At 41.8% G+C, this 121,896-nt stretch overlaps 2 protein-coding genes across 2 annotated transcripts; both read left to right on the top strand.

Moving 5' to 3' along the window:
• Nucleotides 1-1,644: 1,644 nt before the first annotated feature.
• tars1 (threonyl-tRNA synthetase 1) lies at nucleotides 1,645-23,858 on the top strand. Its single transcript, XM_007892214.2, has 19 exons — nucleotides 1,645-1,800; nucleotides 3,741-3,821; nucleotides 4,640-4,830; nucleotides 9,166-9,289; nucleotides 11,052-11,173; nucleotides 11,285-11,402; nucleotides 12,176-12,240; nucleotides 12,730-12,808; nucleotides 13,052-13,198; nucleotides 13,937-14,035; nucleotides 15,893-16,059; nucleotides 17,128-17,290; nucleotides 18,004-18,141; nucleotides 18,237-18,314; nucleotides 18,944-19,044; nucleotides 19,491-19,595; nucleotides 20,684-20,756; nucleotides 21,711-21,825; nucleotides 23,351-23,858. Exons 1-19 carry the CDS (start codon nucleotides 1,747-1,749, stop codon nucleotides 23,497-23,499), a joined length of 2,169 nt encoding a protein of 722 aa, XP_007890405.2. The 5' UTR covers nucleotides 1,645-1,746; the 3' UTR covers nucleotides 23,500-23,858.
• Nucleotides 23,859-26,417: 2,559 nt separating this feature from the next.
• Nucleotides 26,418-82,599, top strand: LOC103177850 (NAD(P) transhydrogenase, mitochondrial). Its single transcript, XM_007892213.2, has 22 exons — nucleotides 26,418-26,441; nucleotides 34,829-35,023; nucleotides 37,073-37,302; nucleotides 38,872-39,089; nucleotides 40,511-40,598; nucleotides 41,629-41,717; nucleotides 49,897-50,084; nucleotides 52,021-52,154; nucleotides 54,174-54,365; nucleotides 55,235-55,388; nucleotides 58,578-58,739; nucleotides 60,781-60,891; nucleotides 63,793-63,938; nucleotides 67,030-67,225; nucleotides 68,230-68,463; nucleotides 70,484-70,644; nucleotides 71,005-71,184; nucleotides 72,531-72,690; nucleotides 73,902-73,983; nucleotides 76,273-76,391; nucleotides 78,874-78,989; nucleotides 80,810-82,599. Exons 2-22 carry the CDS (start codon nucleotides 34,873-34,875, stop codon nucleotides 80,954-80,956), a joined length of 3,258 nt encoding a protein of 1,085 aa, XP_007890404.2. The 5' UTR covers nucleotides 26,418-26,441; nucleotides 34,829-34,872; the 3' UTR covers nucleotides 80,957-82,599.
• Nucleotides 82,600-121,896: the final 39,297 nt, after the last annotated feature.

The following is a 121,896-nucleotide window of genomic DNA, read 5'->3' as shown; positions in this document are numbered from 1 at the left end:
CTGATCAGCTCCCTATCCCTTGGAGAGGAGCAGGCAGCTGAGAGTTGGTCAGATCTGACACTAAACTCCTGCTTTTATTCCCCCAAATATGCCCTTTATGCATTGGTCCCACCATCTATCACATTCGTGCATGTGTCAGCAGCCTTCCCACCACAAAAACACTCCTGACCTTCAGTCGTAGTGGTGGTAACCCACTTCCTAGTTACAAGTTCTTGTTCCTTGTACAATAACAAGATAACGAGTGTTATGTGGTCATCAGATGTCCTTCAGTAGTTCCCCTTTTTCAAGGTGATGTGTACGTTTTATTGTAACAACATCTTGCATTTATATAGCAATCCTCACACAGGGTAGCGCCCCAGAGCGCTTAACAGTGGTGGAGCATGACGCTGAGCCGGGGTAGGGGGATATGACCATAGGCACGGTCAAATAGGAATAAGTCTTCAGGCGTGACCTGACGATGGGGAAGGAAGGGGCAAAGCAGAGGGATAGAGGAAGAGTGTTCCAGACTTTCTGGGCTCAGTGGTTGAAAGCATGGCCACGAGTATGAGGGACAAGCAGGAGGCTGGAGCCAGGCGAGCGGACGCAGCGTGTTGTGGGTTGGGGAGTCAGCAGGTCGGAGAGGTAGGGAGGTGCCAGGACATGAAGGGATTTGAAAACGAGTACGAGGATCTTGAAATCGATCCGTTCACCGATGGGGAGCTAATGGAACCGAGCGAGAGCTGGGGGAGCGGGGGGGGGGTGGGCTGGGGAGCGGGGGAGCTGGGGGAGCTGGGGGGCAGGGAGCTGGGGGAGCGGGGGGCTGGGGGCAGGGGGTTTGGGGGGCAGGGGAGGCGGGGGGCAAGGGGGCAGGGGGCTGGGGAGCAGGGGGCTGGGGGGCAGGAGGGCAGGGGGGGCCGGGGGGGCAGGGGGCTGGGGAGCAGGGGGCTGGGGGGCAGGGGAGTAGGGGGGCTGGGGGGCAGGGGGGCAGGGGTTGGGGGGCAGGGGAGGCGGGGGGCTGGGGGGCGGGGGGGCTGGGGGCAGGAGGGCAGGGGGGGCGGGGGGGCAGGGAGTTGGGGGATTGGTGGATGGCGGAGAACAGCGGCTTTGGGTTGATTTGGGTCTCCACGATAATAGGGGAAACCCTCCACACGCAGCGCAGATGGAGCCCGCGCTCGAGGGTCCGGGTTTTAGTTTTGAGGGCGCTGAGGTGGGCCGCGTGACGGGGGCGGGAGGGCACAGCACAGGGTGGGGGGGAGGGGGGAGGGGGGGGGGGGGGAGGGGCTCTATGGCTTTGTTTGGACCATTGCTTTACACAGAGCCCCAGAGGCTCACAATGAGGGGAGCCTGTGCTCCGATCACGTGCTGAGGGGCAGCCTGCAGCATGACGCATGGTTGGGGCGGGAACAATGGTGCGGATCGCGATCACGTGATCTGGGAGTGCGCCAAGCCCTCGAATGGCGTCTTCCAGTCCAGCTTCAGGACCCGGCGTTTCCGCTTCCGTTCCCGGCTCGGCCGTTCTCGCACCGCTCCGCGCTGCGCAGACCAACCGAGCTTGGTGGCGTCAGCTGGAGACCCGCCCACATCGATCCCTGATTGGAGAAGCGTGAGCCGGTCCGGCCTTCTGTCCTGGTGACGTATGCGATATCCGGGCTCCGGGTTGGTGTGGGGGCCACGTCCATCAACCGCCGGCAGCAGGTTAGGGTGTGTGTGTGTGGGTGTGTGTTGGCCGCCGGATTGCATCAGCTGCAGTGGGCAGTGAGACAGGATATGGCGGCTGATCAAGTGACCGAGGAGCTTCGGGAGCTGAGCATGGAGACCGAGGTGAGGGAGGAGGCTCGCGGACACATGTACACCGGGAGGTAACGGGCCGGGCCGGGCCGGGCTCCCAGCCGAGCCCGTCACTGAAAACCAGTCGCTCACCGCTGGACGGCCTCCGCCAGTGTCTGAGGGACGCGGCTCAGCGGCTCAGCGGCTCAGCCTGACCCGGGGAAGGCGTCACCACTAACCTGCACCCAACTTACCTCCATCAGATACATGTGCATATCGCCATCATATATACATATATATATATATGTGTGTGTATGTGTATGATACGATACAATTGGCTGCTGCGTTTTGCCCACAAAATATACAGTCACTACACTTTACAGTATATCCTGTGAAGCGCTTTGAGACGTCTTGAAGGTGGGATATGGCGCTATGTCAAATGCAGAGATTATTATGTACGTCTCCATCACGTGTATGTGTATATCCCCATTATATATGTATGTATAGCCCTGTCATATATATATATATGTGTATATCTCCATTATATATACGCTTTGCCCCCTTCTTTGCCACTTTCTTTGCCTTTTTCATTCCACGACTGTTTGTGGGACATTGCTGTGCGCAATTGGCTGCCGTGTTCGCCCACAAATATACAGTCAATTCACTTTACAGTGTGTTCTGTGAAGCGCTTTGGGACGTCCTCCCGACGTGAAAAGCGCTATATCAAATGCAAGGATTATTATTATTATTACTTTCGACACCTGCCTCAAGACCCTCCTCTGCGATCGTGCCTTCAATCCCCCTCTTCACCCCCTGCCCTCCAGCCCCCCCGATCCCGACCCCCAGCGCGGGTCTGAAAACTGAAACACTGAGTGTCCAAATTGTTCAGCGCCTTGCGATGTCCTCCTGACGTGAAAGGTGCTCTACAAATGTAATTTTGTTGTTGTTGTTGACGTATATAGCCCCATTTTATATATATATATGTTTATATCTCCAATATATATCGATATATAGCCCGCAGTGTCAAAACTTTGAGCCGTTTCCCAACCTGCAAGGCGCTATGTAACTGTAAAATGTATTGTGTGTATATATATGTGTATGAAAAATTTGCCCACAAATACAATCACTAGCTCTGAAACTAGCTGTGTGAAGGTGCTATGTAAATGCAAGTTTTTATATATCAGCATACACAGATTATTATTATAATGTATGTAACTGTATAGGTGAGGGGGATGGGGGAATGGAGGCTTGTGCGGCCTGTATCTGTGCTGTCTCATTTTATCTCATCCTATCTTTCATGTGCTGGTTGACTTGCTGAGCCTTTCCACACTCCTACCTTTTATGTTAAATTTCGGTCGAAGTTGGGTACCAGACCTGCCAGACCGAGAGGATTCCCTTTCACATATGACACAAGTCTTTAAATGCTTCACAGAGATGATGGGGATACCTGAGCAACGAGGAAAGGATGGTGAACTGAAGGATGTGTTAACCAGAGGCACTGTCAAAGAGATGCATGTTGAGGGTTTTGAAGGCATGGAGAGAAGGAGCAAAGCAAAGGAATTTGGGGAGATAGTTCCTTAGTGGCTGCAAGCTCACTGACCAATAATGGGACAGAGAGAGAAGTTGACTAAGATTGGCAAATGGAGGGCACTCAGGAGAATAGTGAAGATTGTAAAGGTAGACAGGAGCAAGATCAGGAAGGAATTGAATGTGAGGATGAAGATCTTGAAGCCGATCACCTGGTAGTCTTGTGAGGATGCCTTCCGTGCTATCCCCTAGTTCTGCCTACCTCTGTATAAGAACCAAATAAATGGAAAGAATGGGTATGAAAGCTTTTCCGCATGGATTAAGCATGGTACTGAGACCTTAAACAATATTACCAGCCAAACCTGCATTGTAGATTTTAAATAGGTTATTGATTAAGGGAGCACAGAGAGGAAACATTTTTGGATTATCATTCAGCATCTGTAATTGCATTTTTTTACTGTTTCCAGTCTAAAGCCATTCCTGCAAAACGTAAAGATGGAGGCAAGAAGAAGAGTAATAAGGATGATGGTGATGCAAAGAAATCCGAGGTGAGAATGTTCTGTGTTTTTGTAATATACTAGCACCTTGAGAATGTACACTAGTAGGTAATGAAAGTTATTTGGAGTCCTGTAGCTCAGTGGTTAGAGCACTCGCTTTGCAAGTGAGAGACCTGAGTTCAATTCCGGGCAGAGGGCGAAACCTTGGGCAAGTTTCCTTACTCCACACAGAGCCTAATAATAATCCCTCCAAAAACCAAAAACAATAATTAAATTGGTCATTTTCAATCTACGACTGTTTGTGGGACATTGCTGTGCGCAATTGGCTGCCGCGTTTGCCCACAAATATACAGTCAATTCACTTTACAGTGTGTTCTGTGAAGCGCTTTGGGTCGTCCTCCCGACGTGAAAAGCGCTATATCAAATGCAAGGATTATTATTATTATTTCTTGTGTTTTCAGTTTCAAACTAATAGGAAGCTTATTCAAGTGAATTCACTGGTTTGAATATGTTGCAGGTGCAACAAATATATCAGCACCTTGGGACGTCCTCCCAATGTGAAAGGCGCTATACAAATATAATCTTGTTGTAAATTGGGTGTGGATGCACTTGTTAGACTAGAACCAGGTGACAGAAAATGATCCTCCTTTATTGCATCAGACTGCTTTGGAGATTGTGGAGATCAGGCTGGACAGTAAAAATGTGATTAAACATTATTTCATTCATCTTCTATATTATCTGCAATTGAGTTTGATCGTACTGTACTGCTAAGAATTTTAAATTTACAAAAAACCCTGACCAACAATGTTGGTTTAGAGGGTAACCAGAGAAGTGTTTCTGCTTAACTTTCTGTCCTCCTGTCCCTACAGTTGGATCCATGGCCAGACTATATCAATAAGCGTCTTGAACTGTACAATAAACTAAAAGCAGAGAATGATACGATTCTAGCGGAACGAGCTGCAAAAGATAGCAAGCCAATTACTGTCACTCTGCCAGATGGCAAACAGGTGGAGGGAGAGTCATGGAAAAGCACTCCATACCAGATTGCTTGTGGAATCAGGTATTCTTCTATATCTATACTGAATGCTTCTGTTTTTACCAATCTATTCACATTTCAAACTGGAAACTACTGTGTCCTCTTCCATTTAAAGACTTATTATTTAAAACTCACATAATCTAAGCACCTACTCCAATGCAGTGTTGGGGGGTGTTGCATTGTCAGAGGTGCCGCCAGCTGATGAGATGTTAAACCGAGGTCCCATCTACCTGTTCGTTGGCATTAAAGGTCCCATTGCATGATTGGAAAAGAGAAGGGAGTTTCTTGCGGTGTTATGACCAGCTATCCTCAATATAAAATTGGTCACTTACAGCATGACTGTCTGTGGGACGTTGCTGTGTGCAAATTGGGTGCCACATTCACCCACAAAACACTGTCAGTGCACTTTACAGTATTTCTTGTGAAGTACGTTGAGACATGAAGTGAAAAGTGATTACCAAACTAAGGATTATTTTTTATTATTTTCATTGCAATTTGACTCTTGTGCAAGTAAGTTTACAGTATTCAAGTTGCAATTTCCTTCCCTTTTTTATTAAAATGTGCAGATCTTTTTGAATAATTTTTGTAAAATATCACTTTCAGAAAACTGATTTCAAGTGTTGGATAAAGTAATTTTATTTTTCACTGGGCTATATACAATGACCTTTTCTGGCTCAAACTGTTCTATGAACACTGCAGAAGGTCTGTACATATTGCTGATGCCAAAAGGCATTAAAATTATTTAGGAATAGAACAGCTCAGCTATCTCTAGCCAGAAAAGCCTGAGGACTAGTATATCCAGTGGGTGGGGTACATCACTTGCCCTAATGTCCCAAATACTGCCTAATATTTTCCTTCTCAACCTTCAATCTTGTCCTCCTATTCAGACACGTTTGAAAGTATTACTGTTCCATAATTTTTAAGCATTTTGCAGATCTCTGTAATGTATCTTGGAACCCTTGGTTTCACCAACCTGTGTCTAAACTCTCGAGGGTTAGGTAAGCAGGGTGCCTCTCTTCTGGGGAGAAGAGTGTGCACTCCATATTGGACACTTGGAGTTCTCAGTAGTTTGGTTTGGAGACTCTTAAGCACTGTGATGGGTTTCCTTGTGTATCAGATACCCTGTGGTAATCGGCCTCGCTGCTTTCCTCAGTAGTGATATCAGATTGAAAGCGGGTCACTTATGTCACGATGCCTAGAACTGCGCACATTCCGTTAGGTAAAACCTGTCTGATCACAACCATTTGAACCTAACTCCTGGAAGATTGACCTCTACTGATTTCGCAATGTGTACCAGGGTCCTGTTGAGCTTGTTTATTTCTGCCTCACATTGTTTAGATATGGTGAGTGACGTGTAGAGTCCCTTAAGTTTCTTTCAACCCCGTGGCAAGTTTTAGTCCATCCCTTTGAGTACACAAGTCTCTTTAAGTTCACTTCCCGTACGCAGTACCTTGTAATTATCTGCATTGAACGTCATTTGCTTATCAGCCCAGTTAACTCTTTCTTTGTAAGATCTTAGCTGCCTCATCTGTTTGATCCATTCTAACTGTTGTCCAAAGGATTGTTTTGACAATATTCTATTCACAGTATATACTTGGAATTAGTTCAGCAAGTATTTTCTGAATGATTAAATCTTATGGAATTGTGAAGTACCCTGTACTTGGCAACTATTACTAGTTTCATTCCCTTTGCTCGGTGGCCAAACTCCCACCCCGCCCTCCACCTCTCCTGACCCCAACTCCCAGCTTGGGTCTAAAAATCCCTGATTGTTCAACGCCCTGGAATGTCTTTCTGACGTGAAGGGCACTATACAAGTGTAACTTGTTGTTCATCCACTTTATAAGTTGGAGCATATTTAATTAAAAACTTAATTAATGTTTCTTAGATCTGTGCATCTCTTTGAGTCTTGATAGTTTTTGGACCTTGAGATATATTTCTGTCACTGAATAAGTGCTTTTCTTGGTCAATTCAAGTTCTCTTGTAAACGGTTTGGCTGGATAACAATCATTAGTGTCCTGGGTATCTGTTTTAATTCAAGCTTGATTAAAATTCAAACATTCAAAGCATGTTAAAAAAGCAAACGGAATACTAGGTTTTATAAATAGGGACATAGAATACAAAAGTCAGGAAGTTATGATGAACGCCAAGTACGACTTCCTTACCTCTAAAATTGACAACATCCGCCTGGTAGCTTCATCCTTCTGGCCCGTGTCATCTACCAGTCCCGTCTCCCTCACCCATCCCGCCCTCAGCCCCTACCACGGCTCCATCCTACATTCATTGGTCCCCATTTCTCCTTTCTTCCTCTCATCCACCATCACCACAATGAAACCCACCACCTGCTGCCTCGACCCCCTCTCCACCCAACTGCTGGCCTCCCTCTTATGCTCACTGCTGGCAGACACTATTAACCAGTCTCTCTCCTCAGGATTAGTCCCACTACCCTTCAAAACCACGGTCATCACCCCCCTCCTTAAAAAACTTACCGTTGATCCCTCCAAACTTGGTCACTACCATCCTATCTCAAACCTGCCCTTCCTTGCCAATACTCTGGAACATGTTGTTGCCAACCAACTTTGCGCACACCTCTCCCTCCACACCCTACTTGAACTCCTCTAGGCCTGTTTGCGCCCTACCTGCAGTACAGAGACAGCGCTCGTGAAAGTCACAAACGATATCCTCTCTATCTGTGTCCAGGGCTCCCTCTGCCCGCTCATCTTCCTGGACCTCTCCGCCGCGTTCGACACAGTTGATCATGCCATCCTCCTCCACCGTCTATCCTACCATCATCCACCTCAGTGAGACCGCACTCGCTTAGTTCGAGTTCTACCGTACAAACTGCCAAAACTAATTTCTACAGATGGTCAACATCTTCTGTCCCACGGTTCCGATCTCTTCAACCTATCCAATCTGACCTTAAAACTCTCTGTACCTTTGCGCAACTTACTCAACTCGATCCCCAGTTATCCTTCCTCGCCCACGTCCAGTTCCTGACCAGCACCGCTTTCTTCCACCTCCGCCACATTGCCCGTCTCTGACAATACCTCATCTCAAAAGCTGCTGAGACCCTTGTCCATGCCTTTGTTACCTCTTGTCTAGACAACTCTAACGCCCTTCTCGCTGATTTCCCATCCTCACTATTTACAAAATTCAGCTCATTCAAAATTCCCCCGTCCGCATTCTCACCCATACCAAACTTCGTACCCAATTACTCCAGTCCTTGCCAATCTCCACTGGCTCCCTGTTACAGAGCGGATCGATTTCAAGATTCTCACTCTAGTGTTTAATTCCCTCCATTCCTTGGAACCCGCCTATCTCTCTAACCTCTCTCCCCACAGCAATACCCGCTGCCTCTGCTCTACTGTCCCTTGTATCCTCCGCACCACCATCAGCAGCCGTGCCTTCAGCGCCTAAGCCCTGAAATTTTGAAACTCCCTCCCTCAACCCCTTTGCCTCGTCCCCTCCTTCCCCATCTACAGGTCGAGCCTGAAGAACTTCTTTTTTGACCGTGCCTACGGTCACCTTCCCCCTCTCCTGGCTCGACCTTGGACTCTGCCATAGTTAAGTGCTCTGAGATGCCACCCGGAGTGGAGGGCTCTATGTAAATGCAAATTGTCGTGATGAACCTTTCTAAAAACACCGGGGACGCCTCAGCTAGAGTACTCTGTCCAGTTCTGGGGACCACACTTTAGGAAGGATGTCAAAGCATTGGAGAGGGTGCAAAGATTTACCAGGATGGTACCAGGAATGAGGGACTTCAGTTATCAGAAGAGGCTGGAGAAGCTGGGATTATTCTCCTTGGAGCAGAGAAGGTTAAGAGGAGACTCATTAGAAGTTTTCCAAACTATGAGGGGATTCGATAGGGTGAACAAGGAGAAACTATTTCCACTGGCGGGTGGGTCGGTAACCCGAGGACACTGATTTGAAATAGTTGTTAAAAGAAACAGAGGGGAGGTGAGGAAAACATTTTTTGCACAGCGAGTTGTTTGTATCTGTGCCTGAAAGGGTGGTGGAACCTGATTCAATAATAGCTTTTAAGAGAGAAGTAGATAATTATTTGGGGAGGACAAGTTTGCAGAGCTATGAGGAGAGCGCAGCGGAGTGGGATTCAATTGGATAGCTCTTTTTAAACAGTGGGCACACAATTGGCCGAATGGCCTACTTCTGTGCTGTATGATTCTATGGTTATTGTGTTTTTGAACAAGGTGATCGTGTTTTCTTTAAAATGTGTATATCTTAATACAAAAATATTCCTTCTTCAAAAATACAAGTTTTAATTTTAGGATATATAGCTGTGTAAAGAATGTTCTGTTCTAATGCATGACATTTTATTAAGTTTGTGTTTATATATTAAATCAGTCAAGGTTTGGCTGACAACACGGTTGTTGCTAAGGTGAATGGGGTGGTTTGGGATCTGGACCGTCCATTGGAAGATGACTGCATTCTAGCACTGCTCAAGTTTGATGATGAAGAGGCTAAGACTGTAAGTAATATTTATAATATTTACAATTAATATTTGTATTTTAGTATTTTTACCTTTGTAGTTTACAACAACAACAAAATTACATTTGTATAGGGCCTTTCACATCGGAAGACGTCCCAAGGCGCTGGACAATCAGTGTTTCGGACCCGAGCTGGGGGTCGGGATTGGGGAGGGTGGAGGTCAGGTGGGGGAAGGAGGGTGATCGAAGGCCTGGACGAAGAGGAGGGTCTTGAGACAGATCTTGAAGGAGGCAAGGGAGGGGTGAGATGGAGCGACTGCGGGATAGAGGATGGTGGCAGAGTGGCTGAAGGCCTCCCCGCCAATGGTGGGGGACGTGAAGCAGGCCGAAGCGGTAGGAATGGGCAGATTGGTAGGGGGTTAGAAGGTCGCAGAGGTAGGAGGGAGCAAGACCATGGAGGGCTTTGAAGGTGAGGACCAGGATCTTGAACTGTATCCTCTGTGTGATGGGAAGCCAGTGGAATGGGGTTGATAGGGAGCCTAGTGTGGGGAAGGACACGTGCTGCAGAGTTCTGGATGATCTGCAACCTATGGAGGGAGGAGTTGGGGAGGCCGACGAGCAAGGATGGTATACATGTGCGTACGAGGGTTTTGGTGGCCTGAGGAACTGCACAAGATGGTGCGAGGGCTAGAGGAGAAACCATTTGCGTAGGTGAAATGGAGATGGTGTGAGAGGTAGGATCTGAACCATTCAAGGACAAGGTGAGACGAGGATAGAGTGGTCAACGATGTTGAACTGTTTACAACTGAATACAAGCGCTCCGGGACACTTCCCCATGTGAAGGGTGCTATATAAATGCAAGTTGTTGTTGTTGACTAGGTTTGTAAATCAACATACTCATTTGGTGTAATATGGTGCCTAACATTTGAATATACATATAAATTTTTAAAGCATTTTTGCAACATTTGCACTTAAAATGCGCAGTGAGTAAATACTGCATTTATCTTAATATTCCTGAATAGTTTGTTTTATATAATTTGATAACAGTGCAATTATTAGAAAAAAACCTTTAAGGTACATGACCTTCTCAGATGGCCTCGTGGGCATATGCACCACCTCTTTCAGCCTTGAGCTGAACAGACAAGAAGATTGCAGGTTTGATTTCTGGACTCTGCATTTTGCTGATCTCAGCTGGAGCAGTATTCTGAGCACATTAATTAGCTTTGAATCCCTTAGATTAGGGACTGGAGAAATCTCCCAGGGTTTCCATTGCTGATCTCTGTTGGAAAGTGCATGTATGTGAACTTCAGGAGAGAACAGGGCTGGACTTAACTGTGCTGAACGTCAGTGTACCTGGAATCCTGCTGATATTCACTATGTGCTGTTGGGTATGATAGGTCACATATGGTGAGGACTATAACTCATGAACTATAACTCAGCACAATAGTGTGATTGTTACATAAATAAAAGCATGCATGATTCCCCCTGTTCATGATTATTTTCACAGGGTTTATGTAACTGTTATTGCTGTTAATTATTCATTAGACTAGAAGATGTGAAAAGTGCTATATCAAATGCCAGGATTATTATTATTAGGGCAAAATTGATCAATTATAATTTCTAGTCAGATTGAACTGGGTTAAATTAAGCGGATTGTGGAGCATGTGATCTGATCTGCCCCAGACTTGTAGTAAACTGATTTTGAATTGAGCTAGATCTTTGTCTTTGCTCTTGATGGATTGCCTTGTATGTGCAGTATCTGCTTGAAGAAAAGATTAGCTGAACTTGTTTTCTATGTGCCAGGTGTATTGGCATTCGAGTGCCCATATCTTGGGAGAGGCTATGGAGCGAATCTATGGAGGGTGTCTCTGCTATGGACCGCCAATTGAGAATGGGTTTTATTATGACATGTACCTGGAAGAGGAGTATGTTATTTTATGAATCTACTATTTTCAGTGTGCATCGATTTTTATCCTTTACAATTTTCTTGAAAGGTATCTGGCGTTTAATCATTTTAAACTTCTTGTTTGCACCAGAGGTGTGTCCAGCAATGATTTTCAAGCTCTAGAAACCCTGTGCAAGCGGGTTATGAAGGACAAACAACCATTTGAGAGACTTGAAATCACAAAAGAGACGCTGCTTGAGATGTTTAAGGTGAACCAAAAGTTTTATTTTTTTACATCTCATATTTCCATTATATACCAGTCCTTGGATTAGAATGAGCCAAGCGAACAAACTTGAACTGGCAACAAGAAGGTCAACAAGACTAGTATTGAAAGATCTGTGTTGAAACCATCTTACCTTTAAATATTATTAGACCTTCTTCTCCCAACATTCTGCACGAATGTACTGAGCCGACAGGGCAGTGACTAATGCTTATCAAAGATGCATTGTTCATGGCCTTGGGCTACAATAATATGACCAGTCCCTTCAGAAATTCATGGCAATTATATGGCCACTATATCTTTCTCTATTCACCCAGCTTGGGTATCCAGCTAGGTGTGTCGAGCACTTTGAGGTGTATTTTTGACAGGAAAGGGGCTATAAATTGTATAATAAATGCTGGAAAATTGCCCACATCCTGATTCAGAGCTTTTGAAAAGCACTCCCAAGACAACCCTCCAACAATGCGGTGCTCAAGATCAAAGTGGAAAATAAGTTGAGAAAGAGTCATAGTGGGACACAAAGCACTAATAATGATTGACATTTACTTTGCTTCATTTTTGATCTATGCTTTTTTGGCGCTAATCCTATATTTTGTTAATTAATGTTGATAAATTTATGTGAGAATTAGCTGATCTTTTTCTATCTTTTACAAGAATGTAATGAGTGATTATGAATTGCTTTCTGTTATGTCCATTGCAATACTTTTATGTTGGTTAGTAATCATTACAGTATTCACTTTTGTTTTTGTTTTTCATTTTTAGTATAATAAATTCAAATGCAGGATTCTAAATGAGAAGGTGAAGACTGCAACTACCACAGTGTACAGGTAAGTACCAGAGCTTCTGTAACTTTAGAGGATTTATCTGAAGAACATAACATTTTCTGTTTACCTAATTTGGAACGCTGACATCCAATTTGAAACTGAATAATATATATCACAAAGGTTCCACTTTTGGAAGAAACAGGCTTATGGGTTTGTTTAAATAGGACAGTATAAGGGTCTACAAGTGTACAGAATAATCTTCAATATTAATGTGAGAAATAAAATGGGTTGCAGTATGCACAAATTAATAATAATCCTTATATTTGGTTTAGCGCCTTTAATCTGGTGAAAGAAGTGGTGATGTTAAAAATACTAGACCCAATATACTCCCACTTTATGACCAGTATAAGTACATAGTTGATCAACTGAGGACATTGTCCTGACCTCCTGTCTCAAATATTTTACCTCCAATGGTGAACCGTTTACAACTTTTTCAAGAGCACATTCAGTAATTGGCATTGAACACTGGTTTTCTTTATTGTTCTATTTCAGGTGTGGACCACTAATTGACTTGTGCCGAGGACCTCATGTCAGACACACTGGTAAAATAAAGGCCTTGAAGATTCACAAAGTAAGCGTTTCAACTGGTGATGGTCCTGTTTACCAGAAATCAGTTTCATCCTAAGGTTTTCTTTGTGCCTCTTGTTGGAAAATACCAATAAAATGACAATAATTAAATTTATTTTTTAATCAAAATAATATTTACCAATATTAATAATAGTAATTATATTTTGTGTTCTTGAAATAACATGCTAATTGTGTTTCATGTATGAACGTTTTGTTCTGATCTCCTAAAATCCTTTGATGTTCATAGAATTCCTCAACTTATTGGGAAGGAAAGGCCGATATGGAGACACTTCAGAGGATTTATGGAATTTCTTTTCCAGATGGAAAAATGTTGAAAGAATGGGAGAAGTTCCAGGAAGAAGCCAAAAACCGAGATCATAGAAAACTGGGAAAGGTCAGTTTACATATATTAATATTGACCTTGTTGCTTGATGTTGGCAACTAATGTTTATGGCGTAAGGCTTAAACTGGTTGCTGTAAATCATCTAACTAAAACCTAAAATGGGTATGAAAGTCCAAACATTTTGTGATTGAGATGCTGTTACTTTAACTTGAAAATTCTTAATATTTTTTGGCTTTGAAAGTTATTGGCAATGTTTTTTGATACCAAAAAGACCATAACTGTAATTGTATTTTCGAGTACATCTATATCACATCATGGTTGAGCAGTTGGGAATATACTTTTCAGAGCAGAATTTTCATATTCATAAATGCCAGAAAAATACCATGCGTTTACGAAAACAGCTACTATTGGCAGTTTTAGCAGCTACATTTATTGGTTCAAAGCAGTATGTTGTAACAGGATCAACCTTTATGAGGATTGGAGAGATAATTACATTACCCTTTGCAAATTTAACATTCTTTTTCCATCCACTAATTTATCCTCTCAATTTTTCCCCCCTATTTTCACTTACTCCTTTTCTCAAGGCAGCAGTGCATGATGATACATTGGAATAGTTTGTGGTTTAGGCACAGGAAAACTCCTGAGATTTTCTTCTTCCCATTTTATGGGTGGAAGGTTAAATGTATTAACCTGCCACTGCTCTAGCGAACCAGAAATTAAACCTGATGCTTTTTAAAAAATGTATATTTTCATGTTTGAAATGTTTCCATTTTGAATTTTGTTTTGTAGGAACAAGACTTGTTTTTCTTCCATGAGCTCAGCCCAGGAAGCTGTTTCTTTATGCCCAAGGGAGCTTACATCTACAATGCACTCATTGACTTCATTAAGGTATGTGTTATTCGTTTGACGTATGAATCACAATAGAATTGTTTGCCTGATGTAATTGTTCGGCTGATTAAATATTTTTGTCATTTGGAGCTAAAGCTCAGCATTCTGTAAGTTCAGGCTTTCTAAAAATTCTGGAAGGGCACTGCGCAAAATATTTCTTAATGTTGAATAATTCAAATTCTTCACTTTATTTTCAGTTTAAATGTTAGAAAAAAAGGGCAATATTTCAAAGTAGTATAATAGATCCTGAATTATTCAGCAGGTGTCTCCACTATAATGGTACTTTTTTCTCTGGGACGCTACCCTGCGTGAAGGGCGCTATATAAATGCAAGTTACTGTTGTGGTTTCTAAAGATAAAGGCCGTATTAATTTGTAACTAGAGAGTTCTGGGCTTGATTGGATATATTTATTTTATTATACTGCCATCCAGTGGACAGCACACAGCATTGAATAGTATGTTCAGCTTCTCAATAGTGGAAATCATCCTTGCATTTGATAAGCCCCTTTTCATGTCAGAAGAACATTTCAGAGTGCTTCATAGGATTTACAATGAAGTGCAGTGAGCGTGTCATTTTGCAGCCGAATGCTATTGCCGAATTCATAAATAATTTAAAATATCTGGACAAGGTCATTTCTGGCCTAGTTGTAGAGACTGAAATATTTTAGTCTAGGAAAAGATGAGAAGCTGGAAAAATTAAGCACTTTTCAAAAAATATTTCTTTTGATCAGGCATTAAGTTTTGTTGTGCTTCATGCAGCTGTGACATTAGAAGAAAGGAACTTGTGCAGAGTTTGCTCAATGCGGAATAGCCATAAGAAGAAAGTGGAAGAATCTTGTTCAGCCAATGCTCTTGAGATATTGAAATAGTTTTTTTTATGAGAACAAAAGAAGATAGAAATTGGAGTAGACCATTCAGCTCTTCAAGCTTGTTTCACCACTTTAATATTAATATTTTCCCATCTTTTCGTGATATCCCTCTATCTCTGCAAATATTTATCCCTCTTAATCAAATGACCCTCATCTACAATCTTTGGGGGTAATGAATTCCACGTTTCCACAACCCTGCATGAAAAAAGTTTCTAATTTCACTCTCCATTGCTTTAATCATCAATCTCAATTGAGTGTGACGTGGAGGGAATAAGAGGTAGATTATTCCATTATCACGGCTGACTATCAGTGACAGCGTTGTAAGAATTATACAGGTCTTGCTTGGTTGTGTATTTTTTTCTGTTTCTAGTACTTCCAGTACTACGCTCCCAGTTTTAGAATCAGACAGGTTACTTGCTCCTACCCTGTGGTCAGTACTGCTACAGATTAGCTGTTGTATCAGCAAGAGATGCTTAGGGTGTATTTTTCTGTCTTTTGGGAAGTGCCTGATTTCCAATAAGTGTCTCTGCTGCAGACTTGGGAATGATATGAATTTGTACATGGAATTATAATCTTAAAATTAGAGCTAAACTGTTTAAAAGTTTTTTTTAAAAAATGTCTTCACTCACGTTGTAGGAATATGAAATGCATTCTCCTACAAGGCCATAAATTTAAAATTGACTGAAACATTTAATAGAGAGATTTACATAGGAAGTAAAGATATTAAACATTACAAAGAGCCAAAGAATAGGTTTCAAATATAAAGAGAAGCCACAATCTCTCAAAGCCACAAGCACTTTGAAATGTTCTTCTGACATGAAAGGGGCTTATCAAATGGAAGGATGATTTTACTATTGAGAACCTGCACACTGGGCCATATGATCTGATTTTGTTCCTATGTTTGTATCAGACCAGAGCACTGAAGACCTTTTGTGTGTTGAAACCTCTCAAGTCAGTTGTCATTGCTATGAATTTTTGTCCTGTTGCAGAGTGAGTACAGGAAGAGGGGTTTCACAGAGGTGGTAAGTCCCAATATCTACAACAGCAAACTCTGGCAAACCTCAGGACACTGGCAGCACTACAGTGAGAACATGTTCTCTTTTGAAGTGGAGAAGGAAATCTTTGCCCTAAAGCCTATGAATTGCCCAGGACACTGGTAAGTACTAATTTGAATTGTTGAAATTTCACAATCATCCTTTCGGCTTAATTTTATGGTGGACTGGATTGTATGGAGATACTTCTTATTTAATGCCCCTTCTTGATGCACTTTCCCTCCCTAGCCCAGACTTTAGGACTGAAGTCTCCATGATTTAAGTTTCTCTTGTATGCATCAAAACCCTTTGTAATCATGTATTTTCATGATGCGGGAAATGTGGCAATCTCTTCACTCTATCCTGAAAAAGAGCACTTAATTTGTTTGTAACATGTTTGTATACGTCATGTTTGTATTTTTTCCCTTCATGGCTTTTTGTATGAATGGATTTTGTTTTCAAATGCCTTCTTGCCCTCGCACCTCCCTACCTATCCGACTTGATTATCCACCCCCACTCCACCACCGACTGCCTCCGCTCAGCCGGTTCCGTCCCTTGCCCCCTTCGCTCTACCGGGCATGCTTTCAGTCACTACGCCCCGAAACTCTGGAAATACCTCCGTCAATCCCTCTGTCTTGCCCCTCCCTCCTCATTTTCTAATCCTACCTAAAGACCTTTTAAGATCATGCTTACAGACACCTTCTTCTGCTGGCTCAGGGTCAGACTCCGGCATTGTCAAGCACTCCGGGATGCTAACCCACATGAAGGCTGCTATATAAATGAAAGTTGTTGTTGTAGGACCTTGCAGTTGCAGGACATTAGCAATTGTGCTTGCCGAGGAATACACTTGACGTTAAATTGCACTCAACAAAAATTATATGTGAATCACTTGTTTGAGTGCTGTAGAATTTATATGAGTTGCACAGATTTATAAAATATGCTGGTGCATAATGCCCACAAAATACAGTCACTACATTTTACAGTTCAAGGATTGTTATTCAGTACAACAAATGAAGTACATGAAATTAATATTTCTACAAATGAAATTATTTTCATATATTAACTTCATATTAACTTGAGACGTCTTGAAGACGTGATAACACTCTAAATCAAATGCAAGGATAATTATTTCTTCGTTATTTTAATTGAACGTTTTTAAATGTAGGATTTTTTTTCCCTTCTCTGTGTTTTAGCCTTATGTTTGACCATCGGCCTCGATCTTGGCGAGAGTTACCGTTACGCTTTGCTGACTTTGGAGTGCTCCACCGTAATGAGCTGTCTGGAGCACTGACAGGCCTGACTAGAGTTCGCAGGTTCCAGCAGGATGATGCCCATATTTTCTGCACCATGGAGCAGGTTTGTGATTGTGATAGTCACATGGGATAATTGATGGCTTCTGCTAGTCACTTGCATGGGCATTGTGAACAACTTTGGAGTAGGTCCTGCACTTGGCCCTTTCATCTGCCATTATTAGCACAGCGAGACAAATGGGAGATTAAAAGAAAAGCATGGGAAAATTGAGCAGCTAATTCCTAAGGTATTGTGGAAGGTTGAGATCAAATGAGTGCACGGTTTGGCCTTCTTCATCCAAACCTCTCTTCTGATATGAGTGTGAAGTGGTATTTTTCTGTGAGAAAAAGGAAATTAAACTGCATAAAAGATATCACTTGTACTAATGCAATGGAATTGCAGGAAATGTTAGCACTTTGCATAAATAGGATCGTTTGCTGGTACTTTTTCCCTTTCACATTATTCTAGTGCTCTTGAAATAGTTCTTGTTTTGTATGTTTTAGGTGGTTCACTTATAAAAAGGAGGCTTTGGATATTTAAAAAGTATTGTATATTAACGTAGATCTGTACATGTGGGATCTCATGACTACAATAATAATTTTTGTATTTACTTATTATTGTAAAGCTTATTGCTTCGATGAGACATCTCGGAGTCTTCCACAGAATATATTGTAAAATGAACAGACTTTTTTTGTGAGCAAAATGCATTCATAACCTACATTCATCACTACATTCTTAATCATGAGAAATTGTTTCATTTTACTTTTTTTAAACAAAAGATTGAAGCAGAAATAAAAGGCTGTCTGGACTTTCTACGTGCTGTTTATGAAGTTTTTGGATTCACATTCAAACTCGAGCTTTCCACACGCCCAGAGAAGTACCTTGGTGACATTGAGGTGTGGAACCAGGCTGAGAAGGTTAGTAATCCTACTTTGTACATTCTGATAATACTTAAATGTTTGCGATGCATTTTTAGCCCCTTTAATTATTATTTTACGATCTATCCTTGCAGCAACTTGAAACCAGCCTCATTGAGTTTGGTGAAAGGTGGACCCTGAACCCTGGTGATGGAGCTTTTTATGGCCCGAAGGTAATTACAAATTGTAATACGCTCTAACCCGTTTATGTCCACATCGCAGATTTTGTCGACATAAGCAGGTTTCAACAAAAAAACAATGAACCAAGTGCAGGTTAGTCACTGGCAGCCGAGGTGCACACCGGGAGTTGTAGTCTGCACAACAACAATACATTTGCATCGCGCCTTTCACGTCGGGAGGACGTCCAACGGCGCTGGACAGTCAGGGATTTGGACACTGCGCTCCACGCTCTGGAACTCCAGTGGGACTATTCATGTGCCGCATGGCCCAAAGCTCAAGTGCAGCATTTCAGCGCTTGTGAATGTCATAGCGTCAGGCAGAGCAGGGAGGCAAGGTTAAATCAACCTGTCTGTCGACAAGCAGTAAGAACACAATGTCATTTATGCTGTTAGAGACTTGAAAAATTTGTCGCTATAAAGCATGCCCAAATTTATGTCAATGACGTCAACATACACTGTAAATTTAATGTGTTCCGATACGGGGAGGGGCAGGGACTTCAAATGTTTGTCGGCATCCATGGGATGTCGATATAAACGGGTTTGAGTTCAGTGGGTATCACTATTACAAAAATAATTCATTTTTGGGAAGAGGTGCTTTATATTTTTACTGTTTTTATTTGCAGATTGACATCAAAATTAAAGATGCCATTGGGAGAGATCATCAGTGTGCTACAATACAACTGGATTTCCAGTTGCCATTAAGATTTAACCTGACCTATGTCAGGTAAGTACTTTTTATTCTAAGAGTGAAAATTGGGCTAATTTTTGAGTGGACCAGTTGATGAATTTACTGTAAATTATTAAGCTTCTGCAATTAAAAATGCAAAAATCACAAGGTCCATCTGAGGTAACTGATTAGGTAGCAATGACACTTAAGATATAGAGATATTTTGCTTGCATCACAATGCGGATAACTGCTTAGATGCTTGACACTCTGGGAAACAAACAATTACCTTATTGTGAATGATGCAATTGCTTCCAACAGTAATTACAAGAATTCCTGTCCCTAGATGCTACTGTGGAGCTTGTGCACTCGAGCAGAACTCTGATCAAGTGTTTTTAATATAAAGAATCAACTGTTTTAGAGTCGAGAGCAAATAATGTTACTTAAAAGCTGGATTTGCTTCTGTAGTTCAGAAGAACTACTAATCTGGTTCTGCTTCATTGCAGTCATGATGGTGATGACAAGAAGAGACCAGTTATCATTCACCGTGCAATTCTGGGTTCTGTGGAGCGAATGATTGCTATTTTGACTGAAAGCTACGGTGGCAAATGGTAATGAAGAGCTCCATTTTCTTTGTATTTGTTATCGGTTTTAATAATGTACGGATTAACATATCAATTTATTATGTGAGATTAAATGGGAAATATTGTACCTATGTTGTATATAATTATATAATATATATAATATATAATATATATAATATATATTATATATAATATATATAATATATATTGTATATAATATATATATATTTAAACTCAGTTAAATGAAGGTGAAAAAGAATATCTGCAACGTCTTGCTCTAAGGAAAACTATGGGGTGATTCTGTTTTATGTTGGATTATTAGATTTCTACATCTTAAATTTCCATTACAGGTCTCAATAATAATTTTGCATTTGAAAAAGTAATAAATTTGTGACAGAGCGATGTGGGCTCTCTAACTAATGTAATTCCTGACCTGACATCAATAAATCTTGGATGGGAGAGAGAGCATCATTGCTAAAGAGTTGATTTGAACCCTGGTAGAATAGCATTGGTAAAAATAATTTTACAGTGCCTTGCAGATCTATAATTGTTTTGGGTTTACCACAGTGGTGGCCAACCGTTAGGGTGGCCCAACAAAATACATTTTCTTGATTTATGCTATAAATCAAGAAATAATCAATCAAAAAAAAAGAAAACACTATTGATCGAACACGGACTTACATAGACTCGTGCAAATATTCGTGAGGCCACTTCCGGCCTGCGGGCCACAGGTTTATCATATCTTAATTCTAAATTGTCTCCTAAGACTTCTATTTTCAGGGCTGAGGAGACTGAGTTTATGTAGTTGTCCCAACAGTGGGTATGAACCTCGTTGCTCTTCTGCATTATATCTGGGATTGAACAACCCCCTATATCAGCCACTAGAACTGTATTCATTCCTCCAGATATTACTTGACCTGAGTGATTTACATCTTGACACAACTTTTGATGGCACCATTAACCCTTTTAAAGTTGTTGTGTGCAGGTTATAGAGAGACTTCTAATTCAGTAATATTCAGAAGGTTTGTGACATTCAAAAACTGCTGAATCTTGGATCTCATTGATTGAATTGATATTTGTAATATCTGAAATATGTTGTCATTTCTATTTTTCAGGCCTTTTTGGTTGTCTCCCCGTCAAGTTATGGTTGTACCTGTGGGACCCATGTGTGAAGACTATGCACAAAAGGTGAAGTTTTTTTATGTATATATAATTTATGTTGTGAAGTTTAGGTGTCAATGATGTGGCTTAGTTGGTAACACTATCACTTTTGAGTCAGAGGCTGTGTGGTTTGAGCCCCACATTGGGACTTTGAACTCACAGGTCCAGGCTGACACCCCAGGGCAGCGCTGGGAATGCACTGCAATGTGGGAGGTGCCATCCTTCAGATGAAATGTTAAACCAAGGTCCCGTCTGCCTATCTAGGTGGACATTAAAAACCCCGTAGCGTTATTTGAAAAGAGAAGCGTGTCATGACATATCCCCCGAATAAAATTGGTCATTCACTTCATGGCAGCTTTTGGGATATTGTTGTGCGCAAATTAGGCTGATGAATTAGCCAACAAAAATACAGTTACTACACTTTACAGTGAATCTTGTGAAGCTCTGTGAGGCATCCTCTTGAAGTGAAAGCTGCTACATCAAACGCTATATGAAATTCTTTAGATTTGTAATAGAATTTTAAGAGTTACAAGCGAAATTATATTTAGCCACGGACTACAGGGTCCAATGTTTCAGCGATCGAGTTCCAAATGAAGTCCAAAAAAACAAATGGCCGTTGGAGAAGGAGGGAACAGACTGGGTACTTTCCACAAGGGAGACAAGGTGTAAAGGTGTTTAGATTGGCTTTTGTATTGTGTCTATGTGTATGGAAGCAAATATATTGGTTCACTTTGGTTTGGGATTGGTGTGTGGACTTGTGACCAAGGTAAAAAAAAATATGGAAATTAGTCTGTTAAATATGTGCTGGTTACGCTTTAGCAGGAGTTGCACATGTATGTACATAAATTCAGAGGGATCTAGAGAAGCTGGGTATGTGGGCAGAAAGGTGTCCGAAGAGATGCAATTTAATACAGAATTTGGGCACAATTATTTGTTGATTCAGAAATCTTTGCAGTAATGAAGTTTCTTTCAAATTGATAGGTTCGGCAGCAGTTCCATGATTCAGGACTGATGACTGATGTTGACCTTGACCAAGGAAGCACATTGAACAAGAAGATCCGAAATGCACAGCTTGCTCAATATAACTTTATCCTCGGTAAGCTTTGTAAATCTTGCTGAAGTGCGTCTGAGAGTGTGTTCAGCGTTGTCAAACCCAGATTTGTACTGGCCCACATGTGTGACTCATGAACAACAGTGAGCCACACCGTCGAAAAAGTTGCAACTATTTAACCGACAGACATTTACATATGAGCTGCAAGTTATATTATTTAAATGCACGGAAAACAACTTGTGGGAATTGTGTGTTTAATAACCAAATCTGTCATTATATTGTCACTCAAAAAACATGTGTATACTCAACTGAGTATACCATGTAGCCATGCACATGTCTGTAAGCAAATTGTCAGCAGAAATAATCTGGGACAATTTCTACTGAAGCTGAGTTGCCTGTGAGCCTCACTGAAACCCTACATCTGGCTTATGGCTTTGTGGTTCAACAAAACTGTTCTGGGAGATCTCAGGAAACGTTTCACTGAGGTCTGTAAAAGTGTATTGAACACAGCACCATTTTCACTAAAGTAGCTCCATTTTGAGGATAGAAAGATGGCATTGGAGTATCCGTTCATAGTGCCAGAATAGTGGGACATTTATTCAACTCAGCTGCATCTTTGTGGCACACAAGTTGAGCTCAGGTGTTTCACTGCAATAGTAGGGAAAAAATAGGCACTGAGTTAACGTAGGATACAAACTGATATTGTCTGGCAGCTAGACAAGAGCAGTAGTGGCAGCTGCTGATGTCTAAATAGCACTGTACATAAAGGGAATAGCCTGAAAATGTTTATTCAGATCTTACATAGAATGATATGGCAAAGAAACAAGCCATTCTGCCTAACTTGTCCATGCTGTGTTTATATTCCCCATGGGCCTGCACACCTCATATTCTCTACTTATCTATATTCTCTCTTCCCTTGTGTATGCATCAAGTTTCCTCTTAAATACATTGATGTTTTTTGCTTCAGCCATAGTTTCTGGCAGTGAATTCCATATTCTCAGCTTCCTCTGCATTAATCACACATTTAGTTGAATAAAGAATGAAGAGAGCAACCCACCACTTTTATTACTTTTGCTCATAGTCAAAATACCAAAATATAGTTACGTTTGGTTTATCAAGTGTGTGTTCACAGTAACTGGTTCAAAAATATAAGTGTTTCATAATTTAGTAATTAACTACTTGTAGGTCTTTTTAAAAATAAAATCTTTAGGATATCACAGCAGTTTGCCATCCAGCCCATTGTCCTTGTGATATACTTGTCTTGCCACTGGAGTCATTTAATCCCACTCCTCTTTTCCTCATATCCTAATGGTTTATTCTTCCAAGTATCCATCAAAGTCTCTCTTAAATGACCTAATGAAGTACCGCTTTTCAGTCAGCTTTCATCCAGTATTGTCAAGCGCTGTGAGACAGCCTCCTGACGTGAAAAGGGCTCATTTGTGGACTGATGATGGGCAATGTGTGTCAGACAGAATAATTGCTTCTTGATGTAGTACCGACTTGGGTAGATCTTTGCTTCTTGAATTTCAGCCATTATTAATGCATTGATGAAATATGGTTATGTTTTCAGTGCTTGGTGAAAAGGAGAAGAGTAGTGAAACCGTGAATGTACGCACAAGAGACAACAAGGTGCATGGAGAGCGCACAATCTCTGAAACCATTGCGAGACTTCTTCAGCACAAGCAAGCCAGAAGTAAACACGCTGAGGAGGAGTTCTGAGAAGAATTGTTCTGCACTACATAGTAATACAGGGAAAAATGAGCAATTTGTGAAGTAAAGCTGCATTCTGTAAATCTGGTAACCTTATTCCCCAAGCAGGAGTCTGGAAAAAGACTCAGCAAAAAGTACTCATCTCATGGCTTGTCTTTAAAAGAAAAACAAATTGCATGTATGGAATATTGCCAAAACATTGGTTTCCATGTTGGGTTAAAGATAAAGAGGTAATAATCCTGGTTCAATCCTGTCCATAACCGTATATACTTGTACTAGTTTTCACGTTTTACCCTTTTGTCCTCTGATAAATTGTTTGTTTTAATAAATGCTGTATCATGCAATAAACAAGGAGATTCAATGCTAAATAGTTTTAATTTGTTTCTCTCATTGTGTTTCCATATAATAGGATAACCACAGGAGGGGTAACGGGAGAGGTTAAATGTTAACGAATATGGTGGTGGAATTGTATATTGTGTAGTGTCTGACCTGCTTGATGGAAATTATTCCTTTCCCACTTGTAAAGTGCAAAGTTGTGTCCTTAGATTATGTGATGGATACCCAGTTGAAACACACATTTGAAAATTAGGTTTTATTTCACTACATCAGTCATGTATTTGTGTACAAATCAGAAATGTTGAAGGATCCAATCACTCTGTGTTACAAGCTTCAAAGGCAACAATCACTTTTAAATAAAATATGACCAATGCTAGACGTAATTCCTCTTTAAGTCTACACTCCCCATAAGTGCGTGACATTTAAAAAAAATATTTCTAACTTTGTAAATAAATTCAAACAACAATCGAAGATAAACTACTCTTAAATTTACTCACCTATTATTGTTACCAATAAATTTACAATGAACAGCGTATCAGGGTATTTGTAAAGGGTGATCTGCCAACATTGGTGAAAATATACTGGCGAGGACCGAAGTAATTAAACAATTGGAGAACCACTGTTGAACGGGAGGTATCATCAGGTGCTCACAAAGAAGATTATTGTCGTGGTAGTTTAACTGGCAGTTTTATAATACATAGTGACAAACTAACAATAAACCAATCTTAACACAGCCCTTTGCAGTCTGTATACAAAGCAATAAGTACACAAATATTTTTCTTGTTTGTTAACAAAAATAACAATTTCAAACAGGATTTGACCTTTGATCAATTAATGCTACCTTTTCCACTTGTCTCTTATTGCCCTTACGTTGAAGCTTTTTTTGAAATTTAAAAATGGCAAAACATACCTACATCTAACTTTATAATTTCAAACCCATCTATCAAGTCTGATGAGGCAAGGCAGAATGATTTGCAGGACAAGACTGATCTTCAATTACAGTTCAGTCCATCAATTATTACCATTTCAGATATGTAATACATCAGTTTTTTTCCCGAATCATGAAATTAGTTTAATTTGTGGATTCTGCTTTGTATTTCATGTTAAGACAAAGTCCCATCTATCTGTTCCAGTGGACTGGTTCAGGTCCTATCTTTCACACCGCCTCCACTTCATCTCTGCAAACGGCTTTACCTCCAGCCCCCGTCTTGTGCGGTGTTCCTCAGGGCTGTTCTCGGTCTCCTCTTCACCCTCTTGGTGACATCATCCGTAGACATGGGGTAAATTTCCACATGTAATCGGATGACACCCATCTCTATCTCTCTGCCTCCACCCTCAACTCCAGGACTACTGGCGTCCTGATCGACTGCGTGTCCGCCATCGAGACCTGGACAAGGGACAACTTTCTCCAACTGAACTGAGGCCCTCCTGATTGGATTGCGCCATTTCCTCCACACCTCAGGCGCTGGCAGCATCAACCTCCACAGCTTTGCACTCAACCTCACAAAGCCAGTCAGGAATCTTGGTGTCTTTTTTGACCTGAACTCCTTTCTCCCCCACATCCGTGCCATGACTGGCACTGCCTACCACCACCTCGGCAACATTGCCAGACTCCGCCACTGCCTCACCCCTCAGGCTGCCAAAACCCTCACTCATGCATTCATCACATCAAGGCTCGATTACGGAAACTCCCTCCTCATCGGCCTTCCCAACGCTTCCCTTCACAGGCTGCAGATCATCCAAAACTCTGCAGCTCATGTACTCTCACGCACCAGGCTCCGTGACCCCATCATTCCCACTCTCACCCGACTCCACTGGCTCCCCATCCCTCAGAGGATCGAGTTCCAGATCCTCGTCCTCACTTTCAAGGCCATCCATGGCCTTGTCCCCTCCTACCTCTCTACCTGCTGACTCCCTACCAACCTGCCCGCTCCCTCCGTTCAGCGGGCTCCGATCTGCTCCATGTCTCCCGCCCGACCCGCCCTACCATCGGTGGCCGGGCTTTCAGCCTCTCTGCCCCCACACTCTGGAACTCCATCCCACGGTCCCTTCGCCTCTCTTCCTCCCTCGCCTCCTTCAAGGCCGGTCTCAAGACCCTCCTCTTTAATCATTATTATTATTATTTTGACCCTACGTGGGGGGGGAGTAAATTGTCACCATTGCAATTTTTGTGTTCGTGCCGCATTTGTTGCAATTCTAAAAATGTTTTTAAATCGGTGCACGTACATATATATATATATATATGTGTGTGTGTGTATATGTGTGTGGGTACATATATGTGTTGTATATGATATACCTGTGTGTGTATATGTATATTTATGATATATGTGTGCAAATATATATCTGTGTGTGTATATGTATGTACATTTATATGATATTTATGTGTGTGTCTGTATATAAATGTGAGTGAGTGAGTGAGGACCACAGCCCTCAGGTTGACTGATCACGTGGCTTATTGACCTTTTAAGGGAATTATTTCTAGTTCCGGTTACAAAGTTCAACAGGAAACCACCGGCTCCCGAGAGGCCCCGCCCCCCCCTCCCCTCCCCCCACACCCAGCGGCCCCGGCACCAGCACCAGCCCCGGCACCAGCACCAGCACCGGCTCCACTGCAGGTCAGTGTCTGTCACTGTCAGTGAGAACTGCATCTGCACATAACCTGTCATTTATTGTACATTTACTTGGCTTTTCAGATTTGTGTTAACCCCCTCACCCTCACCCCCCTCCCCTCACCCCCACTCTCACCCTCACCACAACCCCCTCACCCTCACCCCCCCACCCACACCGACTCTCACCCTCACCATCACCCTCACCCCACCCACCCCCACCCCCACTCTCACCCTCACCATCAACTCCCCACCCTCACCCCCCACCCTCACCCCTCACCCTCACCCCCCTCACCCCTCACCGCCTCACCCTCACCCCCACTTCATCTCACCCTCACCATCAACTCCCCTCACCCTCACCCCCACTCTCACCCCCCTCACCCCCCTCACCCCCTCACCCCCCTCACCCTCACCCCCACTCTCACCCCCCTCACCCCCTCACCCCCCTCACCCTCACCCCCACTCTCACCCTCACCATCAACCCCCCTCACCCTCACCCCCACCCTCACCCCCCTCACCCTCACCCCCCCTCACCCTCCCCTCACCCCTCACCCCTCACCCTCACCCCTCACCCCTCACCCTCACCCTCACCCCTCACCCCCTCACCCTCACCCCCTCACCCTCACCCCTCACCCCCCTCACCCCCTCACCCTCACCCCTCACCCCCTCACCCTCACCCCCTCACCCCCTCACCCTCACCCCCTCTCACCCCCCTCACCCCCCCCCTCACCCTCACCTCTCACCCCCTCACCCCTCACCCTCACCCCTCCCCGTCACCCTCACCCCCCTCACCCCTCCCACCCTCACCCCTCCCCCTCAACCCCCACCCTCACCCCCTCCCACTCTCACCGCCCCCACCCTCACCCACCCACTCTCAACCCCCCCCTCACTCACCCACCCACCCCCCGCACCCCTCCCCTCCCCCTCACCCACCCCACCCTCACCCCCTCACCCCCCCTCCCCTCATCCCTCACACCCCTCACCCCCCTCACCGCCGCCACCCTCCCCACCCCCCACGCTCACCCCAATCCCCCCACCCTCCCCACCCCCACACGCTCACCCCCAACCCCCCACCCTCCCCCCCCCACGCTCACCCCCAATCCCCCACCCTCCCCACCCCCCCACGCTCACCCCAATCCCCCACCCTCCCCACCCCCCCACGCTCACCCCCAATCCCCCCACCCTCCCCACCCCCCCACGCTCACCCCAATCCCCCCACCCTCCCCACCAACCTCCCCCACCCTCTGCATTCTAATAATTCATAAAGCAGCAATATGACCAAACAGACACAGTTTCCATATGTTTTTAATATATCAGAAATATTGGTAACCACCTGGTTCCATACTTTGCACATCTTTTGATTATAATGCACGACATTATTTCTGCAAAAGCACTTGTTGGGTGTGTGTGGATGGGTGTTTGATTGTTGCATTTATTTCATTTATTTCAGCAAACTGTAGGTTTGTGTTGCAGATTGTAGTTAATGATAGATTCCCACCCAATTATTTGTGCAAAAAAAAATTGTGTGACTTGAAACCGATATAAAGATCGTGTTTATTTATATCAATAGTGTAGAAAGAGCAAGAGATGACTCACTGATATCAAAACTTATCCAGTTACAAATTGTGGTTATCCAGGAGAGTGAGTTATAATCAATGAAGGAAATGGGGGACAAATCTCTACTTTAATTGATACAAAAGCTAAAGTTGTGCAAAATGTTTTGGTTTTTAAAAACACACAGCGTTTGCTTTTCATGTGAAACAATTATACAAAGCTTATGGTCGATGCCCTGTGCAGGGTAACGTGTTAAATTCAGAGTGAAAGGTCACCACAGGCAATGAGTCTGTCCTTGTGAAGCCAATCAATCAGTCAGTCACTCAGTCAGTCAGCAATCGCTGCTCTGTGCTGAGCTCCTGCCTCACAACATGAATGTCCATCCATCCCGCAGTCAAATCAGTGGTGCTCACAACTACTAGATGAGACACAGCCAGAGAGAGAAACAGGGGAGCAGGTACCAGATGAGTCAGAGAGAGCTACAGATGGACACGGGAGAGGGGCAAACCAGATACTGGTGAGAAGAGAGAGAGAAGGTAGATGCAGCTCAGGGAAGGCAGGTGCAGGTGATTAGAGAGAGATGGACAAAGACAAACGGGTGCAGGTATAGAGGAGTGAGAGAGACAGACAGACAGGGGAAGGTGTGTGTGAGAGTGAGGGGGAGGTGAATGCAGGTTCAGCTGAGTATATATTGGGATGTTCTTCCTGTGTGAAAGACACCATAGGAGTGCATAATTAAAATAATAAATTGAGGTTGTTTAAAAGGGGCTAAACTCAAGTTTCAGGATACATTCCAGGGATATTGCAACTGAGCTAATAAAATTACCCCTGTATTTGTACATTTTCCACTAAAAGTCATGAATTCTTTCCAAGTTGGGTATTTTGCAGATAATGCAGAGTACAATTTGCTGACCCCTACTTACTTGCATTTTTTTCCTTCTACTTTCTCTTCTTTCCAATCTCCACACTATCTTTTTTATTCATGTATTTTCTTATCTTTAACAACTGTCTGAATTTTTTTGCTCGACCTACAATTTTTATGCCAAATAAAAGCTTGAGACGACTGACAGGGTTGCATTGCATACATTTAACTTTAATTCATGACGTGCTGTTTGCATTTAAAAACACAGGAGAGTGAATAAGTACTACAGATTGAGAGCTCGCATTGCTCAGACAGACGAACTCCAAAGGTTAACTTGAACAACTTTGAAGAGGTGCGGAAGAGCGACATAGCAATCTAAGGATTAGAAAGAAACCACTTGTACTTTATCCTGAGTAGGTCATTCACCTCGCCCTCACTTATTCAAAGCATTTTAAAGATAACTACTATCAGTTGTAGTGCCTTTTGTGGGCAAAAAATATTTGTGCCCCTGGCTAGTTCCCACAAGCTAGTGATCAATTAATCTGGACCATTGGTAACCAGGATACCAGCAGAAACTCTTTTTACTCTTGTTATAGAATGAAACTGTGATTCAGATGTCGATGTGCTGTATTGGGCAGAGGATTTTCATTAATTAATTGTTTGTGATTAGTTTTAAAATAATGAGTTTCCATTGGTATCTTAAAAAATTCTGGTTGTTTGGAAATCTGGCTCAACACAACAACAGCAGATTACATTTGTAGAGCGCCCTTCACGTCGGGAGGATGTCGCAAGTCAGGGATTTGTACCCAAGCTGGGGGTTGGAATCAGGAGGGGTGGGAATCAGGAGGGGTAGAAGGCAGGGAAGGTAGAGGTAGGAGGATGACCAAAGGCGTGGTTGAAGAAGAGGGTCTTGAGACAGTCCTTGAAGGAGGCAAGGGAGGGGGCGAGGTGAAGGGAATGTTGGATGGAGTTCCAAAGGGTGGGGGCAGAGAGGCTGAAGGCACCACCGCCGATGGTGGTTGGGGGGGCTGGCAGGGGACATGGAGCAAGCCGGAGCCAGCTGAGCGGAGGGAGCGGACAGGTTGATATGGGCTCATTGAAATACTGATGAAATTGTAACACAGCTTCTTGTGGGTAGTGTTATTGGCTGTTCTCATACAGAATGTGTTTTATGTTATACTAAAAGAACAAAATTACATTTGTACAGCTCCTTTCACATCAGGAGGACATTGCTAAGTGTTTGACAATCAGTGTTTTGGACCCGAGCTGGGGGTCGGGATTGGGGAGGATGGAGGGTAGAGGAGGAGGGTGATCAAAGGCACAGTCGATGGGGAGGGTCTTGAAACAGACAGGAGAGGGGGCAAGGTGGAGGGACTGCGGGATGGAGTTGCAGAGGGTGGGGGCAGAGTGGCTGAAGGCTTGCCAGCCAATGGTAGGAAACGTGAAGCAAACCCGAGCCTGCTCGGCGGAAGAAGCGGTAAGATTGGTAGAGGATTAGGAGGTCGCAGAGGTAGGGGGAAGTAAGGCTTTGGAGCGCTTTGAAGGTGAGGACCAGGATCTTGAACTGTATCCTCTGTGTGATGGGAAGTCAGTGGAGTCGGGCGAGGATGGGGGTGATAGGGTCACAGAGCCCGGTGCGGGAGAGGACATGGGCTGCAGAGTTCTGGATGATCTGCAACCTATGGAGGGAGTAGTTAGGGAGGCCGACAAGCAGAGAGTTTGAGTAGTCAAGCCTGGATGTTATGAATGCATGTATGAGGGTTTCGGCGACCTGGGGTGTGAGACAGTGTCGGAGTCGGGCGATGTTGCGGAGGTGGGGAACGACAGAGCGGGTCATGGCGCAAATGTGAGGTAGAAAGGATAGTTGAGGGTCAAACAGGGCGCTCAGGTCCTGGACTGGCTTAGTAAGATGAAGTGTACATCTGTGGATGGTGATGCTATCAGCACCTGAGGTGCGGAGGCGTTGACAGGAGCCAATCAGGAGAGCCTCGGTCTTGTTAACGTTCAACTGAAGAAAGTTTGCTCTCATCCAGGACTTGATGTCTGACAGACATTCTGTCAGGACAGCAGTGGTCCTGGAGTCAAGGGTGGAGGCAGAGAGATACAGTTGGGTGTCATTCGCCTACACGTGGAAGTTGACCCCATGTTTGCGGATGATGTCGCCAAGAGGGAGCATATAGAGATTTGAAGAAGAGAGGACTGTTCTATGTGTGGTCATTTCAAGGCTGCAGGGTTGTGGGAAAAGAGCAGGATATGTGAATCACAAATTCTTGCTCAATGTCACCCTACAAAGTATAGCTAATACCAGGGGGCATAAATGTGCATTTCTGTTCCTCTTTTAAAATGCATAGTTTTTATTTTCTTAAGCCTGCTGAACAATCGAGTCCCTTTTATTAAAAAAAGTTGATAAGAAATATAAATAAATAAAAATGTGGGAATCTTATATTACACATTGCAATAAAGACTTCACTACAACTGTAGTTACAAATAGAGTAACAATTTCAGGCAGGTACAGGCCATTATTTCATCTGGCCAGCCCACCGAGCTATCCTACTTACCCTCCATTAATACCCTCCTACTTAACCTTATTAATAATAATTCTTGCATTTGATACAGTGTATTTCGCGTCAGGAGGAGTTCTCTAAGTGCTTCACAGGATTTTACTGCAAAATGTAGTGACTATATAGCCAATGCGCCAGCCAATTTGCATGTAGCAAGGCCTGGCAAACAGTCGTGAAGTGACCTACCAACTTTCATCCGGGGCACTGTTGGTTCGGACACCAGGAGAAACTCCATTCTCTTTTTGGATAGTGCCATGTGATCGTTACCTTTTACCTGAATGAGGTGCAGTCGAGTCCTGTAGTTCAGTGGTTAGAGCACTCGTCTCATGAGAGACCTGGGTTCGATTCCAGGCAGGGCAAAACGTTGGGCAAGTTTCCTTACTCCATACGCCTCTGTTTACTTAGCAGTAAGTAGGAACCCGGTTGTTAGTCAATTGGTGGATCGCTTTTCCGGGGGTAATAATTCCTTCAAAAAAATAATAATAATAGATTGGTCACTCAATCCACGACTGTTTGTGGGACTCTGCTGTGCACAATTGGCTGCCACGTTTCGCCCACAAAATATACAGTCAATTCACTTTAAAGTATATTTTGTGAGATACTTTGACACGTCTCGAAGACGTGATAAGATGCTATATCAAATGCAAGGATTATTATTATTATGAATCATCTAATCTAATCCCAATCTCATGTTTGCTCCTATAATATTCTTCTTAATATGGAGTAAATCAGTTTTCGTTTTTTATATATCACACTAGTTATTTAAAAGTTACACCAGGTTGCTCGGTATAAAGGGTTAAATCTGAATTTCCAAACAAGCTCTACTTTAATATTTGCCTGAATATGTCACCCAGCAGTGCTATTGTAACTACCCATACAAGTAGCTCCTCATCCTGTGAGTATTTCAGTAATGAGGCCACTTGATCACAGTCTGCTTTTGTCTTTTGAAACTAATGGTGATCAGAATACCAAAGGCATTAATGAGGACAGTTGCCTTATAGGGATAAAATATTATGTTATTAAACTAGGCCACTTATTTGACTGTCCTTCATACCATTGGACCTTGTCGGTAGCTGTTTGGAGCTGCAGCTAATGGAGGCTCTGAGAATATTTGCAAGGCAGCAGTGGGAATTTGCCACCTGTTCTTAGAAGTCTTATTATTCAGCTATAGAACTGCAAAATAACACCCTTACTTTACCCTCGTGCAAATTTTATTGCAACTGATTAAGACAATGTAATAGCCTCACAGTCTTTAATCAATGTAATCATTTATAAACGAAAACTATTTTAGTGCTTTGGGACATCCTCACAATGTGAAAGGCACGACACAAATGTAATTTGTTGTTGTTAATCAGCATTACTTTGCTTACTGGAGTCGGCACTGTTTATTTTGTTGAAACTCAAGTACTTAAAAGAAAGTTAGGTGTTAGTCTGACGATGATGGCAGCAATCTTGCCTCTGAGTCAGAAGATTGTGGGTTCAAGTCCCATGTCGGGACTTTGAACTCGCTTCCAGTGGTGGGGTAGGGCTGCATTGTTGAAGGTGCCGACCTTCACAAGTGACATTCAACCAAGGTCATGCCTTCCTATTTCAGGAGAGGTGCTCCCAATGTGAAAGGCACTGTGTCAAATGCAAGGATTTCTAAAAAAAAGTTGTAGTTAGTAGGGCTATTATTTAGTCTTTGGGTTCATAAGCCATTCGAGCACTGTATCATGACCCACGATCTCATGTGATTGTTTAAATTATAGCCTTGCTGTTTCCTGCCATCATGACAGATATGCGTAGGAGGGAGCTTTAAAGCTGTAATACAGTTGGAAGGAGACAGGTTATAACAAGGTCGAGTAGTTTGAGAATGGGACCAGCATAAATAGTTTTTAAAACTCTCCTCTGATTTTTGTTGTAAACTTTTTGAACTTTGATCCAATTGTTTTGTGTTTTCTCAAATCTCCTGGTGATATTTTATCGTGAGTTTTGGCTACAATAAAACCACAACAACTTGCATTTATATAGCGTCCCTGAGCGCTTGACAGTGGGGGAGCACGACTCCGAGCCGGGGGGAGGGAGAGGTGACCATAGGCACGGTTGAAGAAGGAGGTCTTCATGCGCGACCTGAAGATGGGGAGCGAAGGGGAAAGGCAGAGGGATAGAGGAAGAGTGTTCCAGAGTTTCGGGGTGTAGTGGCTGAAAGCGCAGCCACCAATGGTGGAACGGAGAGTACGAGGGACATGCAGAAGCCGGAGCTAGTTGAGCGGAGCGTACCCTATATTAAAGTCTTACGGTTTTGTCTGGTTACCTCTTGAAGGCCAACATGTTTTTTTCCTATACTATTAATCCTAGTGGGGCATTCCATATCCTAACCTCTCTGCGTGAAATTTCTCCTAACCTCCCCATTTGTTTGTTTATTAACTAGAGTCAAACCTGTTAAAGCATCCACCTCTGTTCAGCAACCACCTGCTGTCAACAACCACCTTGGAATAGTCCTGACCGATTTTCCATATTAAACCACCTTTATTCAGCAACCACCTCCCTCACGCAACCAGTGGCCACTCTTTTTTGAGCCCTGTCGCTGTACAGACACTCTTTACAGCAGCAGTTCTAAGTGAATTTCCGTGTACTTGCTGGTAATGCATTACCAATCTCCGCGGGCCTGCGTGCAGACTCCCGCTAGTCTCTCAAGTACATTTGTTAACGCCCTGCTGAGCAGCCCACAGCTTCCCCCCCTCATTGGTCATTACTTTGAAAGCTATTTAGTCAAATTTTTTTTTAAAGATGCATCAGAATATACGCAACACCAATATAGAAAACCCATATGGGACATTTCTGAAGCTGACACATGGTTGGGTTGTCTTTGGGGCAGATAATAACAGACAGGGAAGGATTTAGTGTGGTTCAAGGGAATCACTCGATGTTTACATTAGGATCTGGTTTTCTTATATTTCCAAATGAGAGAATCTGACAAATGGAGGAACGATTTTGCTTTTGTTTGTCTACAATTAATTAGAATATCCCTCTTTGTAAATATGACCATGTATTTGATGTTGGCATACGCAAACAAAATGAATTAGTGCAGTAAATTCATCTATTAAAACTACCTGTAATTCAAGCGCTCCGAGAGGCCGTCTGGCGTGAAGGGTGCTATATAAATGCAAATTGTTGTTGTGGTGGTTCGAATTATGAGTTTGTGTGTGTACTGTATTTTTCTAATCACTTATACACTTAGAAATTCTACACAAGGAACCCTTCCTCGGAGGCCACTTTGGTCCAGTCCCCTGAGTGTTTGCTGGTAATGGGTTTGACAGTATCTTAAATTGCTTCCCTCTGCTTAGTGACTCAGCGGCCAGTGGAAATAATTTCTCTCTGTTGATCATCAATGAAGGGAATGAACTTGAGATGTGACTATTTGTTTCTTCCTATGGCAGGAGGACACTGGGGTGGCAGTGGCCTTGGTTTGTCCCTTTTCAGAATGGCGAGCCTCCTACGCGCAGTGGTCACCAACTGCTCCAGCCCTGTGTTCAGTGGGGCGCTACCATTGAATCTGAAGACAGTGAAGACCACAAGCTTACGGTTATTCAGGACACACCAGGGCCTTTTGTGTCAGAAGCCAGTAAAGCCAGGTACCCTACGGATAATTACAGAGAGCTTGGCCGCCTGTATCTTTATTTTTCAGGAAATTCTATGTGAAGATGTGAACTCTTAAACGTTGAGAGTGAGGAACCTTTTGCTTTGATGATTTGTAAGATTTTTGTGGTTGCTTTTGACAAAGATATTTTTTCCGGTGAATTTTTTTTCCTCCTAAAAGTTCTGCTCTTTATAAGTGTTTAGAGTGTCATACAGTAATGTATTTATTTTTCTTATGCAGTCAGAAATATTGACTAACCAGTTAGTTCATCCATTGAACCCCTCACATGCCCTTTAGCTATAATTATTTCACTGTAATGTACTCCAGTTTCCATGCTTAATATTTAATACTATAGGGATTAATATCCAAAGATAATTTCTCTCAAACTAATGTATTAAATGCAGTCTGTCTACATTATATTGCAATTTAAAGTGATGGCACTCTATGCGACATCTGGTATTTTTAATTCTTACTACTTTCCCTTCGCTGCACCTGCACTTCTGCTGGATTAGGAAGAAATGTGTATCTTCCCAAAAGGCCCTGTTGTGATTTTGAGATAAACACGAATACTGTCAAATACACGACAAATGTCACATAGGAGATTACTAGATTACTTCATAAGATTCCAAAACATTGAACAGTGGGGGAAGAGATGACTTTGAATGGCACGTCAGAGTCAACAAGCAATGCTGGTTCATTGACTACAATTTGAATGGAAGCTCGTGACCACCCAGTTTTAAAGTTGGAGCTAAATCTAAAATATAGATTTGTTTGGCTGAAAACAGGCGGAAAATAGGTGGTACTTCCAGCCACGTTAGGTCCGATAGTCTAATAGGTGGATCTTGTTAAATAGAAGACGTGATTAAATCTTTCTTTTGTTGCGCAAAGTAAATAAATTCTACTGTTCAAATAGATAACTGTTGGTAGTGGAGCAAACATTATCAGTGTTTAATATTGACTCTGACTGGAGTATGTACTTGCAAATTTGGCTTAAAAACAACATTGGCTGAGATGATCTTAGTCTTCCATATGAAGATGGTTCACCTAAATTGCAACCCTTGTGTTTGAGGTTGTGTGTGTTTGCCTATAATATTTACATTGTTATCTCAAGTGACGTTTCCTGGAATGTGCACATTTCAAAGTTTCCTGGAATGTGAGCCATGGAATATAAAGTTTAGAGGATCTATTCTTACAGCTCAGCAGCAAGCATTGAGCTACAATTCTAATGTGATTTTGTTTGATTTTGTGTGATGTATGTGGGATTAACCAAACCAATGAAGACTTAATTAATAATAATAGTATAGGAGCATATTTGGTCCAACATTTTATAATCTATCTTTGGCATTTCCACGTGTAGGTGGGATGCCTGGAATTCTCAGTTTGGTTTGGATGTTCTTGAGCACGGTGGTGGGTTTCCGTGTGTATTAGACACCCGGCAGACCCAAAAAAATCACTTTACAGTAAATTCCTATGAAGTGCTTTGAGACGTTCTCCCCGCGTGAAAGATGTCATATCAGACGTAAAGATAATAAATATTAATATTAATGAACCATTTGTTGCCAGACAATGGTGACATTTAGAGAACGATTAAAATACTTGCAAATCGTCTTGACATGACTGCTGTAGTAGAGTCCTCTAGTGACATTGTGTGGCTAATTCTAACATAATTTCATCCAAAGTGATTCAGTGTCGCTTAGCTTGGGTCAGGATTCACATTTGTGCCATTAGGTGCAGAATTGATAGAAATATTCCATCCATTCCTGTTCCATTGTATGTTTTCTTACAACATGCTTGTGATTCAACTTTGGTGCTTGGTGCCACGTTTGTCCATAAATTATTCTTTAACAGCACTGTAGGATTTTTTTTTACCCCTCTAAGCAATGAACAAGATTATGCTTTCTTCAGCTGTGTGCTGCATTAGATGGTGAGAATGGAGTGCAATAACATGCTATTACAGAGAAGGACAGGTGAATGTTTTGTGCTTTTATTATTTCATGATTTGCAATACGAGACCATAACCAATGTTGCTGTTTTGTGTTGCCAGGTATTCCCTATAAACAGCTGACGGTAGGTGTTCCTAAGGAGATCTTCCAGAATGAGAGGCGAGTGTCTTTGTCACCAGCTGGGGTCCAGGCTCTGGTCAATCAAGGATTTAATGTTGTGGTCGAATCTGGTGCCGGGGAAGCGTCCAAGTTTTCTGATGACCAATACAGAAATGTCGGAGCCAAAATTATGGGGACCAAGGAAGCCATGGGTTCAGATCTCGTTGTCAAAGTAAGTTTATTTTTGTAAGTTTGTTGAGCTGTTTTGTATTTCAGAGTGAGCTAATTATTTTTTTCCCGCTAATATTTTATCCTATTTCTTTTCTCCTCTCCTGAAATACAATACAAAATTACATTTGTAAAGCGCCTTTCATGTCAGGAGGACATCCCAAGGTGATGAACAGTCAGGGATTGGAACCCGTTGTGGGGGTGGGGTTGGGATCAGGGAGAGTGGAGGGCAGAGAGGGTAGGAGGGTGGCTGAAGGCACGGTCGAAGAGGAGGGTCTTGAGGCGTGCCTTGAAGGAGGCAGGGGAGGAGCGAAGCGAAAGGAATGTGGGATGGAGTTCCAGAGGATGGGGGCAGAGAACCTGAAGTCTTGTATGCTGATGGCGGGCCGATGCGGGGGACGTGGAGCAGGCTGGAGCCTGCTGAGCGGAGGGAGCAGACAGGTTGATTAAGGTTAGCAGGTTGGAGAGGTAGGAGGGGGCAAGTCCATGGGGTGCGTGTGATGGGGTTACGGAGCCTGGTGCGGGAGAGGACATGAGCTGCAGAGTTCTGGACGATCTGTAGCTTGTGGAGGGAAGATTTGGGGAGGCCGGCAAGCATTGACATAGTCGAGCCTGGTTTTATTGAAGGCATGTATAAGGGTTTCGGTGCCCTGAGGAGTGAGGCAGTGGCGGAGTCGGTGGGGACGGCAGAGCTGGACATGGCACGGATGTGGGGGAAATGATCCAATTTCTTGTTCCTTCTACTACTAGGGTATAGTTGCTGGGTACTTAGACCATTGCATTGAGGGCAAGTGTTAACAGGCTATTTAATGATTGGGGGCAGTGGGGTTATCACACCAAGCACAATCCCTAGCTCAGTGGTTAGAGCACTTGCTTTGCAAGCGAGAGACCTGAGTTCAATTCCAAGGAGGGCAAAACCTTGGGCAAGTTTACTTACTCCACACGCCTAATAATAATCCCACCAAAACCAATAATAAATTGGTCATTTTCAATCTACGACTGGTTGTGGGACATTGCTGTGCGCAGTTGGCTGCCGCGTTCGCCCACAAATATACAGTCAATTCACTTTACAGTGTGTTCTGTGAAGCGCTTTGGGACGTCCTCCCGACGTGAAAAGCGCTATATCAAATGCAAGGATTATTATTATTATAATCCAGTAACGTGTGTAAGATGTTGCAAAACATTTTCAACAGCAGGAGGTCTGGTTGGTGCAGCAGGTTGTTTCTCTGTGATGCATACTCTTTTGGGACTCCAGTCTTTATTGTAAAAATTCAGATGTTCAGAGTTAACTTCAGGTCACTCAAGAGGAATATTGGGACATCTAGGGCAGTGTGGCGCTCTTGTGGGTGATCTCATCAAAATTAACTTCGTGGCAGATTATGCCCAAAACATATCAGACCAAAGAAGCCTCTAAATATACTTTTGCATTTAATACGGTTTTATCTTGGCACTTTTGCACATTGTCAAGAAGAAATGGATTTCAAAGCATGATTTGATTTGTGTAAGTATTTACCTCCAACTTAACTGACAAAGCGCTAACTTGTGAAATGCGTTTATTTCTGCTTCTTTTCAGGTCCGGGCTCCGATCTTCAACCCTGACCTGGGTCTCCATGAGGCAGATCTTCTGAAAGATGCAGCAACACTTGTCAGCTTTCTGTACCCAGCACAAAACCCAGAGCTGCTCGATAGACTCTCAAAGCGAAACGCTACAGTCTTAGCGATGGACCAAGTTCCCCGTGTCACCATTGCCCAGGGTTACGATGCACTCAGTTCGATGGCCAATATTGCAGGGTAAGAAATCTTTCTCCGATTACTTCCATTGATGTAATTTAGACTGTATAATAATAATTCTTGCATTTTATATAAGCGCCTTATCATACTTTATAGACGTCTCAAAGCGCTTCACAGAATATACTGTAAAGTGAATTGACTATGTTTTGTGGGTGAAGCGCGGCAGCCAACAGTGTCCCATAAACACTCGGGGATTGGTGACCAAATTATTATTATTTGACCTGTTACCAATTTCTTTACCTCTTTTCTTTAAGATCTGATATGTATTATATGTATATCACCCACAAAATACACAGTCGATTCACTTTAAATATATATTCTGTGAAGCGCTTTGAGACATCTTAACAATGTGATAAGACGCTATATCAAATGCAAGGATTATTATTATATTCTGACCCAGAGGGTCGGTGGGAAAACAGCTGTTTGACTTCAGTCTGTGTTGCTCTTTGGTTGGTGCTGAGATGCATGTTGCTTTGGGAAACTCTTTCTTCGAGCTGCGGGAATAATGATTTAGTGCCTTTTCATCCAATGGGGGTCTAAAAATCACTATAAAAGTAAAAATAAATTAACCAGTATAGTAACTAGGACTCAAAACAAGGATTTTGTTGCTATATTTTGAAACAGATAGCGCTGCAAGGGCTGGAGGGGAAAACCATTGTGGTGGTGAGGAGTGGAGAATGGGATCTAGTCCTAGAGAGAGTTATGGACAGGTTGACAAAATGACCACCTTTTCTTGCAATCATTTTAAAGATTATACTCCTTATATTTGATATGATGTCTTTAACATCAGGAGACTGTCTCAGGAAGTACTTTACAGGATTTACTGTGAAGTGTATTGACTGTATTTTGTAGATGAACACATCAGCCATTTTGCATACAACAATGTCCCATAGGCACCATGAAGTAAATGCTTAATTTTATCTGGGGGGATTGTTGGCCAGGACACCGGGAGAAATTCTCCACTCTTTTTAAATCGTACCCCGTGGTCTTTTAACATTCACCTGAACAGACAACCTTAGTTCTAATATCTCTGCTTAAAGACAGTATCTCGTGCAATGCAACACTCCCCCAGCACTGTGTTAGAGTGTCAGCATAGACTGAGAGCACAATGCAGGGTTTGACCCCACTACCTTGTGAATGAGAGGCAGGAATGCCTAACTTTTCCCCACTGAATGTCTGTGGAAACCCTTCTGTTGTTAACTTTAGTATCTAGAGTTAACAACAGAAGGGTTGCAGAGATGTGCTGCTTGGAAAAAGTTCTGTTCGCTGTAAATGTTTGTTCAAGGTGAGGGCAACCATGCTTGACACTGGTTATTTGAACATAAACACTGCATAAAAACCACAGCAGTCAGGGTACGTTTTGGAAGTAGAGCGCTCAAATCTAATTGGAAACTGATTTATTGTCCCTTTGGATCTGACAGGTACAAAGCCGTGGTGTTGGCTGCAAATCACTTTGGACGTTTTTTCACTGGCCAAATCACAGCTGCTGGCAAGGTTCCTCCGGCAAAGGTAATTGGCAGAACTTGACAGGTAAATGTGCAGCTGTTTCTGTTGCAGGAGTTGAGTTCCACTGCAGATGCCATTGGGATTGTACCTTTCACTTTTACTGAAGGTCTTTCCTTGTTTGATCAACTTCTCAGGTTGCTCACTTGAATGTGATCTTTCCCTGTGATCTTTGAGAGAAATCGTTGCATGAGAAAAGATCAGTTTCTGTTTGAACAAAATGTAAATCAGGTTTAGAAACAGAAAAAAGACTGAACATTTAAGCGCTCAGCCTACTTGGATGTAGTCACACCCAAAATATTAGCGTTGCTTTCCTCTTTCAAATACTGATAGATTATCTGCATTTTCTGATGTTTCAGATTTCCAGGGTTTGCAGATTTTGTTCTTAAAAAGTTGCTTGGATGCAACAACAACTTGCATTTATATTAGCGCCCTTCACGCCAAGTAGTGTCCCGGAGCGCTTAACAGTGGCAGAGTTTGACCACGAGCCAGGGGGAGAGGGAAGGGGGAGGTGACCGTAAGCACGGATGCAATATTTCTTTGAACAAAAATCACACGTGGAATTTGAATAAATATTGTTACATTTGACATATCCCCTTTAAGGTTGGGAGTACAACTCGAAGGATTCACCGCAAAGTACGGTTTAATACCATTAATACCTTAATACCATGTGTCTGATTTTCTCAACCAGTCTTTTATGCGACACCATATGAAACTCTTAAAAATCAAAATTTACAACATTAATTGCATTCACTTTATTCCCTGCATTCCACTAGATGACTTTCTCTTAAAGCAAAATTGTTCAATTAACTTTATTGAGCACATCTTGTCTTTCACAAATCCATGTTGTCCCTCTGACTTTGGGTGTCTTTGGGTTCTCTTTACTGTCTACGGCTCTCACCATCTCCCCACCTTGTATGGGTGCCAGTGAGCAGTGTTAAACGCTTTGTGATACCCCTTAACGTTAAAGATGCTGTATAAATGTAAAATGGGTACATGAATGTTTGCACCATTGACTCTTTATCTCATGACGTAGGTGCTCATTATTGGTGGTGGTGTTGCTGGTCTGGCTGCAGCAGGTTCTGCAAAATCAATGGGAGCCATTGTGAGAGGATTTGACACCAGGTACAGTGACTTTATTTTCCCACGGAAGAGGCTGTGATACAGTAGTGACTTGTTATAACGCAGTAGTTAGGCCCCATAAAGTACCAAGCTATGCTGCAGCAAGGCTCGTAGGTCGGTTGTGCTGTGCATGTGTTCAGCCGGGTAGCTTGCTCCCTGTGCCAGTTCCTTTGCTTAAAAAACAGGTTGACTCCCAGGTCATTGGGCAGCCGCTGACATTGCTTCCTGCTTTGCTCGTGCGCAACAAACGGGAAGTGATATCGGGGGCAACCTCATAAGTTGGCCATTTTAGCGTGAAAGCCAGCCCGCACCCAGGACTGGGGTGGGTCCACACTGCAACCACATTATACCTGAATACTCGCTATAAAAAGGGTGTTATCACGAGACTGCGCTATACTGATAACTTAGAATTGACACCTAAAAATTACCCAGAGGTAGAGTTTTTAATTGTTTTCGGTTGGTTGGCCAAGTGTGGACACATTAAAGTCTGCAAAGCAATCAAAAGGAATTCTTCGTGATATTTTGATGTCACCTCCCGTTGCGCAGGCCCGATAGGAAAATTTAAATCCTCAAGCCTATCTCTTATTTTTGAACAAGCTCTCTGGGAGGACGCAAGACATTCATCCCAGTGTAACAATAAGGGTATTTGACATTTGTGTTATCCAACTTTTTAAAAAGTTGCTTTCAATGTGTATTTCTTTATGTCATCCAGAGTTGCCCCTACCACCTCGAGATGTTATTTTACATAAACGGCGCTGTACAAGTATGGCTGTTACTGGAAAACCTTTCATGACAGGGTAGCCTGGTTACACAGCAGATAGCGAGCTGAGTTGTGTTCTTGTGCCTTGGGAGGACGTTTCAAAGAGCTTCATAGTATTTAGTGCAAAGGCATGGTCGATGAGGAGGGTCTTGAACGAGGCAAGGCAGAGGGACTGCGGGATGGAGTTCCAGAGGGTGGGAACAGTGGCTGAAGGCTTGCTCGCAGGCGAGGCAGGAAATGTGAAGCAGGCCCGAGCTCGCTCAGCGGAAGAAGTGGACAGGTTGGTCGGGTGTTAGGAGGTTGCAGAGGAAGAGAGGAGCAAGGGGTGGAGGGCTATGAAGGTGAGGACCAGGATCTTGAACTGTATCCTCTGTGTGATGGGAAGTCAGTGGACACGGGCTGCAGAGTTTTGGATGATCTGCAGCCTGTTGAGGGAGGAGTTGGGGGGGCCGACAAGCGGAGTTTGCATAGTCGAGCCTGGATGTGATGAATGGGTAAATTTGTATTGTAGAAGGAAACTGAATGTGGTTACAGTGGAGCCTCATTATAACATGGTGGCTGGAATCCATAATATCCCAGCCCAAGTTATAACAAGACACAACAGTCTGTGTCTGTGGTGACCTAATGACATGGAAATCGGCCATTTTTGCATAAAAGAAGGGCCTTTGCGCAGGAAAAGGGCTGTCTGTGCGTTTGTAGCTCAGTGAACAGGGTCTGCAGTGCAACCGTATTTTACCAGACTGGTATTGTAAAGATTTGCATTGTAATGGGGTTTACTCTGCAGTAGGGTCAGGAGATGTCCTGAATTGCAAGAGGAAAACTGAAGGGATTTTCACGGTTAGATGAGTCGGGGTCTTCACTCCCTAGGATCTAACGCGACAATTGCTATCACGAGAAAACATTTCTTTGCATTTTTTTTGTGGCATTCCCCAGTTATAAATGTGGAACAAATATTAGCATTAATGATAGCTGCAGATTTGATTCAGCTTTCAACAATTGATGCCAACTGTATTGAACAGGATATGATATAATTTGAGACAAGCAGCCCTGGTTGGGTGTGGGTGAGGGGAGGAGGGGACCTTGTAAAATACCGCTACTAAGGGACTGAGCAGACTGGCACAGATGAAGTGTAAAATGAGGCGGTGTTTATCAAGTGATGATGAACAGAGATTATCTTGAAAGAATTGTCATTCAAAAAGTATATCAACTTTGGATACATGGTGAAAATCTGAGTGTATTTTAACGTGGACTGTGCAATCAATGCCTTTCATAATCCCGAAACACATGAATTGACAGGAACATAAGAATTTGCTGGAGGAAAGAAGACCAAAGTCCATCAAGTTTATAGTTTTCTTTTCCTGGAAGCTCATTTGCTAATATTTCATGCTTTTCCCCAAGTAGGGCCTTAAAAAGTCAGTTAATTAATTTTTTTTTGTATAAAAAGACTGTGACAGTCAAACACTGTAATTTATATGTTTCTGTGTAGTAAATATTAAACAAAGTGAAACAGCTGCAAGTCTTTCCTGTCGCTAAACATTGCCAACCACACCAGTCGCTGGCTGTTTAACTCCATCGTTACAACTTGGTAGAACCAAGGAACTGATTGCAAAACCAGATAAATAGTTTAAAAATGTATAATTTCGCCGACTTATGTACTGGGGAACATTTAAGCTGTAGTGTGTTAGTTGTAACTGATTGAGAAGAGCAATGTCATTGAGTGAAGCATGCAGTCTGTGCATCCTTCCAACCGCTCATAATGTTGTGTTCTTAAAAATCCTGTGCCCATGTTAATGAGTAGGGTAAGCTTTACGCTGCTCCTGCCATCAAGCCCGTTTGGTGATTGTGGCTTTGATTGTTAGCAAGATTGAGGCACATTAGGTGTAGCCGCATGTTATATTCTGTCTGACTTATACTTGCCGGTGTTGTACCGTGTGGTTTCAAATGAACTGATGTGGGATTTTATTTCACTGTATGCGTGGGGGGGGGGGGGGGGGGGGGGAGGAGAGAAGAAATCCTTTTGTGAGCATTGTGTTCCTACCCTCATGCTATTCTCCATCAGCTCCGAGGCAGGAATAACAGAGTCATGGACCTATAGACACACACACACACAAATGCTCGCTCACCTGACTGTCCTGTGGTCACAGTGCTTGATCTGACTCTCTCATGATTCACGACTCTGTGGGGTTTGTGCCCCACTAAGTTTGTTCAGTTCTGTCTCAATCTCTGGTTATGACTTTGCTGTCCTATGTCTGTCTCTGGCTATTTGGTCCCTTCGTATAGTGTTTCACAATGTCCCTCAGGAGTGCAGTAAGTTTCAGCAGCCAATAGGTGGTGCTCAACACCAATGTTTCCGAATGCGAATACAGTCCCGTGGACAAACACCTGCACAGATCATTAAACATAAAGAGTGCTGTGCTGTTTTTCTTGGTCTGTGTATCATTGTGATTTTTCCCCCAACTATAGTTCAAGGTTTTGCCCTGATATATGAGATGTTTGAAGGTGACGATATCAGTTGTTTTTTTTTTGCAAGCCAAGTGTGTGGCACAAATGGAAATGTGAAACAGGTTGACTGTCGGGGTTTGGACAAGGGGGTAGGATTGATTGAGGGCAGGAAGAAGACGATGCAGGGAAGCCAGATTTTGTTGCTTTTTTCACGAGGAAGTCCATGACCTCTTCATATTTGGTATCAGAGATAAGAATATTAATAATAATAGTATTAGCACCTTTCACTTCGGGAGGATGTCCCAAAGCGATTCACTGAATTTACTAAATTGTTGTTATACTATAAAGTGGAGTGACTGTAAATTTGTAGGCGAATGCGGCAGCCCAGTTGGGCACAGGAGTGTCCCACAAACAGATGATCAATTTATCTGGGGGATTGTTGGCCAAGACATTCGTGAGAAACTCCCTTTTTTTGAATAGTGCACACCAGCGCTGTATTGGAGTGTCATCTTACACAATGAGTTTCAGTCCTGATGTACGGGGCTTGAACCTGCAAGCTTTTGACTCAAGAGGCGAGAGTGCTACCAACTGAGCCAGACTAGCACAAGGTGGAGAAGAGGCTTTGAGAGAGATAGAGGATCTTTGAGGTTCTCCTTTGCCTCCAGGATGACCTTGGGATGGAAAGAGGTTTTAGCTTTGGCGAGGGAGGCAGAGGTGGTAGTAATGTGTAGTAGAAAGAACAAAGACAAGAGAATGAACGAGAGCAATCCAGATATTTTTCTTTGCTGCAAAACTTTTCTAGGTTTAGAATGAAAACTTCTGTCGATTGATTCTATTAGCTTTGTCTTTATTTCTTAGCAAGGAAGTGTTTGATATTGCAATATGTGTATGAGTTGCGTGCTTGTTGCAAAATGATTTGTAATAGAACAAGGTTGCACAATGCATTACGTCAACTTTCCCTTGACTATCCAGCGCCTTGGGAAGTCTACAGGACATGAGAGGCTCTACATATAAATGATTTGTTGTTGTTAGCAAGACAAAATTGTTTGGTTTTGTAGTGAAATTGCCCTTGTAACTAAGGATATCAGTCATGCCTCTTGTTGCACATTTTAACAGAATGCTCACTTTCTTTCCTGGCACGAATCATACCATTAAACTAGAGTCCCCAGTTCTGCATTGCCACTGAGTGCACAGAGCTATCTCTGCTGGCCAATTTGTGTCTTTGTGTTTTTCCCCCCCCAAATATGGTTTTCAAATGGTGGATTCAGAGTCAAATCCTTATCAGTTTTTTTTATATATAGTATATATTTTTTTTAAATGTGTCCACTGTGATTTTCTTTTCCAGTCTTTGCCTTATTTAATATTGAGCTCCACTTAAAAACTATTGCTGCAGCTTTTGACGACCAAAAGTTTTGCCGTTCAAATAAATATGAACAGTGGAAAATCCACACCAGTTTTCCACCCAACTTTCAGTGGCTTGCCTGACGGGCAGTGGACAGATGTTTTACCAACACTGGATAGAATTTGCACTAAAGTCAACCCCTCCCTCCCCCACCCTCCAAGGTTACAACATTGCAACAGAATTAATGATTGGAGTTGGCTGAAGCCCTCTACCCATATTTGTGTCTCTTTCCCCCTCCCCCATTAACATCAGTTTACAGATTATTGCTGGATGGTAGATAATTTTCTGGGAACCTTTTCCATTGGGTGACGAGGAATAGTTGTTTAGACAGCAGGTACCACATGCTTTAACCTGGTTTTCCTGGAAGTAGGTTAGAAGAAGAGCTCATTGAGTATATGAGAGGTAACTTTCTAGAGCAGCATGCCGAGAAACCAACTAGGGGACAGGCCATCCTAGACCTTGTTCTGTGTAACGAAACAGGGCTAGTTGGCAGTGTAGGTATTAAGACTCCTCTAGGGCAGAGTGATCACAATATGATTGAATTCTGCATTAAGTTAGAGAGGGATATAGCTAAATCCGAGGCAAGTATTCTGAATTTAAATAAGGCTAATTTTGTAGGTATGAGGAAAGATTTAGGTAAAATGGACTGGAGAATAAGATTAAGAGGTAAAAATGTAGACCAACAGTGGCAAATATTTAAGGATGTAGTACATAATTCTCAGCGGTCGCATATTCCCTTGCGGAATAAGAGTACCACAGGGAAAGCAATTCATCCGTGGCTAACTAGAACAGTTAGGGAAAGCATCAAATTAAAAGAAAAAGCTTATAAAACTGCCAAGAAAAGCAGCAAATCCGAAGATTGGGAGTTTAAGAAACCAGCAAAAAAAACCTAAAAAAGTATGAGGGTAAGCTAGCTTTAAGTCTGATTGTAAAAGTTTTTACAAATACTTTAAGAGGAATAGGCTATTGAGGGTAAATGTAGGTCCACTTCAGTCAGAGACAGGAGAAGTTGTAATGGGGATAAGGACATAGCAGAGTCCCTAAATGGGTACTTTGCATCTGCTTTCACCCTAGAAGACACAACAAGTCTGCCAACAATAGAGATGCACCAAAGGGATAAGGACAGGGAGCAACTTAGGGAAATTTTCATTAGTAGAGAATTGGTGCTAGGGAAACTGTTAGCACTAAAAAGTGACAAATCCCCTGGTCCGGATGGTTTGCATCCCAGGGTTTTAAAAGAGGTAGCTTATGAGATAGTGGAGGCCTTGTGTCTGATCTTCCAAAATTCCTTGGATTCTGGAACAGTCCCCATGGATTGGAAGATCGCAAATGTCACACTGCTATTTAAAAAAGGTGGAAAGGAAAAGATGGGGAACTATAGGCCACTTAGTCTACAATCAGTGATAGGAAAAATGTTTAGAATCATTAAAGATGTGGTCGTGCGGTATTTAGAAGAGCACAATATAATTAGGCCAAGTCAACATGGCTTTACAAAAGGGAAGTCATGTTTGACAAATCTCATAGAATTTTTTGAGGATATTTCGAGTAAACTAGATAAGGGTGAATCAGTGGATGTGGTCTATTTGGACTTCCAGAAGGCATTCGATAAGGTGTCACATAAAAGGTTAATCCAAAAGATAGGGGCCCGTGGAATTGGGGGGAGCATATTAACGTGGATTGGGGAATGGTTAACGGGTAGAAAACAAAGAGTAGGGATAAACAGGTCCTTTTCAGATTGGCGGGATGTGACTAGTGGAGTGCCAGAAGGATCAGTCCTTGGGCCTCAGCTATTTACCATCTACATCAACGATCTAGATGAGGACATCAAATTTAATATATCTAAATTCGCGGATGACACAAAACTAGGAGGAAGGGTCAACACAGAGGATGACATTCAAAAAATGCAGCGCGACATACATAGGTTAGGTGATTGGGCAGGTAGGTGGCAGATGAAGTATAATGTAGGGAAGTGCAAAGTCATCCACCTAGGTAGCAAAAACAGTAGAGCGGGTTATTTTTTAGAAGGGGAGAGATTGGAATGTGTTAGTGTCCAGAGGGACTTGGGTGTCCTTGTACACCAATCACAGAAAGTTAGTCTGCAGGTGCAGCAGCAATTAGGAAGGCGAACGGTATGTTAGCATTCATTATGAAAGGATTAGAGTATAAGAGTAGGGAAGTCTTGCTGCAACTGTATAGGGCCCTGGTGAGACCACACCTGGAATACTGTGTGCAGTTTTGGTCTCCTTATTTAAGGAAGGATGTACTTGCCTTGGAGGGGGTGCAGCATAGATTTACTAGGTTAGTACCAGGGATGAAGGGGATGAGTTACGAGGATAGGCTGACCAATTTGGGCCTATATTCTCTAGAATATAGAAGAATTAGAGGGGATCTTATAGAAATCTATAAGATCATCAAAGGGCATGATAGAGTAGATAGTGGGAGATTGTTTCCCCTGGTTGGAGAAACTAAAACCAGGGGTCACAACCTTAAAATCAGAGGCCAGTCCTTTCGCACTGAGTTTGAGGAAGAACTTCTTCACTCAAAGGGTGGTGAATGTATGGAACTCACTGCCCCAAAGGGCTGTTGACGCTCAGTCCTTGAACATATTCAAGACTGAGATAGATAGATTTCTTATTGCAAAAGGGATTAAGGATGTGGGGATAAGGCAGGGTCAGGTTATTAGCTGGAGTTAGATTAGAAGATCAGCCATGATTGAATGGCAGGGCAGGCTCGAAGGGCCGAATGGCCTACTCCTGCTCCTACATGTTATGTTATGTTTTGTTTTTGATGAGCTGTGTTGTGCTCGAGGTACCAGAGTTCAAATGTATACTTGTAGGATGTCAAATGATATCAAATGAGAAAGTTGGTCCCGCAGGAGATGACGCTCAGGTTAACCTCCTATGAAAGACTTGATCAGCAGATCTTTGCTCTGATGTTGAGCTTTGTTCAGATCTCTCGCACATGTTACCTTGGACTGCTGATGGGCAAATCTCAATTTAAGACAAACAGCTTGTCATACAGATTGTTGAATTATCTCTGCTCTGAGGAGAGACCGCATACTGCGCTAAGCTCTGTAGCTTGTGCTTATGGACAAAGTATGTTCTAAAACAAACTGGAGCTTCAGTGCTCAGCAGGAAAGTTTGAAGCAGTAAAGGCTCTATTCTCTTTCCTCCTCCCCCTCCCCCACCACCACCACACACTTTACATGTAACCTGTCTCTCCTTGGGGGGATTTTAATATCAGCTAATTGCTTTCTCCGGCAGCAAAAAGATAAAACAGAACAATCTATTCAATATTTCCGTGGAAGCTAGAAATACATATGAGTGAGAGGGACTAGAAGCATATGGGAGAAAGTAAGGAATGGGTGGAAACTCACGTGGCGTATAAACACCACCTGGACTAGTTGGGCCAATGGCCTGTTTCCATGCCGTACCCTTCTATGTAAATCTATAGATGCATTCAAGGTGTATACTTGAAAATACCACTGCTTTGAATTGGTGTCTAACTTGTGGGTAATGAGGGCTTTAGCAGTGGATTGTGAAAAGTTTGTTTAACCTGATTTGTGGTTTCTTCTGCAGGGCTGAAGCTTTGGAACAGTTTAAGTCTCTGGGTGCAGAGCCCCTGGAGGTCGAGGTGAAGGAATCTGGAGAAGGTACAGGAGGATATGCCAAGGTGATGTCCAAGGAGTTCATTGATGCCGAGATGAAGCTATTTGCTAAACAGTGCCGAGAAATAGACATACTCATCAGCACAGCCCTCATTCCTGGTAGGATATGAAAGTGCGAAACGTTGGGTTGGGCCTTGTAAGGGAAGGTATACTGCTTTTGTTTCTTCGTTAGCAAGCTGTTGGCAAAATCTCCACCACCTTTGTCAAAATGGTTTAGACCTGAAGATTTCAGTTCTGCTATTGCTGTTTTTGATCGTGGAGAGTGGCCGCTTCAGGGCACAATACCAGCTCGACTCGCGTTGAGTTAGTCCGCGAAACCCTGTTCTTCACGATTGGAAACAATGGTGCTCGCTCTCTGGGACTAAATAATAATAATAATCCTTGCATTTGATACGTCTCAAAGAACTTCACAGAATACAATGAAAAGTGAATTGACTCTATACTTTATGGGCGAAGATAGCGACCTCCAGCGGCTTTGGGTCAACTCTTACGTCGACTTCAAGGAGGGAGGAGAATTCGCACCTGAAGCTGATTGATAATCGTCGAGTGAAATTCCCACCTTTGGCCGATCGTGTGATAATCTAAATCTGTGGTGAAACGTCACACTTCTCATCCCAAGATTCCTGGGAAATAAACTCACAAATTAAACTCAAGGTTTAAAGTACACCCCTGTCAACACAGGGCGCAGTTATTCAGAGATTGAATAACTAAAACTGAAAACTAAAATGCAATTCATACTTTTTTTTCTTGGTACAAGAAGTACTGAAGTACGGCTTAAATGTTCCTCAGCCAGTAAGGTTTGATATGTTGAGGTTGATATTTTCTGCCTGTAAACTAAACAGTAGATGTGTCTTCTGTGTAATTTGTGTTTTAAGGCAGTAGTTGTGGCCCATAAAATCTCAGCACACCTTATAGCAGGGCCTCAATAGTCTGTCAGACCATCCTCATTCACTGGTGTGTGCGCTTAGATTTTTTTTTCTCGATTGCTCTCGCTGGCCAGCTTTTGAGCTAAAATTGCTGATTTCCAGGTCATTCACCTGCGAAAGCCACTTCCTGCTTTCCTGCGCACATGCAACAAACAGGAAGTGACATCGTCGTTGCTTGGATAACCTGGATGTCCACTATTTTTCTTCCAATGCAAGACCTGTCCAAGGGAGCGAGCCAGCCGGCCAGCCGTGTGCATGCACAGTGAGCCTGGCTATCACGCCTCATTAAAGCGTGGGTTGCAACTTTATGGATCCCGAAACACCACGTTTTAACTCGGCTCCATTGTAGTTCATTATTCCACCATCTGCGTTTGTAGTTTGCTCCACCCGCCAATCACCCTTGAAGAATCATTTCATTTGCTAAACTGCAATACCAACAACAACGACTTGCACTTGTACGGCGCCCTCCACGCAGGGTAGTGTCTCAGAGGTCTTAACAGTGGCGGAGCCTGACTCCGAGCCGCGGGGAGGTGGCCGTAAGCACGGTCGAAGAGGAAAGTTTTCAGCCGGACTTGAAAGGGAAGATAGGGGGCAAGGCGGAGGGATTGAGGCAGTGTTCAAAATCCTCGCCCTCACCTTCAAGGCCCTCCATGACTTTGCCCCCTCCTCCTCTCCAACCTACTAACCTCATATCAACCTGTCTGCTCCCTCTGCTCATCAGGCTCTGACCTGCTCTATGTCCCCCATCGGGCCTTCAGCTTCTCTGCCCCCACCCTCTGGAACTACAACCCACATTACCTTCGCCTCACTCTCTCCCTTGCCTCCTTAAAGGCACTTCTCAAGATCCTCCTCTTCAACTGTGCCTTCGGCCACCCTCTCAGCCCTCCACCCTTCCTGATCCCAATCCCTGGCCCCCACTCGGGTCCTAATGCCTAACTGTTCAGCGCCTTGGGATGTCCTCCCGAGGTGATAAACGCTTTAGAAAATGTAATTTTGTATTGTAATAAAATAAACCTGTATGTTTGTCTGAAATTAACATCTATTGCACAAGTCAGCAATTCCAACAATAATACTTGCATAAATAGACACCTTGTATAATATTTTTGCAGGCAAGAAAGCTCCTTTGTTGATTTCCAAGGATATGATTGAGTCAATGAAGGATGGATCTGTGGTTGTGGATCTCGCAGCTGAAGCTGGAGGGAACATTGAAACCACCAAGCCTGGAGAGATTTATGTTCATAAGGTACCGGACTTCCAGTAATTATGATAATCTAATAATAACCATTCGTATGTTTGATATGGTGCCTTTCATGTTGGAAGGACATCTCAAAGCTCTTCACAGGATTTACTGTAAAGTATAGTGTCTTGTGTACTCTGTGGATGAAATGCATATATTCCTAATCTGTTGTAATTAATAGGTATTTGTGAGTGAAATGGCTACGTTTGTAAAGACTTTATCCAGCACATGTCTTTGTGAGAACAGTAGTTTGTAAATAATAATAATAATAATAATAATCCTTGCATTTGATATAGCGCTTTTCACGTCGGGAGGACGTCCCAAAGCGCTTCACAGAACACACTGTAAAGTGAATTGACTGTATATTTGTGGGCGAACGCGGCAGCCAATTGCGCCCACAAACAGTCGTAGATTGAAAAATGACCAATTTAATTATTGTTTTTGGTTTTTTGGAGTGATTATTATTAGGCTCTGTGTGGAGTAAGGAAACTTGCCCAAGGTTTCGCCCTGCCTGGAATTGAACTCAGGTCTCTCACTTGCAAAGCGAGTGCTCTAACCACTGAGTACTGAAGTTGGCCTGCTGTTTGACCTCACATTTTGTCCAAGCACAAGCCTTGTTAAGTCTGAATTCTGGATCAAAGCATAATATTGTTAATATTACTCAGTACATTTATTGGCTTAATCTGGTTTGACTAGCGTACATTTCTGTGACTAACTTCCCCCAAATGTTTCCTTCTGTGATGAATGTTTCTTATAACTGGTAAAATTACTGTTTCCAATGGCGAAATAATATAACCTCGGATTCTCATAAAAAGCTGAGGGAACTTGTAAGTATTATAAAACCATATTAAATGTTTTTTTAAAAATCTTTTGAAAATTTGTAAAGTGACATCAGTCCAGAGGAAATTATCTGTGTTCTTAATTATGGAATTAACAAGCAATGAAAAGGATTGCTTTAAAAAAAATCTGTCGTTTTATGTTAATAACTTAATCTTACGTTGAAAATCCCTTCAAAAATAAAATAAAAATAATAATTTCACCCACAAAACATTGCTGTGCGCAATTGGCTGCTGCGTTTTGCCCACAAATATACAGTCAATTCACTTTACATTATATTCTGTGAAGCGCTTTGAGACGTCTTGAAGACGTGATGTGGAGTCCTGCAGCTTAGTGGTTAGAGCATTCGCTTCGCAAGCGAGAGACCCGGGTTGGATTCCCGGCACGGTGAAACCTTGGGCAAGTTTCCTTACTCCACGCGCCTGATAATAATCCCTCAAGAAAAGAAACAGTACTAAATTGGTCACTTCAATCCACCACTGTTTGTGGGACACTGCTGTGTGCAATTGGTTGCCGCTTTTTATCCACAAATATACAATCAATTCACTTTACACTATATTCTGTGAAGCGCTTTGAGACGTCTAGAAGACGTGAAAAGCGCTATATCAAATGCAAGGATTAATTATTTAATTATAAGGTGCTATTTCAAATGCAAGGATTATTATGTAATTGAGGGCATCTGAAGAAAAAAAGAATTACTCCACTTCACAGTATCTTATGAAGTGCTTTGAGATGTCCTCTCGATATGTACCAAATATAAGGATTATTATGGTATTATCGGTCAGAATTCGCATGAATATTTCACCATGGGTAAGTAAACTTATAACACTCCTCATTGTGTCTATTCTGCTAGAACAGCAGCGAGGACATCTTGTGACATCTTGGATCTTGATGATAGAACTGAGTGGATCAGAAACAAATCATCTCTCTGAGAAATTTGATGTATATATGAGGGAGAAGGGAATAGGAGGAGCAGGGGCTCGTGTGGGTATAAACCCCAACATGGACTGGTTGGGCCGAATGGCCTCTTTCTGTCCCATGTTGTTTGGTGTAATTTTTCACCCCTGTCATCTTAAAAATCAAATCAAGTCAACCCTGTTGACACTATTGTATCGCTTGCATAAGAAAAAAAACTGTTCATTACTTGTTAAAAGTTTTTTCTTTGTTTTCTAAATAAAATCTCTGAAGGGAGTGACTCACATTGGCCACACGGACCTTCCGAGTCAATTGGCTTCTCAGGCCAGCACCTTGTATTCCAACAATATCACCAAACTGCTGAAAGCCATCAGCCCCGACCAGGAGAACTTCTACTTCAACCCCAAAGACGACTTTGATTACGGCACAATGGACCACGTGATTAGAGGGACAGTGGTGATGAAGGTGAGTGCTGGACTATTCAAGACCTGTGTTGAAATGGAAAGCCTGGGGTGTGCAGGACTGGAAAACACCACTGTACTCGATCTGGCTGGTCTGATTTCTTTCTGGTGAATTGCTGTTTGTTTCACATCACTCCCACCCTTGCTTGCCTCCACTGGCTCCCCATCCCCCAGAGATCCCAATTCAAGATCCTCATCCTCACCTACAAGGCCATTCATGGCCTTGCTCCCTCCTACCTCTCTGACCTACTATCCCCCTACCTTCCTGCCCGTACCCTCCGTTCCTCTGGCTCCGGTCTGCTGCATACCCCCCGCCCCAACCGCCCTACCATCGGTGGCCGGGCCTTCAGCCTCTCAGCCCCTAGGCTCTGGAACTCTATCCCCCAGTGCCTTCGCATTGCCTCCTCCCTTTCCTCCTCTCAAGACTTTTCTCTTTGACTGTGCCTTCAGCTCCCCTCTCGACTCTCTACCCCCTCCTCGCTCCCTCCCTTCCCTCCCCTCACCCTGACCATTTCCCCCCTGCTCGGGTCCTGACCCAACTGTACAGCGCCTTGGGACGTCCTCCCGACGTGAAAGGCGCTCTATAAATGGAATCTTGTTGTTGTTGTTGTTGATGACTGTACCCATTGTTATAATAAATAATTGTGTGTGCTCGGTTGTTCAAACTGGATTTGAGCCTTGGTCCTGGTAAATGAAAGGCAGAATACACAGTGCAACCAAGTTCCTAAAACGCACAGATTTTAGACCTAGCTGAGAAATAACCAGAATAAAGTTATGTCTTCCTGCTATCCAGGTAATGAGCAAGTAATCTCTCTGTGTATAGAACACCTCTGTTTTGTTTGCAAGCTTATTTTTCTATTTCTACATTGACAGGACGGGAAGTTGATCTTCCCAGCACCGCCACCTCAAAATGCCCCTGTCAGTGCTCCCCCAAAACCACCGAAAGTGGCAGAGTTGGAGGCTGCGAAGGAAGCAGCAATCTCTCCCTTCAATAAGACATTGACCACAGCTTCCCTTTACACAGGAGGTGAGTATGGCTAGCAGAGTATTCATAGAAACAAAGTTGCAAACTTTGTCAACATTTTATGGAATTCCTCAAAGTAGTGGACTATTTCAGTGCAGAACTGAATGTTTCCTGTCAAAGTACTATTGCCCTGCAGTATCTACTTAATCCATATTGGGAATAGTATTGTGTGAGACTGCTCTTTTGCAATCTGGTGTTCTCCTAATTTTTAAGATTCTAACTAATTCTAAAGCTTTGAAAAAATGATGTGCCTCAATTTATATGCATATGTAATTTATATATTTGTAGAAATTTTCAATTGTGAAATTGAACATAACATAACATGTTGGAGCAGGAGTAGGCTATTCGGCCCTTCGAGCCTGCCCCGCCATTCAATCATGGCTGATCTTCTAATCTAACTCCAGCTAATACCATAACCCTGCCTTATTCCCATATCCTTAATCCCTTTTGCAATAAGAAATCTATCTTCAATGCTTGAAGCCTTGAGATCCAGCGTCAAAGATGTTGCCCTTCAGAACAGCATTGGGTGGGGGTGGAGGGAGGAATCCATAACATGGACACCTGAGTCCATTCAACATGCTAAATATTTGAGCAGGCTGCTGAACTGATCCCAATCTGCCTGTAATATGGATGATCTGAACTTGAGCTTCATTTCCCTGGCTCTGTATTCTTCACATCCCTCCTTGATGCCTTCCCAACCCGCACACTGATCCCTGCCAAGAATGTGGTTTACAATCCTCTCAAACCTCTTAACACTGGGGCCCATGAACAGACTAAGATGACTTGGGGTACTGCCTGGTATTTTAGAGTGTTCTCGAGAAAAAATATTCATTTGCTACTTTCGCTTTTGTATCTCAGTGGGGTATCAGCATCCTGTGCCATCATATTTTCTTGCTTCTATTTTTTTTAAAGGAATCTATTCCCTTTTTTTGGTACCATAGCATAATGTAGAATCCTTTTTTTATTTCTATCCATCATAGTCTTTTCAATGCACTATTACAATTGTCCTGATCAAACCTGGTTCAGATATTTTACATAGGTTCATTGCAAGGGAATATATTCAATATGGCATCTTTGATTTTTAACTGGCAATGCCTTCCTTAACCTTCTGTTTGCTTCACTAAATGCAATCTAAAGTTTCCTGAGATCTAATCAGTAAATAACTATTTCCAATTTTTTGAATTGTGCTCAGTCTTTCTTCAGTATGAGACCTTTTGTCATATTAGTTAGCTCATCCCTGTCTCTGCTCTCCTCCCCCCTTCCCCGAATTAAAAAGAAAACTTGAATAACTTTCATTAACAACTCGCCTGTTTTCAGTCTTCTGGTGGTTCATTCTCTGCTTTACTTGCTTGCAAAAAGAATGCCCTGAACTTTAGAGTCTGAATAATCAGTGCACAGAAGGAACATTAAAATGGACGCTTGTCTTGACTACGAGAAATGTATCCCTGGGTATAGGGGAGAGGTTGGAAGAAATGCCCTAGAAAGTAAGTTCAGTGCTTTGTTTGTGAAGGCTCTAATGGGAAACGGGAAGGAAGGAAGAGGCCAGGGCAGTTTTGGTTTCTACATCTCGGCTCTAATTGTCCTCTTGATATCGCTGATCTAGAGGAAAGTCCTTAACTGGAAAGGATTAAACCTGCAACTTTTATTGGAATGATCTATTTTGCCTGAGGTTTTTTTTAAGGTATGAGTGAGTGGCTTCCATATAAAATGTAATTGTTTTGAACTCCTGTGAAACCAGAAATCAGGAAATGGTTAGTCTAAAGACATAAACTTTCCTGCACAGTTTCCCACAGTCCTTGAAAGCCGCCAAAGAGGTTGTGACTGGTTGTAACTTCATGCAAAGAGAAACCATGCAAGTGTTTTGCCTGGAGGTCAAAGCAGCAGAAACCGATTTATCACAACCAACTCCTCTTTTAATTTTAGTTCATAGTATTTAACTGCAACTTTTTTTTGTTGCATAGACAAGTTGAATCTGCAGAATTGAGAGTTAAATGGAATGAGTAAAATGTTATTTTTTCCCCCTTTGAAAATAAAATGTTAAAATCAGTGCACATTTATATATTTAATAAAAAAAAATCCTGAACTGTTCTGGGTGCATGTTTACAGCTGCCAACAATTAGATGTTGCTTTCATAGAATTATACAGCACAGGAGGAGGCCATTGGGCCCATCGTGTCTGTGCCAGCTCTTTGAAAATAGCCATCCAAATCAATCCCACTCCCCCGCGCTCTCCCCTTGTCCTCCCCTAAAAATTATCTACTTCTCTTAAAAGTTGTTATTGAATCAGGTTCCACCACCCTTTCAGGCAATACATTCCAGATCCGAACAACTTGCTGTGTGAAAAAAAATTCTCTTCACCTCCCATCTGCTTCTTTTAACAACTATTTTAAATCGGTGTCTTCGGGTTACCCACCCACCCACCAGTGGAAATAGTTTTTGCTTTGCATCCTTAAACAGTGAATTTACAGCTTTTGGTATGTGCTTCATTGTGCAAAGTGCATGAAGCTTGTGGCACATGGATTGGCTGAATGTGCTGCAGTTGTACTTTGGTGTGCAACTACAGCTGTTCTATTGTAGTTAGTTGCCAGCCACTACAATTCAGAGATGTCTATGCCAAATATCTGTGGTTGCTACAGATTTGAGTTCCATGTTTAATGGTTTTACTGCTCTCTGATGACTTAATTATTGTCACAATGCAAACTATTATTGTCATGGAATGTGATCAGAACTTCTCCCAATCCAGCAATCTGCTCAGTTGCCAAGTGGCCATGGGTGGGAAGGGGGGAGGGGGGGATAGCTATTTTATTCTAAGTTGAAGCCTTGACTTCGTCTTCATTTTGATGTGCAACAAAAACACACAAGACAAGTTCTTATTAAGAGAGTACATTGCTAACTATTTCAAACATAATTAGTGTTTGTGAACTGAACATGGTTATGATTGAATGGCAGCAGTTGTCCTGTTGTGTGGAATTAAGGGTTGTTGTTAATTTGAAGATTTCCATTTACTGCCATCGTTCCTTCCAATTCTTCTCTCTTTTGCGTTACTCTACATCTCGTATCTATTACTTTATATGTGTAACAAAATGGACATCCCTGAAAGGTTAACCTGTTTTTTTCATGAGCCTTGTTGTTAATCTTTCTGTTTTTGCTTCTCACGTTTGTTTTGTTTTATAATGGTGTATATTATTTCTAGGTCTGGCTACCCTGATGAGTCTGGGGATCTCTGCCCCCAATGCTGAATTCACTCAGATAGTAACCACCTTTGGCCTAGCTGGGATTGTGGGATATCATACAGTGTGGGGCGTCAAACCAGCTCTTCACTCACCGCTCATGTCAGTCACCAACGCCATCTCAGGTCGGTGTTATTCAATGGAACAGTGATCGTTTGTTTTAATGTGGGGAGAAAGGGAGTCTGTAAATTAGTGTATCATTCCATTGCGGGGAACATGGAAAGCAAAGATACGATTGATTTTTTTGAATCCATATTAGGCACTGGGATAATAAAATTGACTAAATTCTTTTAAAATTTGGGATTGAGACCTTGTACTTGTATAGTGCCAGGAGGAAACTGCAAGGAGGAGAGCGTTCCGGAGAGAAGGGCAAAGTCACTGAATACTAATAATCTTTCCATTTGATATAGCACCTTATCACGCCATCAAGATGGCTTTACAGGATATCCTTTAAAGTGGATTGACTGTATTTTGTGTTCTCTTCCACTAATGTTAAGAGGAAAAGAGATGTAGAGCAGGCCAGAGTTGGTGGAATGGAGGGAGTAGGACAACAAGAGATACTGATCACAGAGGTAGACTGGGGCTTGGGACCAGGAACATTTTAAAGTTAATTGAGGATCTTAGTCATCCTGCTAGGAGATGGGGAGGGAGCCAGTGAAGTCTTGTGAGGATGAGGGTGATATTCTTGCGAATCCTGGTATATAATAATAATAATCCTTGCATTTGATATAGCGCTTTTCACGTCAGGAGGATGTCCCAAAGCGCTTCACAGAATATACTGTAAAGTGAATTGACTGTATATTTGTGGGCGACAGTGGCAGCCAATTGCGCACAGCAATGTCCCACAAACAGTCGTAGATTGAAAATGACCAATTTATTATTGTTTTTGGTGTTGGAGGGATTATTATTAGGCTCTGTGTGGAGTAAGGAAACTTGCCCAAGGTTTCGCCCTCTGCCTGGAATTGAACTCAGGTCTCTCACTTGCAAAGCGAGTGCTCTAACCACTGAGCTACAGGACTCCACGGTATGGGAATAGATATAGGCTATGAAGTTTTGGTTGAGCTGTACACCAAATGACTCATGTTCATTCTGCAATACTGTAAAATTGGAAATGTTCTTGAGGCAAAGTGACTTTTTTTCAACATGTTCACCTTGTGTGACAATTTAGTTTATGTTATGAGGTAGGAATGTCTGCAGTCACAGGCTTGGTTTAGATGAAGAATGACCCTTAGAACCATTTAGTCTTACCCTTTCAGAATATCAACCATACTGTTCACCCACAGTCACTCTACTTTACAGTATATACTTGTGCTTTGAGATGTCCTCCCAATGTGAAAGGTGCTGTATCAAATGTAAGAATTATTTTTATTTCCCTGTAGCAGTATGAAGCAGTTTCTTGAAAAAGTCTAGTGTCCTGGCCAATATCATTCTTCACAGTAATTCATTCCAGCTGTTTTACTGTCTGTATTTCCATCTGTTGAGCAAGGCAATCTCCTTCTGTCCCAGTGAGGATGGCCGGGTGCAACACTCATTCAACAACTTTTGAATTATTGTAGCCTGGGGATGTTTTGTACATCCTGACAGGTTGCATGCTTACTTTTACATACCAAAAGATACTTGTAATCTGAGAAAATAACCAACATTACTCTAGCACCATATTTCCGGAGAAGCTTCAAGAATTTGCTTTCTTTTATTTCATGGGTATACTATAGTAATAATACTCCTTTCATTTGATATATCGCCTTCTCAATGACGTGCGCTTTACAGAGATGGTGGGAGTCTGGGCAGTGTGGGAGTTCAGCGGGGAAATATGAGAGCTTTCAGCCACTTTACACACTGCTCTTTCCGGAAATATCTAGGTGAGAAGTGGCTGAGGACGTAGTGAAAGAGATATAACAATAATAATCCTTGCATCTGATGTAGCACCTTAGATCTTCGAGACGTCTCAAAGCACTTCACAGAATATACTGTAAAGTGAATTGGCTGTATATTTTGTGGGCGAAACGCAGCAGCCAATTGTGCACAGCAGTGTTCCACAAATGTGTTTTGAAAACAGAGAGAGAGGGGGAGTGAGGAGGAGATATTTACAGAGAGGGCAAAGTGGCTGAAAGCTCTCATATTTCCTTCTCAAACTTTCCCTTCCAACTTCTCTTCTCCCCCCAATAGGTTTAACTGCAGTTGGAGGATTGGCCCTGATGGGGGGAAGTTATCTCCCGAGCAGCACTGCACATACCCTCGCTCTGATGGCAGCCTTCATCTCCTCCATTAACATTGCTGGTAAGAACTCCTTGGGACCCTTTTTCTTAAAGTGTTGATTCTTTCAAAAGCAAATTAGATAGATTTCTTTTAGGAAATAATATCTTGGGATACAGTATATAATTTGGTTCATGACATGTGCATGTGACTCCCAGGATGGTGGAAGGCAAACTGGATGGACCTTGGTCTTCTTTCATCTAGCAATTCTTATGTTGACAACAACCAAAAGATTTAGTGGTGAAGCTGTTTCTTTCAGTTGCATTAAATTCCCTGTGCTGAAGACAACTAAATGTTCCACTGATGATGTCCTACTTTAATTTTAATTTCTTTACCAGACAGATGATGTATACCACATACTGAGTAACCATCCAGGGGTATTGTATAAAGATAGTACCCAAGGGTGTTGTTTTTTTTAGTGTAGTGATTTTGGAAGGGAACGTAGAAATGTGTGCATAAACATGTTCACATAAATCACATTTCACATAAATTAAAATATGACATTTTAAGGGTTTGGGTCGTAACATATGATAGATACATTATTGATTCTCTCTCTCTCTCCTCCCCCCCCCCCCCCACATCTCATTTCCAAGGTTGGTGGAGGTGGAGGGTGGTGGGTACCGTTCAGAGTTTTGCCCCATCCGGCCTGCTGCATTGAGCATTTGGGAGTCCAAGCACTTATTGTCCGAGCAGCCTAAAAATCTGCTCCACTTGCTGGCTTGCAGGGTTAAGAGGAGCTGAGTGAGATGATTTCCTGCCCCCAGGGACTGGTCTACCCTTCCAAGTCCTGCCAATGAGCCAGACTGGCTGAGCTATCATCAGCAGTGTCCTGAAATACTGCGGACCCGCCTGTCTCAGGAACCGGTCTGCTGAGACAGCCACAGAGGGCCGGCTCGATTCTGACATTCCTTTGCCAAGCATGTCAGCTTGGTACAAGTTCAGCTCCAAAGAGATCCTGAGAGTCTACCAATGGGTAGAGCTAGAAAGAGAAAGTATAATTGCTGGAAATCGGAAGCAAGATCAGAAAATCCAAAGCAAGTTGATTGGCATCTGAATAAGTATATGAATCAGATGTTAACAAGCACAGTGGCTAAGTTTGCAGATGGCATGGCTGTGTAAATAAATCTTGGGGGTCGGATAAATTGCATCTGAAGATCCTTAAGTAACTAAGGGTGGAAGTCGCAGAAATGCTGGCATAAATCTTTCAAAACTCACTGAATACTGGAGAGGTGCCGGGGGACTGGAGAAAGGCAGATGTTACTCCTATTTTTAAGAAAGGTAACAAAAGTGACCCAGGAAAATACAGACCAGTAAGTTTGTTGTCCATTGTGGGTGAAATTATGGAGACTTATTAAGGATAAAATCATAGAGCATCTGGACAGAAATAAAATCATAAATAATAGCCAATATGGGTTCATGAAGGGAAGGTCTTGTCAATCTAATTTACTGGTTTTCTTTGACAGTGTGACAAGGGAACTTGATAAGGGTAAGACTGTAGATGTTGTATATTTGGATTTCAGTAAGGCCTTTGATACAGTTCCTCTTGAGAGGCTGGTACTGAAAGTAAAGAAAGCGGGAATCAGTGGAGGTAGATTACAATGCGTATGCAATTGGTTGGCTGGAATAACCCAGAGGGTTGGATGTCATCAGATTGAGAAAATGTTACCAGGAGAGTTCCACAAGATTCTGTTTTGGGACATCTTTTGTTTAATATTTTTATAAATGATCTGGAACTAGGACAGTCGCAAGCACAGTGGCTAAGTTTGCAGATGACACCAAGCTAATGAAGGTGGTAGATAGCGAAGCTGAACAAGATAGGTTACAGGAGGATTTGAACAAATGTGGGAATTGGGCAGATCGTTCGCAGATGAAATTCATTGTGGAGAAATGTAAAGTACTTCACATAAAAACAAAAAATCCTGGAAGGGACTATTATTTGAATGGAAGGAAAATAATATGTAAGGAAAATGAAAAGGACCTGGGGGTCCTGATTGACAATAAATTGAAGCTCTCCCAACACTCCTCTGTGGCAGTGAATACAGCAAACTACATGTTGGGATGTATCAAAAGATCAATAGCAAACCAAAATAGTGGGTAATCCTGCCATTCTATAAATTACTGGTGAGACCATACTTGCCACAGTACAAAAACGATATTGGAGAAATCGAGAAGATACAGAGGAGAGCAACCAAAATGATTGAGGGGATGGAAGGACTGGACTACGAAGAGTGACTAAGCAAATTGGGCATGTTGACACTGGAAAAGAGAAGATTGAGAGGTGACATGATTGCTGTCTTTAAGATTCTAAAGGGGCAAGACAAAATAGATGATGACAGTCCAGAACTTGTGCAGAATGGTAAAATCAGAGGACACGGCCTGCGATTGAAGGGGAGTAAATTCAGAATGAATCTACGCAAACACTACTTCAGTGAGCGAATAGTGAACCTGTGGAACAGGCTCCATAGGGAGATGGTTGAAGCAGGAAGTGTTGATTCTTTCAAACACGGGTTAAATAGTTTTCTTTTAGGAAATTATGTTATGGGACAGTACATAGGTAGTTTGGGACATATGTGCATGTGACCGCCAGGCGAACTAGATGGACCTTGGTCATTTTTCGTCTAGCATTTCTTATGTTCTTAACAGACCTGCAGTGCAATTCCAGAATTTCTGGCTTTATTTCTGCACTAATGGCTACCTTGCATCCAGCCAGCAGGAGGCGCAAGACTCACAGTGCCACAATTGTGTCCTGTATAGAGCTGCAGCTTAAGGACTAGGTGTGTGAACAGCAACTTGTATTCACGTGGGGTAGCATCTTAGAATACTAAAATGGATGCCATTCCAAGTAAAATGGTAAATAAAAGTTGTGCACTGATGAGATGCCTCTCCAACTCTGCTGTGATTATTTTTTCCATGCCTCTCCTTCAGGTGGGTTTATTGTCACTCAGAGGATGTTGGACATGTTTAAACGACCCACTGATCCTCCAGAGTACAACTACCTGTACCTACTGCCAGCTGCTACCTTTGTTGGAGGTTACGGGGTTGCTCTGAACAGCGGTTACTCTATTGAACAGGTGAGGAGGACGTCAGTGGATTCGATCCTTTAGGTCTGCTCTGACTCGTGTTGTTTACTGTGCTGATCCTTTCTGTTCTGTGTATAAATGGATATTAAGCCTACTTAACCTCTCGGCCTGACTTGGCTAAGACTCGGATTGGTGCTGTCTGTCACAGAGGACAGCAGAAGTGGCTCATGTGTCCTGGGGTTACTGCAGAGAATTCCACCCAGGTTCCAATATTGTTAACAATTGCATAATAACGTGCAGTGGAAAGCTGGACTGGGGGGTTCCTCATGCTAGCCGGGGAGAGTGGGGGAGACACAAGATTGAGAATAAAGGAGAGACGCAGAAAAAGTTTGCTGTTTACAAAAATAAAGCCACAAACTGTCATGATATGCTTTAAAAGCAGCAGCAATTACACACAGCAGTGTCCCACAAGCAGTTGTTTGTGTTTGTATATTCTTCACAGAATATACTTTACAGTATATTCTGTGAAGCGCTTTGGGACATCTCGAAGATGTGTTAAGGTGCTATATCAAATGCAAAGATTACATTATTTATTACTATAATTTGAACCCTAAATCGCTAAAATAAATGCAACACCCCCTAACTTGAAAACTAATATTTAAATATTTTTACTGTGCTCATTTCATCCCTTCTTTCCATTCCACTTTCCCCTTCTTTCTTGTTCTCTGTGACCTGTTATTTAATGTTTTCTTTTATCTGTCTATTCTTCCTCTTGTTTTGTTTCTAACTATTTCTACTTGTAAACCTACTTTTTCTCACCTTTGTTTTTCTCTCCTCCAGCTTGGAAGCATCTTTTTTTTTCAAAGTAAATTTTATTGGCTCTAATGAAAACCTTATAAGGCAGATGATTGACAGCTTCGCCCACATCAACATCCTTATCTATCTTCATACGTGAGACTAGCAGAAAGCTGAGAGTGGAAGCCAATCTGGACTGTGCACATCGGCAGTACTCTGGGAAAGAATGTGTCCCAATGTAAATATACCTTTGTAGTGCTCTAAAGGTTAACATAATTCACAGAATCATAGAATCCTACAGCACAGAAGGATTCAGCCCATTGTGCCTATGCCGGCTCTTCGAAAGAACTATACAATTAAAGGGCAGCTCTGGTGAATTCCCTCTGTTCATTGTTTCAACAACAACAACAACTTGGATTTATATAGCGCCCTCCACGCCAGACGGTGTCTCAGAGCGCTTCTCAGTAACGGATCCCGGGGCTGAGCCAGGGGGAGGGGGAGGAAGGTGACCAAAGGCGCGGTCGAAAAGAAAGGTCTTCAGCAGAGACCTGAAAATAGGAAGAGAGGGGGCGAGGTGAAGGGAGTGAGGAAGGGAGTTCCAGAGCCTCAGGGCATAGTGACTGAAGGCACGGCCACTGAGGGTGGAGCGGAGGACTCGGGGGACAAGGAGGAGGCCAGACCCGGAGGAACGAAGGCAATGGGCACTGTTTTGAGGAGAGAGGAGGTCAGAGAGGTAGGGGGGTGCAGAGGAGTGGAGGGATTTGAAAACAAGGGTGAGGATCTTGAAGTCGATCCTCTCTGGGACAGGCAGCCAGTGCAGTCTGGCGAGGAATTTCAGAGGAATGACTTGGGGCAATGCGATCCACTTACAGGGGATTGGTCTCTAGAAGCAAACAACAATTTTGATTTAGTGACTAAATAACTAGTAAACGTTTGGGTGGATGGGAATAGGAGTTACACTTCCGTGGTTGCACTCTAAAGAGTAAATGCACAATGAGGAGATCCCTTCAGTGTGAATCAACTGAATGTATTGACTTCTCTGAAGAGATAAACGCAAGGTTCCCATGACTAGCATTATTTCATTAATGAATGGATTAAAGAAAATGTACTGATGATTCAATCTCTAGATTGTAACCCTGTTTGGTACTTTTTCTGTATGTTTAGATTCTCTTGTCAGTAGCTTCACACAGAAAAGAGGCACAAGAGTTTCTTGAGACTTGAGTTTTGGTAGTGAAAACAAGTCCACAAAAGAGCTCATGTTTGAAATGTAAATTCAGCGTTAAAGGTGATGTATTTCGGGAAAATCTCTTGTTGGAGGCTGGTGATCTCCCAGATTGGAACATAGATGGGGAGGAATTCCAACTGGACTTTGATTTACTTTATTTATTCATAGAATCCTAAAGCACAAGAGAAGGCCATTTGGCCTATCGTGCCTGTGCTCGTTGAAAGAGCTATCCAACTAGTCCCACTCCCCTGCTCTTTCCCCATTGCCTTGCAAATTGTTTCTTTTCAAGTAAATATCCAATTTCCCTTTGAAGTGCCCAGAATTGATGGATTCAGTCTGAACTTTGAAGTCTGGATTCGGTCGATCTTAAAAGAATTTGGTGAAAACCTGCTTCAAAATGAAGCCTGCATTTAAGAATTTGCCAACTTTTGGACACTCTGAAGCTCTACCTGAATAGCTTAAATCTATTTCTACCCCAGGGTGATCAGGCAGTAAATAACTTAAAGTGGCCATTATTCCAACAACTTTGAACACAATTTACAAAAAAAAATCATTTTGATGCAGATCTTCTTTTCATATTCAAAAAATGTGACCTCGTTCAAAAAGAAATATTAGTGTTTGGGAGCATCCAATGACAGAGAAAGATGTCTAAAAGCGATGCGACTGTGTGAAAATCTCATTTGAAAAAGGTGCATTACTAAATTTTGTTCGAATGTCTGCAAATTCTTTTCCTTTAGACTTGTAATTATATTCATCTGTAAAATATACTTCACAGTAATTCCTGTGAAACTGCATCAAATATAAGGTTATAATATTTACATACCCTTGATATTCAGAAGCATAATAACAACAGAAAACAGAAAATTATATTTGTATAGGGTCTTTCAAGTCGGGAGGGCGTCTCAAGGCGCTGGACAGATAGGGATCTGGAAATATTTATAATAGACATGTTTTCATAGTTCTCACCTGGAACAGCTAAAAAGTTGGTGGTAAGTTATGAAGTAATACGAGATGGCTTTACAATATCTAAAATTAAATTGAATACGTTTTGCGTTTTTTAGGGGCAATTGGTGTGTGAAGGAGTTGTATTTAATAATGTATTTTTTTTTTCCGCCCCATCAGATGATGTATCTTGGGTCAGGTCTGTGCTGTGTTGGAGCTCTGGCTGGGCTGTCGACTCAAAAGACTGCGCGTCTCGGCAATAGTTTGGGGATGATTGGTGTGGCAGGAGGTATTGCTGCTACCCTCGGGGGTCTCAAACCCTCTCCTGAACTCTTGGCTCAGATGTCTGGTGCCATGGCTGTTGGTGGGACAGTTGGTGAGTATATACATGCCGGGCAGGGCTTGTGTCTCTTCCTATGTTAAAGTTACTTTAAAATCATAACCACACCTTGTATGAGTATAGCACATAACATAACACCTTTTTGTGTAGGATAATGCCTCAGGTGCCTTGTAGGGATGGTGTAAGCAAAGTGGGATGATGGGTGTGGAGGGAAGAAGTAGGAGGGAGATAATCAAAGAGGGAGGGTTTTTCGAAGGGATTTGAAGATGGGGAGGGAAAGTGTGAGGTGGAAAGATTTTAGGAGGTCATTCAGAGAGCAAGGCATTGACCAGAATAAGTCGCGATAAGTAGGCACTGCTGAGGTCCGAGCTGTCTTGTAGGAGGAGGGGAAAGAAAGGAAACAATAACATAATGACGTGTACTTCAGAGCATAACTCAACAACAGACACCACTCTCATTCTCCCATTTCTACTCTTGCTGTTTTCTTGCTAAACCTGATCACTTATGACCTGTTGCAGTCCGTCACTCCCCTCGTTTTCTCCTTGAACATTTTGTGCTTTGCCCCTTTTGATCTGTGGGCTTCGGATCAGCTTTCTAACCATCGTGTCCACAGTGTTACCTCAAGAACGACCTCTGCTGTTCCCACCAACTGCTACAGAGCGACTTTGCTTGTTAAGTGAAGCTTAAAAACTTAATTAGAAATTACTGAAAACCACTCAGGTCCTTATCTATTGTGAGCCAATTTTGAACTTTCTCAAAGTTGTTTAAAGCAATTGTAGTTACCGTGGATAGCCAAGTAATCACTTTTGGCAGCTTGGGAGAAAACAAAATAGTTTCATGAGTGAAATAGCTTACTTATCGCAGCGTGCTAGGCTGTTGGAGTGAACAAGGAAATATTTGAAAATAGATCAAACTTGTTTGCAAAGGGAACTTGACTTTATCTGTCTTCCTGATTGGGTTCGTCTGTAAGGGGTTGTGCTCGTGCGTATTTATGTGTTTTCATTGTTAATTTTTTTTTCTCTCACTAAATTCTCCCACAGGACTGGGCATTGCGAAGCGTATCCAGATCTCTGACCTTCCCCAGCTGGTCGCTGCCTTCCACAGTTTAGTCGGTCTAGCTGCTGTGCTTACCTGTGTAGCAGAGTATATGGTGGAATACCCCCACTTTGACACAAACCCTGCAGCCAATCTCATCAAGATTATAGCCTACCTCGGCACCTACATCGGCGGGGTAACCTTCAGTGGCTCTCTCGTTGCTTATGGCAAATTGCAAGGTGAGTTCTTAAGAGACGTCACATTTTAAATGTATGTACGTTGTACCGTCCTTCAGAAGAAAATTGAGTTAACGGATATTTGAAGAAAAAGCAAAAAGAGATCAGATAGTGGAGTCAAATTCTCAGGTAAACTTTAGTTGTTGTATATTTGATCTATGTCGATGAGGTATTGCAAGGTCTTGTACTTTGTCTGTTGCATTTTATATTGGTATTTTTCTGAGATATGGGTACTTTAGGCTGAATGTGGACTGATAAACAACTTGGCTTCAAAAGATGCATGATGTTGCACTTAGGATATATGCTGAAACCAATTGATAATGCTGAAGCAGTTGGGGGAGGTGGGAGTGAGAAGAGAAGTGACAATATTGAAGCTCATCTTAATTGTTTTTTTCCATGCTGAAAGCCACAGTTGGTTTCTGAGCTGATTTTTAGACCTCGACTAGCAGTAAAATTAAACAAGTACAAAAAATGTTGGTTTTTGACTTCATGAAGGCAATCTTAGCCACCTGCAAGAACAAATTGGATGTTGAAACTGATTATATTGTATGTTTCAGATGGAGGTTCCCAACTGCAGAATTTAGCAGACTAACATACTCTCCTTTTCTTTCTTTCTCATTTTTTCTCTCATGTGTGCACTCACCTTTTTCTCCCCTTACCTGTTTTGTAAGAAAGCTGTTTGAACACCTAGAGGTACAATCAGAGAGTTGGGTAGCATTGACTTTGTGTTGTAACATACTATCTATCAGGCTTGAATTCAAGATCGTCATCCTCACCTACAAGGCCATTCACGGCCTTGCTCCCTCCTACCTCTCCGACCTACTAGCCCCTCTACTTACCTGCCCGTACCCTCCGTTCCTCTGGCTCTGGTCTGCTCCACGTACCCCGCCCTAACCGCCCTACCATCGGTGGCCTAGGCTCTGGAACTCCATCCCCCAGTACCTTCGCCTTGCCTCCTCCCTTTCCTCCTTCAAGGCCGGTCTCAAGACCTTTCTCTTCAGCTGTGCCTTCAGCTCTCCTCTCTACCCCCTCCTCGCTCCCTCCCTTCCCTCCCCTCACCCTGACCATTTCCCCCCTGCTCGGGTCCCGACCCAACTGTCCAGCTCCTTGGGACGTCCTCCCGACGTGAAAGGCGCTCTATAAATGCAATCTTGTTGTTGTTGTTATTACATATTATTACATACATATATTTCAGCGCCTTGGGACATCCCTCCAAGGTCTTGTCAATACTACATCTGCAACTGCTGCTCAATGTGCTAAATTCATACTATGTTTGTTCTCAAACTGATACAGCCCACAGCCTGTAAATCTTTTGCAGCAATCAGATTCGGGCACTCTTTTTGATATATAAATCTCAGCAATTTTTGCACAGAGGCCTTAACATTTATAATTTATTTATTTGGGTAAACATTCAAAGTAGAAGAGTGTGGTGAGGAAGAGGAGGGAATCAGGGCATGCCCAGAAGTGAGGAGCCCTCAAGTTAAAAGCAACCCAGTGTCTGTTTTTCTGATAAGTGTGTTCCTGTGGCATGACGTGTTAAATGTTTACGTCGTTCAAATCTGAATGGGCATCTTTGGTAACTCAGGCAGAATTGGAAGTGTATTTATCCCCCATCCCATCCCCCACGGGTGTGGCGGTCATAGCTGGACAGTGAGTGTGCTGTGCAGTTAACTTGTTTTATTTTATAGAATGTAGATTGAAAAGTGTTTGTTGCTGACAAACCGTGACCATTTGTACCAAACTATCATACGGGAGATCGAAAGCACGGTCGAAGAGGATAGTCTTGAGGTGGGTCTTGAAAGGGGTGAGATGGTGAGACTGCAGGATGGAGTTTCAGAGGGTGGGTACAGAGTGACAGAAGCCCCGTCCGCCAATAGTAGGACGAGCAAGGCGGGGACGTGAAGCAGACCAGAGCCCGCTGAGCGGAGGGAATGAACAGGATGGTAGGGTAAAACATTAAGATGACCAGGACCAGTAGTTATTTGAACTGACTGATCACTTTTGTTTTCTTTTGCTGTTGCAGGTATTTTGAATTCGGCCCCAGTCCATATACCAGGCCGTCATGTTCTGAATGCAGGTTTGATGGCAGCCAGCGTCGGAGGAATTATTCCATATATGATGGACCCGAGCTATACAACTGGTATCACTTGTTTGGGTTCAGTGTCTGCTCTTTCTGCTGTTATGGTACGTGTCGTACCAGACACTGGGCACTTGGGGTACAGTTTTGTGTTTGTTTTTGTACGAGGTGATTCAGTCATAACGCGGGGATTTGAATCCATAAAATTTAGATGCATTGTTGTAACGCATCAATGAAAAAAATGGCTGCCGGTTCCATTTCCGGTCATCAAGCTGCCTCTTCTTGCACAGGAAGCCGCAGCCCAGCTAGGCCCGGCCCAGCGAGAGTTTCTAGACATTTAGTGGCACAGAATTAGACTTTTTTTTTAAACTTCTTTGGATTCCACACGTTTTAAGTTTTTTGTGTTGTGATGTTGCTGGTATCTCTCTGCAATTCATCAATTATTCAATTATTCTCCTCTCCTGTAGGGAGTGACTCTGACAGCTGCTATTGGTGGTGCTGACATGCCTGTGGTCATCACTGTGCTGAACAGTTATTCAGGCTGGGCCCTGTGCGCAGAAGGGTTCCTGCTCAACAACAATCTGCTGACTGTCGTTGGTGCCCTGATCGGCTCTTCTGGTGCCATCCTCTCCTACATCATGTGTGTGGTAAGGGATGGATTTCTTTCATTTCAGTTGCAAGCAACAACACTGCTGTCTCGAGGCTGCAATCAGTCGCTTGGTTGAGTACTTCTTGAATTTCAGGATTTTCCTTCCTTTTCCCAAGATGTTGACGATGATAATCCTTGCATTTGGTATAACACGTTTTACGTCAGGACATCTCAGGGTGATTCACAGGATCTCAACAGTTGTGGGTGTGAATTATGTTGCCAATTGAACAAGGCAGCCAATTTGTACACAACAATGTCCCACAATCAGCCATGGAGTGAATGACCAACTTCATCTGGAAGAGGATTGTTAACCATAATCCTAGGAGAAACTTCCTTGTCTTTCAAGAAATGACCTGGGATCTTTAACATCCACCAACAAAACAAGTAGATGGGACCTCAGTTAACAATCTCTTGACAGACTTAACAGGAGCCGAATGGGAAGAATCCCTGCTCCCAATGACTGGTTTGCCCCTCCAAATCCTGCCAACGTACCAGGCTGGCTGATCTGTCATCAGCAGTTCCCTGATATACTGTGGATTTGCCTGGCTCAGGAACCAGATTACCAAGACCACCAGAGAGGGGTTATCCGATTCTGACATTCCATTGCCAATCATGTCAGCTTCGAGCTACCTCTTCTCTTCCCTTTCCCCTCCATGTGGGGTGCTTTGCATTAGGTTTATCTTACATCCTAACCTAATTGTTTCATTGTCAAGGTGCTATTATTTTTTTAAATTTCCCAGTAGATGCATTTTCATCTCCACTGACACATGAAATTAGTCATTCACTTAATGGCTGTGTGTGGGGCATTGCTGTGTGCAACACTCTTCCTCTATCCCTCTGCCTTGCCCCTTCCTTCCCCATCTTCAGGTCATGTCTGAAGACCTTCTTCTTCGACCATGCCTACGGTCACACCCCCTCCCCCTATCGTTGTGTTCCTTCACTGTCGAGAGCTCTGGGACGCTATCCTGCGTGAGGGGCACTGCATAAATGCAAGTAGTTGTTGTTGCAAAATAGTCACTGCGTTCACTTGCAAAATACAGTTGACCACTTTATGGTAAAGTCCTGTGAAGGGTTTTGAGACTTCTTGACGACGTGAAAGGATCAAGTGCAAGGATTATTATTATGAGCTGCTTGTTTATTGCAGTTGTGCAGAACAGCCACAGGGAGGCGTGCTTTTGTTGCTTTACCAAGGTCAGGTCAATCACCTTGTAATGTCCTCTCATTTTCACCCACTCGCCAAATTCTCATCAAGCACAAGGCATTTTGGTGTGATATCACAAGCAAAAAGCACCTTTATAAAACAAAGGGAACAAAATAGTTTTTTTTGTGTTTGTTTGTTTGTAGGCCATGAACCGCTCTTTAACCAATGTGATCCTTGGAGGCTATGGTACCTCAACTACTGGTGGTGGTAAACCAATGGCGATCACTGGCACCCACTCGGAAGTTAACTTGGACCAGACAGTTGAAATGATTAAAGAAGCCAACAGCATTATCATCACTCCAGGTCAGCGCTTAGATAAGAAGTCAACTTCAATTCTGGTCAAAATGTGTTCATCATACTTTTAAAAGGAAACTTTGGATTTAGTGTTGCTTCAGATGGCTTTGAATTTATGTGGTCAACAACCTTGCTTGTTGCTTGGTTGACTTCCATATTGCAACATGTTGTCTGTCTTCTTTTTGCATAAAGTTGCCGTGTGAAACCATGCTTGAGACCTTTCTAAGAATTATTTATTTTGTATTTAAAAAAATGCACACAGCATTAACCATGTTGGATTTGGCACATTTCCTTCTCTGTTAAGGCTTATTTATGTGTGTGTGTGTGTGTATGTTTTTTTGAATAAAATATCTTCTGATTTTTATTTAGCTAGTGTTCTCTTTTGGCATGTAAAAATACAAAGATGTTAATAATGACCGATGGGACTTTTGGCACAAACAGATTGTATACAAAAATGCAAAATGAAAAGCAACTATGTAAACTGTTTTCATAGTTGTGAAATTTGTTATTAATCCTATGTTTAAGGATGAACAAGGATTACTCTTCTTACTGCAGAGAAGGTTAAGTGGAGATTTAATCCCAATTATGAGGGATTTTGATAGCGAAGGAGAAACTGTTTCTAATGGGTCGGTAACTCTTTGATCTTTCAAAGAGCTGGCTCAGGCACGGTGGACCGAATGGCCTCCTTCTGTGCTGTAAGATTCTATGAACCATTGGACACAGATTTAAGATAATTGGCAAAAGAACTAGAGGGGAGATGAGGAGAGTTTTTTTTTTTACATATTGAGTTGTTATGATCTGGAATGCACTGCCTGAAAGGGTGGTGGAAGCCGATTTAATAATAACTTTCAAAAGAGAATTGGATATATACTTGAAAAAGGAAAAATTGCCAGGCTCTGAGGAAAGAGTGGAACTAATTGATTAGCTCTTTCCACAGCCACAATGGGCCGAATGGCCCTCACTGTGCTATAAACTTCTATGATTTAATTTAGTAATGAGTTTTTAAAAGACCAGTTATTCAAGTAAATTGAAATTGTGTAGTAGTGCTCAGTTTCTAAAAAAAATCCCTTATATTTAGTGACTGATCCTAAATTATTTGCCCACAAATATAGTCACTAGACTTTTACAATATATACTGTGAAGCACTTTCAGACATCCTCCTGATTTGAAAGGCTCTACACCAAATGCAAGGATAATTACATATTATTTTCTTCTTACAGGTTATGGGCTTTGTGCTGCCAAGGCTCAGTACCCCATTGCTGAACTTGTCCAACTTCTAATAAAACAAGGAAAGAACGTTCGGTATGTACCATCCAGATTAAATATTTAGTTTATTAACAATTGATAGGTTATTTTCCACATTTGTTGTGCAGTCATTCTATTCCAGACACAGGAGAGATTTCCATGTGTATGTGCCATAACGTATGTAGAACTTTGTCTGGTTTGGATACTCTTTAAGTATGGTGATGTGTTTCTGCATGTGTCAGACCAAAAAAAGCCAGCCACGCACTCCAGTTATAATGTCTGGCAGATTCAAACCATGTTTGATAGCCAGGCTTCCATATGATAAGGGAGTACAGAGTAGTATTGTGGTAGCTGGTGCAGAAGCCAATTCTGAGCCTGACACATTTACGTCCAACTCTTGGTATTCATTGCGCAATCAGAATCTGTGCACGTCCTCAGACATTTTATTCAATCGAAAACTAATGAATGTCATAGAAAGACCTGGTGGTGTTTGGATAAAGTTCCTTGTAATATTACTTACTACAACATCTGTCTTGTGCAGAGCAAAGCAGCATGTTCACAGACTACCGCCCAGCAGTGCTTTGAGTTTTGGTGGCTACTTTACCTGCTATAATTGTTGTACATTTACAACCACACTCCGGATGTAACAGTTGTTAATATTTGTGAGTTTCCCAGAAGAATACAAGCTGGCTGAATGAAAATTTGTATTCCAGACCTTTTATTTGATTAGTGCCTTCAAATATTTTGTTTTTGTACTGTGCAGACCAGTGTTCTGTCAAATTTCGAAATGCGTGCGTGCGATAAAGTACCTGCACCACATTTATAGGAATTGCAGTCAATTTTTTTAAAAAAAATCTGGCCTGTGAGCATCTGCAGCACATTAGAAGCATTTGAGCAGAAAACCTTGAGTGTATTGGTTTGTGCTCATCCCTGTTAGCTTTGTTATTAAATCATCCAACCTGCAAAGTATTAATGATGCCCCAATAACTCATTAGATCAAAGAGATACAAAGGTCCCCCTATTGTTAAAGACTGTCAAAATTTGTTACAATGCTTTTCTGCTATGAAATAAATTTTCCGTCAGTATTCTTCACCCCATTGTTGAAACGTGTTAGAGAGCTATTTGTTTTAAAAGTAATGAAACTGTCTTATTTCTGAAAGAGTACACAGCTCTCTTACTTCATTTAGGGCCTTCATTGTAGTTGTAACAGAACCAAATCTGTTTTTTCCTGTGCTTTTTCAAAGTATTTAAAAACACTGTTGATTTTTGGACAGTGTTTTCCATCCCCCTAAGTCGAATCTTCTCTCCCCCTGCCCCTCCACTACCCATTGTTTTTTAAAAAAAGAAAAAATCCAAATTATTCCTGGAACAAGAGTATGAAATATACTGGTGTGTAATCTACACAAAGAACACTAAATCTTGGTAAACTGTTGTGCTATAAATCTTATTAATACCTTTTTGTCAACGCATGGTTGCTATCCATCCACTGGCGGACAGTACTCCATCCATCTGAAATGAATCTGAACTAAATGCCACAAGTACAATTCTAAAGCTGATCTGTTTCCAAGTCAGTTCCAGAGACGATGGAGGAATCTGCCAGTCAGGACAAGGATTTTAAAGGCCATCTGCTGAGGTGGCTGGGAGCCAGTGTACCATGACAAGTCAGTGTATGGAGCTTAGCTTATAAGAGAACTTGAGATGGAGGTAGCGAGCCGGGGAGGAAGGAGGGCATTGGAAAAGTCTCTGTCCTCAAAGTGATAAAGACACAAAAGGCAATTAAGATTTCAGCCTAATTGGGAGGGGTGGGGGGTGGCTGAATTGGCTCCAAGGTGATGTATCTAACAGTGGGATATTAGAACCAAGTTTGACTTTGTAGGTTGTCGAGTTTTTGAGTCGGGGTGGTCCGCAGTATTCCAAGGCACTATTCATGACAAATCATCCAGCCTTGCTTATTGGCAGGACTTGCAGGGTCAGACCAGTCACTTGGAGCAAGGATTCCTTCCACTCAGCTCCTGTTAAACTGGCAAACCAAACTTCTAATGGTTCAGGTGGTTCTGGCTGGTCAAGCAGCCAGAGGCTTGCCAAACAGTGCTCTTTAATGGCAAGATCTGTGGTTATAACTGATAGCTGTATCCTGAAGCACGCTCTGAGGTCCCCGATCCTAGGCTCTTGGCGAAACTGCGCCTAATACTTTCCTGAAATGGGTAAGCAGGGTGTGTCCCTCCTGGTATTCCATTCCAAACCTAGGGAATTTTTGGTAATTTGAGCGACCGGCAGATTTTTCACCCAAATAAGAAAGCAAGACCTTCCCTGAACTCTTCTGGTTGTTCTTCCCCTTGTTCCCAGGTTTGGGATCCATCCTGTTGCAGGCCGTATGCCTGGCCAGCTGAACGTATTACTTGCTGAAGCTGGAGTTCCTTATGACATTGTGCTGGAAATGGATGAAATCAATGCAGACTTTTCAGGTAAGAATTTCACAAGAGAAAAAAGTTTTCTCGATGAGTCTCTTGTGTTCAGCCATCATGTCGGAGCCTTTACATCAAAGCTTTTAAACTCAACAAACAGACAAACAACAGCAACAAAATTACATTTGTATAGCGCCTTTCACGTTGGGAGGACGTCCCAAGGTGCTGGACAGACAGAATTGCGGACCTGAGCTGGGGGGTCAGGGTGGGGGAGGGTGGAGGGCAGGGGCGGAAAGCAGGGAGATCGAAAGCACGATTGAAGAGGATGGTCTTGAGGTGGGTCTTGAAGTGCCGAGGGAGGGGACGAGATCGAGGGACTGAGCCAATCAGGAGCCTCGGTCTTGTTGACGTTCAACTGAAGAAAGTTAGCTCTCATCCAGCCATTCAGTCAGGACAGCAGTGCTGAAGTTACTGTTATAGTTACCCTTGCAAAATGCAACAACTTCTCAATGACCATGAGCTATGCAGTGTGACTAGAATTGCAGGATTACCGTAGGAAATGCTTGTAATTTGAGTTAGAACATAAGAATTTGCCAGGCAAAAGACCGAGGTCCATCAAGTTCGCCTTCCAACCATCCTGGCAGTCGCATGCACATGTCATGTGTCCTGTATCCCAAGATATTATTTCCTGAAGGAAATCTATCTAATTTGTTATTGAAACAATCTACACTTACTGCTCTGTTAATTTACTAATTTCTTTCAAATTTGATGCAGAATGACTGAACCCTGAAAGACTTGAGGGCTAAGAACATGTCTTGCGCTGTGTGAATTATACTCTGGTTAGCTGTGGCTCACTACAGCAGCTGTCACATGTAATTTGAGTTCTCTAGTGCCTTTCAAGATGCACTAAACCATTTAGTATTTTTTTTGAGGGGGGGGTGGAGTTGAGTGACTTCAGTTTTGTGGTTTCATAGGCATTTTTATTTGCATATTTCCCGAGCTGAACTTTTTTGAAAACATTTTTATTTTTGTGAGTAATCTGATAGGTCAAACTTTATTAACTTTGGGAAACTTTTATTAGGCCTGTGCAAAAAATGTCAAACTAGCATATTTAAAAATGCATTTGGCTGAATTCTTGGCTATGCATTTCTCTCTCAGTTGTGAATTATGGCCATATAGTACAGTTAGTTTTTTTGGACTGACGCATATGGTTGTAAATTAAAACTTGGGAGACACAGCTATAGTTCCCTACTCAGTGCTTAGTCAGTCTGTCTGATACATACAAATCTCTTAGTAGGACAATACAATAAACAACAACAACAAATTGCATTTATAGAGCGCCTTTCACGTTGGGAGTACGTCTCAAGGCGCTCTTAACACTCGAGCGATTGGCAAAACTGTCACTTTATTCCATTCCATTCTTATTCTGTACATATTGCAGTTTGTCCAGGGAATTAATTTGATACCTGATCATTTTCGACAATAGATAAACATACCCATTAACAAGCTTCTTCTGCAATTATTCATCAAGTCATGACTACTTTGTGCTGTACCAGTAATGGGATAAATAATAATAATAAAAATAATAGTAGTATAATAACCTTGCATTTCATACAGCACTAGCTTGGTGGAATGTCTTGAAGCACTTCACATTAATTCCTGTCAAGTGTAGTAACTGTGTGTTTGTAGGCAGACTCAGCAAATAATTTACCCACAGCAATGTCCCACAAACATTGAGGAGGTGAAACACTAATATTATCTGGTGGATTGTCAGTTAAGATACTGGGAGAAACTCCCTTCTCTTTTTGAATAGTGTCATAGGGTTCTTTTAACATTCACCTGAACAGACAGGTATGATCTCAATTTAATGTCCCATCTGAAGGACGACACCTCTGACACTTCCAACACTCCCTCAACACTAAACTGAAGTGTTAGCCTAGGCCATGAGCTCAAAGTCCTGATCTCAAAGTCCTGAGGCAAGAATTACCCGCTCTCCCCCCCCCCCTTTTTTGCTCTGGTCCTAATCCCTGACTGTTCAGCGCCTTGGGGACGTCCTCCCAATGTGAAAGGCGCTTTACAAATGTCATTTTGTTGTTGTATTGTACCAACTGAGTCAGGCTTATTGTGTGGAACCATCATTGTGAATATTAGAAACATAGGAACTGACGTCGGCCATTCAGCCTCTCGAGCCTGTTCCGCCATTCTATTAAATCTTGTCTGATCTGTACCTCAAATCCATTTACGCGTCTTTGCTCCATATCCCTTAATACCCTTACCTAACAAAATTCTATCCACCTCAGTCTTGAAAATTTCAATTGATCCAGCATCCACAGCTTTTTGGGTGAGAGAGTTCCAGATTTCCACCACCTTTTGTGGGGAAAAAGTGCTTGTTGATTTCACTCCTAAATGACCTAGCTTTAAGTTTAAGATTATGCTCCCTTGTTTTGGATTCCTCCACCAGATATTCTTAAAGATAACATGCGTATAGGTGGTTGTTGCTTAAAGGACTGGTGGTTAATCTTGAATTATTTTCCTGTTGCAGACACTGACCTAGTTTTGGTTATTGGAGCAAATGATACCGTCAACTCCGCAGCGCAGGAAGATCCAAATTCAATTATCGCTGGAATGCCAGTTCTGGAGGTTTGGAAATCTAAACAGGTGAGTAAAGGAGGCAGGGGACCTTCCTGAGAGGACAGTTGCTCATTAATTTGTCACTATCAGTAATAGTCCCATTGTACAACCTGTAACAACAACAGTGGAGGAGAACGAAATTCATTCATACCTGTCAAAATAATATTTATGTTCTGATTTGAATACCAACATTTCCAAAAGTATCTGCGGAAAACCTTGGCACAGCTTCTCCAGAAAGCCCAACAACCCAAACCAACACTCGCTAAATAAAGGATCTTCACCAGATGTTCCCATCATAATCCAACTACAATTTAATATCCGTCCTTGAGCATTCTAATAATAATAATAATCCTTGCATTTGATATAGCGCTTTTCACGTCGGGAGGACGTCCCAACGCGCTTCACAGAATATACTGTAACATGAATTGACTGTATATTTGTGGGAGAACGCGGCAGTCAATTGCGCACAGCAACGTCCCACAAACAGTCGTAGATTGAAAATGACCAATTTATTATTGTTTTTTTTTGGTTTTTGGAGGGATTATTATTAGGCTCTGTGTGGAGTAAGGAAACTTGCCCAAGGTTTCGCCCTCTGCCTGGAATTGAACTCAGGTCTCTCACTTGCAAAGCGAGTGCTCTAACCACTGAGCTACAGGACTCCACAATTCTGTAAATTGATGAAAGTTTCCCAAATATTTGGTGTCTTTAGTAGGCAAGTCTGCGGTTCCTAGAATTGTTTTTGAGGATTCCATGTGCAAACAACACCACAGCTTTCAGCAAATGGGAACTCAATACATGAATGCATGAGAGGCAGTGGGAGCGCTTTAACCCTTAGCTTTAGTTTGTGCTCAATCAGTTTATGACTGGAGTCCACAAACAGGACATCTAAGTCTGAGCTTCAGTAAGCAGGTTCATCCTTCAAATCAACTTTCTCATCTTCAGTGTCCAGGCACAGCCGTTGTTGACAGGTTATTTGATTTCATGAACTGGAAAATTACTTTTTAAAAATGCTTGATAGCGTTTACCCTTTCTCTTGAGAGAGAGAGAAAAATCTATTCATTTAATTATTGCAGACTAACTGGTTTGGCTTAATTTGCTTGGGCATGATTTTTGCCAGTCAGTAATGCTATTTGAGCTTCAAATCAAACTCAGATCAACACATCTATGATGTTTTAGGATCTGAGGGTGGAGGTGTTGCTCTTGGAGCCTATCCAGACTTGCCCTAATTTCAAAGGGTGCAAAGGGTTGTGACAAAATTGATCTTTCAGTCACAAAGCAATTTGAGTTGTAACCTACAGCTGTGCTGAACTTAATCCAGTCATCTTTGAGGGTAAAGAGATTTTCTTAACTTTAGGAAGCTTTGTGTAAAATAAGGTCATGTCTGTCTTGATGGGTTTCACAGTTACTGTGGTCAAAATGAGATTATTTATTTGGATAAGGCTGTATCTTAAATGCAAATGCCACATTGTATGGCCCCTTTTCCTCCTGTTTCTGTGTTTTCCCTCACCCCCCCTCCCCATCCCGGTGGGGGTATAAATATTAGATGCATTATGTCAGATTGGGTCATTGAAAAATAAATAAGCAAATGTTTAACAAAAACGTGATTGATTTTTTGGCGCCTGCTTTCAGGCAGGATTAATTGGACACTGCTGGGATTAATAGCCTTTCGTGCACAAATAATTCCATTGCCATTATAAAAAATTGTTGTGCACAGTATATCAATGTCTGCTACCCACCTTTAGTTTCTGTGCTATTTCACATCAACAAGGATTTGTCCAATGAGTTTTTGGAAAAAAAACCTGGCATTGCTGATACTAATGAATCAAAAATTGCCTTGTGTTTCGCAGGTTATTGTGATGAAGAGATCTCTGGGCGTTGGCTATGCTGCTGTTGACAATCCAATCTTTTACAAACCCAACACTTCCATGCTTTTGGGCGATGCTAAGAAGACTTGTGATGCACTCCACGGAAAAGTCAGGGAGTCAGCTGAATAATGCTAAATACAAGAGAATGTTTGGCACTTAGTGGTTTATTTTGAACTAATCAGTGTTAATTGAAAGCAAATGGTTAGCAATAACTAAATCCAGAACTTAAATTCTTTGGCAAATAATTCTTTGAGAAAGGTGGCATTCACGCAGACTTATGCATCATTATCCCCAACATTTTTTTTGTACTCTTTCTCCCCTTTTTTTCCTTGAAGTGTGGCAATCGTACTATTGATAATCAGAATACAGTTCTCTGGGTTTTATACAAGGGAGAAGGGTGGGTCACAAATTTCATTAAATTGATGACGACCATTAAGAGTGGGAGGATCCATTGGTATCCAAGAGGTCTTGAGTAGTAGCATCTCACTATAATTCTGTGTGGCACTTCAACCACTGACCAACTAAGTGTTATGTATGGCTCTCTCACAGATAGAGAAGCTGTATGATATAGCCTATTTAGGATGTCTCATGCTGTATGGGCATTTTTGTTTGGATGCCAAAATCAGCATTATAGGGAGGGTCGACTATATAATATATTAAACAAGCTTATGCCAGCACTTATTGAAATTTAACATTTGGAATAAGTATAACAGAATAAATATTGTCAGAGGGCCAACAAAATGTGTTCAACAACACATGCATCAAATAGTAATTTTTGTTGAGTGCAAAAGAAATGTCAGCCAACATAATAAAGATCCCATAGAACCATCATTTTGTATTGCATTAAGCGACTATGAGTTGCATTTTATTACTATGTATGGTGATAAATAAATATGACAAATAGATCTTTCTAACTTAAGATGCTGTTTTCTATAATGAAAGATCATCTATTAGCTATAAAGTAGCTGTATGTTTGTTGTGCATTGTGCTCTCATGAGTTACAGTAAATGCCTGCAGATAAATTAAGTGTAATATGAGATTACTGTGAATCAACTATAGTTGCCATTTTTATAGTGTATGGGGATCCTGTAAAATCAGTCGGACAGTACATTTATGTAACGCATTATAAATCAGGACCATCATTGACAAAACCTCATATTCCCATAGCTACCTCCTAAGTTTCTTATTAGACCAATGTTTGTTGACTATCTGCTTCTGATGTGCAACATCTATGTGAGAATTGATATTCTAGGTTGCACAGTAAGCAATGAGCCTTTCAGTTTACTTGCCTCTGTAATGAACTCCACCAAATTGCATTTTGTTTCAAGACGTGGTTTACAAAATCCCTATAAAAATAGTACAATTCAACAGCAATGTTTAATTACTCTGCTGTACTGATGACTGAATGGTTTATGGTTCAGGGCATTATCTAATAAACTTACATCATCATCATAGGAAAAGATCCATCTAATAAAATGTAATATTGGTAAATATTTATAAAGGTTTGAATTGCTTATTTTAGGTTGTACTGTACTGATAGTAAAATATTTGGTTAAGTAAAGACTTAGTGGATGTAAAAAGTACTGTTTGTTATGCTGAGTTCTCTTTGCCTAACCATGTGTGTACATTCTAATGGTTGCAAAGCATAACTAGGATAAGCTGAGTTTTGCCATTTTAATTATGGATTCAGTATGTCGCAGTTTGAGAAAACGACTGAAATCTTTGCATGGTGCCTTGACATGGAAAGCAGCTCAATAAAGAACCTGACTAAACTTCTGTTTTGAATCTTATTCAAGCTGAAATTTTAAAATCAGTTCCATTTAAGGATGCTCGCTATAAATTGGAGACATTTAATGATGCTTTTCTTGCTGCTACCTTTCTTATAAGGGCAATTCAAGGAGTTGATTGGTATTATTGGGTTGGGTACTGACCTCCAAGTACAGGCAACTGGGTTTAAAAGAATTCTCTAAGTGTGCAGGGTTCTCTTTTTAAAAAACACACACACACTTGAACAGTTCAGGCTCCAGTATATAGGAAACCCCACAAACCCATTGTTTGTGATTTACACAAATTAGCACTTTTCCCACAAGCTCGTCACAATAAGGTTGTTTGGATCACAAAACATTGAAGCCGTGTTAAAAACAATAATTAGACCTTGTACAAAACAGCGGTAATGATTGGAAATGCAAGATTCTAAATTGAGGAGTTTGTATATAACTTCCTAAACCTTGAGCTAAGGTTACAGGCTTCAAGCCGGTCTCGGGTATGTTTTTATTTATATGATATCCTAGTTTGTTTGTGTTTGGGGGATTGAGCCCTCTGGTTTCCATTCCGCATTGGCAGATTGGATTATTGAAAAGCATGTGGATAATAACCTCATTCAAAGAAAAACTGAGCAAAGCATGTAATCAATCTGACACGACACAGCAAAATCTCTTAACAGAGAGATAGCTTTGGAGGTTAGCTTTGAATCTGTTCCAAATCAAGCTAATGTTTTGGGGATATAACTTTCAGCGTGCAGTCTTAATTTTGAACGCATTGCATAGAATAAATAAAATGTGATCCATAAATGTGTGATAAAGTGAAACTTATCATGGTTGCGGGTGGTGCTGGAACTGAACATGTTTTAGATTTTTTTCACAAAGCCTTTTGACTCTTGAAAAGATGGGGAAAGCAAGTTTTAAGACAATGTAGTTACTGTAAAATTTGACACCAGTGTTATTGAAAAGCCATGAGAATAGGCAACTTGAGAAGTGGAATTTGTCCCCTCTCGACTCTCTTCCTCCTCCTCGCTCCCTCCCTTCCCTCCCCTCACCCTGACCATTTCCCCCCTCCTCTCTCCCTCCCTTCCCTCCCCTCACCCTGACCATTTCCCCCTTGCTCGGGTCATGACCCAACTGTGCAGCGCCTTGGGACGTCCTCCTGACGTGAAAGGCGCTCTATAAGTGGAATCTTGTTGTTGTTGTTGTTGTTGTTGTTATACATTGGAATACAGCGAACAACAAATTGTATTTTTATAGCACCTTTCACAACGGGAGGTCATCTGGGAACCAGGTGGAGGCCATTCAGCCCATCTAACCCATTTCACCAGTTTATTAGTTCTTGGCCGATCACAATGTCTGCCCTTTCACCATACCCTTTATTCTCACTACACCCTGACTATCTACCTATCTTTTAAAGGTCCCTATTATTCCATCCCTATTCATTTCATCCACAATCGATATTAACCAATCAATAACCAATATTGATTGGTTTGCATAGAGTTAAGCGGTTGCTACTCAAGCTCTACATCTGCAAGTAGTGGAACCACCACTTAATGGGAAGGGATGTATGTCTGAGCTGTAGGCAGGAGGATGGTGGCAATACTTCCATGCATTTCTCATTTTATGCTGAGCTGGTTTGGCCACCAGTTCCTGGTCCCTGCCATCCACTTAGTGAGGGCTCAAACCCAAGCTTGTTTGTATCCAATGATGTGTCTGGTGACTATCCTTGGGGGGGACAGTAAGCAGTCTCCCCATGGAATCCCCAAGCCGTGGCTCTTGCCAACTTGTACCTGATACTCTCTGGAATTAAGTAAGGAAGAACCTGACTAAACTTCAGGGAGAGTGATTGCATTCCGTTCCAATGAACATTCTTCGGAAATTTCCATAGTGGGATGTGTGGAACTAATTCTGTTTAATAATAATAATCCTTGCATTTGCTATAGAGCATTTCACATCTTTGAGACGTCTCAAAGAGCTTCACAGAATATACTGATAAAGTGAATTGACCGTATATTTGTGGGCGAAACACGGTAGCCAATTGCGCACAGCAGTGTCCCACAAACAGTCCTGGATTGAGTGACCAATTTATTATCTTTTTTTCTTGAGTGATTATTATCAGGTGTGTGGACTAACGAAAATTGCCCAAGGTTTTGCCCCGCCGGGAATCAAACCTAGGTCTCTTGCTTGCGAGATGAGTGCTCTAACCACTGAGCTACAGGACTCCATTTTGGTTTGAATACTCCTTTATAGAATGGTCAACGGTGCTTTTGTCGACACTGTCGACCACTCTATCTTCATTCCTCCGTCTCTCCTCTCACCTCAACCTTCACAGCTCTGTTCTTGACTGGTTCAGATCGTACCTCTCACACCGCCTGCACTTCATCTCCACAAATGACTTCTCTTCTAGCCACCCCATCATCTTGTACAGTGTTCCTCAGGGCTCTATCCTTGGTCCCCTCCTCTTCAATATCTATATGCTCCTTCTTGGTGACATCATCCACAGACATGGCGTCAACTTCCACATGTATGCGGATGACATCCAACTCTATCTCTCTGCCTCCACCCTTGACTCCAGAATCACTGCTGTCCTGACTGAATGTCTGCCTGACATCAAGTCCTGGAGGAGAGCTAACTTTTGTTCAGTTGAACGTCAACAAGACTGAGCGTCTCCTGATTGGCTCCCGTCAGCGCCTCCACACCTCAGGCGCTGATAGCATCACCATCCATGGTTACAGACTCCACCTCACTAAGCCAGTCCGGAACCTTGGGGTCTTGTTTGACCCTCAACTATCCTTTCTACCCCACATCTGCGCCATGACCCGCTCTGCCTTCCCCCACCTCCGCAATGTTGCCCGGCTCCGACACTGTCTCACACCGCAGGCCGCCGAGATCCTCATACATGCCTTCGTTGCATCTTGACTCGACTATGCAAACTCCTTGCTTGTCGGCCTCCCTAACTCCTCCCTCCACAGGCTGCAGATCATCCAGAACTCTGCAGCCCGTATCCTCTCCCGCGCCAGTCTCTGCGACCCTATCACCCCCATCCTCGCCCAACTCCACTGGCTTCCCATCACATAGAGGATACAGTTCAAGATCCTGGCCCTCACCTTCAAAGCCCTCCATGATCTTGCTCCCCTCTACCTCTGCGACCTCCTAACCCCCAACCATCCTGCTCGCTCCCTCCTCTCAGCGAGCCCCGGCCTGCTTCATGTCCCCCGCCTCGCTCACTCCACTATTGGCGGGCGGGCTTTCCGCCATTTTGCCCCCATCCTCTGGAACTCCATCCCACAGTTCCTCCGCCTCGCTTCCTCCCTCGCCACCTTCAAGACCCATCTCAAGACCCTCCTCTTCATCTGTACTTTTAATCTCCCTGGATCCCCCCTGCCCTCCATCCTCCCTGACCCCTGACCCCCAGCTTGGGTCTGTAACTTTGTCTGTCCAGCGCCTTGGGACGTCCTCCTGACATGAAAGACGCTTTATAAATGGAATTTTGTTGTTGTTGTTGTTTAAGCAATGGTGATGGGTTTTCGCTTGTGTCAGACATTCGGCTGACCCAAAATAAATTTATAGATAATTTCCTAAAATCTCCAATCTTCTCATTAATGGGTTACTCATCTAATTTTGATGAAAAATAATTTTCATTATTACCAAAATGAAACTATCCTAATGTTTCACTACCTTAAATCTATATTATTAATGTTTTTTTCTTTATTGTCACAATTAATTCTTACAGAACCAGTCAGGTCCATGGTTTTTCGTAGACCTGCTGAGGTTAAAACATTCAATTTTCTTCTATTCAGTTTTGTAGATCAATTTCCTACTTATGTCTCCCTGAAACTATTACCATAACTGTAGAATTTGCTCCTGTAAAGCCATGCAGCTCTGTGTTGTTATTTTTGGCTTTAGACTTTAATAAGATATACAATCTCAGTTTGCAGTGATTACTGGAACCCAAATGCAACCCTTATCCTTTTCCAGGTTATAATCAGTTATGGTAGACTGTTGAATATTAAAACTAATGCAGCATCTGCTCTAGCACCACACTTCACATGCTGTGTTAAGAAGCAGTCGCTTATTACATCTGAAATTGCTTGTGCTTTCATCCCTCCTTCTTGTTTGTCCCTGGTCTGTCTGCATTACCTCTGAGATATTGAAATCCCCATGATTATCACAAATGAAAGAGGTTTGGAAGATTGATTCCTCTCATTAGGGCAATAACGCCTGGCTGGGAGTTGAATTTAATTGTACACAAGCTTCTACATCTCCTCTTTGAGTCTATGGCCTCCTGTGACTGATTGACCTGTTTCCACTTAGTACCAGAGAGCTCCATCCTATATATTTTTTTTGTTCCTCTCATAAGTCAGAGATGAAATGTAGCTGCAATTGCACTGATGTCTATGAAGACTAATGCATCTGCGTGGCTTGAACAAATATCATTAGAAAAGTTAATCAGCTATTTTTCTCCTTTGGTGAAAGGATTTAGGGAGGTGACTCGTGTCAAAAGAAAACAAGAGAAGGGACTTCAGAAACTCATTTTCCTCCTTCCATCCTGAGATTGAGACATTTTATTTCCTGATAACCTAGTCGCTTCCAAATCACATATAGACTGCTTGTCAAAATATTGCAACCCTCACTGGCTCCTGTGTTACAATTCGACAAAGATCTGCAATTTGTTCAGAATTTTTAGGTGGGTTGCAGGTGTGCAATGCGATAAGCATCTATCACAAAGCAATGCAAAAGGTCCTGAGGTACAGAACTTTCCTCACAGAAGTTGCTGTTATTTGAGCATCAACAGGACATTTGTAAGCGAGCTTAATTTGAATAAATTGGGCAAGTAATGAGTATTGTCAATTTAATCTTCAATTGAATGTATTCCCATATATTTTGATACTAAGTGTTCAAAGTTGAATGTACGCTACGGGCAAAATAAGATTCTGTAGTAACTTGCTCTGTGTGTTACTACAGTATCTTATTTATTTGAACAGCTCTGATCAAATAAACTACAAGAATTAGGTTTCAGCAGCCTATGCAGCCATTGAATTCCTAGGTTTGCTTTGTAGCTTTATACACCCTTTTGCCATCGTGTTTGCAATGAACAATATTTTGTCCATTTCCCCTCTTAATTTCTCCGCTTTGCCCCCTCTTTACCTGTCTTCAGATTGCATCCAAAGACTTTCCTCTTTGCCCATGCCTTTGATCATGTCCCCTTTCTCTGCAACAGGCTTTCCCTGTAAGGCTCAGCAACAAACTATACCATTGTTCAGCGCTCTGAGACGCCACCCCACATGAAGTGAGTATATAAATGCAAGTTGTTGTTGTCGCTGTTAGTTTGTTCCGCTATACTTGGAGTTGATAACTTCTGCTGAATTTTACCATTATTGCTTCATTAAATCTCCTGAAACTAGCAAAATACAGATAACTGTTACTGCTGTCATTTTATTATATAATAATAATCCTTGCATTTCATTTGATGTCTTTCATGTCAGGAGGATGTTTCAAAGAGCTTCACAGGACTTACTACAAAGCATAGTGAGTGTGTGTTACAGCATGTAGGCGAACATCTGGACATGTGGGTACCTGTCTATTATTGGAACAGGGTGGCATTGGTAAGGCAGAAGTTGGCATGGTTTATAAGATTTTGACACAGGTTCTCATGTGGTTTCTCCCATCATTATAATAATAATAATCCTTGCGTTTGATAGAACGCTTTTCACATCTTCTAGACGTCTCAAAGCGCTTCACAGAATATACTGTAAAGTGAATTGACTGTATATTTGTGGACGAAATGTGGCAACCAATTACGCACAGCAGTGTCCCACAAACAGTCATGGATTTACTCTAATAATTGAAATTGAAATGTTGATTATGCCAGAAAACAGAATGTTGAATCTGCCTATTCTTTGATTTTTTGCGATTTTTGTATATATTACATCATGATTACTACTCCCTGTAGGGCAACAGTGGAGCCCATCTACTGTAGTTTTTCCTACTTTTTTTTATTTCTGCCAATAATAATATTATAATAAAATCCACTTGTGAGGCCAACCAGAGACTGGGAAAGAAATCACTAATTGGCAAGTAACTTCCCCTGATACTGTTTCATACATTAGTACATGGAATAAAATTGGTGTATTTCAATAGCAGCATTTAACAAGTCATCACAGTGTTAAAGTACAGCAAAGGAGGACCTCACCCCTTCTGTGAAGAGACCTGGGTTCGATTCCCGGCAGGGAGAAACCTTGGGCAACTTTCCTTGGTCCACATGCCTGATAATAATCCTTCAAGAAAAAAAATAATAAATTGGCACTCAATCCACGACTGTTTGTGGGACACTGCTGTGCGCAATTGGCTGCCGTGTTTCACCCACAAAAATATACAGTCAATTCACTTTACAGTGTGTTCTGTGAAGCGCTTTGGGATGTCCTCCCGACGTGAAAAGCGCTATATCAAATGCAAAGATTATTATTATTATTATTATTATGATAAGGTTCCATATCAATTGCAAGGATTATTATTATAATGAAGGGATGAAAATGTCCTCTTGCAGCTGTAGCCAAGCAAAATGGATTTGTACAGTCTCAAGCGAGGTCCATTGGGCACAAGTCCACAGCACACAACTATCCATAATTCATCGCTAATTGGCAATCTCAGTCAAAGAGGCCACAAGGATGACTTTTGTGAGGAACCCAAAAAAAGTTGCACTTCTGCCGTTCTGAAATTGAAATAAAGGAAGATATTTTGTATGGGGAGAAATAATTTCTTTGCGACTGGAGGGAATGAATCTCCACTTCAGTTTCAGTGTAGAATCCAGGATAAGAAGACATATTTTAAAATCTTCTTCAGGCTTGGAGCTTGAATGACAGTCTCCATCAGAGATTGAGGTACCAGTAAAGAAGGAAGTTGCATTTTTACAGTACTTTATGAGGTTGAAATGTCTCAACATGCTTCACAGGAAATGATCAAATGCAGGGACTGTTTATCCAGACAAGCACAGCAACCATTTGTACCAGCAATGTCGTACAAACAGCCGTGAGTGCTGAGTAAAACTCAGTTAAAGGGCTAATCCACTTTAATAATAATCCAGGTGAGCCATTGACTTGACTGACAGTCCATAAAATAATCAGAGTTGAGTCCCCACTAGGAGCAGCCTGCCAGGATGAAAGTGGACGGGTGCCTTGCACAAGTTGGGGGAGGGGCAAGAGGGGGCCCATGGGTGCTGCAAGTCGGGGCTGCTCGGAGGGCTGGGTGTGGTCCTCCTCAGGATTCAGGACTTTCCGCTCCCAGCTCCCTGCAACATTCATGCAATCAGACAGCTTACATCTGATCAGAGCACCTTTGACAATAAGGACTTCCCCAACTAGTAACGCACTAGTGTGTCAGTCTAGACTATGAATTCAATTGCCAATGTGAGACTTGACCTCACAACCGTCTGACTAAGAGGCATGCCTGCTAGCAACTGAGCCAAGCTGAAACCAATGCCATCCTTCACTTGGCATGTTTCTCTTCTTTTCCGATTTTCTGATTCGCTTTCTCTATGATTATCTGTAACAAGTAAAATCAGTTATATTGATTCCACATGCCACGATGTGTAAACGTGTAGTGAGTAGGTTGCCTGGAGATGTTACTAGGTAAGATTGCTCTGTGTGGAGTTGAATATCCTTAAATAAACCTTGTTAAGTGCTTTGTTGAATGGGTGCGATAGCTTGAGGACAGTATTTAAGATATAGGAACAGATGCAGATGAACAAATTCTCCACAGTTATTTTTGTGCGGCTAGAGGGGTTTGGGGGAAGGGGAATGTTTTGTGTGAAGGGAAGGAGGTCAGGACTGTACAATGAGACAGATGACTATCTAAATAATTAATCCATTCACTTGATGCAGTGCCTTATCAAGTCAATGAGACATCTCAAAGAGCTTCACAGGATTTACTGTAAAATATATTTTGTAGGCAAGCACAGCAGTTACTTTAAGCACAGCAATGTCCAACAAACAGCCATGATGTTGTGTGAATGGCCAATTTTATTTTGGAGATTATTGGCCAGGACACAGGGAGATATTCCTGTCTCTTTTTAAATTGTGCAATGGGTTCTTTAATATCCACCTGAACAGACCTAATCACATTGGACTTTGTGCATGATTTCCTTTGGGGTTCAGAGAGCGTCTATGCAAAATTTTACTCAGGAAGAGAGAGAGAGTGGGCAAGGTGAAGTCCATAGTACGGTCGGTTTTGGAATCTTTGAAACTATCTCCCTCTATTCCTCCACCTTGCCCCTCCTTCCCCTTTATCAGATCACACCTGAAGATCTTCCTCTTTGTCAGACATCAGCTCCAACAATACAATTGCTCCCACAGCCAGTAGTTTAGCTTTGTGATGCTGTACATTTGGACTCTAATGCTTATTACTGTGATGTGGGATGATTAACAGCCAAGTGGGCGAGGTGCCAAGCAGAAGTGTCCTCTACAGGAGGAGAGGAAAAATCACTTCGGTGGCCAGTTGGTGCCCAATTGCAAAGTAGTCACTAGGAATAGGCTGTGCTGGGACTGGCCTCTCAGCAGCAGAGGTATGAAAGCCAAAGAGAACTTGATGATAGGGAATACCTTACTGCGAAAATAGTCCTCAAACTCAACCTTTAAGCAACCAGGTTTTTATATTTAGACTGACTTCTTGGTATTAGATTTAATCTTTTAGTGGAGTCCTGTAGCATAGTAGTTAGAGCGCTCACCTCGCAAGTGAAAGGATCCAGGTTTCATTCCTGGGCATATCGAAACCTTAGGCAAGTTTCCTTACTCCACATGCCTCTGTTTACCCATAATAATCCCTGAAAAATTTTTTTGGGAGTCACTCAATCCACCACTGTTTTGTGGGACACTGCTGTGCACAATTGGCTGCTGTGTTTTGCCCACAAAATGTACAGTCAATTTACTTTAGTTTATTCTGTGAAGTGCTTTGAGATGTCTCAATGATGTGATAAGGCGCTATATCAAATGCAAGGATTATTATTATTATATGCACTTCTCTTAAGTTAATATCTGTGTTAACATTGTCCTTTAGGTACAATGCAAGTGATTGTACCTAAACTATTCAGTTTTCTGGAGAAGGAGGATGTGCAAACGTGTGTTCTAGACTGTAATGATACCAAATATAAAGAACATTTAAAGTTCAGACAGGTACATGGCGTGCCTTTTATAGGTACTGCCATAACTGCAGGTCCATGGTGCCATTTACAATGTCTCACCATCTGTTACTTCATTATAATCTATTGAACTCTGTTAAACTAAAATAAATCCCAATGCTGTATTCAGCAATACTTTATGCAATCACTGTTTGAATCCTCACGGGCCTTCGGTCTTTCCAAAGCCCAGATGGAAAGATGAAACTAGCTGAGTTAAAAGCTTTGGCTGTGGGTGGTATACTTACTGTACACTCACAGCACAGATTCCAATCACTCAACCAAATTGCCTACTCTCATGCCAGCATACTCTAAATGGTGACATTTTCATGCAGAGAATATTTTACGAATGCAGAGGCTGACAGTGTATTCCTAGCAAAGATAACGTTGCTTTATTAAAAGATATTATTATCACAGTTGAGTCCGCTGCTGCCGACCTGCTCCCGGCTTGAATTAAAGCTGATTATTAATAAACATGTTTGGAGAATTATTGTGCAGAAAATGAACGTGTCATTCATTGTGTAACAATCAGGCCAAAAGCTCACTGTAAGAAACTGAAGCAGAAAAATTCTCACCGTCTTAGGCTTACTACCATTATCTTAAAATGTAAATTGTGCTGAATTTTGGAAAGTTCTTAAATTTAGTCTTAATTTGGAGACTATTTTTAAGAATATTTTGGATTCTGTCATGTATGCATTTCAAGACAAGGAGGAGGGTTATTTTAATAAGAACAAAAAAAGAGAATAGAAAATGAAAGAGATATATTTGTTTCAGTGATCACAGAATCGTAGAATGTTACAGCACAGAAGCAGCCCGTTTGGCCCTTCAAGTCAGCACTGATGTTTTTCTCCACATGAACCACTGAATATAATCCCAATCTCCTGCTCGCTCCCGTGGTACCATAGTCCTCCTCTTCAAGCATTTATCCAATTCCCTTTTAAAAGAATTTATGGAGCCTACTTCAACACAGCCTCCATAAACTTCACCACAGTGATAGACGTATGGAACTGATTATCAGCACAGGCGGGAGAACAAGAAATACAAAAGAGTTTCCAAACGGAAGTTGATAATGTCCTGCTGACCAAAATGATTTAGAATTAATTGATTTAAATACTTGAAAGACTCTAATGGGAAGACCTGAAAGCCCGATGGTTTACCCTTGCCTGAAATTGTTCTTACTGTGCACTATTTATGGGGGAACTTCAGCCAATCCAACATAAATTGGGAACGCTCCTAGCGGGAAGTACTCTGAATTTATCAATATAGTGCCTGACTGCCTCCTGACTCCTCTGTGTTGAGGAGCCTGTAATAGATAGCTCTCTCCTACACATGTTTTTTTGTATAAAATGCAGACGCTCATGACAGAATAGGAGCATTTGAAACATGATGCGATAATAATCATCCTTGCATTTGATATCGCGCCTTTCATGTCAGGAGGATATCTCAAAGTGCTTTGCAGGATATATGGTAATGTGTACTTTGTAGGTGAACGCATTTGTCTCATTAAGTATCTTAGAATATAGTTCATACATCCATGGCAACTTATTGGTTATTCAACCATTTGACCTGACCAGAACTTATGTTTTGTTCATGTCAGAGTCCCCTAGTGCACATAGTGCAGGTTACCGTAGCTCAATAACTTCCAATCTGCCTTGTGAAGCAGAACACAGAAGCAGACAAATCCTACTGTAGGAGTATGAGGGCCAATTAGATAACAAGCACTGGGACTCACAATTCATGAGTAAACCAATTGAGGATAAATGGACTTTGAAAAACATTATACGAGGAGCACCCAAGATGTACTTTAGTGCAGCGGAAAGAGAATCTGAAATGGATCAACAAGGAAATTAAAAGGAAGATCAAGTAAGTAAGGAAGAAAGGAAGGGAGGGAGGAAAGGAGAGAGTGAAGGAAGGTTTGCAAGAAAATACAAATTGACATTTATGTAGCTCTTTCACATCAGGAGAATGTCCCAAGGTTTTGCACCCGAGCTGGGAATGGGGCAAGTTTCCTAACTCCACATGCCTTTGTTTACCTAGCAGAAAGTAGGAACCTGGTTGTTAGTCGATTGGCAGATTGTTTTCCAGGGTAGTAATCCCTTCAAAATAAATAAATAAATAAGTTGGTAACTTCACAATTGGCTGCCGTGATTCACCCACAAAATATACAGTCAATTCACTTTACAGTACATTCTGTGAAGTGCTTTGAGATGTCTTGAAGAATGCGATAATACATCAAATGCAAGGGTTATTATTATACCTACAAAAACACTTGACCAAAGCATCTTGAGATGTTTTGACGCCAATGAGACACTATAAAAATGCAACTTCTTCCTCTTTGGTAAAACTACGACATAAGAAATTCCTTTACAAACTAATGTCAGATGGTATTAAGGGTAACATATAGATGTGGATTCAAAAATGGCTAAAGAAGAGAAAAGGGGGTAGTTATTAAGGTTGAAATGGGGAAATGTTGTGGAGGATGTCCTAATGGACTATGCTTTAACTCCTCCCGTTCTCGGCTTAAAACATAACCTGAACTCATTGCAGAATTATTTAATTTGGAGATCACATAAAATTTTCAAAAGGGGGAAACTGGATTTAGTGGAGAAGGCCAAGATCGTAGAAAACGTCTGACAGGCTATGCAGAGGAGGGTCCCTACCTCCAGATATGCAAAATCCTACATTTTTTAACCAATGTACAGATGCTGCTGTTTGTCCAGTTCCTGACAATCTATAATGCATGTGGGCGAACTTAGCTTTCTGTTTTGGAAAAAGTGGGATGGAAATTCCACCTATTTCTAGACAATTGTGTTTTGAAAAGCACTTAAAGATATTTATTTTATGTGCTGTATAAACCCAACGTCTGATTTACTATATATACAATATAAATTTATATTGATATAGTGCCTTCCACATCGGGACAACAGCCCAAGGCATTTAACAATCCTGGCTTGGCACCTGAACTGGAGCCGAGTGGGGCAGGGAGGGGAAAGATAATAATAATCCTCGCATTTGATGTAGTGCCTTATTATGTCTTCGAGAAGACTCAAAGCGCTTCACTTAATATACTGTAAAGTGAATTACTGTAAAGTATACTTTATGGGAGAAATGCAGCAGCCAATTGCACACAGCAGTGACTGAAAGAGCGGTCAAAGAGGTAGGTCTTGAGACAGATATTTAAAAAGGAAAAAGACACATTGATAGGTTTGCTTGAGTGTAATTATTGTGTGAAGGTTTAATTGAATATTTGAATGGAAGAATGGAGTCATGATTGCTCCTATGACTTCACACACATACATAGAATAAGGTTACAGATCAGACTCTCTGTGAGATCTGATGGATTCATCCCACAGCTGTGTCAAGTCTTACTAATGTTACAGGGTGACCAATTGCTATCAATTTCAAGGAAGCATCAATAACCATTTAACCTTCTGCTCTGCTTCAAATCTCAGTCTTTGACCTAGTTAGGAGTTTAGCCTCTTGAAAACATGAGACCCCAAGGTTTCTCTCAAAGCAATAACACTTGACTTCTTTATCCACATTTTCTGTAAATACACGATGAACTAGCAGCAACGATCAACAAAAGTGTCCATTATTAAGTCTGATATGACACTCCATGCAATCTGCACACTATCATCTCCAATTGGCCCTCAAGTTTATGGTTTAGCCACCCAACCAAAGGCCGTTTTATCCTTTTGTTGTACGCTAAACATAAACAGTCTTGCATTTATATTTTCCAGCAGAACATATTACTTCATCTAAACCTCTAGATACCACCATTCCAGTTAACAGTGTCACTTCTGCACCAGGCCCCTCCATGTTCTCATTATACTGTGTTATTGTTTGGAATTCTGCCTTACAATAACAGTGATATCTGAGAAAGAGCTGCGGCGATGATCTGATTAAACTCGTAATTTTAAACAAGTTCACTTTATGTCTTGGAAGTGGCCTCACATGGTGCAAGTTGATTTAACCTTTGGTCTCTCAGGTAACCATGGCAACTGTCCTTTTTATTATCCTCTGGCGCACTTGATTTTGACCTTTAAATACCTTCTTAAAGTCTTCCTGGCAAAACCCCGATTCAAAGCGGAGCATGTCAGATTCTGATAGTTTTCGACATTGCATTAATTGGCACACACTGGTGGGGATCTTAAAGTCCTCACCGTTTTTAAAGTCATTATAAATAATTTGATCATTCAATCCACAGCTGTTTGTGGGACACTGCTGTGCGCAATTGGCTGCCAAATTCAATCAACTCACTTTACAGTATATTCTGTGAAGCACTTTGAGACGTCTTAATGACGCGAAAAGGCGCTATATCAAATGAAAGGATTATTATTATTTCTATTATCCTTCCTTTTAAAAATTCAGATGATAAAAAATAATCCTTACAATAATCCTTGCATTTGATATAGCCTCTTATCGTGTCTTCGAGACAACAACAAATTACATTTGTTATAATGCCTTTCACTCCAGGGCTGGATAGTCAGGGATCTGCACCTGAGCTGGTGGTTGGGATCAGGAGGAGTGGAGGCCACGGAAGGAAGGGGTAGGAGGGTGACTGAAGCCACGGTCGAAGAGTAGGATCTTGAGGTGGAGGGAACTGTGGGATGGCGTTCCAGAGGATGGGGTCAGAGAGGCTGAAGGCCTGCCTGCCGATGGTGGGATGGGCAAGGCGGGGGGGCGTGAAGCAGGCCGGAGCCCGCTGAGTGGAGGGAGCAGACAGATTAGTAGGGGGTTAGGAGATCACAGAGGTAGTAAGGAAGAGCAAGGCCGTGTGGGGCTTTGGAGGTGAAGACCAGGATTTTCAACTGTATCCTCTGAGTGATGGCGAGGATGATGATGGGGGTGATGTGTGATAGGGTCATGGGGCCTGGTGCTCAAAGTCTTCACAGAATATACTGTAAAGTTAATTGACTATATTTTGCAGGTGAAACCCAGCGGTCAATTACGCACAGCAGTGTCCCAAAAACAATTGAAGATTTAGTGAGCAAATATTTTTTTTTGAGGGATTATTACCTTCAAAAAAGCAATCCGCAAATTGACTAACAACCGGGTTCCTACTTGCTGCTAGGTAAACAGAGGTGTGTGGAGTAACAAAACTTGCCTAAAGTTTGCTTTGCCTGGGAATCGAACTCAGGTTCTCTTGCTTGCGAGATGAGTGTTCTTACCACTACTCTACAGGACTCCAATACAAAGGTACTCAAACATAAAGGACAGCAAAGGCATTGCAGTGACTAAATTTGATTGCCAGAGCAGAGGAATTACAATACAAATCAATACCTGAAATTCACTTTTAACTTTTAATAAAAGTTTGATCCATTTGCTGTGACCAAGAAACAGAAGCCTTCTATCCAGCCTTTTTAGATTGAAGGGTGTTTGTCTAGTATAATAACCATAGAAATAATAATAATCCTTACATTTCATACAGCACCTTATCATGTAATTGAAGCATCTTAAAGAGTTCACAGGATTTACTGCCAAGTGTAGTGACTGTTTATTTGTAGGCAAATGCAGCAGCCAATATGCACACAAAGTCCCACATACAGCCATGAAGTAAATGACTAGTTTTATCTGGGGAACTTTAGGCCAGGACACCAGGAGAAATTCCCTTTCTTTTTTGAATAGTGCCACAGGATCTTTCAAGTCCACCCAAATAGGTAGAGGGGAACTTGGTTCAATATTTCATCTGAAGGCATTTGTGATAAAACGACTCTCTAAGCATTGCACTGGAGAGTCATCGATTGTAACTCCATCCCAGAATCCTTCCCCCTCGCCCCTCCCTCGCCTACTTCAAGACCTGTCTCAAGACCTTCCCCTTTGACCATTCATTCAGCCACTCCCCCTACCCTCCACCCCTCTTGATTCCAACCCCAGCTTGGGGAAAACCCTTAACTATCCAGTGCCTTGGATCGTCCTTCCAATGTGAAAGGCACTGTATATATGTAATTTTGTTGTTGTTCATGATTGCAGTGCAGGAGGCTGAAGCCAGATATTCGAGCCTCACAGCTTAAGCAGTTTACAGGCTAAAAACAGTGAGAAGGAAAAGGTGGGGGGAAGGGGGGAAGCCATAAAAGTCATATCCTCTCCGTCGACTTCATTCGGTATTACATTATCTAGGAGATCGAGCAATTAAACTCTTGAAACATTTGAGAATGCCACCCAGTGCCATTGTTGTGACAGTGTCCTATCCTAAAGCTGAGATTAGTATCAACCAGTGCTAGGGGTATGCAGCCTTGTGATCACGGTCCCAGACTGCCTGAGTTCTTTCAATAAAGTGTTGAGCGAAGGCCAATACTTTATCTGTGTGAAAAAGTCCAGATGATGAAATCAGAAGGAGCACAACTTAATTGACGGTAATAATCCATCCAATTTTTAAAAAGAAAGATTCAGTCACTTACTCCATTGGTGTGGGACACTGCTGTGTGAACTTGGTTGCAGCATTTCATCCATGAAATACGCAGTCAATGCACTTTACAATATATTCTGTGAAGCGCTTTGAGATATCTCAACGAAGTGATAAGGCGCTATATCAAATGCTTAATTAAACTAATTATAACTTTCTTCAGAGAGGCAGAAAACTTCATCATCCACACTGTTGGGGGAGTGAAACAGAGAATACATCCTTAGTATTATTATATTTTAAAGCCTTCCTTCTAATCATTTCTCAGCACTAATGCAAACACTGAACATTTAAAATTATCTTTAATATTTTGTGGGTGAAACGTGGTAGCCAATTGTGCAAACAAACAGTCCCACAAACAGTCGTGGATTGAGTGACCAATTTTTGGGGGGAGGGATTGTTAATCGTGGAAAGTGATCCACCAATCAGCTAACAACTGGGTTTACTTATGCTAGGTAAACAGAGGCATGTGGAGAAAGGAAACTTGCCTAAGGTTTGTGCCCTGCCCAGGAATCAAACCCGGGTCCCCTTGCTCGCGAGCTAAGTGCGTTGACCACTTTGCTACGGGACTCCACAAATGGAGGATTCAAGGATATGGTGAGCGGATAGGGTAGAGGTAGAGAATTGAGAAGAAATAGGGTTGCATATCAACCTTTTCTTCTATCCTAAAAGGTCTTATAATCTGCTTAACTGGAGATCTGGATGCTGCTTCATGAAAATGCTCCGGATTTTTGGTTGCACTTAAAAATCCTGTGCGTGTGGAGAACAAACTCCTCTTCAAATTTGTGTATGATATTATGTTGTTGTGTATACACACTTTAAAGTTCACTCCAAAGAAACCAAATACAAGTAGTTAGTGTTGAAGCCAGACATCCTTTCATGCTTTGAAGAGTTTTCCATCACGTAGTAATTTAACCTTGTGCGTTCAGTACCAAATGTTTTTTTTGTACAATCCCTCGCTGAAGACCATACTCCTGTGCTGTGCTGTGGCCCAAACCTTGCAATAGAGAAAAAACATTTTGTGATTAGGGGAAGCCCAAATCCCATTTCTGATTACAATACCAGAAGAGGCACTCGCTTTCCTTTTTTTCCAGTCTCAATGAAAGTCTGTTTACATAGGAGGCACACGTTGTTACTGAATTCATAGCATGTATCCAACATTATAGCACTTTCATTGCTATGGTGGGACATGGATGGCAACCAAGAAATACAAATTATACTTAAATCCTATCTGAATAAGCATCAACTCAGTTGCAGCCTGATGTTTCATTTATTGTATCTTTCAAGGGATTCAGCCCCATGCTTAGTAAGAGGAAGGATATAAATGGAATCAGTACATTAAATCAAACCTACATCTGTAATTTTTTTTATTAAACGCCTAACCATGTCAAACCAAATATTGGGATTTGCAGCACAAAATCTGCTTGACTCCACAAGGTTAAATGGTGCCAGAGGCCTCCATGAAATTAATTAATCCCATTTCTTTGCTCTGGAGTGATTCCACTTGCTAATGTAAACAGACCTTTCAACAACTGAAACAGGCCAGGCCATATGATCATGAATTCCTTCTGATGCTCATAGAAATCTGTTGACAAGACATTAACTCTTTCAATGGCCTAGGAAGAGACCATTTGGTTCACTGACCTATAAGAAAGAAATCATTTGCATTTGAAAGACCCTTACATCAAATATATTAACTAATAAGAAAGCCATTTTATGCACTGTGAAGTCTCATAAATAGCTATGAAGTTAATGACCAATTTATCTATTGTACTATTTAGGTCAGACAACAGCAAATAGTGTTGAGGGATTGTTACCATCCACCCAAAGAACATGTCGACAACAAAGATTTGCATTTATATCACATCCTTCATGTAGGGTAGCATCTCAGAGAGTATTAACCACAAAGACAGGTCTTATCTGAAGGACGTCACTTCTGACAATGCAGTACTTCAGTAACTGCCTTGGAAAACCAACCAGATCCCAACAAAGTGGTTGAACCCATTGCTCTCTGACCTAGCTACAAGACTGCAAACACCTGAGCCAAGCTGACACATAGCTGCTGCTAGCTCCTCCACTGGAGTTAACTGCCTTAAATGTAATCCCCTGCAATATCTCTGTGCACTTACCTATTACATGGTAAGGTGAAAGTTTCGACTAGTTGGTGAGTCCAAAACAAGAGCACTTTTTTGGTTGGCTAACAAAATAAATTTTCTTCATTAAATATTTCTTCACTGATGGCCACACATGGGCATCGCCACTCGGTAGCTACTGGAAACAAGGCATTGATTTGGAACTTACTCGCCTGGACTGGTGTGAATGATTCTTGATGGCCTCAAGGGCCATTTGCGGCCTACAGGCCATGAGTTGGCCACCACTGATCTAGTCTGACACTCCAATGCAGTGCTGGACTTGCGTTGTATCGTTGATGGTGTTGTCCTTCGGATGACACAGTAAACCAAGTTCCTTTCTGCCGAGTTCAGGTGTATGTTATGTTTGATGTGGTCCTATGGTACTATTCAAAAAGAGAGAGGAGTTTCTCTTGGGTGCCTTGGCCAACATTCCTCCAGATAAAAAATATTTTACACTTCATTGCTGTTGTGGGATAGTGCTGTGCACAAACTGGCTGCTGTGTTTGCCTACAAGTTCACAGTCATTCTACAGTGTGTGTAAAAGTAATAGAATGAATAAAATAAACCTATAATATTCTGACTTAGAGGTGAAAGTGCTGTAAACTGAGCAGGCTGATACAGCAAATCCTGTAAATCACAATAAACTCTGTAAGGAACTTTGATACATCTCAAAAACGTGACACAACACTATGTCAAATCAAGAATTATTCTGTTTATCATAAATGTGTTTCATTGGTTGGAACCCTTCAGTGAATGATCACGAGTTATCCAAAAACACTTTTCTCTTTCCATCTCTGCTAATTGATAGCTCTTCACCATTTCCTGATCCAATGTGTGTACTGATACATTCACCTGCATTAAAAATCACCTTCCTTTCTTTCAGACATCTGGTCAGTTGATCCATATCACCAGGCAATAAACCCAAACAACGAATATTTCAGGAACTACTCATTGCTATGTGCTGGATAATGTTAAAAATAAGATAACAAGAAGAGGCAATCTTGAAACTAGTCAATGTCCTCCCTCCTACAGACATAACTTGTCCACTACCATCACCTCTGCTTCACATCTCAAAAGTAGTTTGCAATTCAAACAGCTAATTTGTTACAAAACCTAAATTTCCTCCAAAGCTTTTTATGTGGAACTTTATCAGATAAGATGTGAAATCCCAATTTCATTGTATCAAATACATAGACCTCGTTCTGTAGTCTAGCGTCCATCTAAAAGACCTTCTATTTTCACATCCTCTATAGTCGTGCTTCCTACATATTTCTCTTAAAGGATTTAAAAGAATGTGAAAATGGAAGAAGGTCTTTTAGATGGACCCTGGTCTTTAACTCACAGTTTATGATCAAAAGCTAATGGTTTTCTTTGGATCCCTCTTGATACTGCCCACTCTACTTTACATTGTTGCCTTCTTATCTCCTTCAATTGGCTTTTATATGAACTATTTTAGTCTGAATGACTTATTGGGGCTGACATTCATTAAAAACAAGTAAAAGACCCATTTAACTTCTTAAGTAACATTAATGAAATTGCTTGAGAGGCCAGCATTCCTGAATGCTGCTTGTGAGAAAAGCGATTAACAAAGTCAGTAGCTAATCAGAAGACATTTGCATTAATGAGGTTTTCACGCTGGGAAAGTAACTTAACAATCTATAGTAACTGAGGTGTATGAAAATTAAAAATGTGCTAATCCAGACATGCACTTGAAAAGTTTTGGAGGCAAGGAATAATTGTGTGCTTAACCACTGCTGGGATTGTGCTGTTACTGCCCTTTCATTACATGATTTGTACTGTATATTTAAATGTTTCTGTGAGTAGTTAAGATTGGGTCTGCAGAAGGGTGCAGAAAGTCACTCTCCATTGGCCTTTTATACTTGACAGTTAACAGCACTATTGATATCTCAGATTGAATTAGATTCAAACAACTGTTATTATCCCCCAACCCTCTCAAACCTTCCCTTGACCCACCTCTGTTCTCCATTACAATCCCATCTCCAACCTTCCGTTTCTCTCCAAGGTCTGAACTCGTAGTTGCTTCCCAGCTTTGCTCTTTCCTCTCCTGGCACTCCCTCTATAAATGCCTCCAATCTGACTTCCGTGATACCCACAGCACATAAATAGTTGCTCATGACATTTTGTCCATCTGTGACCAGGGCTTCCTATATCTCCTCGTCCTTCTTGATCTCTCTGCCGCCTTTGATAAAGTCGACCACTTTATTCTTCTCCACTACCTCTCATCTCATCTTCACATAGCTCTCTCCTTGCCTGGTTTCAGTCTTACCTTTCCCATTGTCTGCACTTTCTATACACCATTGGCTTCTCTCTGACCTGCTGATTCTCTACCAACCTGCCCACTCCCCCCGTTCAGCGGGCTCTGGTCTGCTCCATGTCTCCCACCCGACCCGCCCTACCATTGGTGGCCGGGCTTTCAGCCTCTCTGCCCCCACACTCTGGAACTCCATCCAACGGTCCCTTCGCCTTGTTTTTTCCCTTGCCTCCTTCAAGGCCAGTCTCAAGACCCTTCTCTTTGATCGTGCCTTTGGTCGCCTTCCCACCTCTCTGCCTACCCTCATCCCTACACCACCCCTCCCCCATGCTCGGGGCCCGACACCTGACTGTTCAGTGCTTTGGGACATCCTCCTGAAAGGTACTAGGCTTGGCGTTAATTTTTACATATATGCAGATGACACCCAATGCTATCTCTCTACCTCTACCCTTGACTTCAAAACCACTGCTGTCCTGGCGGAGTATGTGTCAGACATCAAGTCCTGGATGAGAGCTAACTTTCTCCATTATACCAACCTGTCTGCTCCCTTCGCACAGCTCTATGTCCCCCGCCATACCTCCCCATTATTGGCAGTCGAGCCTTCAGTTTTTCTGCCTCCACTCTCTGGAACTTCATCCCAGAATCACTCTGCCTTGCCGCTTCCCTTGCCTCCTTAAAAGTCTGTCTCAAGACTTTCCTCTTTGACCATGCCTTCAGTCTCTCTCGCACCCCTCTTGATTCCAATCCCAGCTCGGGTGCAAACCCTTAACTGTCCAACGCATTGGGAAGTCTTTCACCATGAAAGACATTAAGTAAATGTAATTTTGTTGTTGTTGGTGTTGCATTCACCTGCAAACATATAGTCACTACCCTTCACAGTGAAATATTGTGAAGCGCTTTGAAACATATCGACAATGTGATAAAGGGCTATTATCAAATGCAGGGATTATTATCAAATGCATTATTACTATGATAAAATGAACTTGAAGAAAGTGCGAACTAATTTCTCAAGTACCACATTAATCCCCTGTGAATGTATTCTCAAGTGGCTTTGTGTTGATGTTGCTGCTCAGAAAGCAGCCAGAGGAATAAGATCAAAGATGCCAACAGATGGATCAAGTCTGCTGTGATTTTTACAAGTGCCTTGTTTTATGACTTTTGGGATATGATTCTCGTTTGTCACATAGTTGTGCTGAAATAAATCGCCTTGACTGTTCCCAATAAAATCTGAACCATTAAATATCTCTCTTTTAAAAAGAGAATTTCTTAGCAACTATTTCAAAAGTAATACAGATATGGAAAAGGTTGATAAAAGTTCACATATTTGAAAGGATCCTCTTAATATAATATATTTTTGTGCAGGATGTCTGCAGATGAGTTCGACCAAGGCCAATTGTGTCAATCATGTGAATAAAAGGCGATCATGTCTGACACTGAACCAATTACAGACTGAAGTTCAAAGTGGGTTATTCTGCTCCTTGCCTTCCATGTAACACATTCTTTGATATGGGGATATGTGGAGTCTCGTAACTTAGTGGCTAGCTTGTTCGCTTCACTAGCGAGAGGACCCAAGTTTGATTCCTGGGCCGGACAAAACCTTAGGCAAGTTTCCTTACACCACATGTCTTTATTTACCTAGCAGGAAGTAGGAACCTGGTTCTTAGTCAATTTCCAGCAATAATAATCACACCAAATTTAAAAAAAATGTGTTCACTTAATCCACGACTGTTGTGGGACACTGCTGTGCGCAATTGGCTGCTGGTGTTTCACCCACAAAATACACAGTCAATGCGCTTTTCAATATATTCGGTGAAGGGCTTTGAGACTTCTCAATGATTTGATAATAATAGCAAACATTGCATTCGATACAGCGCCTTAGAATATACTGTAAAGGGAATTGACTATGTTTTGTGGGCGAAACGTGGCACTATAAGGCACTATATCAAATGCAAGGATGAAATAGAGATGAACCAAGGGGCTAATGATAGGCAGCAACTTAGGGAAATTTACATTAGCAAAGAATTGGTGCAAGGGAAATTTTTGGCATTAAAAAGTGACAAGTTCCCTGGACCTAGGGCTTTAAAAGAGGTAGCTCATGAGATAGTGGAGGCTTTGTGTCTGATCTTCCAAAATTCTTTGGATTCTGGAAAGGTTCCCATTGATTGGAAGATCGCAAACATCACACCACTATTTAACAAGAGTGGGAGAGAAAAGATGGGGAACTTTAGACCAGTTAGTCTGACATCGGTGGCAGGGAATATTCTAGAATCCTTAATTAAGGATGTCGTCGTGGGATACTTAGAGGATCACAATATGATTAGACAGAGTCAACATGGCTTTACAAAAGGGAAGTCATGCTTAACAAATCTTTTAGATTTTTTTGAGGACATATCAAATAGATTAGATAGGGGAGAATCAGTGGATGTAGTGTATTTAGATTTCCAAAAGGCATTCGATAAGGTGCTGCATAAAAGGTTGATCCACAAGATTAGGGCCCATGGAATTAAAGGGAATATATTAGCATGGATTGAAGAATGGCTAATGGGAAGAAAACAAAGAGTAGGGATAAATGGGTCCTTCTCAGATTGGTGGGATGTGACTAGTGGAGTGCCACAAGGATCAATGCTTGGGCCTCAACTATTTACAATCTATATCAACGATCTAGATGAGGACATTGAACTTAATGTATCCAAATTCGAGGATACACTAAACTAGGAGGGAGAGTAAACACCAAGGATGACATTAAAAAAATGCAACAAGATATAGGTAGGCTAGGTGAGTGGGCAAATAGATGGCAGATGAAGTATAATGTAGGGAAGTGTGAGGTCATCCACCTAGATGGCAAAAACAGTAGAGCAGATTATTTTTTAGAAGAGGAGAGACGAGATAGTGTTAGCGTTCAGAGGGACTTGGGTGTCCTTGTACACCAGTCACAAAAAGTTAGTTTGCAGGTACAGCAAGCAATTAGGAAGACTAACGGTATGTTGGCATTTGTTACAAAAAGGTTAGAATATAAGAGTAGGGAAGTCTTGCTGCGACTGTATAGGGCCCTGGTGAGACCGCACCTCTAGAGTATTTTGTGCAGTTTTGGTCTCCTTATTTAAGAAAGGACGTACTCGCCTTGGAGGGGGTACAATGTAGATTCACAAGGTTGGTACCAGGGATAAGGGGGATGAGTTATGAGGATAGATTGAGCAATTTAGGCCTATATTCTCTAGAATATTAAAGAATGAGAGGTGATCTTATAGAAACCTATAAGATTATTAAGGAGCATGACAGAATAGATAGTGGGAGACTTTTTCCCCTGGTTGGAGAAACTATAACCAGGGGTCACAATCTTAAATTTAGGGGTAAGCCCTTTCGCACTGAGTTGAGGAAAAACTTCTTCACTCAGAGGGTAGTGAATTTATGGAATTCTCTACCCCAAAGGGCTGTAGATGCTCAGTCCTTGAACATATTCAAGGCTGAGTTTGATAGATTTCTTGTGGATAAAGGGATTAAGGATATGAGGATAAGGCAGGTAGGTGGAGTTAGAATAGATCAGCCATGATCTTATTGAATGGCGGGGCAGGCTCGAGGGGCCGAATGGCCTACTCCTGCTCCTATTTCTTATGTTCTTATGTTGTTATGATTGTTATTATTATTACTACTTTCGCAGTTAAAATAAATGGGGCACATTTTCAGGATTGTGATGAAAAGTGTGGGATTTGGAGGAATTATTTTGTAATCAGAACATTATTGAAACATGGAAAGCTTCACAGAAAATAGCAACTTTCAAAATGGAATTGGACAACATTTGAAGAGAAATAGTATAAAGCAGGAAAAATCTAACAGGAATTTTAGATTATTGAGTATAACTCCAGAGAAGAATAATAATAATCCTTGGATTTGATATAGTGCCTTATTGCCTTTGAGACGTCTCAAAGTGCTTCACAGAATATACTGTGAAGTGAATTGATTGTATATTTTGTGGACAAAATGCACCAGAATAGGGTTGGGCAAAATGTCTTCGTTCTGTGCTAACTATGATTCTGTGGGTTAAAATGTATGGTGGTACATAAGCTGTTAGGGATCACATTAAGGAACACCCACAATATTGTACTATACTTGGTGTTGTTGTAATCAGTCTCCCTCCATAATGAGTGTGTTGCTCACGGCTTATATGATCCCACACAGCTGCTCCTTCAGATCAGCCGACAGCAGGCCGGTGAAAAACAAACATTGGGATTCCCAGGACTCCACTCTTAAATTTGGAATTAGAATTTGCGTTCCAATGGCTTAGCTTTTCCCCACTAGAGCTGCCAGCAGCTGATCTGGAGGAGCGGTTGTGTGTGTGCGTGGAGGGGGAAGTGGGGGGTCGGGGGAAGGGAGGCAGGCGGGGAAGGGGTCAGGGGCCGCGAGCAGCTCACTCATTACTGAGGAACGTGAGGGAGGCCATTCAAACTTGCACTCATTAAGGAACAATTCTGTGGGTTTTCCTTAATGTGTTCCCTATGCTGATTGCTATAAAGAAAGGATAAAACAACACCCAAGTTGTACCTCACACTTGTTAAAACATACCACTATAAACTTGTAGAATGTATTGCCAAGCATCATGGAGAGAGAGAAAGAATGGAATACAATAAATGAGCATTATTTTACTGTTTCCAACCTTGGCAATTCACACACAGTTGTAGTTTCATAGGAAATGATTTCTGTCCCAACATTTATTATTATATCTACAACATTTATTACAAAATGTTTCAAAGCATCTTAATGAAAGTTGGAGTGAAGTACACAAAAATGCAAGGATGGCTCCATCTCATTTTGATCTCTTCAGTTTCTCAAACCTCTCAAATCTTCTCGTCAGTGACATTTGCCATAGAAACAACCCTGCCTTCAGTTAGCAATTTACACATTGAATATCAAAATATTTAATCCCAACAATTGGTACTGATTTTGTTTCAGAGAAATTCTAAACTGGGGCTGGCGTCATGTTGCGTTGTCAAGCTTTCTTTTCATTGTGCAGTTTATCAAGACATCATTTTGGGCTCAAATTCTGGTTGATGTCACTTACAGTGCCTTTGGCGATACACAATTGTCATGGGGAAATCTTCCCTCTTGAGGGTCTACTTGGAGCTGAATTAGCTCCACGGTGACTTGCTTGGCAATGGAATGTGCAATTGTCGGAGGCTCGATGGTGGCGTTTGTAACCCAGGTGGGTTTGCAGTACCCCACAGCACTGCTAATGATAGACCAGCAGCTTGGCACATCGGTAGGACTTAGAGGAGGAGACCAAATACTGGGGCAGCGATTCTTCCCACTCACCTCCTGTTCACCCTAATGTGTAGGGTGGTCCTAGCTGGACAAAACAGCAGAAAGTTTGCTAGACAGTGCTTTCAATACCAAGACATGTGTTTGTAGCTGGTTAAGCTCCAGTAATTCCTCAATGCACACTCTGGGGACCCCAAACCTAGGCTCTTGTCAGGCTCCACCTAATACTTTCTGGAATTAGATAAACAGAATACGTCCTTCCAGGAAGAGAATGTGCATACCATTCCAATACATAAGATTTTCCATGTGTAGACGGCATGCATGGAACTCTCAGTTTGGTTTGCATACTTTTAAGCATAGCTGACCAAAGAAAAAGTTATGGGGAAATCTTATTAGCAGACAACATGACAAAAGGTGCTATGCATAATGGAATTTCAGCTCATTTGTGTCTGGATACCCATTCAACCAACACTAATATGATCAAGGGAGCTATCTGAAGGGTTTGGGCTGACTCAGAGCAAATTTAGCAAATCTGTGAGATTGATATAAAACCTAAGCTTCCGAGAAATGTTATCAAAGATGGAAGGACAGAAAGCAACATGTGAGTTAAAGTTTTAAATCGATGAAAGGTCATTGACCTGAAACATTGACTCACTTTCCTTTCTCCATAGATGCTGCCTGACCTTCTGCGTGTTCCCAGCAACTTATGTTTTTATTTCAGATTTCCAGCATCTGCAGTATTTTGCTTGTTTTTATTGTAAAACAACATGTGTTCATGCCTCCTTCCAAAAACGCTTTCCTCTTTACACACTGCAAGAGGGCATTTGGCTGTGGGCAACCTCTGATGGGGAAGGGAATGGTATTACAAATAATAATAATAATACTAATCCTTGGATTTGATACAGCGCCTTATCACATCTTCTAGATGTTTCAAAGTGCTTCACAGAATATACTGTAAAGTGAACAAAAAACAAAATACTGCAGATGCTGGAAATTTGAAACAAAAACAGAAGTCGCTGGGAACATTCAGCAGGTCAGGCAGCATCTATGGAGAAAGGAAAGTGAGTCAATGTGGACCTGAAACGTTGACTCGCTTTCCTTTCTCCATAGATACTGCCTGACCTGCTGAGTGTTCCCAGCAACTCCTGTTTTTGTTTTTATACTGTAAAGTGAATTGACTGTACGTATTGTGAGCAAATCGCAGCAGCCAATTGCACATGGCAGTGTCCCACAAACAGTCATGGATTGAAGTGACCAATTTATTATTATTTATTTTTTTAAAGATTTATTATCCCCGAAAAAGCAATCCGCTAATCCGCCAACCTGGTTCCTACTTACTGCTAGGTAAACAGAGCTGTATGGAGTAAGGAAACTTGTCCAACATCTCACCCTGTCAGGAATCGAACCAGGGTCTCTCGCTTGCGAGGGGAGTGCTCTAACCACTGAACTACAGGACTCAACAATGACGGATCTTCACCAATTTATCTCTGATTCTACCACAACAGAGAAGTAACACTGTCCCACAATAATAAACTGTGGTTGTCGAGTATTTCCTAGCTTGTGTAGTGTATTGTATTTATCAAGATACTACATGGGGGCAGAGGAGTGTCCCCTAAATTTTTGACCAATGCTTAAACGGGAGACTTTCCTGCACTTCCCACCACGAGCTCTGTCCCTCCCCTTTAACATCATTTTTGCATTGCCATTGAATGAGAATGCTAATGGTGTACATTTGCCCCTATGAATCATCGCACTGTTCATCTCCAATCTCAGTCAGACTGCTGGGAAGAACCACCAATACAAGATACTTACTCGCAAGATGTCAAAATTGGTGTAGCACTGACAATGCAACTGACTGACTATGGAAAGATGGCAACATTTGTCCAATCATTCCTCATATGCAATGATGGTCTGTTCCAGTAATGTAATGAATAGGAAGACTGCATTGTAAGTTTAGGAGAATTTGGTCTCTGATAATCACATCAAGTCTTAAATCACTGAAGCATTTCCTCTAGCAATGATCAATGGACTGCAAAGTGCTTTGTTCTCGGTAAATTGGATTGTACCATCTTGTGACGTTTACTGCAGATGTCTTGTGTGAGAAATCTATAGGACTACATTTGTAGACGCCCTGTTGTTTTCAGTAGACTCATTTGAAAATAAGCTGGTCATCTTATAAAAGTAATAAAAGACCCATTTGATCGGGTCTGTAAAAGGCAGACAGGTGATATAGACAAGACATACAACCCAGTGGAATTATAATAATAATAATCCTTGCATTTGGGACATATGTGCATGCAAACACCAGGAAGGTGAAAGGTAAACTAGATGGATCTTGGTCTTTTTTCATCTAGCCTTTCTCACGTTCTTATATTCTTATATAACGCCATATCACATCTTCGAGATGTCTCAAAGCCATTCACAGAATGTACCGTAAAGTGAATTCACTTTTTATTTTGTGGGCGAAACACGGTAGCCAGTTGTGCAAAGCAGTGTCCCACAATCAATCGTGGATTGACTGCCCAAATTATTATTATTTTTATTTTATTTATTTTTAAAGGGATGATTACCCCTGGAAAAACGATCCGCCATTCGACTAACAACCGGTTTCCTACTTACTGCTAGGTGAACAGAGGTGTGTGGAGTATGGAAACTTGCTTAACATTTCGCTCTGCCTGGGAGTTGAACCCAAGTCCTCTCGCTTGCGAGGAGATTGCTCTAACCAATATGCTACAGAACAATTAGTACTAAAAAAAAGCGACATTGAAAACAACCTCATAAAAGCCGTGTCCCAATGCACAAGACTGCAGGAGATATGACACCAATTTGGGAACAGGATGTTCCTGTCTCTTCTGGGAAGTAAAACTGGTTGAAAATTCTCTAAAGGGGAATGATACCCCATTAAAGTCACATCCCGCTGAATGCAATAAATTTGTCTGAAGCAAACCCAGATCACAAATCTCTTAATACAGTGAGATTCTCAGTGAGATTTACGAATCTCGGGATTGACCCAAATTCAGTACAATTTACTTTGTTCAAGCAGTATTTGAAGTAGGGAACACTTTAATCCCCTTCCTTTAGTTACTACATGCTTTCATTTATTGCATAGTTAAGAGTTACCTTGTTAATAGATGAATTTTTATTACAGTCACTCCTCCTCTCCTTGCTCAGCATCAATTCCAGGCAGGGCGAAACCTTGGGCAAGTTTCCTTACTCCACACGCCTAATAATAATCCCTCCAAAACCAAAAACAATAATAAATTGGTCATTTTCAATCCATGACTGTTTGTGGGACATTGCTGTGCGTAATTGGCTGCCGCGTTTCGCCCACAAATATACAATCAATTCACTTTACAGTGTATTCTGTGAAGCGCTTTGGGACGTCCTCCCGACGTGAAAAGCGCTATATCAAATGCAAGGATTATTATTATTATTATTATCTGGCTGTACCAATGTGAAACGCTCCAAGACATTATCCAATGTGAAGGGAACTATTTAAGTGGAAAAGTTATTTTGCACACAAAACACACAATCACTGCATTTTACTGTTTAACCTGTGAAGCACTTTGGGATGTCCTTCTGACGTAAAAGGCTCTATACCAAATGAAAGAATTATTATTACAATAGAATACAAATTTACTTTAATATAGGGCCTTTTACATGACTATATGAATAATCACCTGAACATTTTCATATCCCATATAATTTGTCATTTTTTCTTTGGCACAACACTGTTATGGAATTGAGGGAAAAGTGTCCATTTTTTTTCTGAAAAGATGTAGATCAGAAGCATTTTCTAGCAAATATTGTTTCTTCTTGAAGATTGCTGAGTAAGGAAGCTTTTTCACTGTTAATGAGCCCTGAAATAATAAAAATAATAATATTTCTTACATTTGATACAATACCTTTTGTGTCGACAGGACGTCTCCAAGCACTTGATAGAATTTACAGTAAAGGGTAAATGACTACGCATTTTGTGGGTGAACGCTGCAGCCAATATGTCACACAGCAATGTCACACAAACAACCATGGAGTGAATGACCATTTTTTTCTGGAGGATGGTTGACCAGGACACGAGAAGCAAGTCCCTTAACATCCACCTGAACAGGCAAACCACAGCCTTCTGTCTCAGAATACTACTGGTGAGCCAGGCTGACACTTATGTTGTACGTCTATAAAGCAAAACGTATTATTTTCTAGTGGGGGTCTAATTGCAGTCTGCTTTTTTTCAATGGGATTGCTTGATAAATAACACTTAGAGTAAGTAACATTTAGAATTCCGAAGGAACTGTTTCAGAGAAAGAATATGTTAGAACAGAATTTGCACAAGTCAGAGTGATACATTTCCTGTTATCAGAAGGATTCCCTATCTGTGTACCCTGATTTCATATCAAGGAAATGCATTAGAAATATTGCAAATTGGATCTCATTATTATGCTTCTATCTACTGGAGTGTTGAGTATTGATACGGTGAGTATCATTAGACTTCAATGAAGATAAATAAATGTAGGTCCCAGTGGAGAGGTTCTATGTGGAGAAATTCGAAGCTGGAAAGCATTTTTATTTGGCCAGCCGACTGTTTACATACAGAGAAAACCCATCCCAGTTTTAAGGATATCTTATCAAAAATACTGAGAGTACCACATATGCATAGATGCTTATCTGGAATGCAGTGTGCACTCTTTCCTGGAAGGACATCCCCTGCTCACCTGACTCTGGAAAATAATAGGCGCAGGTTGATTAGAGAGAAAGCTTGGGGACTTTAGAGTGTACATTGTGAAACCACTGGAAGTTAACCAATTAAAACTGCATAGCTTGGGATCTGGTAAACAACTCACCATGACGCTATCACCCCCATCTTCACCCAGCTCCACTGATTCCCCATCACTCAAAGGAAACAGGTCCTCACCTTCAAAGCCCTTCAAAGCCTTACTCCTCCTTGCCTCTTTGACCTCCTAATCCCTTGTGCTCTCCTTCCGCTCAGCGGGCTCCGGCCTGCTTCACATCCCCAACTTTGCTCGCCCCACCATTTGCGTGCGGGCCTTCAGCCTCTGCCCCCACCCTCTGGAACTCCATCCCACAGTCCATCCATTTCACCACCTCCATTGCCTCCTTCACGACCCATTTCAAAATCCTCCTATTTGACCACGCTTTCGGTCACCCTCCTACCCCTACCCTCCCTGCCCTCCACCCCTCCTGATCCTAATCACCAGCTCGGGTACAGATCCATGACTGTCCAGTATCTTGGGACGACCTCCTGACTTGAAAGGCGCTATACAAATGTAATTTGTTGTTATTGTTGTTACTTGTCCAGCTAGGACCACCTATCAGAATCATCAGAAGCTGAGTGGAAAGATTCCCTGCTCCTAGTGACTCATCCACATCTTCCTGCTGAAGAGCCAGGATGGCTGTTTCATCAACGACAAAGCTCAGGAAAACAGAGACCCTGAAACTGTACTGGAGACAACAACAATTTACCTTTATATAGTGCCCTTCATGTTGGGAATGCTCAAAGTACTTCACACAGCTATCTACGAGCCCAAGGTGGGGAGGAGAGAGCTGAGGAATCTATGGGGGGGAAACATATTTGTACAATACTGTGCCTTGTAAAGTCCACTTGACTTGGGCTGGGTCACCAAGAGTGGATCTTTACTATTCCCCTCTGAACACTGATGGATTTTTAAAGTCATTGAAGAGCCAAGATTGCATCCAACAATCTCAGAACATTAAACTGAAGTTTAAAGGTTCCCTTTGCGTCAGCGGCAGTGAAACTGAGCTTATACCATAGCCGTTCATGGGCATTTGATTCTACAAATTCTCATAACTAGGAATTGTTCTGAGCTGATCTGACATTGAATCAACATAAACTATACAATATAACCGGTCATAAGACTGTTTTGGCAGAATTGTTTATTGCACATTTTGTCAGATTCTTCCTGTTCCCACTTTCAGGACTGACTGCCCTTTAGAACATTGTTGTGCGCAAATTGGCTGCCACATTTGTCCACAGAATACAATCCACTCCACTTTACAGTAAATCCTGTGAAGCGCATTTGAATATTCTTCTGACAGAACACCGATGAAATGTTCTTCCTTTGTTCACATTTATGTTTTATAGAGCAACATCTTCAAATACTGTATATAATCATTAGTGGTTTCAAGTTGTTAACTTGAAAACCTTGTGTCTTATTCTTGAGGAGTAAACACATAAACAAAGGGTGAACGCAGGCAGCAGAGGCCAGGAAATGGACCCAGTCTTGGCATGCAGTACCAGTTTGGTGCAAAATCGTGGACAATTCTTCAATCCAGTCTTAATTCATAAGCTGTTTTCCTGCCATTTTTAAAAATAAAATAACATTGAATTTAAACTTTTTCACAATTTGGCATGATCTTATACTTTAAGATAAAATCATCTTACAGGCTAAGACTAGATGAAATTTCAGACCAGATGTCACAATTCTAACACCAGACGTGAAACAACAACTTGCATTAAAGTAGAATAACGTCTCAGAATGCTTGACAGTGTCTGGGGGAGGGGAGAGCAGAGGAATGGTCAAAGGCTGCCCTTCATTGAGACAAATTTACAGTCAATTCTCTTTACAGAATATCCTTTGAAGCACTTTGAGACATCTCAATGAAGTGATATGGCACTATATATAATAATAAAAATCCTTGCATTTGATGTAGTGCCTTATGAGATTTTCATAATTAATATTTATAAACTATCCTCTTACATATTACTTTTCAAAATAAACTAAATTCAGAAATAATTGGATATTTAGATTTGTTTGTTCTATTTCTGCAGTGTGTTTGGCAAATTCAGCTCCAATTTGTCTCATACACAGGTAATTGCTGTCACGTGTATTTGTTGGCAAAAAGTGACATTTAATTTGCACACAGTAAAGTTCCTCAAAGTAATTATACCTGGAGGATTGATGGCCCGGGCACCAGGAGTAACTAACTCCCTTCTCTCTTTTGAATAGTGTCATGAAACCTCTAACATATGGAAATTACATCTGTAGGTTTATCTCTTCTTTGTTGGCACATCACTGTTGTATAAACTTAATATAAAGCAAAACTTCCTTGTTATGACACCTTGAAATAAATCAGCCTCATGTAAACCCACAATATTTTCTCTTTTTGAAAGTATATTAGCAGTATTAATACTACTGTATTAAACTCTCCCCCATGCCACCAAAGGAGTGTATTAATGTTTCTTTAACAAACATTAGTTTTTGACAGAAACCAATTGATGTGCATATATTATGATGTAATTTCATACAAAATGTCATTATACATCAACATTTCCACTATAGTCAATCCAGGTTGAAGCATGTCAAAATATAGTCATTCTGTGTCTCGTTCAAAAATTGATTAAAGCTGATTACAATAGCTACAATGATCAGAGTGGTACATATTCCTCATAAAAAAAGTAATAGATTGGTCACTTCAATCCACGACTGTTTGTGGGACACTGCTGTGCATAATTGGCTGCCGCGTTTCGCCCACAAATATACAGTCAATTCACTTTACAGTATATTCTGTGAAGCGCTTTGAGACGTCTAGAAGACGTACAAAGCGCTATATCAAATGCAAGGAATATTATTATATTACATCTAATCTATTTATGTAATATTTCAAATGTCCAAATATGGCAATTTTTTATATATGGCCTTAATTTTAGCGTCGTTTTTCTGTAATTTGTTTAATAACTGGCTCCAAAATTATGACTAAATTTTTTAAAAATTCCCAAATTGCCAAATTCTGAACTCTTTCAAAATCTGCATATCAATAGGGTGAATCAAGATCCAGATGGAAGTTCTCCCAGCAATGCTTCCCCAATACCACACTGAAGTGTCAGCCTAGATTAGGAGCTCAAACCCTGATGTGGGGCTTGAACCCACAGCATTTTGGCCCAGAAGCAAGAGTGCTGCCAACTGATCCTTATGAATTTTTTAAGAGATGATGCAGTAAGTATCCCAGACACGGTCTTGCTTTATTTGTTGTTGGGCATACGTAGAAATCAGGAGCATAAGCTCTCCAAAACAAGAGCTGAAAATTTGATGTTAATTTCAAGGCTTGAATGTTTGTGGGCAGCTTTCAACGAGAGCAGGTCTGAACCTCTCGTCAAACTTTTGAAACTTTCTGAGATGTAAGAAATGTGTTGAAAGAAGTGGTTACTGTTTTTTCACTGACATGAATCTCGATGTAGCAATTGCTTTGCAATTGACTCAGGTAGAGATCCATAGGAAATGATGCTGAATAAGATATTATGTAACACATTGCACGTCATCTGAAACCAGGCCAGTTAGGGTTTACGTTAAAAGGTTCCAAAAATGTGCATCAATGAGTCAGTGTTAAGTGATGGTGACACATTAAATTTATGTCAGGCAATTAGTTCCATATGTCCCAGAACAGAAAATGTCACAAAAAATAGTTTTGAAAAGATATTTTTCTAACCCTCCTCACCCCCAGATGTAATGCTCTTAACCTTAATAGAATATGTAAAGCTGATAGGATTTTATGATGCACAAGATGCTTATTTAATACGATATTTCCCATTACGCAAGCAACTTGTGTGCCATAATTTTTTTTTATCAGCTTTGATTATTTTTAAAGCTGCAGACAGCTCCGTAAATTTATTACAAGGAAATGAATTGTAGAAGTTATATTTTATTATCCTAGTGATTTTTTTTTATCCTTCCATTCATCTCCCTGAGGTTCAATGATGTCCAATGTTCTTCTGGCCATGTTTTCTTCTCCCATTTCCATCAATTCTCTCCCCTCCTTTCCTGAACATGGTAACTCATGTAACATAGATACCTCTCCCTTCTCCCTTCTCAATTCCCTTCTCTTTTTGAGTCATCCCATGGGATTTTTATTGTCCACCTGAACAGGCAGATGGAACCTGAGTTGAACGTCTCATCCAAACGACAGCACCTCCAACAATACAGCATATCCCCAGTACTACATCAGAATATTATCTTGACAAATATGAATTCTTGACATGGGGCTTGAACCCACAAACTTATGACTCAGGTGTAACTAGATAGAGGTTGAAGGCACTCAAATTTAACCTAAATCTTAGCCTGTAAATAATAATCCTTGCATTTGATGTAGAGATATATGGGGAGGAATTCCTCCTGCGTCTGGATTTATTCTATTCATGCCAGATTTTAGATGTCAAGAATTTGACAAATTTGTATGAACCTCAGTTTCGAAGCCTTTTAAGTTATTTTAAGAATTTATAGAAAACCTGCACCAAAATTAAAGCTGCATTTAAGAATTTGCCACGTTTGGTCACTCTGAAATGCTACATAAATAAATTGAGACCCAGGTGGATGAAATTTCTTCCAGGCAGTGCTTTATCATGTTTAAAACGTTTCCTGTAAAGTGTAGTGACTGTGCATTTGTAGACAAATATGACAGCCAATTTTGCACGCATGGATATCTGACAAACAGCCACAAAATAAGTAACCAATTCATATAAGTAACCAAGCATATTGGGAAAAATTCTCTGCTCATTTTGAATATTGCCATGATTGCTGCGTGAATGGGCATTTGAGACTGACTCGGTTCAGTCTCATCTGAAGAACGGCACCTCTGACAGTTATCCCCCAGCACTGCTTTGGAGCATCAATCTGGATTACAAGATCAAAGTCCCAATTTGGGGCTTGAACCTACAACCTTCTGACACTCATTTAAGAGTGGTGCTACCTGCTCAGCCAGAAAGACATTCTGTCATAAAATTTAAGATCATACAGGATTCTGGAAAATTCTTAAATTCAATCCTAAACTTAAACAAAAAAGTTTTTAAAAGATTGTCTTCTAAATTATGAGTCAATTTAAGGATTTAATCAAGAATTTAAAAATCTTAAATTTCAAGACAAAATACTCCTTTTTTTATTATTACCTTTGACTGGGAATGTCAAACTCAGGACCGAGTAGAATTTGAACCTGGGAACTTTGTTGATCTGTATGACTCAACAGCATAGAAAGCTTTGTCTACAAACTTGGTTGTTCTATGCAATACATTAAATGCAAAATAAAAAGATCCTATGTTTAGCCCAGTGATAGATAGGTTTGAGTGACTGCTTGAGAATACCGGCAAATGATGTAGCAAACAAAAAATAACAGTGCGCATATTTGTTAGCATTCTGAAGTTCATCTTGCATTTAGCAGTGCTAAAAATATTTGCTTTTTGTAAATATTTAACTGATAATGTTGACATGAAATGAATGCTGACAACTGTATTTAACATTTAAGATGAACGTATGTGGTGTTGCATTGGGATGCAGAGCCCACAACAGCATCCTCTCGCTTGCCAAATCTCTTTGAGTGTTTAGTTTGCAGTTTGCAGTTGTCAGAAGTTCTTCAGATCTCTTTTCATCACTGTTACTCAAAGAATTTATTTACTTAGGCGAGGTGACAGTGGGGGCACAAAGTTTGCTTCAGCATCCCTGGGCTGGGAGGGAAAAAATACAAATATTTGCATTATTTCAAACTGTTTATTAGGCTTCTAAATTGAGATTTATTATCCGCGTAATCTACTTTTTTTTAAGCAAAAGAAGAAGTCAGTTGAAGGGGGAAAAACAACTTAGCTTTGAGAGAATTTCAGTAGGATCTGGCAGTGACTTGTAACATTTTTTAAAAGATTGAGATTTAGCGATCAGCTGAGGCTCTGAATTTCATCCAGTGTTAATCTGTAAAGCATGAGAAAGTTTGTGCTGATGTATGTATAAGAAAATGATGCAGAACTGTGGAAATGTGTTAAATTCAGTCAGTCGCTGTTCCTCTTTAATCAATTAAGACTGAATTTAAGATGTCTCCGCAATCTTGTGCCATTTTCCTATACTTTAAGACAAAATGGTTGTTGCACTATAGAACGTTACACCCCAGAAGAAGGCCTTTTGGCCCATTGTGTCTGTGCTGGTTCACTGAAGAAGAAACCCATTCAGTCCCATAACACTTATCTTTTCCCCGTATCCTTCAAATGATTCCCTTTTTACTCATTCACACATGGGAAAGAATGGAATGGAGGAGTATGGGGTGGGGTGGGGGGGGGATTGTGGTGGGGAGAGCTGTGTATAGTGATGGGGGGAGGGGAGGAATTGAAAGAGTGTGCAATATAAATCCTGTGGAATATAAATACAGTAAACTCTGGATAATAAGACACTGGCTTAACTAGTCACTACCACTTAATAAGCCTTGTGAAAGCCTGCAGCTCAGTGGTTATAGCGCTCGCCTCGCAAGCGAAAGACCTGGGTTCAATTCCCGGCAGGGCAAAATGTTGGGCCAGCTTCCTTACTCCGCACGCCTTTGTTTTGCTAGCAGTAAGTAGCAACCCAATTGTTGGTCGATTGGTGGATTGCTTTTCCGGGGATAATAATTCCCTCAAAAAGATGCACCTACATGTGGTACTCTCTGGTGTGGATACACTTATTAAGCATGAGGACATGCTGTTTTTTTGAATGTGTTGGATACCTGGATTAACAAAACAAAATCCACAATTCCATTGGGAGGGAGATGGTGGTGGGGGGAGGGTGGGTCAGCCCAGTGGTCAATAATAATAATAATAATAATAATAATAATCCTTGCATTTGATATAGTGCTTTTCACGTCGGGAGGACGTCCCAAAGCGCTTATCAAAATATAACTAATTTTGCTCAGGGACACTATGGTTGATTGTAATAATAATAATAATCTTTGCATTTTATATAGTCCCTTATCAGGTGGCCGAGATGTCTCAAAGTGCTTTGCAGGATATACTGTAAACTGGATTGATTGTATTTTGTGTATTTTGTGGATGAAAGACAGCAGCTACTTTGTGAACAGCAATGTCTCTCAAACAGTCATGGAGTGAATGACCATTTTTTTATTTGGGGGATGTTTTGGCCAGAACACCAGGAGGAACTCCATTCACTTTTTGAATTGTGCGATGGAATCATTAAGGTCCACCTGTAAAGGCAGATTGGGACCTTGGTTTAACATCTCACCCAAGGGTCGGCAACACAATGCACTAGATTGGTGGGTCAGCTCACACCATGTGATTTCATGTCCTGATGTGGGGTTTGAACCCACAACCTTCTGACTCAGAGGCAAGAGCGCTACCACTGAACCAGGCTGACACATGCCAGGCTGAGCCAGGCTGATTGTACAGTCCCCACCACAGCAACCAGCTGAGATTGAAGATCAGGACTGACCGAGAACTGAAGCCAGAAGCTTGCTGCTCTGTGTGACTTGGTGTGACATGCGGTGGTGCTTTTTACTCTCTGAAGTATTGAATCTGATGACTATTTTCTAATTAATAAATACTTTCCTGATGAAAAAAATATCTTGAGATAAACAGATTTATTCACTTAAGCATCTGGCGGTGAAAAATATGCTGTGTGATGTGATAATTATCATCAGTCTTGGACATGTTCCAGCTGACAACCTGGGGAAGAGTCCTACCCTCGTCCAAATGATTTTATCCAAAGCCGGTTGCAGTGGCAACCTTAAACCTGAGGCTGCACGATCCCCAGCAATTTCGTACTCGTTTGGGGGAATACTGGCTTAACCTTAATAGCTTCAAAGTTTTCCAATTAAAGCTTTAATTTAGTTGAGTTAAGGCCTCTGCCCTGAACTGGCACTGATTTGCTGGGAGCCACGTGGCTGTAGGTTCAAAGGTGCAATAATCAGCTTTGGGCTAACCGATTTGAACAAAGCCAGGAGAGGAAGGGAAGTGATCCCCTGCAGACAGAATGGGACATTCCACTCATGGAATATGATCATTACATGCCCCATTTTTCACTTTGTGCATTCACTGTTGGTGTACTGAACGCAAACCTTGCAGAAACAGTAGGAAATGGAACGAGTTAAGTTTAATTTGCTGGCGGCCTGCCTCCACTCCAACCTACTTCTTCAAAACATTGCAACCTGGAAATAATCTGCATTGTTTATTACTGAGCAATAGCTCTGGTTTAGATGTACTCAAGAAATACCAGACGGGTACGGCAGTCATTTATGAGCAATCAGTGTGCGATCTTGCCAAAATAAACAGCATTTATTTCTGTCACATTTACTCAGCTGAACACATTATCAGCCTCCTTAGCCTGACACACAACATGGAACTGCATCGATCTGACCTGCATTCGCTTCCAATCAGCAAACATCTGCCTGTGCCCTTAGACTTGTACTTTTAACAACAGTATTTTACAGTAATCAGTGTAAATTAGGACACACTACCCTATCTTGGCAACGTGTGCGTGCAATTGGTTTCGCCCACACAATACAGTCAATTCACTTTACAGTAAATCCAGTGAAGCGCTTTGAGACGACTCGAAGACGTGATAAGATGCTATATCAAATGCAAGGATTATTATTATTATTATTATATTTATATGGTGCTTTTCACATCTCCAAGCACTTCACAGCGGACTGGGTAACTGAGCCTGGGAGTGGAGATGGGGTGCTGGTAGCTAAAGAGGGTGGAGGAGAAGAAAAATGACCCAAATTGCAGTTGCAAATTACCAACGTATGAGTCTTAACATGCTCTTGGAAGAGAGCAAGAGAAAGGGACTCCAGAAATGTTTTTTTGGAGGTGAGGAGGGGGTCAGCTGGGTGTCCGACACATGCAAATGAAGGAGGAGTGGCTGAAAGCTCATCCATTGATGCTGAGGAGGATTCGGTGGGGGCTGGTGACTGGTGTTAGAGGTGAGCAGAGCGAGCAGCTGGATTGGTAGGTTTGTAGGAAGTTGCAGAGGTAAGGTGGGGCTAGACTGTGGAGAGATTTGAATGTGAGGACAAAGATATTAAATTCAACCCGTTGGGGGATTGGGAGCAGAGCGAGGATGGGGGCGATGGGCTCAAGGAGCATGGTGCGGAAGAGGACAGGGGCTGCAGAGTGCTGGATGGTTGAACTTGAACCTTTAAGGTGTTAGTCGCATCCATTTAATAAAGAAATCTTTCTAGAACATGTATTAAAAGCCCAGAAATGTTCATTTAGGTGTGAAAAGACAATTTTGATCAGGATGTTACACTTTTGTCAGCCCGTGTTTTGTCAGTGTTATGGCTGAAGCCACCTGTCAGGCATTGT

The sequence above is a fragment of the Callorhinchus milii genome, unplaced genomic scaffold, assembly GCF_018977255.1.
Source record: "Callorhinchus milii isolate IMCB2004 unplaced genomic scaffold, IMCB_Cmil_1.0 Scaffold1, whole genome shotgun sequence".
NCBI lineage: Eukaryota > Metazoa > Chordata > Chondrichthyes > Chimaeriformes > Callorhinchidae > Callorhinchus > Callorhinchus milii.
Note: the sequence above shows the minus strand (reverse complement) of the source record. Positions and strands in the feature narration are given on the sequence as shown.

Bases quoted from the DNA above. Each gene is read 5' to 3' on its own strand.
- LOC103177850 (XM_007892213.2), top strand. From the start codon at position 34,873: ATGGCGAGCCTCCTACGCGCAGTGGTCACCAACTGCTCCAGCCCTGTG. The intron at 50,085-52,020 runs GTAGGATATGAA...ATATTTTTGCAG, and splicing joins CAGCACAGCCCTCATTCCTG to GCAAGAAAGCTCCTTTGTTG. The intron at 60,892-63,792 runs GTAAGAACTCCT...CCTCTCCTTCAG, and splicing joins CTCCTCCATTAACATTGCTG to GTGGGTTTATTGTCACTCAG.
- tars1 (XM_007892214.2), top strand. From the start codon at position 1,747: ATGGCGGCTGATCAAGTGACCGAGGAGCTTCGGGAGCTGAGCATGGAG. The intron at 17,291-18,003 runs GTTTGTGATTGT...TTTAAACAAAAG, and splicing joins TTTTCTGCACCATGGAGCAG to ATTGAAGCAGAAATAAAAGG. The intron at 19,045-19,490 runs GTAAGTACTTTT...GCTTCATTGCAG, and splicing joins TTTAACCTGACCTATGTCAG to TCATGATGGTGATGACAAGA.